The sequence below is a fragment of the Bombina bombina genome, chromosome 4, assembly GCF_027579735.1.
Source record: "Bombina bombina isolate aBomBom1 chromosome 4, aBomBom1.pri, whole genome shotgun sequence".
Classification (NCBI taxonomy): Eukaryota; Metazoa; Chordata; class Amphibia; order Anura; family Bombinatoridae; genus Bombina; species Bombina bombina.
Window position 1 is genome coordinate 869,899,930 of NC_069502.1, and position 144,179 is coordinate 870,044,108.

General features: G+C 41.7%; 2 protein-coding genes across 2 annotated transcripts; one reads left to right on the forward strand and one right to left on the reverse strand.

Moving 5' to 3' along the window:
• Positions 1-33,519: 33,519 nt before the first annotated feature.
• LOC128658030 (gastrula zinc finger protein XlCGF66.1-like) lies at positions 33,520-41,168 on the reverse strand. The gene is made up of 4 exons (XM_053712476.1): positions 41,085-41,168; positions 34,745-34,892; positions 34,047-34,088; positions 33,520-33,692 (listed from the first exon to the last, which is right to left on the reverse strand). The coding sequence occupies exons 1-4, from the start codon at positions 41,166-41,168 to the stop codon at positions 33,520-33,522; spliced, it is 447 nt and encodes a 148-aa protein (XP_053568451.1).
• Positions 41,169-42,753: 1,585 nt separating this feature from the next.
• On the forward strand, positions 42,754-115,559 carry LOC128658031 (uncharacterized). The gene is made up of 6 exons (XM_053712477.1): positions 42,754-42,835; positions 65,687-65,800; positions 90,167-90,280; positions 109,080-109,166; positions 109,756-109,860; positions 115,408-115,559. Exons 1-6 carry the CDS (start codon positions 42,754-42,756, stop codon positions 115,557-115,559), a joined length of 654 nt encoding a protein of 217 aa, XP_053568452.1.
• The last annotated feature ends 28,620 nt before the right edge of the window (positions 115,560-144,179 follow it).

Below are 144,179 nucleotides of genomic sequence, written 5' to 3' on the forward strand. Positions count from 1 at the left end.
CCTTCTTAGCTAAATCCTGAGGTTTTCGTGACAAACTACCTCTGCTTTATTTTTACAAAAACACTTAAAATTAAAAAACACATACAATCCTCAGTGGAGTTTTTTTGTTACACCCTACGGCAGTAAAACCTAAGAGAAATGGGCATATAATGAAAATGAAAATAATAAATAAACAATAAGCAAAAAACAGAATTTATGCTTACCTGATAAATTACTTTCTCCAACGGTGTGTCCGGTCCACGGCGTCATCCATTACTTGTGGGAAATGTTCTCCCCCACAGGGAAAGGCAAGGAGAGCACACAGCAAGAGCTGTCCATATAGCTCCCCCTCTGTCTCCGCCCCCCAGTCATTCGACCGACGGTTAGGAGAAAAAGGAGAAACTATAGGGTGCCGTGGTGACTGTAGTGTATAAAGAAAATTTTTTCAACCTGATTAAAAAAACCAGGGCGGGCCGTGGACCGGACACACCGTTGGAGAAAGTAATTTATCAGGTAAGCATAAATTCTGTTTTCTCCAACATTGGTGTGTCCGGTCCACGGCGTCATCCATTACTTGTGGGAACCAATACCAAAGCTTTAGGACACGGATGAAGGGAGGGAGCAAATCGGGTTACCTAAACGGAAGGCACCACGGCTTGCAAAACCTTTCTCCCAAAAATAGCCTCCGAAGAAGCGAAAGTATCAAATTTGTAGAATTTGGCAAAAGTGTGCAGAGAAGACCAAGTGGCTGCCTTACATATCTGGTCAACAGAAGCCTCGTTCTTATAGGCCCATGTGGAAGCCACGGCCCTAGTAGAGTGAGCTGTGATACGGTCAGGAGGCTGCCGTCCGGCAGTCTCATAAGCCAAGCGGATAATGCTTTTCAGCCAGAAAGAGAGAGAGGTAGCAGTAGCTTTTTGACCTCTCCTCTTACCAGAGTAAACGACAAACAAGGATGAGGTTTGTCTAAAATCTTTTGTTGCTTCTAAATAGAACTTTAAAGCACGAACAACATCTAAATTGTGTAATAAACGTTCCTTCTTTGAAACTGGATTCGGACACAAAGAAGGAACAACTATTTCCTGGTTGATGTTCTTGTTGGAAACAACTTTTGGAAGAAAACCAGGCTTAGTACGCAAAACAACCTTATCTGAATGGAATACCAGATAGGGTGGATCACACTGCAAAGCAGATAATTCAGAAACTCTTCTAGCAGAAGAAATAGCAACCAAAAACAGAACTTTCCAAGATAGTAACTTAATATCTATGGAATGTAAAGGTTCAAACGGAACCCCTTGAAGAACTGAAAGAACTAAATTTAGACTCCAAGGAGGAGTCATGGGTCTGTAAACAGGCTTGATTCTAACCAAAGCCTGAACAAAAGCTTGTACATCTGGCAAAGCTGCCAGTCATTTGTGCAACAAGACGGATAATGCAGAAATCTGTCCTTTTAGAGAACTAGCTGACAATCCTTTATCCAAACCTTCTTGGAGAAAGGAGAGAATCTTTGGAATTTTAATCTTACTCCAGGAGAATCCTTTGGATTCACACCAACAGATATATTTTTTCCATATTTTATGGTAAATCTTTCTAGTCACAGGTTTTCTGGCTTGGACCAGAGTATCAATCACAGAATTTGAAAACCCACGCTTGGATAAAATCAAGCGTTCAATTTCCAAGCAGTCAGCTGCAGAGAAACTAGATTGGGATGTTCGAATGGACCTTGTACTAGAAGGTCCTGTCTCAAAGGTAGCTTCCATGGTGGAGCCGATGACATATTCACCAGGTCTGCATACCAAGTCCTGCGTGGCCACGCAGGAGCTATCAGAATCACCGAGGCCTTCTCCTGTTTGATCCTGGCTATGAGCCTGGGGAGGAGAGGAAACGGTGGAAACACATATGCTAGGTTGAACGACCAAGGCGCCACTAATGCATCCACTAGAGTCGCCTTGGGATCCCTGGATCTGGACCCGTAGCAAGGAATCTTGAAGTTCTGACGGGACGCCATTAGATCCATGTCTGGAATGCCCCATAATTGGGTTAACTGAGCAAAGACCTCCGGATGGAGTTCCCACTCCCCCGGATGGAAAGTCTGACGACTCAAATAGTCTGCCTCCCAGTTGTCTACTCCTGGGATGTGAATAGCAGATAGATGGCAGGAGTGATTCTCTGCCCATTGGATTATCTGGGTTACTTCCTTCATCGCTAGGGAACTCTTTGTTCCCCCCTGATGATTGATGTACGCAACAGTCGTTATGTTGTCCGACTGAAATCTTATGAACCTGGCTTCCGCTAGCTGAGGCCAAGCCAGGAGCGCATTGAATATAGCTCTTTGTTCCAAAATGTTTATCGGGAGAAGCGACTCTTCCCGCGACCATAGGCCCTGAGCTTTCAGAGAGTCCCAGACCGCGCCCCACCCCAAGAGGCTGGCGTCGGTCGTGACGATGACCCACTCCGGTCTGCGGAAACTCATTCCCCGAGACAGGTGATCCTGGGTCAACCACCAGAGAAGTGAGTCCCTGGTTACCTGGTCTACTTGAATTTGGTGAGACAAGTCTGTATAGTCCCCATTCCACTGATTGAGCATGCACAGCTGTAATGGTCTTAGATGAATTCGAGCAAAAGGAACCACATCCATTGCTGCGACCATTAGTCCTATTACTTCCATGCATTGAGCTATGGAGGGTTGAGGAATAGAGTGAAGAACTCGACAAGCTTTTAGAAGCTTTGTCTTTTTGACGTCTGTGAGAAAGATCTTCATTTCCACAGAATCTATTATTGTTCCCAGAAAAGGAACCCTTGTGGACGGTGACAGTGAACTTTTTTCTATGTTTACTTTCCACCCGTGAGATCTGAGAAAAGCCAACACAATGTCTGTATGAGCCCTCGTTTTGGAAAGAGACGACGCTTGGATTAGGATGTCGTCTAGATAAGGTGCTACAGCGATGCCCCTCGGTCTTAGGACCGCTAGAAGGGACCCTAGCACCTTTGTGAAAATTCTGGGAGCGGTGGCTAAACTGAATGGAAGAGCCACAAACTGGTAATGTTTGTCCAGAAAGGCGAACCTCAGGAACTGATGATGAGATTTGTGGATTGGGATATGCAGATACGCATCCTTTAGATCCACGGTAGTCAAAAATTGACCCTGCTGGATTGTTGGTAAGATTGTCCGAATGGTTTCCATCTTGAAGGATGGAACTCTGAGGAACTTGTTTAATATCTTTAAATCCAGAATTGGCCTGAAAGTTCCCTCTTTTTTGGGAACCACAAACAGGTTTGAATAAAACCCTAGACCTTGTTCCCCGGAGGGGACTGGGTTTATCACTCCCATCTTTGATAGGTCTCTTACACAATGTAAGAATGCCTGTTTCTTTATCTGGTCTGAAGATAAGCGAGACAGGTGGAACCTTCCCTTTGGAGGAAGTCCCTTGAATTCTAACAGGTATCCCTTGGAAACTATCTCTAGTGCCCAGGGATCCAGAACATCTCTTGCCCAAGCCTGAGCGAAGAGAGATAGTCTGCCCCCTACCAGATCCGGTCCCGGATCAGGGGCTACCCCTTCATGCTGTCTTGGTAGCAGCAGCAGGTTTCTTGGTTTGTTTACCCTTGTTCCAGCCTTGCATGGGCTTCCAAGCGGGTTTGGGCTGGGCCGCGTTACCTTCTTGTCTAGCGGCAATGGAGTTATTAGCCGGTCCGTTCCTGAAATTGCGAAAGGAACGAAAATTAGACTTGTTCTTAGCCTTAAAAGGCCTATCCTGTGGGAGGGCATGGCCCTTACCCCCAGTGATGTCTGAAATAATTGAAAATAATTTCCTTCAATTCCGGCCCAAAAAGGGTCTTACCCTTGAAAGGAATATTCAGTAACTTAGTCTTGGACGACACATCTGCCGACCAGGATTTTAGCCAAAGCGCCCTCCGCGCTACTATAGCAAAACCTGAGTTTTTCGCCGCCAATTTCGTTATTTGAAAGGTGGCATCCAATATAAAGGAATTAGCTAACTTTAATGCGTGAATTCTGTCCATGACTTCTTCATAGGAAGTCTCTTTCTGGAGCGACCTTTCTAGTTCTTCGAACCAAAAGGACGCAGCTGAAGTGACAGTAATAACACACGTAGCTGGTTGAAGGATGAACCCTTGCTGAACAAAAATCTTTTTAAGCAATCCTTCCAATTTTTTATCCATAGGATCTTTGAAAGCGCAGCTGTCCTCTATAGGAATAGTTGTGTTGAAACAGCTCCCTCAACCTTCGGGACCGTTTGCCATGCGTCCCTTCTAGGGTCTACTATGGGAAACATTTTCTTAAATATAGGAGGTGGGGCAAAGGGTACACCTGGCTTCTCCCACTCCTTTTCCACTATGTTCGCTACCCTCTTAGGTATTGGAAAAGCGTCGTCGTGCACTGGGACCTCTAAAAATTTGTCCAATTTGCACAACTTCTCTGGTACTACCATGGAATCACAGTCATCCAGAGTAGCTAATACCTCCTTAAGCAAAGCGCGGAGATGTTCTAGCTTAAACTTAAATGCCACTAGATCAGGTTCTGCCTGTTGAGAAATTTTTCCTGAGTCTGAAATTTCACCCTCAGACAGCCCTTCCCTCACAGCCAATTCCGATTGATGTGAGGGTAAAATAGATAAGGCATCGTCAGCGTCTGATTGTTCATCCTTTTTATCTGTATTTAAAACTGAACAATCACGCTTTCTCTGAAAAGCTGGCAGTTTGGATAAAAGATTTGCTATAGAATTATCCACTACTGCTGATAATTGTTGCATAGAAATAAGCACTGGCGCGCTAGGTGTCGCCTGCGCGGGCAAAGCTGGTGTAGACACAGAAGGAGAGGATGTAGAGCTATCCCCACTACCTTCATTAGATAAATCATCTTGGGCAACATTATGAAAAATAACAGAGCTGTCCTGATTTTGTTTGGACGCTATGGCGCAATTATCACAAACACTCGAAGGGGGAACCACATTTGTCTCTATACACACAGAACATAGGTTATCTGATGGAACAGACATGTTAAACAGATTTAGGCATGCAAACAATGCAATAAAAACGATTTTAAACAAAAACGTTACTGTCTCTTTAAATAATAAAATGACACATTTATTTCTGAATGTTCAAAAAACTATGAAGGCAATATCCGATTTTTCTGAAATTTGGACCCCAGTGTCTTAATGCTTAGAAAGTATTGAACAGCAAATATGGAGACTCTAGCTCTTAAAACAAGCAAACCGGAGCTAATTGTTGGATTTAACCGTTTTTATACACCACAATCCCAGCTACAGCCTTGCTGCAGCTTTTTACCTTCCTTAGGGGTCACCATTCACAGAAAAAAGCCTTTTGGAGTCACTTTCTGAACCACAGGACCCTCTCACATGAATCTGCATGCACTGCCTTGAAATTCAACTGCGCAGCTGAAGTGCCAAAATGAGGCTTCCTCCCTCAGCACACTAGAGTGAAGGGGCCTTCCTGACTAGATTTAGGTGTCTAAAACAAGCCAGATCAATAAAAAACGTTCCCAAGTTTATGTGAGCTTATAAAATATTTCAAATGGTATAATATTGTAATAAAAACCAATCGATTTAGCGCCTAACAGTGTCTACCAGCATAAAAAACAAAAAGGGGAAGCCTGTTATCTTTTTTGCTGAGGTGAAAGAAAAATGGCTTACCGTTTCCCCTGAGGGGAAAAATGACTGTCATCTAGCATTAGCCTGTGTTGTTAGAAGGAGACTAGTCATACCTGAAGCAGATAAGTCTGCAAACTGTTACCCCCAACTGAAGTTCTCTTGTTTCAACAGTCCTGCGTGGTAACAGTAATGGATTTTAGTTACTTGTGCTAAAATCATAGCCCTCTTAAACAGAAATCTTCATCACTTTTCTGTTATAGAGTAAATAGTACAAGCCAGCACTATTTTAAAATAACAAACTCTTGATAGAAGAATAAAAAACTACAACTAACACCACAAACTCCTCGCCATCCCCGTGGTAGATGCTACTTGTTCAGAGCGGCAAGGAGAATGACTGGGGGGCGGAGCCAGAGGGGGAGCTATATGGACAGCTCTTGCTGTGTGCTCTCCTTGCCTTTCCCTGTGGGGGAGAACATTTCCCACAAGTAATGGATGACGCCGTGGACCGGACACACCAATGTTGGAGAAAACACCAGCTTTTAGAATCCAAGCTACCCCATATTTAAAGAAAATAAAATCGATCCTTAGGATACTAATAAGCAATAAAATGGACGAACTATATATTAAGTGTTATACTTTCAAAGCACAAGAATATCAAATAAGGTGGTCTTAATGTATTTTACAATTTGTGGAATGACAGGGGAGCATTAAGAGCAGTAACTTACCATTTATGTATTATAAACCTTTAGTACGCCCATATCCTATCAATAGCATTAACTACTATACATCGGGGGGGAATTGGATATTTGGTTGAGCACGTAATGCTGGGGACAAAACGGGCTGAGTATATGTTGAGCACATATCTAGTGTTGAACTTAGGGGGTATGTACTAGCGAATGGCCTTGTTATACCCAGGCACGCAAGTGTAGCTATGGTATTGTGAACATTTAAATGTGTGTGGTAGGAGTAAACAATTTCTATTAGGAGTAGAATTATTACCGACACCAAACTCAAAGAATGCCCTAGTTAACATCACAAAAAAGTTAAAGGCGGTCAAATAGTTCAGTGATTCAAAAAGAACCAATAGGAGAGCAGTATGGGGACACACACCTCCTTCCACGCAAACAGCGGGAAGTTTAAAAGGAAGCCAGAATTAGAACACAACACTTACCTCTGATGAAAAAGCTCTGAGTAGCTTTGAAACGCGTCAGGTGTCATATGGTGTTGTGTTCCGACTGCTCACCGCCCGCAAAGCTTTTTTTCTTTATTTTATGTTGTTTTATATGTTCTTATACTATATCTGTAGTTGGCAGTAGCCTTTTAAACTGAACTTTGGTTCGATAATTTGTTTGCCGTTTAATTGCCAAAAAAACACAAACGCAAGCTTTTTTACCTACAACTATTTTTCTGGATCGTATTTGAGATTTTTTATTGCCTGTGTGATACCTCATAGTGATTGAGGTGATACTTTGTAAGTAGATACTCTAAATCCTGTTTTATCACAGTTACGCTATGTCTTTTTTTCTATCTTTCTACTACACTCCATAAAACGAACCGGAGGAGAGGACTCACATTGATCCTAAAGAAATCTTCACCATACTCCAACAGAGCCACATCCAGACAGACACTGGACATAGATTACCTGGGAGGATTAACACACAAAATCTTCGTGCTGAGCCGTACCCTTACCTCATACGATTGAGGTTACTTTCCCTAAGTAGGAAAAAAAGCCCATTAAGGGATACGTCCACAGCTATACTACAGTAATTTTATCCAGCCTGCTACTTGTGCAATATGGACTTTGTCTTCTCACTTTATCTTATCTAGTAGCTTATGTTTGTATCTATAAATTTCCATACACGCTGTTAATTGATTTTTTTTATATATATTCCATACATATTTGCCTCTTTATGAACATTTGAATGCTACCTTGACTGCTATATATAACAAAAGAGAAAACAGTTCTCCGATATACTGTGTGTTTGAAACAAATTGGTTTTATTACCCTCGTATTGCTACAAAATAATTGTTACTCAAGAAAGGATAAGACCCTGTTATAGTGTTTGATAAATCTATTACAAACATCTATATATTACTAATGTTTTGAAGGGTTCTATAAAAGACTCATAGATTTTGTGTTATCTATCTCCAGACGGATAGTTTTAAACTATAAGCTATAAAGAGACCATTCAATACGTATTTCTTTCACACAAAGCTTATGTATAATTTCAAAGTGGATACAGCGCAGTGAAGTGTTTAACTCTTTTTTAATATTATATATATATATTTATATTTTAAATCCAAAGTAAAATGAATCCTTCCTCCAAGAGTCAGCAACCTGGGTGCAAACATGTAGTAAATAGTTCATCAAAAAAGTGATGCACTCTTAGGAATTTTGGACAAACAGTGTCAACATTTATTTGACATATAAATAAATAATACATGTTGACACTGTTTGTCCAAAATTCCTGAAAGTTAATAATTTTTTGCTGAAATATATTAAGTACCTAGTGAAGTGATCATTCTGGAACGGTATAACAATGCCAAAAGTGACATTTATCCAAGCAGTCCATGGTGGGAGTCTACACTGGACTCTTGTCTTTATATTTATCTTTTGAGTGCCTATATAGAACATCAATATAGTTGCACCTCTTAGAGCCCTAAATAAAATTGACAGCGCAAATTAATGGTTTATCTTAAACAAAAGAGAGGGCCACATAAAACTATCTTGGGGGCCGCATATGGCCCCAGGGCCTGTACTTTGAGACCACTGCTCTAAAGCATCTGTGAGATATAGGTAAATAGAATGGTAAATAGCATGCACATACATGTAAACAATCCTTTTTGGTTATCTCAAATATATGCAATATATCTGGACATCACTTATAATGCGAAGAGCATGTTTTCTGTGCGACACAAGTAGCATTTTGTATCATTTTCAAGGGATAGGATACTAATAATAATAATCAATCTTAAAAAAAATATTCCATAACCAGTTTGATTCATTCTCTTGCTGAAGAAACGGCATTGCACTACTGGGAGCTAGCTGCATACATCTAGTAAGCTACTCACAAAAGACTAATGTGTGTAGCCACCCATCAGCAGTAAGCTCACTTTTTCTATATGTTAAGTATATATTTGAAACAAGGGACACCAAGATAATAAAGCAAATTTTAAAATCAAATAATTTTTTTAAAGGGATACTGTACAATAGATCATTTTTGGTCATAAATATTTTGTACAGGTTTAGCCTATCTGGTAGTGGTTTGGTAAACTTTTTTAAAAAAAATTACATTGTTGAGATTATCAGAGTACTAACTAAGTCCCTAAGTTGCACATGTACACTCAAGGCTACAGACTACTACTTCCTGTTTGTGTGATGGGCCTTTTCATATGGAGGTAGGAGTGGGAGGGTTTTATTTTTCTGCTGTGTCAAGCCCTATGGTTGTACAGCCTGAAATCCTCAACAGTGATAAACTGGGCGTTTTGCAGTCATTTTTCATAAAGCTTTCATACTGGATTTTTAAATCAGTGTTTTTTTATTTTTTAAATTTGTAAAGTGTTCTAGTACAGGCAGTTCTGTGTAAATTGTTGTGTAGTGTCCCTTTAAGTGTATTAACACTGCATGCTATATCTTCCCCATGCAAATTCAAAGGTAACAGAGAAAATGTTTTTGCTCTCAGGGTACAGATCGAGCATAATAGTTTTATTTTTATTTTAAAAATATCAATCGATTCATATTATACATTTAAAGGACCAGTCAACACATTAGATTTGCATAATCAACAAATGCAAGATAACAAGACAATGCAATAGCACTTAGTCTGAACTTCAAATAAGTAGTAGATTTTTTTATAACAAATTTCAAAGTTATGTATATTTCCACTCCCCTTGTACCATGTGATAGCAATCAGCCAATCACAAATGCATATACGTATAATCTGTGAATTCTTGCACATGCTCAGTAGGATCTGGTGACTCAAAAATTGTAAATATAAAAGACTGTGCACATTTTTTTTAATTGACGTAAATTGGAAAGTTGTTTAAAATTACATGCTGTATCTGAATCATGAAAATTTAATTTAACCTGAGTGTCCCTTTAAGTGTATTATTTGTAGAATAAACAGCAATGCACATGGGTAAGCTGACAGCATGAGGCATATAAATGCAGCCAGCAGCTCATGAGCCTTCCAAAGTATGCTCTTCAACCAAGAACAACAAGGGAATGAAAATAATCAAATGACAGAAGTGAAATGAAACAAAAATTAAAATTGCATGCTCCACATTAACGACATATCCCTTTCATTTAGAAATTAAGAACATTTACAATAAAAAATACTTTTAGATAAAAAAGTACATATATAAATATCTTTTTGATTAAAAACACAAATACATACAAGCATGTAGTCTCGTATTCCAGGAACTCCAGACACAGGCCCACTCAGTATTAAGCGTCTGATGATATCCTTGGATGCAGGATAGGTCACAGAAGTTGATGCCCCCATCTTCGCCTTGACCTTGATCTTCAGGTCCGAGTAGCACATCTTGAAATGAATTACCGAGTGAGGACCCACCCCCTCGGAAGATAGAGTCCGCTTTCCTTGCCCAGATGTCAGCTTTTTCTTGGTGCGAGGTTCGGGCAAACAGGCGCACATAAAGCTGGTCGTAGCACCGCTCTATCTCACTTGCAAGTACAGTGTTCTCTGAGAATAGAATATCCTTTCCACCCTCTCCCTCTGCAGTGCCAGGTATGGCTTGATGTTGAGCCTATAACAATAGTAAAAAAAATAAATTAATACAGTTTCAGGACAATTTGAAATGGCTGTAAAGCTCTTCCCACTGATGACATCACAATCTGGGCTGCATTAAAGCCTACACTAGTTACAAAAGACTTTTAAATTGGATTCAACAGACTGTCAATGCTATTCAGCAGTGCTTAGATGTAGCCCATATCATGATGTCATCAGTGGGCTGAGCTTGCTAGCCATTTCAAAGTAGCCAGAAAATAAAAACATTTTAAAATGAACTTTTTGCTATTACTGCTGCATTATATAGAAAGGGCTGCAGGAGGATCTAACACTTTAAGATGATACAGGTTTAGACTGTCATTTTAATCATGGATACCTCTTTAAAGGGTCATTAAACATCAAAATGATATTGTATAAATATATTTATATAATCCCTTTAATTACAATTCACCATTTTTTTCATAACCAACTGTTAAATTAATACACATTTTAACTGTGTGATTACCTTGTATCTAAGCCTCCGCAGACAGCTCCCTTACATCAGTACTTTAAACAGACTTGCATATAAGGCAATTAGTACTGACTCTTAAATAATTCAAATGGGGTGGGCACAATGTTATCTATATGGCACCCATGAACAAATAGTACATGTTTTTAGCTATTCATAGTCATACTGTGAGTCAAGTTGGTTCATTTTTAAATAGGTCACTAGAGTGTGCAGCCAATTGTTGTTTGAAATATAACAGTATTATGCATTTACATTTCTTACAGCAAATGAAAAGCTCACAATTTCACAATGGAATTACATGAAAACGGGGAGGGGGGGGGGAATTAAGGTATATAGCTGAGTTTATGTATACAGTTTATTATCTTATATTACCATCTTAAGTTGTTAAATGGACCTTAAAGGGACATTATACACCCCCAAAAAAAGGGCTATTTAACTGAAGCATTCAAAGAAGATAAAGTTTGTCATTCACATGTATTATTAATTTTGCTGGTAAAGGTCCTAAAAATTATGATAAAGTTTGAAGTGATGTCACTACATAAGAATATGTCCGTAATATGACTAGGCCTCGTTTCTTGGAGGTTGGTAGAGAGAGGTGCTCTTCTGAAGATCTGATTTTATCCTCAAATTGATTGTTTTCTGCAAGAGAGGATAGGAGATTCATACAAGCCATGTAATCCTCTTAGTAGAATATTGGTGTACTATAGCTGCTGGATGTCATAGGGAAGTTCCAAGGACTCATTCCAGAATATCTGTGCTGTACTCCCTGGAAGGGAAAACTGTGTTAGTTAGTCCTATACCTCCTGGGGACAGTGTACATAAGGCTCTATTACTGAGTAATTTCTGTCCTTAAGGGGGAATATCTCATATCCTAGACCTTCTGGAATTTGGGGTGAAAGGATAGTGTCTGTGTGTCTGTGTAGATACCTCTGGTGGAGGTTAATTTTACACATATAAGTACAGGCAGCACCTAGGAAGCTGCACCAGGTCCTCTAACAAGACTTGCCACCCGGACCCGGTGCAAGCTCCCTACGATGTACTATAACCTCAGTGGGGATAATCATATATAGGGCTGGCAATGTGCTACTGCTCGGGGCACACTGTTTAGAGAAGGGCCTAACAGGGGAGTTAGCATTTTTTCTCCTGGAGCCTCTATGATGGCCGATACATGCTATTTTTTTTTGCGCCATGTATGAAGGCGCTCATTAGCGGTGGGCGCGTTGGTTAGTGATTTAGAGGCAAGCTGACGTCACAGATCCACTCTTCGCGCGGGTGCTGCATTGGTCAATCAGAAACAGCTTTTGTGATTTTGACTATTCCTCATCTAGCTCTAAGAGGGAACTTTCAGATTCTAACTCATCTAAATAGTCAGAAAATGAGTCTGAGGACATTAATTTTAGGTATAAGATGGAACACCTAAGGTATTTTCTTAAAGAGATGTTGTCCACTCTGGAAGTACCAGAGTCTAAGCCTACACAAGAAAAACAGGATCATAAACTAGACATGGTATTTAAACCTAAGCTAAAGACCCCTGAAGTGTCCCCAGTTCCTTCATTGGTCGTGGACATTATTACCAAAGAGTGGGATAAACCAGGTGTCCCTTTCTCACCTTCACAGTTTCAAGAGAATGTTTCCTCTCCCGGAGCATCATTTGGGGGTGTAGAACACCATCCCTAAGATGGATGGTCCTATCTCCACTCTGGCCAAAAGCAAGACCATTCCTCTGGAGGATAGTACCTCTTTTAAGTACCCTATGGATAGGAAACTAGAAGGTTATCTAAGGATGATTTTTATTCAAGAAGGTTTACTCTTCCAGCCTGCTGTTAGTATAGCAGCAGTGGCTGGGGCAGCGACTTTTTGGTGTGATTCCCTGATGGAATTAGTCTCGGTGGAATCACCTTTGGAGGATATCAAAGACCGCATCCAAGCTCTAAAGACGACCAGCTCCTTCATTTGTGACGCCATCGTCCAAATTATTTGCCTCAATGTCAAGACTACTGGTTTGACTGTGCTCGCTAGAAGGGCACTATGGTTAAAGTCCTGGTCAGCTGACATGGTTTCCAAGTCAAGGCTTCTATCTCTGGCCTTGAAGGGTAAATCTTTATTTGCTATTAGCTGTATTTATGTGTATTTAGCCCACTCCTCATTATTTACTCTAACATACAGCTATAATATGCTCTAAGACTGGAATTATTTATAATGTTGTATTGTTTCCAATTACCTGTGAGACAAGAAACTCTGGGTTTCACCATTATATTGTTTTATCTGTTAACTTTATTCCAAACATTTTAATAAAAATTGAACTGAAAAAAATCAGATATTTTCAATCTAATGTTAACAATCCAGACAAATTAGATTTAGAGAATTTTTTATAATTACCCGCGTATGCCGGTGCTATCTGGAGACTGTGTACAAGTTTTACTGTATGGTATAGTGCACTGGTTTTCAAACCTGTCCTCAGGCCTCCCCAACAGGCCATGTTTTCCAAATTACTTTAGATGAGAGCAGGTAAAATAACCATGTTTACTAATCAGCTGATTATTTCACCTGTGCTCCAGTACAGATATCCTCAAAATGTGGCCTGTTAAGCAGGCCTGGGGACAGGATTGAAAACCAGTGGTCTGGTAGTTGTAGTAGATTTCTGGCTTTCGCCCAAGTGGCCCGGGTTCGTCTTCCTGTATTTGTAATTTTTCTGCAGTCAAGATTACTTATTGCTAAACTAATTTAAAGGTAGAATATATCTTCCATTAACAATGAATATTAATAAACCAATATCAAATGGAAAAGGCCGGTTATGTACTGCATAAAGGTTTGATGTGTTACTTTAATATGAACCGCGTTCATATTTAAATTATTCATTGACCCTACTGTTTAAGACGGGACAGTCTTTTTTTTTTTACTTGACGAGTAAAGGAAAAGGTGGCAGTGGCTCGCATGTGGATTAGACTGGATGGACAGATAAAAAGGCATACTGCAAACACTACAAATTATGCCGTCTGCACCTTTTACTTGTGAACCAGACACAGTACATGAAGATATAGATTTCTCTTGCAAGGTGTATCCAGTCCACGGATTCATCCTTTACTTGTGGGATATTCTCATTCCCTAAAGGAAGTGGCAAAGAGAGCACACAGCAAAGCTGTCCATATAGCTCCCCTTCTAGCTCCACCCCCCAGTCATTCTCTTTGCCGGCTCTAAGCACTAGGGTCTCTCTCGGGAGTGTAAAGTGAATGTGGTGTTAGAATTGTAGTTTTATTATCTTCAATCAAAAGTTTGTTATTTTAAATGGTACCGGTTTGTACTATTTACTCTCTAGCAGAAAAGTGATGAAGATTTCTGCTGAGAGGAAAATTATTTTAGCATGTTGTAACTAAAATCCACTGCTGTTCCCACACAGGACTGAGGAGTACCAGAAAACTTCAGTTGGGGGGAACAGTTTGCAGGGTGATCTGCAATAAGGTATGTTCAGCCCGTGTTACCTGCAAAGCGTGATAGCTCCGTTTTAAGAACAGATTATGAGCATTCTGACACTTTGGTAGCCGTATCCGATATTCCCTCACAACGCTCTGAAGTGGGAGCGAGGGATTTGATGTCTGAGGGAGAAGTCTCTGATTCAGGAAGGGTTCCTCCTCAGACAGATTCAGATACATTGGCTTTTAAATTTAAACTAGAACACCTCCGCGTTTTGCTTAGGGAGGTATTAGCTACTCTGGATGACTGCAACCCTTTGGTGATCCCAGAGAAATTGTGTAAAATGGACAAGTACCTAGAGGTCCCTGTTTACACGGATACGTTTCCGGTCCCTAAGAGGATTGCGGATATCGTTACTAGGGAGTGGGATAGACCAGGTATTCCCTTTGTTCCCCCTCCTGTTTTTAAGAAAATGTTCCCCATACCTGACCCTGTGCGGGACTCGTGGCAGACGGTCCCTAAGGTGGAGGGGGCTGTTTCTACACTTGCTAAACGCACGAACCATACCAATTGAAGACAGTTGTGCTTTTAAAGACCCTATGGATAAAAAGTTAGAGGGTTTACTTAAGAAAATTTTTGTTCAACAAGGTTTTCTTCTCCAACCTATTGCCTGCATTATTCCTGTAACTACTGCAACGGTTTTCTGGTTTGAGGCGCTGGAAGACTCGCTCCAGACGGAGACCTCATATGAGGAAATTATGGATAGAATTACGGCTCTAAAGCTAACTAATTCTTTTATCACTGACGCCGCTTTCCAAATAGCTAAGTTAGCGGCAAAAAATTCAGGTTTCGCCATTTTGGCGCGCAGGGCGCTATGGCTAAAGTCCTGGTCGGCCGATGTGTCGTCTAAATCCAAGCTTTTGAATATTCCTTTCAAAGGAAAGACCCTCTTCGGGCCTGAATTGAAAGAGATTATTTCAGATATCACCGGGGAAAAAGGCCATGCTCTCCCTCAGGACAAGCCCTTTAAGACAAAGAATAAAGCTAATTTTCGTTCCTTTCGAAATTTCAGGAACAGCCCCGCTTCATCCTCTCCCGCTGCATAGCAAGAGGGTGACGCTTCACAGCCCAGGGCAACCTGGAAAGCTTACCAGGGCTGGAATAAGGGTAAACAGGCCAAAAAGCCTGCAGCTGCCACCAAGACAGCATGAAGGGGTAGCCCCCGATCCGGGACCGGGTCTAGTAGGGGGCAGACTCTCTCTCTTCGCTCAGGCCTGGGCAAGAGATGTACACGATCCTTGGGCATTAGAGATTGTAGCCCAGGGATACCTTCTAGAATTCAAGGACTCTCCTCCAAGGGGAAGGTTCCACATTTCTCGTCTGTCTACAGATCAGACAAAGAAAAAAGGCGTTTTTACGCTGTGTAGAAGATCTACATACAATGGGAGTGATCCACCCAGTTCCAATTGCAGAACAAGGACTGGGGTTTTACTCAAACCTGTTTGTGGTTCCCAAAAAAGAAGGAACTTTCAGACAAATCCTGGATTTCAAGATTCTAAACAAATTCCTAAAGGTGCTAGGGTCCCTCCTGGCGGTTCTAAGACCGCGGGGCATAGCAGTGGCGCCTTACCTAGAAGACATCTTCATTCAGACGTCAACTTTCCAAAGAGCCAAGTCTCACATGGAGATTGTATTGGCCTTTCTGGGGTCTCACGGGTGGAAGGTGAACATCAAAAAGAGTTCGCTCTCCCCCCTCACAAGCGTTCCATTCCTAGGAACCCTGATAGACTCGGTAGAAATGAAAATATTTCTGACGGAGGTCAGAAAGCTAAAACTCTTAACTACTTGCCGAGCTCTTTATTCCATTCCTCGGCCATCTGTGGCTCAGTGCATGGAGACAATCGGACTAATGGTAGCGGCAATGGACATAGTCCCTTTTGCTCGGATACAGCTCAGACCACTGCAACTATGCATGCTCAAACAGTGGAATGAGGATTATGCAGATTTGTCTCCTCAAATTCAGTTGGACCAGGAGACCAGAGAGTCTCTTCTCTGGTGGTTGTCTCGGGATCACCTGTCTCAGGGAATATGTTTCCGCAGGCCAGAGTGGATCATTGTAACGACCGACGCCAGTCTGTTAGGCTGGGGTGCGGTCTGGGACTCCCTGAAAGTTCAGGGCTTATGGTCTCGGGAAGAAACTCTTCTCCCGATAAACATTCTGGAACTGAGGGCGATATTCAACGCTCTTCAGGTACGGCCTCAACTAGCTGCGGCCAAATTAATCAGATTTCAGTCGGACAACATCACGACTGTAGCTTACGTCAATCATCAGGGGGGAACAAAGAGTTCCCTAGCGATGACGGAAGTAACCAAAATATTCAGGTGGGCGGAGGATCACTCCTGCCATCTCTCAGCAATTCACATCCCAGGAGTAGACAACTGGGAGGCGGATTTTCTAAGTCGTCAGACTTTTCACTCGGGGGAGTGGGAACTCCACCCGGAGGTTTTTGCCCAGCTGACTCAGCTATGGGGCACTCCAGAGTTGGATCTGATGGCGTCCCGTCGGAACACCAACCTTCCTCTCTACGGGTCCAGGTCCCGGGATCCCAAGGCGGTATTGATAGATGCTCTTGCAGCGCCTTGGTCCTTCAATCTGGCTTATGTTTTTCCACAGTTTCCTCTCCTCCCGCGTCTGGTTGCCAGAATCAAGCAGGAGAAGGCTTCGGTGGTTCTGATAGCACCTGCGTGGCCACGCAGGACTTGGTATGCAGACCTAGTGGACATGTCATCTACCCCACCATGGACATTGCCAATGAGGCAGGATCTTCTGATACAGGGTCCGTTCAAACATCCAAATTTAGTTTCTCTACGTCTGACTGCTTGGAGATTTTGAACGCTTAATTCTATCAAAGCGTGGGTTCTCTGAGTCAGTTATAGATACTCTGATTCAGGCTAGAAAACCTGTCACCAGGAAAATCTACCTTAAGATATGGCAAAAATATCTTTGTTGGTGTGAATCCAAGGGTTACTCATGGAGTAAGGTTAGGATTCCCAGGATATTGTCTTTTCTCCAAGAAGGATTGGAGAAAGGATTGTCAGCTAGTTCCTTAAAAGGACAAATATCTGCTTTGTCTATCCTGTTACACAAGCGTCTGGCAGAGGTACCAGACGTTCAAGCGTTTGCTCAGGCTTTAGTCAGAATCAAGCCTGTCTATAAAACTGTGGCTCCGCCATGGAGTTTGAATCTAGTTCTTTCAGTTCTTCAAGGGGTTCCGTTTGAACCTTTACATTCCATAGACATTAAGTTGTTATCTTGGAAAGTTTTGTTTTTAATAGCTATCTCTTCTGCTCGAAGAGTTTCAGAATTATCTGCCTTACAGTGTGATTCACCTTACCTGGTGTTCCACGCAGATAAGGTAGTTTTGCGTACCAAGCCTGGTTTTCTTCCTAAAGTTGTTTCTAACAAGAATATTAACCAGGAAATAGTTGTTCCTTCTCTGTGTCCTAATCCATCTTCGAAGAAGGAACGTCTATTACACAATCTTGATGTAGTTCGTGCTTTAAAGTTCTATTTACAAGCAACTAAGGATTTCAGACAAACATCTTCCTTGCTTGTTATCTATTCTGGTAAGAGGAGAGGTCAGAAAGCGACTGCTACCTCTCTTTCCTTTTGGCTGAAGAGCATCATCCGTTTGGCCTATGAGACTGCTGGCCAGCAGCCTCCTGAAAGAATTACTGCTCATTCTACCAGAGCAGTGGCTTCCACATGGGCTTTCAAAAATGAGGCTTCTGTTGAACAGATTTGTAAGGCAGCGACTTGGTCTTCACTGCATACTTTTGCCAAATTTTACAAATTCGATACTTTTGCTTCTTCGGAGGCTATTTTTGGGAGAAAGGTTTTGCAAGCAGTGGTGCCTTCCGTTTAGGGTACCTGTCTTGTTCCCTCCCTTCATCCGTGTCCTAAAGCTTTGGTATTGGTATCCCACAAGTAAAGGATGAATCCGTGGACTGGATACACCTTGCAAGAGAAAACAGAATTTATGCTTACCTGATAAATTACTTTCTCTTGCGGTGTATCCAGTCCACGGCCCGCCCTGGCATTCAAGTCAGGTAAAAAAATTTTTGTTTAAACTACAGTCACCACTGCACCCTATGGTTTCTCCTTTTTCTTCCTAACCTTTGGTCAAATGACTGGGGGTGGAGCTAGAGGGGGAGCTATATGGACAGCTTTGCTGTGTGCTCTCTTTGCCACTTCCTGTAGGGAATGAGAATATCCCACAAGTAAAGGATGAATCCGTGGACTGGATACACCGCAAGAGAAAGTAATTTATCAGGTAAGCATCAATTCTGTTTTTTTTGCATACATAATTTCCTTTATATACGAAGAGAGAAGCGCTCTACCAGGAACGAACAACAGCTCAGTGGCTTGTTCTATGGCGATTTACCACCCGGAAGCAGCCTCTTTTAGACCAATGTGCTTTTCACAGAAGAAAACTTTCCTGAAGTATATCAGTCTGATCCTGCCAAGTAAGGTCAGTCCAGCCCCGAAATACCAGGCAATTCTCCTCTGAACAAGGAACATGACAACCCCAGACGATCGTTTCGGCCTCCTATGGGCCTCGTCAGTGAGGTGCAGCCACATTCCTCTAAGCACACTGGGCAAGGAGTCCACGTCTGGTTTCCCCCATCACCCATAGGGAGACTTCCCCAGGGTCATAATAATTTGCATACGAAGAGAGAAGCGCTCTACCAGGAACGAACAACAGCTCAGTGGCTTGTTCTATGGCGATTTACCACCCGGAAGCAGCCTCTTTTAGACCAATGTGCTTTTCACAGAAGAAAACTTTCCTGAAGTATATCAGTCTGATCCTGCCAAGTAAGGTCAGTCCAGCCCCGAAATACCAGGCAATTCTCCTCTGAACAAGGAACATGACAACCCCAGACGATCGTTTCGGCCTCCTATGGGCCTCGTCAGTGAGGTGCAGCCACATTCCTCTAAGCACACTGGGCAAGGAGTCCACGTCTGGTTTCCCCCATCACCCATAGGGAGACTTCCCCAGGGTCATAATAATTTGCATACGAAGAGAGAAGCGCTCTACCAGGAACGAACAACAGCTCAGTGGCTTGTTCTATGGCGATTTACCACCCGGAAGCAGCCTCTTTTAGACCAATGTGCTTTTCACAGAAGAAAACTTTCCTGAAGTATATCAGTCTGATCCTGCCAAGTAAGGTCAGTCCAGCCCCGAAATACCAGGCAATTCTCCTCTGAACAAGGAACATGACAACCCCAGACGATCGTTTCGGCCTCCTATGGGCCTCGTCAGTGAGGTGCAGCCACATTCCTCTAAGCACACTGGGCAAGGAGTCCACGTCTGGTTTCCCCCATCACCCATAGGGAGACTTCCCCAGAGTCATAATAATTTGCATACGAAGAGAGAAGCGCTCTACCAGGAACGAACAACAGCTCAGTGGCTTGTTCTATGGCGATTTACCACCCGGAAGCAGCCTCTTTTAGACCAATGTGCTTTTCACAGAAGAAAACTTTCCTGAAGTATATCAGTCTGATCCTGCCAAGTAAGGTCAGTCCAGCCCCGAAATACCAGGCAATTCTCCTCTGAACAAGGAACATGACAACCCCAGACGATCGTTTCGGCCTCCTATGGGCCTCGTCAGTGAGGTGCAGCCACATTCCTCTAAGCACACTGGGCAAGGAGTCCACGTCTGGTTTCCCCCATCACCCATAGGGAGACTTCCCCAGGGTCAGAATAATTTGCATACGAAGAGAGAAGCGCTCTACCAGGAACGAACAACAGCTCAGTGGCTTGTTCTATGGCGATTTACCACCCGGAAGCAGCCTCTTTTAGACCAATGTGCTTTTCACAGAAGAAAACTTTCCTGAAGTATATCAGTCTGATCCTGCCAAGTAAGGTCAGTCCAGCCCCGAAATACCAGGCAATTCTCCTCTGAACAAGGAACATGACAACCCCAGACGATCGTTTCGGCCTCCTATGGGCCTCGTCAGTGAGGTGCAGCCACATTCCTCTAAGCACACTGGGCAAGGAGTCCACGTCTGGTTTCCCCCATCACCCATAGGGAGACTTCCCCAGGGTCATAATAATTTGCATACGAAGAGAGAAGCGCTCTACCAGGAACGAACAACAGCTCAGTGGCTTGTTCTATGGCGATTTACCACCCGGAAGCAGCCTCTTTTAGACCAATGTGCTTTTCACAGAAGAAAACTTTCCTGAAGTATATCAGTCTGATCCTGCCAAGTAAGGTCAGTCCAGCCCCGAAATACCAGGCAATTCTCCTCTGAACAAGGAACATGACAACCCCAGACGATCGTTTCGGCCTCCTATGGGCCTCGTCAGTGAGGTGCAGCCACATTCCTCTAAGCACACTGGGCAAGGAGTCCACGTCTGGTTTCCCCCATCACCCATAGGGAGACTTCCCCAGGGTCATAATAATTTGCATACGAAGAGAGAAGCGCTCTACCAGGAACGAACAACAGCTCAGTGGCTTGTTCTATGGCGATTTACCACCCGGAAGCAGCCTCTTTTAGACCAATGTGCTTTTCACAGAAGAAAACTTTCCTGAAGTATATCAGTCTGATCCTGCCAAGTAAGGTCAGTCCAGCCCCGAAATACCAGGCAATTCTCCTCTGAACAAGGAACATGACAACCCCAGACGATCGTTTCGGCCTCCTATGGGCCTCGTCAGTGAGGTGCAGCCACATTCCTCTAAGCACACTGGGCAAGGAGTCCACGTCTGGTTTCCCCCATCACCCATAGGGAGACTTCCCCAGAGTCATAATAATTTGCATACGAAGAGAGAAGCGCTCTACCAGGAACGAACAACAGCTCAGTGGCTTGTTCTATGGCGATTTACCACCCGGAAGCAGCCTCTTTTAGACCAATGTGCTTTTCACAGAAGAAAACTTTCCTGAAGTATATCAGTCTGATCCTGCCAAGTAAGGTCAGTCCAGCCCCGAAATACCAGGCAATTCTCCTCTGAACAAGGAACATGACAACCCCAGACGATCGTTTCGGCCTCCTATGGGCCTCGTCAGTGAGGTGCAGCCACATTCCTCTAAGCACACTGGGCAAGGAGTCCACGTCTGGTTTCCCCCATCACCCATAGGGAGACTTCCCCAGGGTCATAATAATTTGCATACGAAGAGAGAAGCGCTCTACCAGGAACGAACAACAGCTCAGTGGCTTGTTCTATGGCGATTTACCACCCGGAAGCAGCCTCTTTTAGACCAATGTGCTTTTCACAGAAGAAAACTTTCCTGAAGTATATCAGTCTGATCCTGCCAAGTAAGGTCAGTCCAGCCCCGAAATACCAGGCAATTCTCCTCTGAACAAGGAACATGACAACCCCAGACGATCGTTTCGGCCTCCTATGGGCCTCGTCAGTGAGGTGCAGCCACATTCCTCTAAGCACACTGGGCAAGGAGTCCACGTCTGGTTTCCCCCATCACCCATAGGGAGACTTCCCCAGGGTCATAATAATTTGCATACGAAGAGAGAAGCGCTCTACCAGGAACGAACAACAGCTCAGTGGCTTGTTCTATGGCGATTTACCACCCGGAAGCAGCCTCTTTTAGACCAATGTGCTTTTCACAGAAGAAAACTTTCCTGAAGTATATCAGTCTGATCCTGCCAAGTAAGGTCAGTCCAGCCCCGAAATACCAGGCAATTCTCCTCTGAACAAGGAACATGACAACCCCAGACGATCGTTTCGGCCTCCTATGGGCCTCGTCAGTGAGGTGCAGCCACATTCCTCTAAGCACACTGGGCAAGGAGTCCACGTCTGGTTTCCCCCATCACCCATAGGGAGACTTCCCCAGGGTCATAATAATTTGCATACGAAGAGAGAAGCGCTCTACCAGGAACGAACAACAGCTCAGTGGCTTGTTCTATGGCGATTTACCACCCGGAAGCAGCCTCTTTTAGACCAATGTGCTTTTCACAGAAGAAAACTTTCCTGAAGTATATCAGTCTGATCCTGCCAAGTAAGGTCAGTCCAGCCCCGAAATACCAGGCAATTCTCCTCTGAACAAGGAACATGACAACCCCAGACGATCGTTTCGGCCTCCTATGGGCCTCGTCAGTGAGGTGCAGCCACATTCCTCTAAGCACACTGGGCAAGGAGTCCACGTCTGGTTTCCCCCATCACCCATAGGGAGACTTCCCCAGGGTCATAATAATTTGCATACGAAGAGAGAAGCGCTCTACCAGGAACGAACAACAGCTCAGTGGCTTGTTCTATGGCGATTTACCACCCGGAAGCAGCCTCTTTTAGACCAATGTGCTTTTCACAGAAGAAAACTTTCCTGAAGTATATCAGTCTGATCCTGCCAAGTAAGGTCAGTCCAGCCCCGAAATACCAGGCAATTCTCCTCTGAACAAGGAACATGACAACCCCAGACGATCGTTTCGGCCTCCTATGGGCCTCGTCAGTGAGGTGCAGCCACATTCCTCTAAGCACACTGGGCAAGGAGTCCACGTCTGGTTTCCCCCATCACCCATAGGGAGACTTCCCCAGAGTCATAATAATTTGCATACGAAGAGAGAAGCGCTCTACCAGGAACGAACAACAGCTCAGTGGCTTGTTCTATGGCGATTTACCACCCGGAAGCAGCCTCTTTTAGACCAATGTGCTTTTCACAGAAGAAAACTTTCCTGAAGTATATCAGTCTGATCCTGCCAAGTAAGGTCAGTCCAGCCCCGAAATACCAGGCAATTCTCCTCTGAACAAGGAACATGACAACCCCAGACGATCGTTTCGGCCTCCTATGGGCCTCGTCAGTGAGGTGCAGCCACATTCCTCTAAGCACACTGGGCAAGGAGTCCACGTCTGGTTTCCCCCATCACCCATAGGGAGACTTCCCCAGGGTCATAATAATTTGCATACGAAGAGAGAAGCGCTCTACCAGGAACGAACAACAGCTCAGTGGCTTGTTCTATGGCGATTTACCACCCGGAAGCAGCCTCTTTTAGACCAATGTGCTTTTCACAGAAGAAAACTTTCCTGAAGTATATCAGTCTGATCCTGCCAAGTAAGGTCAGTCCAGCCCCGAAATACCAGGCAATTCTCCTCTGAACAAGGAACATGACAACCCCAGACGATCGTTTCGGCCTCCTATGGGCCTCGTCAGTGAGGTGCAGCCACATTCCTCTAAGCACACTGGGCAAGGAGTCCACGTCTGGTTTCCCCCATCACCCATAGGGAGACTTCCCCAGGGTCATAATAATTTGCATACGAAGAGAGAAGCGCTCTACCAGGAACGAACAACAGCTCAGTGGCTTGTTCTATGGCGATTTACCACCCGGAAGCAGCCTCTTTTAGACCAATGTGCTTTTCACAGAAGAAAACTTTCCTGAAGTATATCAGTCTGATCCTGCCAAGTAAGGTCAGTCCAGCCCCGAAAATACCAGGCAATTCTCCTCTGAACAAGGAACATGACAACCCCAGACGATCGTTTCGGCCTCCTATGGGCCTCGTCAGTGAGGTGCAGCCACATTCCTCTAAGCACACTGGGCAAGGAGTCCACGTCTGGTTTCCCCCATCACCCATAGGGAGACTTCCCCAGGGTCATAATAATTTGCATACGAAGAGAGAAGCGCTCTACCAGGAACGAACAACAGCTCAGTGGCTTGTTCTATGGCGATTTACCACCCGGAAGCAGCCTCTTTTAGACCAATGTGCTTTTCACAGAAGAAAACTTTCCTGAAGTATATCAGTCTGATCCTGCCAAGTAAGGTCAGTCCAGCCCCGAAATACCAGGCAATTCTCCTCTGAACAAGGAACATGACAACCCCAGACGATCGTTTCGGCCTCCTATGGGCTTCGTCAGTGAGGTGCAGCCACATTCCTCTAAGCACACTGGGCAAGGAGTCCACGTCTGGTTTCCCCCATCACCCATAGGGAGACTTCCCCAGGGTCATAATAATTTGCATACGAAGAGAGAAGCGCTCTACCAGGAACGAACAACAGCTCAGTGGCTTGTTCTATGGCGATTTACCACCCGGAAGCAGCCTCTTTTAGACCAATGTGCTTTTCACAGAAGAAAACTTTCCTGAAGTATATCAGTCTGATCCTGCCAAGTAAGGTCAGTCCAGCCCCGAAATACCAGGCAATTCTCCTCTGAACAAGGAACATGACAACCCCAGACGATCGTTTCGGCCTCCTATGGGCCTCGTCAGTGAGGTGCAGCCACATTCCTCTAAGCACACTGGGCAAGGAGTCCACGTCTGGTTTCCCCCATCACCCATAGGGAGACTTCCCCAGGGTCATAATAATTTGCATACGAAGAGAGAAGCGCTCTACCAGGAACGAACAACAGCTCAGTGGCTTGTTCTATGGCGATTTACCACCCGGAAGCAGCCTCTTTTAGACCAATGTGCTTTTCACAGAAGAAAACTTTCCTGAAGTATATCAGTCTGATCCTGCCAAGTAAGGTCAGTCCAGCCCCGAAATACCAGGCAATTCTCCTCTGAACAAGGAACATGACAACCCCAGACGATCGTTTCGGCCTCCTATGGGCTTCGTCAGTGAGGTGCAGCCACATTCCTCTAAGCACACTGGGCAAGGAGTCCACGTCTGGTTTCCCCCATCACCCATAGGGAGACTTCCCCAGGGTCATAATAATTTGCATACGAAGAGAGAAGCGCTCTACCAGGAACGAACAACAGCTCAGTGGCTTGTTCTATGGCGATTTACCACCCGGAAGCAGCCTCTTTTAGACCAATGTGCTTTTCACAGAAGAAAACTTTCCTTAAGTATATCAGTCTGATCCTGCCAAGTAAGGTCAGTCCAGCCCCGAAATACCAGGCAATTCTCCTCTGAACAAGGAACATGACAACCCCAGACGATCGTTTCGGCCTCCTATGGGCCTCGTCAGTGAGGTGCAGCCACATTCCTCTAAGCACACTGGGCAAGGAGTCCACGTCTGGTTTCCCCCATCACCCATAGGGAGACTTCCCCAGGGTCATAATAATTTGCATACGAAGAGAGAAGCGCTCTACCAGGAACGAACAACAGCTCAGTGGCTTGTTCTATGGCGATTTACCACCCGGAAGCAGCCTCTTTTAGACCAATGTGCTTTTCACAGAAGAAAACTTTCCTGAAGTATATCAGTCTGATCCTGCCAAGTAAGGTCAGTCCAGCCCCGAAATACCAGGCAATTCTCCTCTGAACAAGGAACATGACAACCCCAGACGATCGTTTCGGCCTCCTATGGGCTTCGTCAGTGAGGTGCAGCCACATTCCTCTAAGCACACTGGGCAAGGAGTCCACGTCTGGTTTCCCCCATCACCCATAGGGAGACTTCCCCAGGGTCATAATAATTTGCATACGAAGAGAGAAGCGCTCTACCAGGAACGAACAACAGCTCAGTGGCTTGTTCTATGGCGATTTACCACCCGGAAGCAGCCTCTTTTAGACCAATGTGCTTCTCTCTTTTAATTTATGCAAATTATGACACTTAGGGAAGTCTCCCTAAGTGTGATGCGGGAATCCAGACGTGGACCCGTTGCTCAGTGTGCCTAGAGGGATATGGCTGCACCTCACTGACGAGGCCCACAATAGGCTGAAACGTACGTCTGGGGTTTTGCTGTTTCTCTTGTTCAGAGAGGGATTGCCTGGTATTTCGGGGCTGGACTGTACTGTGAAGTCAGGATCAGACTGATATGCTACAGGAAAGTTCTTCTCTGTGAAAGGCACATATTGAGCAAAAAGAGGCTGCTTCTAGGGTGGTAACTAGCCATAGAACAAGCTATTATGCTAATGTTCGTTCCCAGGTTGAGCGCTTCTCTCTTTTAATTTATGCAAATTATGACACTTAGGGAAGTCTCCCTAAGTGTGATGCGGGAATCCAGACGTGGACCCGTTGCTCAGTGTGCCTAGAGGGATATGGCTGCACCTCACTGACGAGGCCCACAATAGGCTGAAACGTACGTCTGGGGTTTTGCTGTTTCTCTTGTTCAGAGAGGGATTGCCTGGTATTTCGGGGCTGGACTGTACTGTGAAGTCAGGATCAGACTGATATGCTACAGGAAAGTTCTTCTCTGTGAAAGGCACATATTGAGCAAAAAGAGGCTGCTTCTAGGGTGGTAACTAGCCATAGAACAAGCTATTATGCTAATGTTCGTTCCCAGGTTGAGCGCTTCTCTCTTTTAATTTATGCAAATTATGACACTTAGGGAAGTCTCCCTAAGTGTGATGCGGGAATCCAGACGTGGACCCGTTGCTCAGTGTGCCTAGAGGGATATGGCTGCACCTCACTGACGAGGCCCACAATAGGCTGAAACGTACGTCTGGGGTTTTGCTGTTTCTCTTGTTCAGAGAGGGATTGCCTGGTATTTCGGGGCTGGACTGTACTGTGAAGTCAGGATCAGACTGATATGCTACAGGAAAGTTCTTCTCTGTGAAAGGCACATATTGAGCAAAAAGAGGCTGCTTCTAGGGTGGTAACTAGCCATAGAACAAGCTATTATGCTAATGTTCGTTCCCAGGTTGAGCGCTTCTCTCTTTTAATTTATGCAAATTATGACACTTAGGGAAGTCTCCCTAAGTGTGATGCGGGAATCCAGACGTGGACCCGTTGCTCAGTGTGCCTAGAGGGATATGGCTGCACCTCACTGACGAGGCCCACAATAGGCTGAAACGTACGTCTGGGGTTTTGCTGTTTCTCTTGTTCAGAGAGGGATTGCCTGGTATTTCGGGGCTGGACTGTACTGTGAAGTCAGGATCAGACTGATATGCTACAGGAAAGTTCTTCTCTGTGAAAGGCACATATTGAGCAAAAAGAGGCTGCTTCTAGGGTGGTAACTAGCCATAGAACAAGCTATTATGCTAATGTTCGTTCCCAGGTTGAGCGCTTCTCTCTTTTAATTTATGCATAATTTCCTTTATAATTTCTCCTTGTGCCTTTTCTAAAATTAAAATCTGAAAATTAATTCAGATGTAAACAATAACTACACACACCATATAAAGATTTAGTTTGAGGCCGTCTCTGCTTGGTCACAGAACAGCTTAGAGACCAACAATCTATCTCATGAGTCTTGTTTGTGACTTTATAGCTCTGTGGGCTATAGTACAATATATAATCTCCACCTTTTGTTCTGAAAATAATTATAGACAAAAGAAACAATAACTGATTATGATGAGGGGGTATGATTTCTACTACAGTACCAATGTATGTCCTCCTGCTAGCTAAGATTGTATAAAAAGGTTTGTTAGATTGCGCTATTAACGGGTTATAGTTTGAAATGATATCAAATAGGGACCATATGGGTTTTCACTGATATATATAAAATGTATATTCTAAAATATAATTCTCTCTAATAAGGTGTTATTATGGGACTCCTACTAGAGATAAAATGTTACAATCATCCCTAGTTAGCACACATAGTTTAAACGTTATGTTTAAGATAATGTACTTGATACGATACCCAATGACTTACCAAAATCACAGGTTTGAGGGAAGTGTTTAATCTACCTATCAAAGGACTGAGAGGTGGGATCAGTCAATCGCTACTGGTTTGACAAAGCGGACCCCTTAGGGGTCGGTGGTTAACTGGACCATTGCTAGACTGGCAGGAGATATTAAATAATCGCTACTCACATGATACAGTGGGCTACTTAGGAATAATCATAATTATGCCTTAATGATAATTTTAGGTTTCTATGTATTAAAGAAGAGTTGGTGCAACAGACTTTAAATAAAGATGACTGGACCAGATGTTAACTTGAGACAATATTCACTCCTCCCAAGACATATTCTTGGAGGCACTAAGAGTTATTAACAGAGTTTTAATTTTCTTATTTATCTGTGATACATCAGGAGTAGCAATTTCATCCATTATTATGGTTATATATTGTTTGTAGATATGTAGTTAGAGTGCTATTTAAGTTTGCTGTTCACATATAGGTTGTCCTAACACTACAATACTTTGCTTTTATGGGCGTAATCATGTCTGATTCTCTTTTTAAATAAAAGGGGACTCCCTGGCTTTCTATACATCTCCATTACACTGTTATGAGCAAAGCTAAGTATGGGTGGAGTGATTTAAATAAAGTTAGTAGACCAGTCAACATTGTGACACCTTGTAATTTGGTGATTGGTTAAGCAAAACATGGCCATATTGTTTGACTAAGATCCTAATCCTATAATATAAAAGGCCAAGTGTGTTTGTCCGAAGCTGTCATGCGCAGTAGAGACTGAGTGCGAGGACAAACACACCTGGCCTTAAAGGGACAGTCAAGTATAAATTAAACTTTCATTATTCAGATAGGACTTTTAATTTTAATTGACTTTCCAATTTACTTTTATCATCAAATTTGCTTTTTTCTCTTGGTATTCTTAGTTTAAACTAAACATAGGTAGGCTCATATGCTAATTTCTAAGCCTTTGAGGGCTGCCTCTTATCACATTCTTTTTAAATCTCTTTTCAACACAAAGAGACAGAAAGTACACGTGGGCTATATAGATAACACTGTGTTCAGGCACAGAAAGTTATTTAAGATCTAGCACAATACAATGATAAATTTAAGACAATAGATAATAAACAGTCACAGTCATGTGATCAGGGGGCTGGAAGAAGCTTCCTAGATACAAGGTAATCACAAAGGTAAAAAGTACATTAATATAACTGTGTTGGCTATGCAAAACTGGGGAATGAGTAATAAAGGGATTATCTATCTTTTAAAACAATAACAATTCTATGGTTGACTGTCACTTTAATCCAACTGACCTGGCATCTGATCCGCCGCAAGAATGGTAGGTGTGACGGGGCCGGGCGGGCGTGACATGGGCGGGGCCGGAGGGTGTGACATGGGCGGGACAGGATGCCGTGGCCGACTGGCCGTGAGAGCTCTAAAGAGGGGGGATAGAGAGAGCAGTAGAACTGGCCGTGAGAGAGAGAGAGCTCTAAAGAGGGGGGATAGAGATAGCAGAAGAGGGGGGATAAAGAGAGGGAGAGAGCAAAAGAGGGGGGAGAGAGCAAAAGAAAGGGGGAGAGAGCAAGAGCAAAAGAGAGGGGGAGAAAGAGAACAAAAGAGGGAGGGAGAGAGAGGAAAAGAGAGGGGGAAGAGAAAGGAGAGGGAGAGCAAAAGAGAGAGGGGGAGAGAGTGCAAAAGAGGGGGAGAGAGAGCAAAAGAGGGAGAGAGACAGCAAAAAGAGAGGGAGAGAAACAGCAAAAGAGAGAGGGAGAGAAACAGCAAAAGAGAGAGGGAGAGAAACAGCAAAAGAGAGAGGGAGAGAGAGCAAAAGAAAGAGGGAGAGAGAGCAAAAGAAAGAGGGAGAGAGAGAGCAAAAGTGAGAGGGAGAGAGAGAGCAAAAGTGAGAGGGAGAGAGAGAGCAAAAGTGAGAGGGAGAGCAAAAGAGAGGGGGAGAGAGGAGAGAGAGCAAAAGAGAGGGGGAGAGAGCGCAAAAGAGAGGGGGCGAGAGCGCAAAAAGAGAGGGGGAGAGAGCGCAAAAGAGAGGGGAGAGAGAGCAAAAGAGAGGGGAGAGAGAGCAAAAGAGAGGGGAGAGAGAGCAAAAAAGAGAGGGAGAGGGAGCAAAAGAGTGAGGGGAGAGAGAAAGAGCAAAAGAGAGGGGAGAGAAAAAGAGAGAGCAAAAGAGAGCAAAAGAGGGGGAAGAGAGAGAGCAAAAGAGAGGAAGAGAGACAGCAAAAAAGAGGGGGGAGAGAGAGAACAAAAGAGAGGGAGAGATACAGCAAAAGAGAGATGGGAGAGAGCAAAAGAGAAGGGGGAGAGAGAGCAAAAGGGGAGAGAGAGAGCAAAAGAGAGGGGGAGAGAGAGAGCAAAAGAGGGGGGAGAGAGCAAAAGAGGTGGAGCGAGAGAGCACAAAAGGGAGAGGAAGAGAGCGCAAAAGAGAGGAGGGAGAGAGCAAAAGAGAGGGAGAGATACAGTAAAAGAGGGAGGGGGGAGAGAGTAAAAGAGAGAGGGGGAGAGAGAGAGTAAAAGAGAGAGGGGGAGAGAGAGTGAGAGTAAAAGAGAGAGGGGGAGAGAGAGAGCGCAAAAGAGAGGGGAAGAGAGTGCAAAAGAAAGGGAGAGAGAGCAAAAGAGAGGGGAAGAGAGAGAACAAAAGAGAGGGGGGGGATAGCAAGGAGTGGGACTGCTGTACTGCAAAAAATGGCACGTGTGAACGGGCTTTAGGACTAGTATTAATATAAAAGCATAATTGATATTTACAGCCAATTTTGCAGCATTTAAAAATGTTTCATTTATAAGTAGATGTGTGTGTATATATATATATATATATTATGGGTTAAGGTCCTCCTTGTTTTTTTGTTTTTCCCTCATTGTGGATTAAAAGGCTTTTCTGCATTTGATACTGCGTTGTCTGCACTATCAGTATTACCATTTATCTTTAGCCAGGTTTGGGCTACTGGGACTTTGCACATTTACACCTACAGCAGTGCTCTAGGCTGTTGATTGGATGGTGTGTGCCACTTCCCCTGTACAGTTTTTTTATATATATATATATATATATGTATACATGCACATATTTGTGTATATATGTGTATACATGTGTATTTATGTTTACATTTGAGTCAGAAAGAACTGGCTGAAAGAATGCACTGAATAGCACCTCAGTTTACCAAATTTCATATTACCTATTCTTATGGAAGGGAGATAGGCCAAAAATAAAACTTAACTTTTATTAAGATAAAAATAAAATTAAAAATACATGAATGGCTGTGTGGAAATGATTGGCACCTAAATTATAGGCTCAACTATGGTAAGACCTATTGATATAAGTGGCTGGTCATTGTGTGAGAATAGACCCACAGTATGTGGGTTCATAAAATGAAACTTGTTTATGTGAATACATTCAACATGTATACTATAAGGTGCAACAGTGAAATATGTTTGTGCTTAGTTGTAAACTTTAATTCACATGGCATATTAAGTTATGCATTATAATAAATTATCCCGTTCAAAGCAGCCCCTCTGTATATTGTATTTTATTTGTGAGAGCCCTCTATAGCAATACCAAGATCATGGAATTTATTTTTTAAAAATGGTGTTTAACAGTAATATACATTGAGATCCATATATCTGGCTGTCTTATAATAATACAATGTAACTTTGGAAACAGCACACAATTTTGTAGCAGTCCACAGAGTAGGCTTACCATGCCCATTAACAAATGAAATTAATAAATTCTCAGCTGCTTAAAATGTAAAAGAAGACCTTTATTTTTCACATCAATCCAGGGTCCAACAAACTGTAGCAACATTTTGGGCACACACTTAGCCCTTATTCATGCTTATGAATAAGGGATAAGTGTATCCCTGAAACATTGCTACAGTTTGTTGGACCCTGCATTGATGTTTTATAATAATAACAGAAGGCAATATACCTGATAGCAATATTCCCTTAGCTATTTGGATGCGGATATTGTATAATTAAATTATCAAAGGTTTAGACTTGCAAATAATTTGTATGAGGTGTAATCTATGATCACAAAATTAATTGAACACTAGTTTTCATAGCTGGTCACTGTCTCTTTAAATTTTAAGATAATATCAGGATTCAATATGCCTAAAATTAATTTAATCTAATTGATTTTAATAAAATCGAGTATGATTTAATGCAGCATATGATTCCAATGTTATTTTGTCAAATGTAGCCTATGTAAAAGGCTTAAATTACAAAGAAAGAATGAATGTATATTAGTACACAATTTGTTTCAAGTTCAAAATATTTACATACAAAGACCTGCAATGTGTAGAAATGTGTGGGCATGTGCATGTACTATTCACATGAAGCAGAGTGTGAGAGAAAAGAGAGGACATGTGTATGTGCTATTCACATAAATCAGAGGGTGAGAGATAATAGAGGGCATGTGTGTGTACTATTCTCACAAAGCAGAGGGTGAGAGAGAATATAGGGCATGTGTATGTACTATTCACATAAAGTAGAGTGTGAGAGAAAAGAGAGGACATGTGTATGTACTATACACATAAATCAGAGGGTGAGAGATGATAGAGGGCATGTGTATATACTATTTACATAAAGCAGAGGATGAGAGAGAATAGAGGGCATGTGTATATACTATTCACATAAAGCAGAGGATTAGAGAGAATAGGGGGCATGTGTGTGTAGTATTCACATAAAGCAGAGGGTGAGAGAGAATAGAGGGCATGTGATACTATTCACATAAAGCAGAGGGTGAGAGAGAAGAGAGGGCATGCATGTACTATTCACATAAAGCAGAGGGCGAAAGAGAATAGAGGGCTTGTGTGTTTTGTATTCACATAAAGCAGAGGGTGAGAGAGAATAGAGGGCATGTGTATATACTATCCACATAAAGCAGAGGGTGAGAGGGAAGAGAGGGCATGTGTGTGTGTGTGTGTGAGAAGTATTTGCAAAAAAAAAAGGTGAGAGAGAAGGGAAGACAAGGTATGCGTTTGCATTAAAGGGACAGTCAACACAAAAATTGTTATTGTTTAAAAAGATAGATAACGCCTTTACTACCCATTCCCCAGCTTTGCACAAAAAACATGGTTATATTAACATACGTTATAACCTTTAAACCTCTAAATTTCTGTTTGCTTCTAAGTCCCTAAAGACAGCCCCCTGATCACATGCTTTTGTATTTGCTTTTTTACATCAGGGGAAGCTAGTTCATGTGATCCATATAGATAACATTGTGCTGACGCCCGAGGATTCCAACAACATAGCACTAATTGGCTTAAATGCAAGTCAATAGATAAAGTCATGTGATCAGGGGGCAGTCAGAAGATGCTTAGAAACAAGGTAATCACAGAGGTAAAAAGTGTATTAATATAACCCTGTTTTCTGTGCAAAACTAGGGAATGGGTAATAAATGGATTATCTATCTTTTAAAACAATAACATTTTTTGAGTTGACTGTCCCTTTAAATAGATTGCATAATTGCAACCTGTCTGTACTGAGGCTCATCATTTACATAGTTATTGATAGGGGTACATTATTTCATAATCTGAGTTTGTTAATTGTTAAGCTTATACCATAGATCACTCACCTTCAGAGACATCTGATGGAGAACTTGTACAAAATATTCAGCCATGTGCTCCTGTCTCTAGATTTTCATTACTGTGACCTGTTAGTTCTAATAAAGAATAAAATTAGTTTTTTGGTTAAATGGATTTAAGTGCAGTAATATTACACAACACACCAGTATTTTATTGTAATTAGTTTGTCTTCAGGTCCATCATTTACACAATTATTAGTAAAGACTAAATCATTTCAGAATCTGAGTTTTCAAATAAATGGTAAAGAAAACATTAACAGCAGCTTCTGCCATAGATCTGTTACCTGCAGATACGTCTGATGGGGTCTCCACTGGCAGAATATTCTGTACAAGTTCTGCATCTGCTCCTGGGTCTATATTTTCATCACTGTGACCTGTTAATTCTAATAGAGAATACAATTATTTTATTTGTTAAATGGATATGAAACGTTAAAAAAAAGCATTTTAATATGTATTCAATTAAAAAACTATTAAAAAATGGATATGTTAAAAAAAGCATTTTAATATGTATTCAATTAAAAAACTATTAAAAAACTGGCACTTTCATTCATCAAAATTGACATTGCACCGGATTTTAAAGTTTTCTTCTGAAACGCCAGATCGCCGATGCCCCACGCCTGCTTCATCCTGGTTAACTTACCCAGCAATAACGAAACCGGCCTCAGGCAATGATTCACCCGAGGGGGGGGGGGGGGGGGAAGCCGTGATTGGAGGATGCTGGAATTGTCATTATGGACGTATGAAGAGGCTTGCGACGGGCTGGTGAAGCGCTGGAGCGGCTTTAAGAAGAAAAGGTAAGTATTTAAAGAAAACGGGTGAGATATAAACTATCATGAATGTAAGCGCCCCTGTTTTTAATAGTATTTTTTAAAAACCAGGCACTCATTCTTGAAAGTTTACATTCACTTTAAAGGGACATGAAACCCAATTTTTTTATTTCATGATTTAGAAAGAGCGTGCAATTTTAAACAACTTTCTAATTGACTTCTATTATCTAATTTGCTTCATTGTCTTTATATCCTTTGCTGAAAAGCATATTTAGATAGGCTCAGTAGCTGCTGATTGGTGGCTGCACATAAATGCCTCATGTGATTGGCTCACCCATGTTCATTGATATTTTTTCAACAAGCATATCTAAAGAATGAAGCAAATTAGATAATAGAAGTCAATTGGAAAGTTGTTTAAAAATGTATTCTCTATCTGAATCATAAAAGAAAAAAATTGGGTTTAGTGTCCCTTTAATTTATATATTTTATATGAAAAAAGTAATATTAACATACATAAACTGATATATAATGGATGTAACATTAATCTCTCTTGACTCTTTAAATTTGTTTTTATTATTTTTGTTGGGTATCAAACTAGTTTATAATCAGTCCTGTCTGTAGTGTATGTGCATTTCCTGAGTGAGATATTTATTACTACACAACGTTACCTGAGCTCTCATTTCCTGGGACCTCCATAGTCCTTAGTGCTTGGTGAGTCTCCATCATGACGTCCTTGTAAAGCTCCTTGTGTCCCTCTATATACTCCCACTCCTCCATAGAGAAATACACGGCAACATCATCACACTTTATAGGCACCTGAAACACACATCTCATTTAGCGCTGACACAGGGACTGGTTCTGTCACAGACTTTTACTGACAGAGCCAAGGTAATATTACTGAGAATATGCAGAGACACGGACAGAAGGCAAGAAATACATACAGGGCCAGATGGGTCAGTAAAGGGTGTCACTGTGCCCTAACACTAATATAATGTCACATTCCCCAGCAGTGCTCACCTCTTTGCTCCGCTCTTTATCTGCCATCAATATCTATGTTTCTATGGTCTGAGTGAGCTGAAGTTAATGTTAGTGAGATGGTCTGGGTAAGGTGAAGTGTTGGTAAGATGGTCTGGGTGAGCTGAAGTTAGAGTTATTGAGATGGTTTGGGTGAGCTGAAGTTAGGGTTATTGAGATGATCTGGGTGAGCTGAAGTTAGGGTTATTGAAATGGTCTGGATGAGCTGAAGTTAGGGTTATTGAGATGGTCTGGGTGGGCTGAAGTTAGGGTTATTGAGATGGCTTGAGTGAGATGAAGTAAGGGTTATTGAGATGATCTGGGTGAGCTGAAGTTAGGGTTATTGAAATGGTCTGGATGAGCTGAAGTTAGGGTTATTGAGATGGCTTAGGTGAGCTTAAGTAAGGGTTATTGAGATGGTCTGGGTGAGCTGAAGTTAGGGTTAGTGAGAGGTCTGAGGGGCTGAAGTTAAGGTTAGTGAGATGGTCTGGGTGAGCTGAAGTTAGGGTTAGTGAGATGGTCTGGGTGAGCTGAAGTTAGGGAGATGGTCTGGGTGAGCTGAAGTTAATGTTTGTGAGATGGTCTGGTTAAGGTGAAGTTAGGGTTTCAGAGATGGTCTGGTTAATCTAATATCTAATACTAAACATGTGACCAGCTGCATGTAGAGCAAGTAATTTATACAGTGACAAAGTGCGACAATATTTATAAAGCATGTTTGTCAAATATCATGGGATGATACATTTATTTAATTATATTTAATAGCATCAGAAGTCCTGAGAAGCAAGAGAAGGGTGACTGTATACAGGAATATGTAGAATAAGATGATAAATCATGAAGCAGATGTAAAATAAAAGGGTTAGATTACAAGTGGAGCACTAATTAGATTTAGCCTGAGGAAGGGACGGGAGCCCCAACATGTTGCTCTGTCCTGTTGCCTTATATACATTAGTAAAATAATTGAAGAGTTTTGGTGTGCCCTTTCTTTATGTTCCTAAACCTTTTGCACTTGTCGGGTTGTGCTGGGACTACGAGTTGAAAGTAAAAAGTTATTGCTCCAGCGCTAACCCGATGAGTGCAAAAAGTCGAACTTATATAATTGCAATAACCTATTCCCACCATAGAAGTCAATGGAGAAAAAACACCTTACTCACGTTGTCACGAATACCTCAGGATTCAGCTGAGAAAGGGTTAATTCTGATCAGCTTGTGAGCTAAAAACAGTTATCTGCTTTTCAAGAATAATTGTGTCCTAGGTTTGTGTTTCTTTGAAGTGCCAGGAGCATCATAAATGCTTGGCAGTGTAAACAGGATAGAGTTTTATGGCTTAGACTGTCAGGAGAATACATGATAGAAAACAGGGCCTCAGTCACAGAAACTGATAAGGTCACTAAAAGGACATTGGTATTATGTATATATGTGTTTAAAACTGTTATGGCATTAAGTGAAGGGAAATCTGTCATATCTGGTATCAAATTGATTCTCCCAATGAAACCAAGAGAGTACCGGTCAGTATATCTGACTATAGAGTGGCCTATCAGAAATTATAATGGGTTCTATAATTTCAGGCAAAAAACTTAGTTTATTGAAGGTCATAAAGGTTTCTTAGCCCGCCCAGGAGGGTGTGGTCAGGCAACCTGATATATGGAAAATAGGTATAGGAAGCTTATTTTTCAGCTATGAGATGTTCATTCTACATGGGAGGCTGTTTGCTACAGTGTGAGTGACCATTTTCTCTTGCCCATCTCCCTGGGGAAGACTTATAAGCTAGGAAAGTATTGGGTCTGCTATTTGTTTGTGTGTGTAATTTTATTTGTAACAACTTTTTATTAATAATGCATTGTGCATAATAATTTTGGCATAATAAATAATTCCTTTATTAAGTTTGGCCTTTGGCTAATAATTGAACTACGTTACTGAAAGAGACTGGAATATTAGAACTGTATAATTTAGGTTATTTTCTGCTAAATTGTATTTAGAGAGTTAATGTCTGGGTTTTTTCTTAGGATTTTCCCTTTAATAAATTTTAAGTGGTGGCAGTTTTGGAGCTATATGGTTGTTAGTTTAGTGGGGGTGGCATTAAAGGGGAGTTTTGGGCATTTCTTTTACGTCTAGTACAGACTAGGGAGTGTTGTTAACCCTTGCACCCACGGAACTAAATCACAAGCTGGCCTGGTGTGGCTAGATTGTGACCTATTAGTGAGAGTAGAAGGGGTCCGATAACCCTTTCTGTGCCAAATAAGTGACTGGCGCAGGGTTGGATAACCTTGGTTCGTCACACAGGCGCCAACCCAAATTGCCATCAGACCCCTACTCTAATAGCCCCTAAACTGCCACATAGCCCACTGCAAAGTCCCCACTAAACTATTAACCCCTAAACCGCCACCCCCCACATTGCAAAGTAATCTTCTGCACTATTAACCCCTAAACCCCCAACCCCAACATGGTAATTTACCGATTACATTATTAACCCCTTAGCCACCAGCCCACCAACACAAAGTAACCCACTACACTATTAACCCCTAAACCGCCAGCCCCCCTAATGCAAATCAGCTCCCAAACATCTAAACCCACTAACCTAACACCCCCTAAAATAGACTAACCCTACCTTTTAAAAAAAAAAAAAAAAACTACCTTTAACAAAATAAAAAAACTTACCTTAAGTAATTTGTTTTTGTAATGGTAGTTTTATTTTTGTAATCTTAGTTTTTTTTTACTGTAATAGTAGGGTTTTTATTTTTGTAATGGTAGGTTGTTTTTTTTAACAGTAATGTTAGTTTTTTTATTTTAAGAGTTAAGGTTAGTTAGTTTTTTTTATTTCTCAGGTAAGGTAGTAAGGCTATTTTTTTAAAGGTAGGGTTAGTCTATTTTGGGTTAACTTAGGGGTGTTAGGTTAGGGGTGTTAGATGTTAGTGTGTTAATTTGCGTTGGGGGGCCAGTGGCTTAAGGGATAATAGTGTAGTCGGGACTTTGCGATGTGGGGGGCTGGAGTTTTAGGGGTTAATAGTGTATAGCGGTAGTTTGCGATGTGGGGTTTAGGGGGTCATAGTGAAGTTTAGTACAATTGTTTTTTCCGGACAAACTCTTTATGTGACTTTTCAGGTCAACTTGTAATAAGAGCGCAAATTATTTCTAAATGCTACCCATAGAAAATATGGGGAGCATAAATTACCGCGAGTTTGCACTAAGGAATTTGCGATAATTTGAACAGTGTGCCACTTATAAACCTTTGTGCTCAACTCATAATCTAGCCCTAAGTGTAGTAGCTCCCTGAATCACGAGATTTGTTAAGCCTGGCAGAGTTCCCAATTATCCTGTAATTTATAGGATTATCCCAAATTAGGAGCTCTATCCTAGTGTTTCTCAGTTCCTCATCTATTTATGACCCATCAGGCTGTGCCCCCGAATCAGTCTGTCCTGCCCAATCCCCCACCCAGACTGTACCCCTGAATCAGTCTGTCCTGCCCAATCCCCCACCCAGACTGTGCACCTGAATCAGTCTGTCCTGCCCAACCCCAACCCAGACTGTGCCCCTAAATTAGTCTGTCCTGCCCCTGCACCACCCAGACTGTGCCCCTAAATCAGTCTGTCCTGCCCCTGCACCACCCAGACTGTGCCCCTAAATCAGTCTGTCCTGCCCCTGCACCACCCAGACTGTGCCCCTAAATCAGTCTGTCCTGCCCCTGCACCACCCAGACTATGCCCCTGAATCAGTCTGTCCTGCCCCTGCACCACCCAGACTGTGCCCCTGAATCAGTCTGTCCTGCCCCTGCACCACCCAGACTGTGCACCTGAATCAGTCTGTCCTGCCCCTGCACCACCCAGATTGTGCCCCTGAATCAGTCTGTCCTGTCCCTGCATCACCCAGATTATGCCCTTGAATCAGTCTGTCCTGCCCCTGCACCTCCCAGACTGTACCCCTGAATAAGTGTATCCTAGGATAAAATATATATTAATAAAGCTTAAATCTTGGCAATAAAGTGTCACATAGATCAGTAAATGACAAAATCCAAGGATGTGTATTATTGCTCCTTATACCTCCTACTACCTTTTGTACAAATGCGCTTGTGCTTCTGTTTCCCTACTTCATACCATTATACTGTGTCAGGTATTGCTCTGTGACAAGATGTTTACTCTTAATATTTAGTTAAAATGTTTAATATCACCTTTTTCTGCTCTACTAATCTCACAGTGTCTTTCAAACACGTTAATAACAAAATAACATTTTTATTACCAGCATAATCATCACTATATTTGTTTTTAAAACCTTTCACAATACTGTCACTAAACTAACACACATGCAAATGAGTAATTGTAACACACAGACTGTTCCTCACCCAAGCTCCTTCGCAAAGCCTACCTCTAACCCCCTATCCCTCACACACAGGCCCCTCCTCACCACCTAACCCCCCTCTTCCTCACAGAGTCCCTCCTCACATTTAACATTGTAGAAAGAAGGCAGCACACTCTGTATCTCAAGAAAAAACTGAAATTTATTCCGACATTGAATGTGGATACAAACACACTGACACGGGGCAAAAAAAGGGGCGTGTCCTTACGTTTCGAGCAATGCAGCACTTAGTCATAGGATGACAGGTAAGTACAAACAAGGTAAGTATATACCCTGCTGCCTCCAATCAGAACAATATAATTTATCATGGAGGGAACAAGGCACATAAAAATACAATATAGTTAAAATACAAAAGGATCGCTGAAGACATAACAAAAGAGAAAAGCATTCCTCAGCTATATTTAAAGAGAGAAATTGTCACTGTAAACAGATCATGATATTTTGATGGATACATTATGGCACTTAAAGATCAATATGCCATATATCTTAGGATCATGGTGAAACACATTGCAAATATGAGACACACTGCATAACAGACTCTAAGAAGAAGAGACCATAGAGACGTGGCTAATAAAATTCATAAGTTTGTTAAAGGCAATTAAGCCAAAAAGCATGCTCCGTATTAAATGTTGATAAACCTGCTCAAATAAATGGTGCAATAGCAGAGAAAGTACAAAAAAATCACATATGCAATTTTAAATTAGTATCTCAACAATAAACATTGTATAAAGGTGCATAACAATTTAAGACAGATTACATTATGGTACATACCGCGTGAACCCTGCATAACAATGGGTTATTAAAGAAAAGGAAAACCACCAATACTTCAAGCATACATATTATTTATAAGTTCACATTTGTCCAGAGTTATTACTGATAAATTACATTATTTCCAATGAGCTAAATATGGTATACCCAATACCGTTGGAATATATTTTATATATTAATCTCACAATGCATGCATCAAAGATGTTTTTACTCTATAAACAAACGTATGTACCATTTCTTATTTAAACCATGGGGCTCTCTAGTATTGAGTGTAAGGATCCAGAATAATTCCTTTTTCATAAGGATCTTGTACTTATTGCCACCTCTAGGTGGCAGTTTCACAACATCAATCACCTTAACATTCATGTTGGGGACATGTGTGAAGTGTAACCCATTAAAGTGGCTTGCTATGCTAGAATCCTTTACATAATTTTTAACATTCCTCTTATGCTCTCCTATCCTTGATCTGAGACATTGTGAGGTCTGGCCCACACACTGGGCCTTACATAGGTTACACTCCAAAAGGTAAACCACAAAAGTGGAAGCACAATTAGCATAATGAACCATTCTGTAAACTTCCCCTGTAGAAAACTACTGAAGGTGTCACCCTTTGATATAACTTCACATGTACCACAATTATATGTTACGCACTGAAAAGTGCCTTTTTTATTAAGCCAAGTAATTCTCCCTTTGCTCTGATTACTGGTCACCATACTAGGGGCAAGTTTACTTCCCAAAGTTGGTGCTTTCCTTGACACAAATTTAATGGCCCGCATGCCCCGTGTCAGTGTGTTTGTATTCACCGTCTAAGTTCCGTTTTTTTCTTGAGATACAGTGTGCTGCCTTCTTTCTACAATATTATTCTCCAGATTTACTCACTCTCTTTTTCTGGTGTGCACCTCTACACTTCAGCTGGATCATCGGGGAGCTGTTTGTTTTGTTCCGTTTGTGGACAGAGTTCATGATTGATCCCCAGAGGTGTTCCTGGAGCCATGCTGAATCTTTTTGCCTCACCATTTAACCCCTCTCCCTTCCACACTTTCTAACCCCCTCTAACACACAGCCCCCTTCTCACAATCTAACCCCTCTCCCTCACACACTTTTATCTCCTTAAAGGGACAGTTAACACAAAATGTTTCTACCCTTTAAATTGTTCCCAATGATCCATTTTACCTGCTGCAGTGTATTAAATTGTTTACAAGTAGCTGCTTTACCCTTACTTTGGCATTTGAAATAGCTGATTTAGCCTGTGGTATCCAAACCTATACTGAAAGTTTATATACCGAAGTCTAGGCTTTTGATAATCCTATGTAAACACAGTCAGAAGATGAAATTACACTTCCAGTGGGGTGCAGTATAGTTAAAGGGACAGTTAACCTGAATGTGTTCCCATAATATGTTATACCAGCTGCAGTGTATAAAGTGTAGAATAAATTGCTCATTTATGCTTCTTTTTGCAAACTAAAAAGCTGGAATTGCTGTTTGAAACCACAGCACATCAAAATAGGCTTGGCTTGCTGACAGATCAGATCTCATTATCTTATTAATCAAATGTTTTCCCTTCTTAGCTGTGTCTCTGTACAATACTTAGAAAGAAAAATAAATTGAAAATGAACAGTGAAAATAAACATTTTAGAGCTTTATCTCTTTCATCCCCTCTACCTTACACACAAAACCCTCCTCATCTGCTAACCCCCTCAGCGCCCCTCTCCCTCACATACAACCCCCATCTCACACTCATTTACATCCCCCTCCTCACCATCTTACCCCTCACACACAGCCCCTGACCCTCTCCTCACCATCTAACCCCTTTCACTTATACACAGCCCCCTCCTCACCATCTAAACCCTCTCCCTCATTCACATGCCCCTCCTCACCATCTAACCCCTCACACACAGCCCCTGGGCCCTGACCCTATCCTCACCATCTAACCCCTTTCACTCATACACAGCCCCCTCCTCACAATCTAACCCCTTTCCCTCACACACAGCCCCCTCCTCACAATCTAACCCCTTTCCCTCATTCACACCCCCCTCCTCACCATCTAACCCCTTTCACTCATACACAGCCCCCTCCTCACCATCTAACCCCTCTCCCTCACACACAGCCCCCTCCTCACAATCTAACCCCTTTCCCTCATTCACATCCCCCTCCTCACCATCTAACCCCTCACACACAGCCCTGGGCCCTGACCCTCTCCTCACCATCTAACCCCTTTCACTCATACACAGCCCCCTTCTCACCATCTAACCCCTCTCCCTCACACACGGTCCCCTCCTCACAATCTAACCCTTCTACGTCACACACGTCACCCACAGACCCATCCTCACCATCTAAGTTCTAACCGCTCTCCATCACATACGGACCCTTCCTCGCCCTCTTTTCTTTACAAAGCCCCTTCCTCGACTTCTAAACCCCCTCACACACAGCCCCCTCCTCAATGTCACAGCTCAAGGTGAACTCCGTTAATTCACATAAGATCTTACAATGTATGTCCCACAATGTTTTCTAGTAGTGGCTAGATCCCATAACGCTAAAGGACCGAAACATGTCACATGGTACAGAGGGGGTGGGTATTGAGTTAGCTAAGCTTAGTACCTACTTGCACTGGTGGTGTGTTTTACTGTGCGGTAAGTAATAATGATTATGTCGTTTGTAATTCACTTTGTCTGTGCAACTCTGTATTGTTATATGTCTGTGTATAAGATGTGTGTTGAGATAGATGGTACCTCTCTATTGTGTTCATGTCTGTGTATAAGGTGCTGTGTGTGAGAGAGACAGATGGTACCTCGTCTCTATAGTGTTATATGTCTGTATAAGGTTCTCTGTGTGTAAGGCATATGTTACCTCTCTCTATAGTGTTATGTTTATGTATAAGGTGCTGAGGGGTTATTGGTGTGAGACATATGTTACAACTCTAAAGTGTTATATGTCTGTGTATAAGGTGCTGTGTGTGAGAGAGACAGATGGTACCTCGTCTCTATAGTGTTATATGTCTGTATAAGGTTCTCTGTGTGTGAGGCATATGTTACCTCTCTCTATAGTGTTATGTTTATGTATAAGGTGCTGAAGGGTTATGGATGTGAGACGTATGTTGCCACTCTAAAGTGTTATATGTCTGTGTATAAGGGATTGTGTGTAAGAGACATATAGTAACTCTCAATAGTATTTTATTTATGTGTATAAAGGGCTGTGTGTGAGAGATAGATGGTACCTCCCTATAGTGTTATATGTCTGTGTATAAGGTGCTATGGGAGATAGATAGTACCTCTATTTGTCTGTGTATAAGGTGTTGTGTGTGAGAGACAGATGGTACCTCTGTATAGCGTTATATGTCTGTGTATAAGGTGCTGTGTGTGAGAGACAGATGGTACCTCTCTATAGTGTTATATGTCTGTGTTTAAGGTGCTGTGTATGTGTAATGTGTGTGAGACAGTAGTTATCCCTCTATAGTGTTATAAGTCTGTGTGCAATATATTGTGTGTGTGAGACAGATCGTACCTCTCAATAATGTTATATGTATGTGTATAAAGGGCTGTGTGTATGTGAGATAGATGGTACCTCTCTATAGTGTTATATGTCTGTGTATAAGGTCCTGGGAGGGAGGTGATGTGAGACAGATCATGGAACTGGTCTATAGTGTTATTTATATGTGTGCGTATAAGGTCCTGTGAGGGACTGTGTGTTAGAAAGATGACACCTCTCTATAATGTTATATGTATGTGTATAAGGTGTTGGGGAGAGGTGATGTGAGACAGTTGGTACCTCTCTATTTTGTTATGTCTGTGTATAAGGTGCTGTGTGTGCAAGATAGATGGTACCTCTCTATAGTGTTATGTGTTTGTGATAAGATGCTGTATGTGTAAGACAAATTGTACTGCTCTATAGTGTTATATATCTGTGTATAGGGTGCTGTGTTTGTGTGCGACATGGTACCTGTATCAAGTGTTATATGTCTATATATAAGGTGTTGTGTGTGTAACAAATGGTACCTCTCTATAGTGGTTTATGTATGTGTATAAGGGGCTGTGTGTGTTTAACAGATAGTACCTCTCTGTAGTGTTATTTGTCTGTGTGCGAGACATATGTTATCTCTCTATAGTGTTATATGCCTGTGTATAAGGTGCTCTGTGTGTGTGTGTCTAGTGTTATATGTCTGTTTATAAGGTGCTGGGGAGGGGCTGTGTGTGCGAGACAGATGGTACCTCTCTATAGTGTTATATATCTGTGTATAAGAGCTGTGTGTAAGAGAGACAGATAGTACCTGTTATAGGTCTGCGTTTTTACGGTGCTGGGGACGTGCTGTATATTTGTAATGTGTGTGTGAGACATCTGGTACTTCTCTATAGTGGTATATGTCTGTGTATAAGGTGCTGTTTTTGTACAAGTGCTGAGCAGAGATGGTCTGAGTGTGAGACACCTGTCTATAGTGTTAAATGTCTGTTTATATGGTGCTGGGGTGGGACTGTGTGTGTGAGACAGATGGTACCTCTCTATAGTGTTATTATATGTATGTGTATAAGGGGTGTGTGTGTGTGAAACAGATACTATCTCTCTATAGTGTTATTTATGTGTGTATACTATATATGTCTGTGTATAAGATGCTGTGTGTGAGAGACAGATAGTACCTCTCCATAGTGTTCTATGTCTGTGTATAAGGTGCTGGGGAGGTGCTGAGTGTGTGTGTGACAGGTGGTACCCCTTCATAGTGTCATATCTCTGTGTATAAGGTATGTGTGTGAGACAGATGGTACTTCTCTGTAGTGTTTATATGCCTGTATAAAGTGCTGTATAATGTGTGTGTGTGTTTGTAAGACTGATATTACCCCTCCATAGTTTCATATGTCTGTGTATAAGGTATGTGTGTGAGACAGATGGTACTTCTCTGTAGTGTTTATATGCCTGTATAAGGTGCTGTATAATGTGTGTAAGACCGATATTACCTCTCTATAGTGTTCTATGTCTGTGTATAAGGTGCTGGGGAGATGCTGAGTGTGTGTGTGTGACAGGTGGTACCCCTCCATAGTGTCATATGTCTGTGTATAAGGTATGTGTGTGAGACAGATGGTACTTCTCTGTAGTGTTTATATGCCTGTATAAAGTGCTGTATAATGTGTGTGTGTGTTTGTAAGACTGATATTACCCCTCCATAGTTTCATATGTCTGTGTATAAGGTATGTGTGTGAGACAGATGGTACTTCTCTGTAGTATTTATATGCCTGTATAAGGTGCTGTATAATGTGCGTAAGACCGATATTACCTCTATATAGTGTTCTATGTCTGTGTATAAGGTGCTGAGGAGGTGCTGAGTGTGTGTGTGACAGGTGGTACCTTTCTGTATTGTTGTCTGTGTATACGTTTTTGGGGAATGACTGACTGTGTATACAACTATAAAGAGACATATAAATTCTATATAGTGTTATATGTCTGTTTATAATGTACTGGGAAAGAAAAAGCACAGAAGCATCACCATCCTGGGGAGGGACTGTGTGTGTCAGCAGAAGGAACATTTCTATAATATTATACAAGGTACTGGGGCTATGTATGTACTAGAGAAACATTGTTCTTTTCTCTGATATATATCTGTATACAAGGTGCTGGGAAGAGGCTGTTTGTGTGAGACAGAGGGAACCTCTCTATAATATTATATATCTGTATATAAAGTGCTGGGAAGAGGCTGTGTGTGTGTGAGACTGAGGGAACCTCTCTATAATATTATATATCTGTATATAAAGTGCTGGGAAGAGGTTGTGTGTGTGTGTGTGAGACAGAGGGAACCTCTCTATAATATTATATATCTGTATATATGGTACTAGAGAGGGGGCTGTGTTTGTGTGAGACAGAGGGAACCTCTCTATAATATTATATATCTGTATACAAGGTGCAGGGAAGAGGCTGTTTGTGTGAGACAGAGGGAACCTCTCTATAATATTATATATCTGTATATATGGTACTAGAGAGGGGGCTGTGTTTGTGTGAGACAGAGGGAACCTCTCTATAATATTATATATCTGTATACAAGGTGCAGGGAAGAGGCTGTTTGTGTGAGACAGAGGGAACCTCTCTATAATATTATATATCTGTATATAAGGTACTGGGGAGGGGGCTGTGTTTGTGTGAGACAGAGGGAACCTCTCTATAATATTATATATCTGTATATAAAGTGCTGGGAAGAGGCTGTGTGTGTGAGACATAGGGAACCTCTCTATAATATTATATATCTGTATATAAGGTACTGGAGAGGGGGCTGTGTGTGTGAGACAGAGGGAACCACTCTATAATATTATATATATATATATATATAATATGTGTGTGTATAAGGTAAAGGAAAGGGGGCTGTGTGTGTGAAATAAGGAAAGCTCTCCTTATTATAAATATATATGTAAGGAACTGGGGAGGGGGCTATGTGTGGCAGGCAAAGGGAACATCTCTATAATACATATCTGTACATAAGGTGCTGAAAATTTGCTTCTTTTAGGGAGAGTGAACTTCTCTATAATAATATATATTTGTATATGAGGTACTGGGGATAGGCTGTGTTTGAGCAGAGTGAACCTCTCTATAATATTACATATCTGTTTATAAGGAACTGGGAAGGGGACTGTGTGTGGGAGGCAGAGGTAACCTATCTATAATGTGACATATCTGTATATAAGGTACTGGGGAAGGGGCTGTATGTGTGTGGGGCAGATATATATCTACAGTATATATATAAAGTACTGGAAAGGGGGTTGTGTATGAATGTTAGAGGCAACCTCTATATAATATGATACAGTGGGTAATTATTGAAAAGGATCACCCTCTTGAAAATAATCAAATTTTGTTATTTGCAGCTTAAAATAAAGACAGACACAGTTTTTGTTTATCCGGTTGTAATTACTCAGTGCAACTTATAACATCCAAGTGAAAGATATAACACCAACATGTCAGGCAAAAATAAAGACAATTCAAAAACAGAATCACTGAGTTGGAAAAAGAATCACCCCCTTGTGTCAGTATTTTGTTGAACCACCTTTTGCTTTAATTACAGCCTTTAGTCTGTTGGGATATGTCTCTACTAGCTTTGCACATCTAGACTTTGCAATATTTGATTTTGACCATTTGTGGACTGCAGTCTTCAAGTCATGCCACAGATATTCAATGGGGTTTAAGTCTGGGCTCTGACTAGGCCATGCAAGGACATTCACCTTTTTCTCCTTCAACCACTGTGTGGTCATTTTTGCTTTGGGTCATTGTCATGTTGGAAGGTGAACCTTCTTCCCATTGACAACTTCCTGGCAAAGGGCAGCAGATTATCCTCAAGAATTTGACGTATTTTGCCCCATCCATTATTCCTTCTATCCTGACAAGTACTCCAGTGCCTACTGCAGAGAAACACCCCCCATAACAAGATATTACCACCTCCATGCTTTACTGTAGGTATGGTGTTATTTGGATGGTGAGCTGTATTGGATTTTCTCCAGACATATCGTTTGGTGTTGAGGACAAATTATTTAATTTTAGTCTCATCTGACCATAACACCTTTTTTCATGTGGCCTCAGAATCTCCTAGGTGTTTTATGGCAAAGCTCAGTCGTAACTGCATGTGGCCTTTCTTGAGGAGTAGCTTTTTGCTTGCAACCTTCCCATACAAGCCGCATTTGTGGATAATTCGTGATATTGTTGTCACATGCACACAATGACCACTCTTTGTCATACATTCCTGCAATTGCTTCAGAGTTGCTGTGGGCCTCTTGGTAGCCTCTCTGACCAGTTTCCTCCTGGCTCTTTCATCCAGTTTGGAGCGACTTCCTGATCAAGAGAGGGTCTGTGTTGTACCAAATACTTTCCACTTCTTAATAATAGATTTCACTGTGCTTCTAGGCATTGATAAAGCCTTTACTATTTTCTTGTATCCATCTTCTGACTTTTGCCTGTCCACAACATTATCCCGGAGATCTTTTGACAGTGCCTTGCCACCCATAGTTGATTGATTGCTTCAGTTGCACTACCAAGGACTGAGATGCTCCAGGAAAGCTCTTTTCATGCTGAGCTAATCAATATGCCCACAGCTAATCATAGTTAAAGGTCAAATGGCTTTGTGTGTGCTGTTGAGAAGGTGATTAGCTACACCCAATTGAGTTTACAAGTAATTTTTGAAGGGGGTGATACTTTTTTCAACTTATATTTATTAACCCCTAATCTGCCCCCCCAATGTCGCCACAACCTAACTACATGTATTAACCCCTAATCTGCCTCCCACAACGTCGTCACCACTATAATAAACATATTAACCCCTAACCCGCCGCACTCCCGCCTCGCAAACACTAGTTACATTTTATTAACCCCTAATCTGCTGTCCCTAACATCGCCGACACCTACCTACAATTATTAACCCCTAATCTGCTGCCCCCATCGTCGCCGCTACTATATTAAATTTATTAACCCCTAAACCTAAGTCTAACCCTAACCCTAACACCCCTAACTTAAATATAATTTAAATAAATCTAAAGAAAATAACTACAATTAAATAAATTAATCCTATTTAAAACTAAATACTTACCTATAAAATAAACCCTAAGCTGGCTACAATATAACTAATAGTTACATTGTAGCTATCTCAGTTTTTTTTTTTTTTTTTTTTTACAGGCAACATTGTATTTATTTTAACTAGGTAGAATAGTTATTAAATAGTTATTAACTATTTAATAACTACCTAGCTAAAATAAGTACAAATTTACCTGTAAAATAAAACCTAACCTCAGTTACAATTACACCTAACACTACACTATAATTAAATTAATTACCTAAACTAACTACAATTAAATACAATTAAATAAAATAAACTAAAGTCCAAAAAACAAACAAACACTAACTTACAGAAAATAAGAAAATAATTATAAGAATTTTAAACTAATTACACCTAATCTAATCCCCCTAATAAAATAATAAAGCCCCCCAAAATAATAAAAAGCCCTACCCTATACTAAATTACAAATAGCCCTTAAAAGGGCTTTTTGCGGGGCATTGCCCCAAAGTAATCAGCTCTTTTACCTGTAAAAAAAAAGTACAATACCCCCCCAACATTAAAACCCACCACCCACACACCCAACCCTACTCTAAAACCCACCCAATCCCCCCTTCATAAAACCTAACACTACCCCCTTGAGGATCACCCTACTGTGAGACTTCTTCACCCAGCCGGGCACAAGTGGACCACCAGAGGGGCAGAAGTCTTCATCCGATCCGGGCAGAAGAGGACCTCCAGACGAGCAGAAGTCTTCATCCAGACGGCATCTTCTATCTTCATCCATCCTGAGCGAAGCGGGTCCATCTTGAAGCCAGCCGACGCGGAGCATCTTCTTCTGACGACTCCAGACGAATGAAGGTTCCTTTAAATGACGTCATCCAAGATGGCGTCCCTTGAATTCCGATTGGCTGATAGAATCCTATCAGCCAATCGGAATTAAGGTAGAAAAAATCCTATTGGCTGATTGCATCCAATCAGCCAGTAGGATTGAGCTCGCATTCTATTGGCTGTTCCAATTAGCCAATAGAATGCAAGCTCAATTCTATTGGCTGATTGGATCAGCCAATAGGATTTTTTCTACCTTAATTCCGATTGGCTGATAGGATTCTATCAGCCAATCGGAATTCAAGGGACGCCATCTTGGATGACGTCATTTAGAGGAACCTTCATTCGTCGGAAGAAGAGGATGCTCCGCGTCGGCTTGCTTCAAGATGGACCCGCTCCGGATGGATGAAGATAGAAGATGCCGCCTGGATGAAGACTTCTGCTCGTCTGGAGGTCCTCTTCTGCTCGGATCGGATGAAGACTTCTGCCCCTCTGGAGGACCATTTGTGCCCGGCTGGGTGAAGACGGCTCAAGGTAGGGTGATCTTCAAGGGGGTAGTGTTAGGTTTTATTAAGGGGGGAATGGGTGGGTTTTAGAGTAGGGTTGGGTGTGTGGGTGGTGGGTTTTAATGTTGGGGGGGGGTATTGTATTTTTTTTTACAGGTAATAGAGCTGATTACTTTGGGGCAATGCCCCGCAAAAAGCCCCTTTAAGGGCTATTTGTAATTTAGTATAGGATAGATAATTTTATTATTTTGGGGGGCTTTTTTATTTTATTAGGGGGATTAGATTAGGTGTAATTAGTTTTAAATTCTTGTAATTATTTTTTATTTTCTGTAATTTAGTGTGTGTTTTTTGTACTTTAGTTTATTTAATTTAATTGTATTTAATTGTAGTTATTTTAGGTAATTAATTTAATGATAGTGTAGTGTTAGGTGTAATTGTAATTTAGGTTAGGATTTATTTTATAGGTATATTTGTATTTATTTTAACTAGGTAGCTATTAAATAGTTAATAACTATTTAATAACTATTGTACCTAGTTAAAATAAATACAAAGTTGCCTGTAAAATAAATATAAACCCTAAGATAGATACAAATGTAACTATTAGTCTTATGGTTTATTTTACAGGTAAGTATTTAGTTTTAAATAGGAATAATTTATTTAATTGTAGTAATTTAATTTTGTTTTATTTAAATTATATTTAAGTTAGGGAGGTGTTAGACTTAGGTTTAGGGGTTAATACATTTTATATAGTAGTGGCGACGTTGGGGGCGGCAGATTAGGGGTTAATAAATGTAGGTAGGTGTCAGCGATGTTAGGGATGGCAGATTAGGGGTTAATAAATTGTAACTAGTGTTTGCGAGGCGGCAGTGCGATGGTTTAGGGGTTAATATATTTATTAAAGTGGCGGTGATGTCCGGTCAGCAGATTAGGGGTTAAAAACTTTATTTAAGTGTTTCCGATGTGGGTGGGGGGCTCGGTTTAGGGGTTAATAGGTAGTTTATGGGTGTTAGTGTACTTTTTAGCAATTTAGTTAAGAGTTTTATGTTACGGCGTTAGCCCATAAAACTCTTAACTACTGACTTTTAAATGCGGTAGGAGTCTTGACAGGAGAGGGTCTACCGCTCACTTCTTCCAAGACTCGTAATACCGGCGTTAGGCAAAAAGATAGGATACGCAATTTACGTAAGGGGATTTGCGGTAAGCTCGAGTCGCGGAAGAAAAGTGAGCGGTACACCCTCTCCTGCCAGACTCATAATACCAGCGGGCGTTAAAAAGCAGCGTTGGGACCTCTCAACGCTGCTTTTTAAGGCTAACGCAAGACTCGTATTCTAGCAGATAGTTTTAATATAGAATTCCAGTAAAGTAAAACATAAATTTTATCTAAGAATGCATAATAAATATTAAATACAGATATTATATGATGGGTAGTGGGCTTTTATTTTTAAAGTGTACTTATTGTTTTTTGAACATATTTTTTAATATAAGTGTTTATAATGTGTGAGAACTATAGACATTATGTGATGATGGTTAATACATTTTAGACATTCTGATTAACCCCTTAGTGACCAGAACATTTTTCAATTTTCTTACCGTTAAAGGGACATAATACTCATATGCTAAATCACTTGAAACTGAAGCAGTATAGCTGTAAAAAGCTGACAGGAAAATATCACCTGAGCATCTCTATGTAAAAAAGGAAGATATTTTACCTCACAATCTCCTCAGCTCAGCAGAGTAAGTTCTGTGTAAAAAGTTATACTCAGCTGCTCCCAGCTGCAGGTAAAAAAATAAAAAAAATGAAGAAATGAACAGCAGCCAATCAGCATCAGCAGTGCTGAGGTCATGAACTTTTACTGTGATCTCATGAGATTTGACTTGACTCTCATGAGATTTCATTGTAAACTTCCTTTACCTGATTGGTGAAATAAGATGAGAGTGCACGATGCTCATCCCTTCAGATGTCCCAGGACAGACACACTAAAATGCTGCTTAGAAATCCTTTACAATGGGAGGTGGCTACTGAGGAACTTTTGAGGTAAAATATCTTTCTTTTTTACATAGAGATGTTCAGGAGATATTTTCTAGTCAGCTTTTTACAGCTATACTGCATCACTTTCAAGTGTTTAAACATTTGGGTATTATGGCCCTTTAAGGACTCGGACTATTTTTACATTTCTGCTGTGTTTGTGTTTAGCTGTAATTTTTCTCTTACTCATTTACTGTACCCACACATATTATATACAGTTTTTCTCAACATTAAATGGACTTTCTAAAGATACCATTATTTTCATCATATCATATAATTTACTATAAAAAAAATATAAAATATGATAAAAAATTGAAAAAAACACACTTTTTCTAACTTTGACCCCCAAAATCTGTTACACATCTACAACCACTAAAAAAATCCCATACTAAATAGTTTCTAAATTTTGTCCTGAGCTTGGAAATACCCAATGTTTACATGTTCTTTGCTTTTTTTTGCAAATTATACGGCAATAAGTACAAGCAGCACTTTGCTATTTCCAAACCATTTTTTTTTTTTCTCAAAATTAGCGATAGTTACATTGTGACACTGATATGTGTCAGGAATCCCTGAATAACCCTTAACACACACACATATATATATATATATATATATATATATATATATATATATATTTTTTTTTTTTTTTAGTAGACAACCCAAAGTATTGATCTAGGCCCATTTTGGTATATTTCATGCCACCATTTCACCGCCAAATGCGATCAAATAAAAAAAAAATGGTTAACTCTTTCACAAACTTTAGGTTTCTCACTGAAATTATTTACAAACAGCTTATGCAATTATGACACAAATGGTTGTAAATGCTTCTCTGGGATCCCCTTTGTTCAGAAATAGCAGACATGTATGGCTTTGACATTACTTTTTGGTAATTAGAAGGCAACTAAATGTCGCTGCGCACCACACTTGTATTATGCCCAGCAGTGAAGGAGTTAATTAGGTAGCTTGTAGGGTTAATTTTAGCTTTAGTGTAGAGATCAGCCTCCCACCTGACACATCCCACCCCCTGATCCCTCCCTGACCCCTCTAAAGCAGCCTTCCCTCTTCCACTTCACAATTGTCACTGCCATCTTAAAGGGACAGTTTACTCAAAAATGTTCTCCCCTTTAATTTGTTCCCAATTATCCACTTTACCTGCTGGAGTGTATTAAATTGTTTACAAGTAGCTCCTTTACCCTTATATTGGCATTTGAAATAGTTGATTTAGCATGTGGTATCCCCACCTATTCTGAAAGTTTGTGGCCGCAGGTCCCAGCTATAGATAAGCTTTGTAAACACAGCCAGCAGAAGAAATTACACTTCCAGTGGGATATAGCAGAGATAAGGTAATACAATGTTGATTTTCCATTGTTCTCTCCAAGTACTAGTGATTGTTTTATGGACAGATATAAGATAAAGAAGCAGGTATATGTATACAATGTGATACAGTAATGAGATCTGATTATACCTACAAGCTCAACCCATTTTATTAGGTTGTGGCTTCAAAACACAAAATCAGAGCTTTAATATACACAAAAAAACATAAAAAGCTAATTTTCATACATTTTTTTTTCTCTGCAGTTGGTAAAAAAAGCAATTGTAAACACATTAAGCGAAAAACTATTTTTCAGTTTGCTGTCCCTTTAAGTTCTGGCAAAAAAATTTGCTAGTACTAAAATAAAAGGCATTTTTTTTAAAAAACTTTTTTATATTTATTCTGCAGTGTTGGATCCCCCTTAGCCCCTAACCTCCCTGCCCCCCCCCCCAAACAGCTCTCTAACCCTCCCCCCTCTACCTATATGCTGCCATCTTGGGTACTAGCAGCTGTCTGCCAGTACCCAATTTGATTAATTAAAAAATATTTTTTCTGTAGTGTAGCGGCCCACCCCTCAGTTCCCTACTCCCCTCCCAGATCCCTTTTAACATATATTCCCTTCTCCCACCTTCCTATACATTTGATTGCATTTAAATGTAGCGCGCAAGCCCCAGCCCCCTTGCGTGCTCTTGCACAATTGCGCGCTCTTCAGGGACACTGGAACTGCCCAGCGATGGGCTGCCCACCCGCCTCCCTGCAATGGCTCCCACCCACCAACGAACGGCACCATCACTAGCTGATGCAGAGATTGTCACAGAGTGTATTGCAGTGATGCCTCAATATTGAGGCATCACTGCAATACCTTGGAAGCGATCACGGTTGTAGGCATGTCCTACAACCGTTTTTTGTAGGACATGCCTGGCATACTTACGTTGAAGTCAGACAGAACAAATATGTGCAATAAAAAGGTGACAGTAAACCTATAGATGCATGCAGTTTTATTCCTTTCTCATACATACAGTGAGCTTTAGGATACAGTATATTCTGTAAGAAGAGGAGGGGGTGGTGGTGGGCGGAGTGTAAGATAGTGAGAGAGAGTGTGCAACTGTGTGTTAGAGAGAGGGTGTGTGCACTAGCCAGCAAGTTAAAGGGATAGTGTAACCTATTTTTTCTCCCCTTTAATTTGTTTCCAGTGATCCATTTTACGTGCTGTAGTGTATTGAAATGTTTACAAATAACTCCTTTACCTTGACATCTGCTTTTGCTTGTGGTATCCCTACCTATACTGCAAGTTTCTATACTTAAAGGGATATTAAACAGTATGTTTCATTGTTTTAATAAAAAGAAAAACACCAAGAAGTGCATTATACTTAATATAAATCATTGCAATATGTATTCATCATCACAATAATGTTTTAACTTACTTTCGGCTAGATTTAGAGTTGGGCGGTAGCCGTGAAAACCAGCGTTAGAGGCTCCTAACGCTGGTTTTAGGCTACTCTTGGGTGGACACTAAGCGCCTATTGCTAAAGGGACCCTTGGCTCTAATAAATTGACCCCTAGCGGTCAGGAAAGTGGATAATCAAAGAGAAAATTATTATTAAAGCGCCAAAAGGACAAAGGCTGGGTCTAAGTGAAAATATATCATTTATTACAATAAATATAGAAAACAATTAAAATATGTCTAGTGTACATAAAAAATATACAAATTATATATTATATATATATCCTGGATCCAAGATTTAACAATAAGTAAAACAATAAATAAAAGCAATAAGTAAAAACAGATGTATCAAAAACTTGATTTGATCAGTACTTCGAATGGTTTGAAAATCTGATTTGTTGTGAGCAATGGTGCAAGCTGTGTATCTTAATGAGTGGCTGTCTAACTATGTCGACAGTGCTAAGGAGGGTAGATTGAATGTTGTTTGATAAAGTGTGAGTGCTCTTGTAACAAATTCGTGTGAAAAAAATAATAATAAATTGGTGTGAAAAAAGTTGAAAAGATGGTGCTAACAAAGGTTGACAAAGAATAGTGTAAACCAACGATGTAAACACAACCAGCAATCCTTAAAATTGTGTAGTGTAAGTGTGCGGTTTGGTGATTCAAGTGTTAGAACATAATGGCAAACTCCAAAAAAGCCATATAAAAATATAATTTATATAAAATACAAAAAATCCAAAAAATCCAAAATAGTCCTGAGAAAAGTGAACAGTCAAACAACAATGGAGAATGTCAGATTGGAAAAATTAAAATTAAAAATGAAAAAATGAAGAAATGTACTTGTATGTCCCAAATAGATGTGGTGGTATTCCTCCCAGTGTTTTTTTCAAAGTGTGAGATGTAGATAGGACTCCTAAGTGATGACCCAATCGGTCAGTTCAGTGTTCTGCCATATTGATCCTTTCTGTCAAAGAAACAAGAACAATAATAGTGCAGACGTTTTACAAAATAGCTCCCTATCAGAGTATCACTTACCAGTCGACGCGTTTCGGTCAGGCATTGACCTTTATCAAGACTGGTTTTAGCTAATTTTTTGCGTCTTTTTATACCCTTGTTAATTTTCGTATTACCGGAAGTGCAGTTTCCTACTTCCGGTTTCGGGTGACGATAATTAGTTAGTATCGTGTATGATAAGACTTATCCATTCACATTGTTTTATTCAAAGTTTGGAATAGAAACTTGTGTCTTAAATCTATATAGTTTGGTATGTTTTGTTTAGTGTTTTCTTATGAGTTCCGATTTTCTAGTGGTCTGATTGGTCCAATTTAGGGCGTGTGTTCTATGCCTCTTACTATTGGTGGTATATTTTGGTCATGTAAATAGACTCCAACTACCTATTACATGTGGGGGTGTGTATTAGTTCCCTTTTCTCATTGGTCCAATATTTCTTGATGACTATTTCCATACTTTTTTCAATGTATGTTAATTGTAAATTGGATATATTCTTTTATGCGGTCTGGTCAATATGGTATAGAGATTGTGTGTAACATCCACAAAGTCGAAGATTGAATAATAATAATAATAAATTAAAAATAAAAATAAAAATAGAAATAGAGATTTAAAGCAATAGATATTATATAAATATTGATAGAGATTTAAAGCAATAAATTAATAATAATAATTGTTTCAATATTTATATAATATCTATTGCTTTAAATCTCTATTTCTATTTTTATTTTTATTTTTAATTTATTATTATTATTATTCAATCTTCGACCATATTGACCAGACCGCATAAAAGAATATATCCAATTTACAATTAACATACATTGAAAAAAGTATGGAAATAGTCATCAAGAAATATTGGACCAATGAGAAAAGGGAACTAATACACACCCCCACATGTAATAGGTAGTTGGAGTCTATTTACATGACCAAAATATACCACCAATAGTAAGAGGCATAGAACACACGCCCTAAATTGGACCAATCAGACCACTAGAAAATCGGAACTCATAAGAAAACACTAAACAAAACATACCAAACTATATAGATTTAAGACACAAGTTTCTATTCCAAACTTTGAATAAAACAATGTGAATGGATAAGTCTTATCATACACGATACTAACTAATTATCGTCACCCGAAACCGGAAGTAGGAAACTGCACTTCCGGTAATACGAAAATTAACAAGGGTATAAAAAGACGCAAAAAATTAGCTAAAACCAGTCTTGATAAAGGTCAATGCCTGACCGAAACGCGTCGACTGGTAAGTGATACTCTGATAGGGAGCTATTTTGTAAAACGTCTGCACTATTATTGTTCTTGTTTCTTTGACAGAAAGGATCAATATGGCAGAACACTGAACTGACCGATTGGGTCATCACTTAGGAGTCCTATCTACATCTCACACTTTGAAAAAAACACTGGGAGGAATACCACCACATCTATTTGGGACATACAAGTACATTTCTTCATTTTTTCATTTTTAATTTTAATTTTTCCAATCTGACATTCTCCATTGTTGTTTGACTGTTCACTTTTCTCAGGACTATTTTGGATTTTTTGGATTTTTTGTATTTTATATAAATTATATTTTTATATGGCTTTTTTGGAGTTTGCCATTATGTTCTAACACTTGAATCACCAAACCGCACACTTACACTACACAATTTTAAGGATTGCTGGTTGTGTTTACATCGTTGGTTTACACTATTCTTTGTCAACCTTTGTTAGCACCATCTTTTCAACTTTTTTCACACCAATTTATTATTATTTTTTTCACACGAATTTGTTACAAGAGCACTCACACTTTATCAAACAACATTCAATCTACCCTCCTTAGCACTGTCGACATAGTTAGACAGCCACTCATTAAGATACACAGCTTGCACCATTGCTCACAACAAATCAGATTTTCAAACCATTCGAAGTACTGATCAAATCAAGTTTTTGATACATCTGTTTTTACTTATTGCTTTTATTTATTGTTTTACTTATTGTTAAATCTTGGATCCAGGATATATATATAATATATAATTTGTATATTTTTTATGTACACTAGACATATTTTAGCTGGTTTTAGGCTACCTCCGGTATTTGGAGTCACTCAAAAAAGGGTCTAACGCTCACTTTTCAGCCGTGACTTTTCCATACCGCAGATCCCCTTACGTCAATTGCGTATCCTATCTTTTCAATGGGATTTTTCTAACTCCGGTATTTAGAGTCGTGGCTGAAGTGAGCGTTAGAATTCTAACGACAAAACTCCAGCCGCAGAAAAAAGTCAGTAGTTAAGAGCTTTCTGGGCTAACGCCGGTTCATAAAGCTCTTAACTACTGTACTCTAAAGTACACTAACACCCATAAACAACCTATGTACCCCTAAACCGAGGCCACCCCACATCGCCGCCACTCGATTAAATTTTTTTAACCCCTAATCTGCCGACCGCCACCTACGTTATCCTTATGTACCCCTAATCTGCTGCCCCTAACAACGCCGACCCCTGTATTATATTTATTAACCCCTAACCTGCCCCCCTCAACGTCGCCGCCAGCTACCTACACTTATTAACCCCTAATCTGCAGTCCGCACGCCGCCGCCAGCTACATTATAGCTATGTACCCCTAATCTGCTGCCCCTAACACCGCCGACCCCTATATTATATTTATTAACCCCTAATCTGCCCCCCCTCAACGTCGCCTCCACCTGCCTACACTAATTAACCCCTAATCTGCCGAGCGGACCGCACCGCTACTATAATAAAGTTATTAACCCCTAATCCGCCTCACTAACCCTATAATAAATAGTATTAACCCCTAATCTGCCCTCCCTAACATCGCCGACACCTAACTTCAATTATTAACCCCTAATCTGCCGACCGGAGCTCACCGCTATTCTAATAAATGTATTAACCCCTAAAGCTAAGTCTAACCCTAACAGTAACACCCCCTAACTTAAATATAATTTAAATCTAACGAAATTAATTAACTCTTATTAAATAAATTATTCCTATTTAAAGCTAAATACTTACCTGTAAAATAAATCCTAATATAGCTACAATATAAATTATAATTATATTATAGCTATTTTAGGATTAATATTTATTTTACAGGTAACTTTGTATTTATTTTAACCAGGTACAATAGCTATTAAATAGTTAAGAACTATTTAATAGCTAAAATAGTTAAAATAATTACAAAATTACCTGTAAAATAAATCCTAACCTAAGTTACAATTAAACCTAACACTATACTATCATTAAATTAATTAAATAAAATACCTACAATTACCTACAATTAAACCTAACACTACACTATCAATACATTAATTAAATACAATACCTACAAATAACTACAATGAAATAAACTAACTAAAGTACAAAAAATAAAAAAGAACTAAGTTACAAAAAATAAAAAAATATTTACAAACATAAGAAAAATATTACAACAATTTTAAACTAATTACACCTACTCTAAGCCCCCTAATAAAATAACAAAGACCCCCAAAATAAAAAATGCCCTACCCTATTCTAAATTACTAAAGTTCAAAGCTCTTTTACCTTACCAGCCCTGAACAGGGCCCTTTGCGGGGCATGCCCCAAGAAGTTCAGCTCTTTTGCCTGTAAAAAAAAACATACAATACCCCCCCCCCCAACATTACAACCCACCACCCACATACCCCTAATCTAACCCAAACCCCCCTTAAATAAACCTAACACTAAGCCCCTGAAGATCATCCTACCTTGTCTTCACCTCACCGGGTATCACCGATCGGTCCTGGCTCCAAAATCTTCATCCAATCCAAGAGGGGGCTAGACATCCATCATCTGATGGCTGAAGAAGTCCAGAAGAGGGTCCAAAGTCTTCATCCTATCCGGGAAGAAGAGTAGATCCGGACCGGCAACCATCTTCTTCCAAGCGGCATCTTCTATCTTCATCCGATGAGGACAGGCTCCATCCTGAAGACCTCCACCGCGGACCCATCTTCATCCGGCGACGTCCAACTGAAGAATGACGGTTCCTTTAAGGGACGTCATCCAAGATGGCGTCCCTCGAATTCCGATTGGCTGATAGGATTCTATCAGCCAATCGGAATTAAGGTAGGAATATTCTGATTGGCTGATGGAATCAGCCAATCAGAATCAAGATCAATCCGATTGGCTGATCCAATCAGCCAATCAGATTGAGCTCGCATTCTATTGGCTGATCGGAACAGAAGTTCTTTTTGTACTTTAGTTAGTTTATTTCATTGTAGTTATTTGTAGATATTGTATTTAATTAATGTATTGATAGTGTAGTGTTAGGTTTAATTTTAGGTAATTGTAGATATTTTATTTAATTAATTTAATGATAGTGTAGTGTTAGGTTTAATTGTAACTTAGGTTAGGATTTATTTTACAGGTAATTTTGTTATTATTTTAACTAGGTAACTATTAAATAGTTATTAACTATTTAATAGCTATTGTACCTGGTTAAAATAATTACAAAGTTACCTGTAAAATAAATATTAATCCTAAAATAGCTATAATATAATTATAATTTATATTGTAGCTATATTAGGATTTATTTTACAGGTAAGTATTTAGCTTTAAATAGGAATAATTTATTTAATAAGAGATAATAATTAATTTCGTTAGATTAAAATTATATTTAACTTAGGGGGGTGTTAGTGTTAGGGTTAGACTTAGCTTTAGGGGTTAATACATTTATTAGAATAGCGGTGAGCTCCGGTCGGCAGATTAGGGGTTAATAATTGAAGTTAGGTGTCGGCGATGTTAGGGAGGGCAGATTAGGGGTTAATACTATTTATTATAGGGTTAGTGAGGCGGATTAGGGGTTAATAACTTTATTATAGTAGCGCTCAGGTCCGGTCGGCAGATTAGGGGTTAATAAGTGTAGGCAGGTGGAGGCGACGTTGAGGGGGGCAGATTAGGGGTTAATAAATATAATATAGGGGTCGGCGGTGTTAGGGGCAGCAGATTAGGGGTACATAGGGATAATGTAAGTAGCGGCGGTTTACGGAGCGGCAGATTAGGGGTTAATAATAATATGCAGGGGTCAGCAATAGCGGGGGCGGCAGAATAGGGGTTAATAAGTGTAAGTTTAGGGGTGTTTAGACTCGGGGTACATGTTAGAGTGTTAGGTGCAGACGTAGGAAGTGTTTCCGCATAGCAAACAATGGGGCTGCGTTAGGAGCTGAACGCGGCTTTTTTGCAGGTGTTAGGGTTTTTTTCAGCTCAAACAGCCCCATTGTTTCCTATGGGGGAATCGTGCACGAGCACGTTTTTGAGGCTGGCCGCGTCCGTAAGCAACTCTGGTATCGAGAGTTGAAGCTGCGTTAAATATGCTCTACGCTCCTTTTTTGGAGCCTAACGCAGCCTTTATGTGGACTCTCAATACCAGAGTTATTTTTATGGTGCGGCCAGAAAAAAGCCGGCGTTAGCTACGCGGGTCCTTACCGACAAAACTCTAAATCTAGCCGATAGTGCAGTGTTCTTTACTTCCTGTCACAGACCTACGAGGAGGGGCCTCTGCAGGAAGGCAGATTAGCAGTTACTCTTTTGAAGTGTTGCTAGGAGACACCTCTCTGCTAGATGCAATTGGTTTATTGGCCATGTTCAGTATAGGACTTTTGCTGCAAAAATCACATGACCTCAAAACTTAACAAACACTAGGATTTACCAACACTAAAAATAAACTCTAGTTGCTGTCATCAATTAATAAAAAAAGGGGGGCTAAACTCACCCTTTCTCTGCTGAAATATATTGCTAAACTCAGCGCCTCCAGCCGCCCACAGCACAGCGCTCCTTTACCAATGAGGTGACATTTCCACCTTTAGCCGTGCTAGGATGTCAGTTGACACGCACTTCTATAGGTATAGAGGTGGAAACGTCACCTCATTGAGGAAGAGTGCTCTGCCATGGGCGACCGGAGGCACTGATTTTAGCGATATACTTCAGCACAGAAAGGGTGAGTTTAGCAACCGTTTTATGTGTAATAGAGTTTATTTTTAATGATGGTAAATCCTAGCGTTTGTTAAGTTTTGTAATGGTGGCACTCTTATCTAACTGTGGGCAGGACTATACTGAGAGTATCTAAGTGCTCATTTAGAAAGAGCACAATATTTGCGCTCCACTCAGTAATACCGGCGCGGGCAAATGTGTGCTGGTATTACAAGATAGGCACAATGCGAACGTGACCTTTGCGCAACATTGGACAGCAAAATAAAACGTATATATGTATATATACATATTAGTTATGTGTTTATATGTGTATATATACAGTACACATATTAGCACAAATATATATGTATATAAGCATAAACATATATATTTACAGTTAAATCACAGTCACCCATAGACCGCAATGTAAAGGGACTTTCAGTGCCTTTTTATTTTCTAACACCCCACATCCCCTCACTTTAACCCCTTATAACTACTTTGTTTAGTTTTAAACAAAAATAAGATGCTCATCATTTTATTTTATAATGAACTACTGTCCACTTTATTTGGGGGGCAATAGGGGCACACTTTTTTTAATTATCCAGAAGTCTGACCTCTGGTTAATTGCACTAAGGGCAAAGTGCTCCCGCGAACTTAAGGGCAAAGTGCTCCCATTAACCAGCCACTTGTAATGGCTAGTTATTTACTGTGTGCCTATAAAACGGGCACATTTTTCATGTTAACATAGGGCTCCACTTGTAATCTGGCCCTAAATCTCTTCTTGTGGCAGCAGTTCCATCAGCACTGATAACAACTTCTACCTGGCTGCTGCGTCTCCCTGTACCCAGATTTGGTGCTTTCATTTTTCTAAAAGTTTTGCTGTGGCTGTGTCTCCCTCAGCAGACTTTTCCCCTGGCTGCTAAATCTCCCTGCAGCAGATGGATTCATCGCTCTACTTATTGAAGTCTTGCTGCAGCAGTGGATCCAATCCATCAGCACTAGCAGCAGACTCCCACCGGGGAGTACTGAGATGCAGGGCTTTTCTCCTCAATGTTCTTTTCCTGCGAATTCATAGGGCCAGTTTACATCTCCTCCACAATAGTAAAGTGATACCAGTAGAGCGATCAGAAAACACACATTTTTGTTTAAAGGGACAGTCTAGTCAAAGTTAAACTTTCATGATTCAGATAGGGCATGTCATTTTAAACAATTTACTTTTATCATCAAATTTGTTTGTTCTCTTGGTATTCTTAGTTGAAAGCTAAACCTAGGTAGGCTCATATGCTAATTTCTAAGCCCTTGAAGGCCGCTTATCTGAATGCATTGGACAGTTTTCACAGCTAGAGGGCGTTAGTTCATGTGTGCCATATTGATAACATTGTGCTCATGCCCATTGCATTTTTAGCACTGATTGGCTAAAATGCAAGTCTGTCAAAGGAACTGAAATAAGGGGGCAGTCTGCAGAGCCTTAGATACAAGATAATCACAGAGGTAAAAAGTTTTTTAATATAATAGTTTTGGTTATGCAAAACTGGGGAATGGTAATAAAGGGATTATCTATCTTTTTAAACAATAACAATTGTGGAGTATGTGATGACCAGGGTTAACCAACCCTGCACCAGTCACTTGTTTGGCACAGAAAGGGTTAACAGACCCTTTTCACTTTAACTAATATGTCACAGTCTAGCCACTCCAGGGAAGCCTGTGACTTAGTTCAGTGAGTGCAAGGGTTAACAACACTCTAAGTCTGTTCTGTGCCACCCACACTAAACTTTAATGCCACCCACACTAAACTATATCTAAGCTGCCACCACTTAAGATTTATTATATGGGAAATCTTAAAGAACCCAGACTAACAAATTAAATACCAGAATACAATTTAGCACAAAAATAATCTAAAATCACAGGAATAATACTACCAGTCTCTTTCAGTAACGTGGTTCAAATATTAGACAAAGGTAAAAACGTAATAAATAAATTACAGGTAGCCCTCAGTTTATGCCGGGGTTAGGTTCCAGAAGGAATGGTTGTAAATCGAAACCGTTGTAAATTGAAACCCAGTTTATAATTTAAGTCAATGGGAAGTGAGGGAGTTAGGTTCCAGGCCCCTCTAAAAATTGTCATAAGTAACACCTAAAACATTATTTTTAAAGCTTTGAAATTAAGACTTTAAATGCTAAACAGCATTATAAACCTAATAAAATAATCACACAACACAGAATATATAATTAAACTAAGTTAAATGAACAAAAACATTTGCTAAACAGCATTATAAACCTAATAAAATAATCACACAACACATACTTTTTTTCTGCAAACAGTTCTTTCTATGCATTCCAATCTGGACTGATTTATAGACGGGAAGATCTTGTTCCTTTGAAATCTGCTCAATAGCTCAGGTCTGGTTACACTGATTAATTTCAGCTTGCTTGGCTTGCATATCTTTGCTGCAACACAAGCGGACAGCTCCACCTACTGGCTATTTTAATAAATGCACTGCTTCTCAATGCTTTTCAATAGCAGTCACATGACTGGAAAAAAGGTTGTTATTCTGAAACGGTGCAAATTGAACTGTTGTAAATTGAGAGCCACCTGTATTTATTATGAGCAAAAAAATCAAGTCACAGTGCATTATTAATAAAAAGATGTTAACAAATAGAATTATATACAAGCAAACAGTTTTTAAAATAAAAAAGGAGAAATAACAGAAACCTTATACTTTACTAGTTTTAGTTGTCTGTGCCAGGGAGATTGGCAGAAAAAGATGGTCACTGATACACAGCCTCCCATGTAGAATGAACAACTTGTATTGTTAGACACAAAAGTTTATACTCCCCTCCTTTGCCAGAAATATCCACCCCCCTCTTTTTACAACTTTCATAAAGTTCAGAGTCTTTGTCTGAAATTATAGAACACCTTATAACTTATGCTATGTATATCTAACCCATACACACAGATAGGCAATCCCTTTTTGATGTAATTAGAAGTATTTTGATACCAAACACTATGTATTTTGCATTCTTTATGTTTCTGAGGCATAATGTCTTATAAAATTATATTTAATAGCAAGGCTGGTTGTCCTGTTAATGACCCCAGTCTAATTCCTGGATAGATGCTCTGTGTTCCATCATTCTCTGTGCTTAAAGGTTGGGGCAATAACTGACCAATTAGACCATAAAGTTCGCTCTTGTGGATCTTACAAACTATTTATTAGTGTTCTGGCTTATCAAAGGGAAAACACAACAACAAATTTCTTCTGAACAAACAAATGTTTTTAGCACACAAGCTAAAGAAAATTAACCCATTAGCATCTAAATCATAAGGTATTCATGACAAATAGACTGTCCCTGTAACATCTGGATGAACCCAGCTATCTACCTACATACATGTAATGATGTTTTATGAATAGTGTGCTTATTTGTTTAACTACTACTGAATGTTTTTCTTTTTTATTGCAATATTTTATTGTAATAAAAATATGTGCGTGAGATACACACTCACATATATATATATATATATATATATATATATATATATATATATATATATATATCATAAATAAATCAGTATGATTGCTTTAATATTATATTATTTTTTATCTTATACTCACAATAACACATTCAGTTTTCTAGCTACTATATATTTGGTTACTATAATGTAAACTTGTCAGGTTCTGATATCTAAAAGTAAAATTGTAATTAAAAATGACAAACTAGCAGAGACTAACACAGCTGTGCGTTTCGGGATGCTGTGACTACAAGCACATGACATATAACAGGTGTCAGCTGAGATTGTCCTGTTTTGTTAAATGTACAGAAAGTGCTTTGTAAGATACTTGATGATGATCAGTAAGTTGTTGCTATTTTTAATGGTAACTTGACGTAAGTTTTATGATTAATAACTATTCTCACTGTACAGGCCATATGGATGTGACACCTTCAGATGGCTCAGCGGTTGAGCACGAGGAAGATCCGAATGTGTGTGATGAGGTGAAGGCTGAGGAGGATGAAGTTCCTATAAATACAGCTACAGGTGATTAGCGCATATTAAGTAAAGGGAAGATTCTGTGATGGCATCTATTGTAAATAAGAGTTATATGTTGTGTCTATGATTCTTGGGTACTTAAAGGGACACTAAACCCAATTTTTTTTTCATGATTCCGATAGAGCATGCAATTTTAAGCAACTTTCTAATTTACTCCTATTATCAACTTTTCTTCGTTCTCTTGCTATCTTTATTTAAAAAGTAGGAATGTGTTGCATAGAAGCTGGCCCATTTTTGGTTGAGAACCTGGGTTGTGCTTGCTTATTGGTGGCTAAATGTAGCCACCAATAAGCAATCACTATCCATGGTGCTGAACCTAAAATGGGTTGGCTGCTAAGATTTACATTCCTGTTTTTTAAATAAAGATAGCAAGAGAACGAAGAAAAATTGATAATAGGAATAAATTAGAAAGTTTGCATGCTCTATCTGAATCTTGAAAGAAAAAATGTGGGTTTAGTATCCCTTTAAGGGACCAGTAAACACAGTATATTTGCATAATCAACAAATTCAGGATAACAAGACAATGCAATAGCACTTAGTCTGAACTACAAATGAGTAGTAGATTTTTTTTTTTCTGACAATTTTAAAAGTTATGTCTATTTCCACTGTACCATGTGGCAGCCATCAGCACGTATATTGTGTCTGAGAGATACAGGTTAGTGTGCACATATGTTGTGCTTGAGCGGTGTGGGTTACAAGTGAGTATGCACGTATATTGTGTCTGAGAGATACAGGTTACAGGTGAGTGTGCACATATGTTGTGCTTGAGGGGTGTGGGTTACAAGTGAGTATGCACGTATATTGTGTCTGAGAGATACAGGTTACAGGTGAGTGTGCATATATGTTGTGCTTGAGGGTTGTGGTTACAAGTGAGTATGCACGTATATTGTGTCTGAGAGATACAGGTCACAGGTGAGTGTGCATATATGTTGTGCTTGAGCGGTGTGGGTTACATGTGAGTGTGCACGTATATTGTGTCTGAGAGATACAGGTTACAGGTGAGTGTGCATATATGTTGTGCTTGAGGAGTGTGGGTTACAAGTGAGTATGCACGTATATTGTGTCTGAGAGATACAGGTTACAGGTGAGTGTGCATATATGTTGTGCTTGAGGGGTGTGGGTTACAATTGAGTATGCACGTATATTGTGTCTGAGAGATACAGGTTACAGGTGAGTGTGCACATATGTTGTGCTTGAGGGGTGTGGGTGACAACTGAGTATGCACGTATATTGTGTCTGAGAGATACAGGTTACAGGTGAGTGTGCATGTATGTTGTGCTTGAGCGGTGTGGGTTACAAGTGAGTATGCACATATGTTGTGTCTGAGAGATACAGGTTACCGGTGAGTGTGCATGTATGTTGTGCCTGAGGGGTGTACGTTACAATTGGAGTATGCACGTATTTTGTGTCTGAGATATACAGGTTACAGGTTAGTGTGCACATATGTTGTGCTTGAGGGGTGTGGGTTACAAGTGAGCATGCACATATCTTTTGTCTGAGAGATACAGGTTACAGGTGAGTGTGCACATATGTTGTGCTTGAGCGGTGTGGGTTACAAGTGAGTATGCACGTATATTGTGTCTGAGAGATACAGGTTACAGGTTAGTGTGCACATATGTTGTGCTTGAGCGGTGTGGGTTACAAGTGAGTATGCACGTATATTGTGTCTGAGAGATACAGGTTACAGGTGAGTGTGCAGATATGTTGTGCTTGAGGGGTGTGGGTTACAAGTGAGTATGCACGTATATTGTGTCTGAGAGATACAGGTTACAGGTGAGTGTGCATATATGTTGTGCTTGAGGGGTGTGGTTACAAGTGAGTATGCACGTATATTGTGTCTGAGAGATACAGGTCACAGGTGAGTGTGCATATATGTTGTGCTTGAGCGATGTGGGTTACATGTGAGTGTGCACGTATATTGTGTCTGAGAGATACAGGTTACAGGTGAGTGTGCATATATGTTGTGCTTGAGGAGTGTGGGTTACAAGTGAGTATGCACGTATATTGTGTCTGAGAGATACAGGTTACAGGTGAGTGTGCATATATGTTGTGCTTGAGGGGTGTGGGTTACAAGTGAGTATGCACGTATATTGTGTCTGAGAGATACAGGTTACAGGTGAGTGTGCATATATGTTGTGCTTGAGGGGTGTGGGTTACAATTGAGTATGCACGTATATTGTGTCTGAGAGATACAGGTTACAGGTGAGTGTGCACATATGTTGTGCTTGAGGGGTGTGGGTGACAACTGAGTATGCACGTATATTGTGTCTGAGAGATACAGGTGTTACGGTTACCCTTAGTCTCGCTGAGAGATGGACCGCTTAGTAGCCTGGATTCCTATTGCTGAAGAGGGGAGAAACTGCTTTCCATAGTATTCTATATGAGTCTCGCAAATGTAGAATAATCCCCCTTAGCTGTAGTACAGCTAGGATACCCTTCTGCCCACAAAAACGAGTCAACGCTGCGATTGAGGGACAACCAAGAACTGAGGACCGGGATGCCCAGCCTGCTTTTTATTTAGGTTACATGCACACAGGGCACTCCCAGGGGGGGAAGCATAAAATCCCCCATCACACATTTAGACAAAGCCCTTGGACAGGCCACCGCAGATAACAAGTACACACAAGAAAACAATTGAGTCCTTCTTATCACCTAGCAGTGAATGCTTATCACAAACTTAATTACAGTACACAATATGCTAGGAAACCTGCCTCAGAAAATAGTTTTCTCAAAACTGAACAGAGTTAACCCTTTATGAAATGATACTTGTTACAGTTTTCTTGGAGCCCTTCTTAGGCGCTGGCTTGGCTGGTTCAGGCATTGCTGCTGGGAAATAAGTTTCTTCACAACAAAATAACTAATGCTTCTGTAACAGTGCTCCCTTTCTGTGGAACACTCTGGCAGACACGGTCTGACCCCTTTTCGGGGCAGACTAAGGCTGTCCAGACCGCTGGTTATGCGGGGCTGAGGTCGGTTTGTCTGGACAACCCGTCGGCGTTGCCATTCTGTTTCCCAGGTCTGTAAGTAATGGTGAAATTGAAGGGTTGCAACGATAAACTCCAACGTAATAGCCTGCCATTATCTCCAGAGACCCGGTTCAGCCACACCAACGGGTTATGGTCGGTGACCAGAGTGAACTCCTGCCCATATAAATAGGGAGTCAATTTCTTTAATGCCCACACCAAAGCCAAACACTCCTTTTCGACCGCTGCATAGCTGACTTCGCGGGGCAGGAGCTTCCGGCTGATGTAGGCAACTGGATGCTCCCCTCCATCTTCGCCTACTTGGCTGAGGACGGCTCCCAGCCCGAACATGGAAGCATCTGTGTGGACGATAAAACGTTTGTTAAGGGCTGGAGCCGCCAAGACAGGAGCGTTAATTAGAGCATTTTTGAGAGCCTGGAAAGCCGTTTCACAGTGGGGAGACCACAGGACCTGTCGAGGTAAGTTCTTCTTGGTCAAGTCAGTCAGGGGTTTGGCAAGTGTGCTGTAGTCTGGTACGAACCGTCTATAGTACCCTGCCGTGCCCAGGAAGGCTAGGACCTGAGTCTTAGTGATGGGGGTGGGCCAATTGGCGACAGCTTCTATCTTGGCCGGCTCTGGTCGCTGCTTTCCACACCCCACCCGGTGACCCAGGTACTGTACCTCGGCCATCCCAAAGTGGCATTTTTCTGGCTTCAGAGTCAGGCCAGCAGCCCGGATCTGATCCAGAACCATTCCTATGTGAGCTAAGTGGTCCTCCCATGACTCACTGTGGATCGCTATGTCGTCCAGGTAGGCGCAAGCAAAACTCTGAAAGCCATCCAGGAGCCTATCCACCAAGCGCTGGAATGTAGCTGGGGCATTCTTCATCCCAAACGGCATTACCCTAAACTGATATAAGCCGAATGGGGTGACGAATGCCGACTTGGGGATAGCCTCCGGGGCCAGGGGAATCTGCCAGTAACCTTTGCAGAGGTCAATAGTGGTCAGGTAATTTCCCCTGGCTATACGATCGAGTAGCTCGTCTACCCTGGGCATAGGGTAAGCGTCCGTCACAGTCTTTTCATTGAGCCTCCGATAGTCTACGCAGAACCGGGTGGTCCCATCTTTCTTGGGCACCAAGACAACTGGGGAGGCCCAGGGACTATCGGAGGGCTCAATTACCCCGAGTTGGAGCATCTCATCAATCTCCTTCTTCATTCCTATCCTAACTGCTTCGGGGATTCGGTACGGAGCCTGGCGCAAGGGAGCTTGTCCCGGAGTATCTACCTGGTGGGTGGTTAAAGTAGTGTACCCTGGCTTCGGGGAGAAGGTGAGGTGTTTGGACTGTAGGAGTTGGTTGAGCTGCTCCCTTTCAGTGGGGCTAAGTCGGTCTCCTATCTGAACCTGAGCCACTATACCTGTGGGGAGACTCTTTTCTAATAGGTCTGGAATGGGTAGACTGTCGGGGCCTTCCTGAGGGGAACAACATACGGCCGTCACGTTCTCTGGTCGCTCAAAATATTCCTTGAGCATGTTTACATGGAATGTCTTTCTAAGATTGTTGTCGTGGCAGCTAGCTATCACATAAGTGGTGTCTCCCCTTTTCTCTACGATCTGGTAGGGGCCCTGCCAGGACGCCTGCAATTTGTCTGTCTTCACCGGCTTAAGTACTAACACCTTTTGTCCTATGGTAAAGATTCTCTTTCGGGCCCCCCGATCGTACCATACTTTCTGTCTTCTCTGGGCCGACTGGAGATTAGCCCGCACGGATTTGGCTAATTGCTCCATTCGGTCCCTGAGTTCCAGCACGTATGGCACAATGGGGACACCGTCAGTCTCCATCTCTCCCTCCCAGTGCTCCCGGATCAGGTTTAGGGGTCCCCGTACCTTTCTTCCGTAGAGCAACTCGAAGGGAGAGAACCCTGTCGTTTCCTGGGGCACCTCCCGATAAGCAAAAAGGAGGTGCGGCAGGAAGCGTTCCCAGTCTCGGTATTCCTGAGTGAACGTCTTGAGCATTTGCTTGAGGGTCCCATTGAACCTCTCACACAGCCCGTTCGTCTGGGGGTGGTATGGGGAGCTCAGGAGGGACTTAATTTTGCAAACCTGCCAGAGTTGTTGGGTCAATTCAGCCGTAAATTGGGTGCCTCGGTCGGATAGGATTTCTTTTGGAAATCCTACCCGGGAGAACACCTGTACTAGTGCATTCGCTACCGTATCCGCTTGTATGTTGGATAGGGCGACAGCCTCTGGGTACCTGGTAGCGTAGTCCACTACGGTAAGAATGTAGCGCTTACCGGGGGACTAGGGGTAGCCAGTGGTCCCACTAGGTCAATAGCAACCCGGCTGAAGGGTTCCTCTACAATGGGCATATTTACTAGATGGGCTTTAGGGTGATCGCCTCGCCTTCCTACTCGTTGACACACATCGCAGGTGTTACAGTAAGTTCTAACGTCGGCGTGTACCCCTGGCCAAAAGAACGTGTGAGTAATGCGGTGTAGGGTACGGGTTACAGCTAGGTGGCCTGCTAAGGGGATGTCATGGCCTATCTTGAGGATTTCTTGACGGTATTTGTGGGGCACTACCAGCTGTCGCCTACGCTGTCCCCTTTTCTCTGTCCAGCGGTATAGTTTCCCTTTTTCCCATAAGAATGTTTCATTATCTGCCCCGCCCCCTCCGGTCTCTGCTCGTTCCCGGTACTTTTGTAAGGTCGGGTCAGTCTTAGACTCTGTCTCGAAAGCATCTGGGGTGTCCCAGGGTATGGGGCCTAACATGTCAGGCAATGTCGGGGTAGGTCTTACCTGTGTCTCCCGCACTGGTGAGAGTTCTCGCTCCGTCCGGGCTTGGGCCCGTGTAGTCACTGGGTCCGCCTCGTTGTTGCATACTGGAGCATAGGCAGAAGTCATGGGGCCCAAATCATTGCCCAGTAGTACTTCGGCAGGTAAATTATCCATTATGCCCACGTTCACAGCCCCCTTTCCCGCTCCCCAATCAAGATGCACTTTAGCTGTTGGAATTTTGTACACATCCCCCCCCGCCACTCTAACGGCCACAGTCTGTCCAGATCGCTTGTGCTCCGGCACCAAATGACTCTGTACCAGCGTGATAGTAGCCCCTGTGTCTCTCAATCCCTCGGTAGATCGCCCCTCGAGCCATACCTTCTGCCGATGGTGCTGGCGGTTATCTGAGGCAGCATATACAGGGTCCGCCTCGTGAAGCGGCCCCAAATATTCCTCCATAGGGGCCTCTTGGTTAACACAGAGGGTCCGGGCCGGACGATATGCCCCAGAGGGGTAATTGTAATTCCTGGGTGTCTGGTGCGTATTAAGGGGGCAGCTAGCCATGAAATGCCCTGGTTGCTTGCATCGGTGGCAAGTCGGTCTGGGACGCTCAGAGCTGTTATTGGGTGGTCCTGAGTGTCGGGCGGGCCCTGCGGGCACCGGGGCTCGGAATTCAGCACGAGGGGGTGCACGGTAAACCTCTCTGGGTTCGTGAAGACGGGAGTCATAATGTTCATCGGCCAATTTGGCTGCTTCTTCTAAGGTAGAAGGTCGCCTGTCTCGCAGCCATTCCTTCCCTTGCTGTTCCATGCCATTATAAAAATGTTCTAAGAGAAACAATTGTAAAATTTCCTCACCAGTCACCGCTTTACTTCCGCTCATCCAGTGATTTGCCGCTCTCCGCATTCGGTGCGCCCATTCCATATGGGTATCGTTAGGCTTCTTTTTCGTGCCCCGAAACTGTCGGCGATACGCGTCCGGAGTTACTGCGTACCGTCGCAACAGTGTCTCCTTAACTAGCTCATACTGTGTCACTTCCTCAGCACCCAGAGTACGAAAGGCTTCCAGGGCTCGCCCGGATAGTTTCCCAGACAATATCGTGGGCCACTCCCTGTTGGGAATCTGGTGCAGGGCACATTGCCTTTCGAAGTCCGCCAAATATTCATCAATCCCTGTCTCGCTCTCTAGGAAGGGTCGAAATGCCGCATAGGGTATCTTGGGCCTCCCAGCATTTTCGACAGGGATGATTACCTGCGGGGCTTCAGCATTGCGGTGTGCGTTCGCTAGGTTGAGTTCGTGGGCTCGAGTCTCTCGTATATCCTTGTCCGCTTCCGCCATCAACTGCTGTACCAACAACAGGTTACTGGTGAGTGTGCATGTATGTTGTGCTTGAGCGGTGTGGGTTACAAGTGAGTATGCACATATGTTGTGTCTGAGAGATACAGGTTACCGGTGAGTGTGCATGTATGTTGTGCCTGAGGGGTGTACGTTACAATTGGAGTATGCACGTATTTTGTGTCTGAGATATACAGGTTACAGGTTAGTGTGCAGATATGTTGTGCTTGAGGGGTGTGGGTTACAAGTGAGCATGCACGTATCTTGTGTCTGAGAGATACAGGTTACAGGTGAGTGTGCACATATGTTGTGCTTGAGCGGTGTGGGTTACAACTGAGTATGCACGTATATTGTGTCTGAGAGATACAGGTAACCGGTTAGTGTGCATGTATGTTTTGCCTGAGGGGTGTGGGTTGCAAGTGAGGATGCACATATATTGTGTCTGAGAGATACAGGTTACAGGTGAGTGTGCATGTATGTTGTGCCTGAGGGGTGTGGGTGACAACTGAGTATGCACGTATATTGTGTCTGAGAGATACAGGTTACAGGTGAGTGTGCACATATGTTGTGCTTGAGCGGTGTGGGTTACAAGTGAGTATGCACGTATATTGTGTCTGAGAGATACAGGTTACAGGTTAGTGTGCACATATGTTGTGCTTGAGCGGTGTGGGTTACAAGTGAGTATGCACGTATATTGTGTCTGAGAGATACAGGTTACAGGTGAGTGCACATATGTTGTGCTTGAGCGGTGTGGGTTACAAGTGAGTATGCACGTATATTGTGTCTGAGAGATACAGGTTACAGGTGAGTGTGCATATATGTTGTGCTTGAGGGGTGTGGTTACAAGTGAGTATGCACGTATATTGTGTCTGAGAGATACAGGTCACAGGTGAGTGTGCATATATGTTGTGCTTGAGCGATGTGGGTTACATGTGAGTGTGCACGTATATTGTGTCTGAGAGATACAGGTTACAGGTGAGTGTGCATATATGTTGTGCTTGAGGAGTGTGGGTTACAAGTGAGTATGCACGTATATTGTGTCTGAGAGATACAGGTTACAGGTGAGTGTGCATATATGTTGTGCTTGAGGGGTGTGGGTTACAAGTGAGTATGCACGTATATTGTGTCTGAGAGATACAGGTTACAGGTGAGTGTGCATATATGTTGTGCTTGAGGGGTGTGGGTTACAATTGAGTATGCACGTATATTGTGTCTGAGAGATACAGGTTACAGGTGAGTGTGCACATATGTTGTGCTTGAGGGGTGTGGGTGACAACTGAGTATGCACGTATATTGTGTCTGAGAGATACAGGTTACTGGTGAGTGTGCATGTATGTTGTGCTTGAGCGGTGTGGGTTACAAGTGAGTATGCACATATGTTGTGTCTGAGAGATACAGGTTACCGGTGAGTGTGCATGTATGTTGTGCCTGAGGGGTGTACGTTACAATTGGAGTATGCACGTATTTTGTGTCTGAGATATACAGGTTACAGGTTAGTGTGCAGATATGTTGTGCTTGAGGGGTGTGGGTTACAAGTGAGCATGCACGTATCTTGTGTCTGAGAGATACAGGTTACAGGTGAGTGTGCACATATGTTGTGCTTGAGCGGTGTGGGTTACAACTGAGTATGCACGTATATTGTGTCTGAGAGATACAGGTAACCGGTTAGTGTGCATGTATGTTTTGCCTGAGGGGTGTGGGTTGCAAGTGAGGATGCACATATATTGTGTCTGAGAGATACAGGTTACAGGTGAGTGTGCATGTATGTTGTGCCTGAGGGGTGTGGGTGACAACTGAGTATGCACGTATATTGTGTCTGAGAGATACAGGTTACAGGTGAGTGTGCACATATGTTGTGCTTGAGCGGTGTGGGTTACAAGTGAGTATGCACGTATATTGTGTCTGAGAGATACAGGTTACAGGTGAGTGTTCACATATGTTGTGCTTGAGGGGTGTTGGAGACAAGTGAGTATGCACGTATATTGTGTCTGAGAGATATAGGTTACAGGTGAGTGTGCACATATGTTGTGCCTGAGGGGTGTGGGTTACAACTGAGTATGCACATATGTTGTGTCTGAGAGATATAGGTTGCAGGTGAGTGTGCATGTATGTTGTGCTTGAGGGGTGTGGGTTACGAATAAGTATGCACGTATCTTGTGTCTGAGAGATATAGGTTGCAGGTGAGTGTGCAAGTATGTTGTGCCTGAGCGGCGTGGGTTACAACTGAGTATGCACGTATATTGTGTCTGAGAGATACAGGTTACAGGTGAGTGTGCACATATGTTGTGCTTGAGCGGCGTGGGTTACAACTGAGTATGCACATATGTTGTGTCTGAGAGATATAGGTTACAGGTGAGTATGCATGTATTTTGTGCTTGAGGGGTGTGGGTTACAAGTGAGTATGCACGTATATTGTGTCTGAGAGATGCAGGTTACAGGTGAGTGTGCATGTATTTTGTGCTTGAGGGGTGTGGGTTACAAGTGAGTATGCACGTATATTGTGTCTGAGAGATGCAGGTTACAGGTGAGTGTGCACATATGTTGTGCTTGAGCGGTGTGGGTTACAAGTGAGTATGCACGTATATTGTGTCTGAGAGATACAGGTTACAGGTGAGTGTGCACGTATGTTGTGCTTGAGGAGTGAGGGTTACAAGTGAGTATGCACGTATATTGTGTCTGAGAGATACAAGTTACAGGTGAGTGTGCAGATATGGTGTGCCTGAGGGGTGCGGTTTACAAGTGAGTATGCACATATATTGTGTCTGAGAGATACAGGTTACAGGTGAGTGTGCAAATATGTTGTGCTTGAGTGGTGTGGGTTACAAGTGAGTATGCACGTATATTGTGTCTGAGAGATACAGGTTACAGGTGAGTGTGCACATATGTTGTGTCAGAGATACAGGTTACAGGTGAGTGTGCACATATGTTGTGCTTCAGCGGTGTGGGTTACAAGTGAGTATGCATGTATATTGTGTCGGAGAGATACAGGTTACAGGTGAGTGTGCATGTATATTGTGTCGGAGAGATACAGGTTACTGGTGAGTGTGCACATATGTTTTGCTTGAGCGGTGTGGTTTACAAGTGAGTATGCATGTATATTGTGTCGGAGAGATACAGGTTACAAGTGAGTATGCACATATGTTGTGCTTGAGGGGTGTGGGTTACAAGTGAGTATGCATGTATATTGTGTCGGAGAGATACAGGTTACAAGTGAGTATGCACATATGTTGTGCTTGAGGGGTGTGGGTTACAAGTGAGTATGCACATATGTTGTGTCTGAGAGATACAGGTTACAGGTGAGTGTGCACATATGTTGTGCTTCAGCGGTGTGGGTTACAAGTGAGTATACATGTATATTGTGTCGGAGAAATACAGGTTACAGGTGAGTGTGCACGTATATTGTGTCGGAGAGATACAGGTTACAAGTGAGTATGCACATATGTTGTGCTTGAGGGGTGTGGGTTACAAGTGAGTATGCACATATGTTGTGTCTGAGAGATACAGGTTACAGGTGAGTGTGCACATATGTTGTGCTTCAGCAGTGTGGGTTACAAGTGAGTATGCATGTATATTGTGTCGGAGAGATACAGGTTACAGGTGAGTGTGCATGTATATTGTGTCGGAGAGATACAGGTTACTGGTGAGTGTGCACATATGTTTTGCTTGAGCGGTGTGGGTTACAAGTGAGTATGCATGTATATTGTGTCGGAGAGATACAGGTTACAGGTGAGTGTGCATGTATATTGTGTCGGAGAGATACAGGTTACTGGTGAGTGTGCATGTATGTTGTGCTTGAGCGATGTGGGTTACAAGTGAGTATGCATGTATATTGTGTCGGAGAGATACAGGTTACAGGTGAGTGTGCATGTATGTTGTGCTTAAGGGGTGTGGGTTACAGGTGCGTGTGCACATATGTTGTGCTTGAGCGGTGTGGGTTACAAGTGAGTATGCACGTATATTGTGTCTAAGAGATACAGGTTACAGGTGAGTGTGCATGTATATTGTGTCGGAGAGATACAGGTTACTGGTGAGTGTGCACATATGTTTTGCTTGAGCGGTGTGGGTTACAGGTGAGTGCACATATATTGTGTCTGAGAGATACAGGTTACAGGTGAGTGTGCACATATGTTGTGCTTGAGCGGTGTGGGTTACAAGTGAGTATGCACGTATATTGTGTCTAAGAGATACAGGTTACAGGTGAGTGTGCATATATATTGTGCTTGAGGGGTGTGGGTTACAAGTGAGTATGCACGTATATTGTGTCTGAGAGATACAGGTTACAGGTGAGTGTGCACGTATATTGTGTCTGAGAGATACAGGTTACAAGTGAGTGTGCACGTATATTGTGTCTGAGAGATGCAGGTTACAGGTGAGTGTGCACGTATATTGTGTGTGAGAGATACAGGTTACAGGTGAGTGTGCACATATGTTGTGCTTGAGTGCTGTGGGTTACAAGTGAGTATGCACGTATATTGTGTCTGAGAGATACAGGTTACAGGTGAGTGTGCAAATATGTTGTGCTTGAGCGGTGTGGGTTACAAGTGAGTATGCACGTATATTGTGTCTGAGAGATGCAGGTTACAGGTGAGTGTGCACGTATATTGTGTCTGAGAGATACAGGTTACATTTGAGTGTGCACATATGTTGTGCTTGAGGGGTGTGGGTTACAAGTGAGTATGCACGTATCTTGTCTCTGAGAGATGCAGGTTACAGGTGAGTGTGCATGTATGTTGTGCTTGAGGGGTGTGGGTTACAGGTGAGTGTGCACATATGTTGTGCTTGAGCTGTGTTGGTTACAAGTGAGTATGCACATATATTATGTCTGAGAGATACAGGTTACAGGTGAGTGTGCACATATGTTGTGCTTGAGCGGTGTGGGTTACAAGTGAGTATGCACGTATATTGTGTCTGAGAGATACAGGTTACAGGTGAGTGCATATATGTAGTGCTTGAGGGGTGTGGGTTACAAGTGAGTATGCACGTATATTGTGTCTGAGAGATACAGGTTACAGGTGAGTGTGCACATATGTTGTGCTTGAGCGGTGTTGGTTACAAGTGAGTATGCACGTATATTGTGTCTAAGAGATACAGGTTACAGGTGAGTGTGCATATATGTTGTGCTTGAGGGGTGTGGGTTACAAGTGAGTATGCACGTATATTGTGTCTGAGAGATACAGGTTACAGGTGAGTGTGCACATATGTTGTGCTTGCGGGGTGTGGGTTACAAGTGAGTATGCATGTATATTGTGTCGGAGAGATACAGGTTACAAGTGAGTATGCACATATGTTGTGCTTGAGGGGTGTGTGTTACAAGTGAGTATGCACGTATCTTGTCTCTGAGAGATGCAGGTTACAGGTGAGTGTGCATGTATGTTGTGCTTGAGGGGTGTGGGTTACAGGTGAGTGTGCACATATGTTGTGCTTGAGCTGTGTTGGTTACAAGTGAGTATGCACATATATTGTGTCTGAGAGATACAGGTTACAGGTGAGTGTGCATATATGTTGTGCTTGAGGGGTGTGGGTTACAAGTGAGTATGCACGTATATTTTGTCCTAGAGATACAGGTTACAGGTGAGTGTGCACATATGTTGTGCTTGAGCGGTGTGGGTTACAAGTGAGTATGCACGTATATTGTATCTGAGAGATACAGGTCACAGGTGAGTGTGCATATATGTAGTGCTTGAGGGGTGTGGTTACAAGTGAGTATGCACGCATATTGTGTCTGAGAGATACAGGTTACAGGTGAGTGTGCACATATGTTGTGCTTGAGCAGTGTGGGTTACAAGTGAGTATGCACGTATATTGTGTCTAAGAGATACAGGTTACAGGTGAGTGTGCACATATGTTGTGCTTGAGCGGTGTGGGTTACAACTGAGTATGCACGCATATTATGTCTGAGAGATACAGGTTACAGGTGATTGTGCACATATGTTGTGCCTGAGGGGTGTGGGTTACAATTGAGTATGCACATATGTTGTGTCTGAGAGATACAGGTTACAGGTGAGTGTGCATATATGTTGTGCTTGAGTGGTGTGGGTTACAAGTGAGTATGCACGTATTTTTTGTCTGAGAGATACAGGTTACAGGTGAGTGTGCACATATGTTGTGCTTGAGGGTTGTGGGTTACAGGTGATTGTGCACATATGTTGTGCCTGAGCGGTGTGGGTTACAACTGAGTATGCACGTATATTGTGTCTGAGAGATACAGGTTACAGGTGAGTGTGCATATATGTTGTGCTTGAGCGGTGTGGGTTACAAGTGAGTATGCACGTATTTTGTGTTGGAGAGATACAGGTTACAGGTGAGTGTGCACATAAGTTGTGCTTGAGGGGTGTGGGTTACAGGTGAGTGTGCACATATGTTGTGCTTGAGCGGTGTGGGTTACAAGTGAGTATGCATGTATATTGTGTCGGAGAGATACAGGTTACAAGTAAGTATGCACATATGTTGTGCATGAGGGGTGTGTGTTACAAGTGAGTATGCACGTATCTTGTGTCTGAGAGATACAGGTTACAGGTGAGTGTGCACATATGTTGTGCTTGAGCGGTGTGGGTTACAAGTGAGTATGCACGTATATTGTGTCTGAGAGATGCAGGTTACAGGTGAGTGTGCACGTATATTGTATCTGAGAGATACAGGTTACAGGTGAGTGTGCACATATGTTGTGCTTGAGCGCTGTGGGTTACAAGTGAGTATGCACGTATATTGTGTCTGAGAGATGCAGGTTACAGGTGAGTATGCATGTATATTGTGTCTGAGAGATGCAGGTTACAGGTGAGTGTGCACATATGTTGTGCTTGAGCGGTGTGGGTTACAAGTGAGTATGCACGTATATTGTGTCTGAGAGATACAGGTTACAGGTGAGTGTGCATATATGTTGTGCTTGAGGGGTGTGGGTTACAGGTGAGTGTGCACATATGTTGTGCTTGAGCGGTGTGGGTTACAAGTGAGTATGCATGTATATTGTGTCTGAGAGATACAGGTTACAGGTGAGTGTGCATATATGTTGTGCTTGAGGGGTGTGGGTTACAAGTGAGTATGCACGTATCTTGTGTCTGAGAGATACAGGTTACAGGTGAGTGTACAAATATGTTGTGCTTGAGCGGTGTGGGTTACAAGTGAGTATGCACGTATATTGTGTCTGAGAGATGCAGGTTACAGGTGAGTGTGCACGTATATTGTGTCTGAGAGATACAGGTTACAGGTGAGTGTGCACATATGTTGTGCTTGAGCGGTGTAGGTTACAAGTGAGTATGCACGTATATTGTGTCTGAGAGATGCAGGTTACAGGTGAGTGTGCACGTATATTGTGTCTGAGAGATACAGGTTACAGGTGAGTGTGCACATATGTTGTGCTTGAGGGGTGTGGGTTACAAGTGAGTATGCTTGTATCTTGTGTCTGAGAGATGCAGGTTACAGGGGAGTGTGCATGTATGTTGTGTTTGAGGGGTGTGGGTTACAGCTGAGTGTGCACATATGTTGTGCTTGAGCTGTGTTGGTTACAAGTGAGTATGCACATATATTGTGTCTGAGAGATACAGGTTACAGGTGAGTGTGCATATATGTTGTGCTTGAGGGGTGTGGGTTACAAGTGAGTATGCACGTATATTTTGTCCTAGAGATACAGGTTACAGGTGAGTGTGCACATATGTTGTGCTTGAGCGTTGTGGGTTACAAGTGAGTATGCACGTATATTGTGTCTGAGAGATACAGGTCACAGGTGAGTGTGCATATATGTAGTGCTTGAGGGGTGTGGTTACAAGTGAGTATGCAAGTATATTGTGTCTGAGAGATACAGGTTACAGGTGAGTGTGCACATATGTTGTGCTTGAGGGTTGTGGGTTACAAGTGAGTATGCACGTATATTGTGCCTGAGAGATACAGGTTACAGGTGAGTGTGCACATATGTTGTGCTTGAGGGTTGTGGGTTACAAGTGAGTATGCACATATATTGTGTCTGAGAGATACAGGTTACAGGTGAGTGTGCACATATGTTGTGCTTGAGGGTTGTGGGTTACAAGTGAGTATGCACGTATATTGTGCCTGAGAGATACAGGTTACAGGTGAGTGTGCACAAATGTTGTGCTTGAGCGGTGTGGGTTACAACTGAGTATGCACGCATATTGTGTCTGAGAGATACAGGTTACAGGTGATTGTGCACATATGTTGTGCCTGAGGGGTGTGGGTTACAATTGAGTATGCACATATGTTGTGTCTGAGAGATACAGGTTACAGTTGAGTGTGCATATATGTTGTGCTTGAGTGGTGTGGGTTACAAGTGAGTATGCACGTATTTTGTGTCTGAGAGATACAGGTTACAGGTGAGTGTGCACATATGTTGTGCTTGAGGGTTGTGGGTTACAGGTGATTGTGCACATATGTTGTGCCTGAGCGGTGTGGGTTACAACTGAGTATGCACGTATATTGTGTCTGAGAGATACAGGTTACAGGTGAGTGTGCATATATGTTGTGCTTGAGCGGTGTGGGTTACAAGTGAGTATGCACGTATTTTGTGTTGGAGAGATACAGGTTACAGGTGAGTTTGCACATAAGTTGTGCTTGAGGGGTGTGGGTTACAGGTGAGTGTGCACATATGTTGTGCTTGAGCGGTGTGGGTTACAAGTGAGTATGCACATATATTGTGTCTGAGAGATACAGGTTACTGGTGAGTGTGCATGTATGTTTTGCTTGAGCGGTGTGGGTTACAAGTGAGTATGCATGTATATTGTGTCGGAGAGATACAGGTTACAAGTGAGTATGCACATATGTTGTGCATGAGGGGTGTGTGTTACAAGTGAGTATGCACGTATATTGTGTCTGAGAGATGCAGGTTACAGGTGAGTGTGCACGTATATTGTATCTGAGAGATACAGGTTACAGGTGAGTGTGCACATATGTTGTGCTTGAGGGGTGTGGGTTACAAGTGAGTATGCACGTATCTTGTGTCTGAGAGATACAGGTTACAGGTGAGTGTGCACATATGTTGTGCTTGAGCGGTGTGGGTTACAACTGAGTATGAACGTATATTGTAGGGATGCACCGAAATGAAAATTCTGGACCGAAACCGATACGGAAAATTCAGGATGATCCTGGCCGAAAACCGAAACGAAACCGAATTTTTTTTTTCTTTTTTAACTACAGTGTGTGTGTAGCTGAGAGAGCTTGTAGGCGGGAAAGATCCAACAAATGGACATGGTCACTTGTACAGTAGGGCGTGATCTGCACTGAAACTGGAGCTTGAGCGGTGTGGGTTACAAGTGAGTATGCACATATATTGTGTCTGAGAGATACAGGTTACAGGTGAGTGTGCACATATGTTGTGCTTGAGCGGTGTGGGTTACAAGTGAGTATGCACGTATATTGTGTCTGAGAGATGCAGGTTACAGGTGAGTGTGCACGTATATTGTATCTGAGAGATACAGGTTACAGGTGAGTGTGCACATATGTTGTGCTTGAGCGCTGTGGGTTACAAGTGAGTATGCACGTATATTGTGTCTGAGAGATGCAGGTTACAGGTGAGTATGCATGTATATTGTGTCTGAGAGATGCAGGTTACAGGTGAGTATGCATGTATATTGTGTCTGAGAGATGCAGGTTACAGGTGAGTATGCATGTATATTGTGTCTGAGAGATGCAGGTTACAGGTGAGTGTGCACATATGTTGTGCTTGAGCGGTGTGGGTTACAAGTGAGTATGTACGTATATTGTGTCTGAGTGATACAGGTTACAGGTGAGTGTGCATATATGTTGTGCTTGAGGGGTGTGGGTTACAAGTGAGTATGCACGTATCTTGTGTCTGAGAGATACAGGTTACAGGTGAGTGTACAAATATGTTGTGATTGAGCGGTGTGGGTTACAAGTGAGTATGCACGTATATTGTGTCTGAGAGATGCAGGTTACAGGTGAGTGTGCACGTATATTGTGTCTGAGAGATACAGGTTACAGGTGAGTGTGCACATATGTTGTGCTTGAGGGGTGTGGGTTACAAGTGAGTATGCACGTATCTTGTGTCTGAGAGATGCAGGTTACAGGTGAGTGTGCATGTATGTTGTGTTTGAGGGGTGTGGGTTACAGCTGAGTGTGCACATATGTTGTGCTTGAGCTGTGTTGGTTACAAGTGAGTATGCACATATATTGTGTCTGAGAGTTACAGGTTACAGGTGAGTGTGCATATATGTTGTGCTTGAGGGGTGTGGGTTACAAGTGAGGGGTTACAAGTGAGTATGCACGTATATTGTGTCTTAAGAGATAGAAGTTACAGGTGAGTGTGCACATATGTTGTGCTTGAGCGGTGTGGGTTACAAGTGAGTATGCACGTATATTGTGTCTAAGAGATACAGGTTACAGGTGAGTGTGCATATATGTTGTGCTTGAGGGGTGTGGGTTACAAGTGAGTATGCACGTATATTGTGTCTGAGAGATACAGGTTACAGGTGAGTGTGCACATATGTTGTGCTTGAGTGGTGTGGGTTATAACTGAGTATGCACGTATATTGTAGGGATGCACCGAAATGAAAATTCTGGACCGAAACCGATACCGAAAATTCAGGATGATCCTGGCCGAAAACCGAAATGAAACCGAAATGGTTTTTTTCTTTTTTAACTACAGTGTGTGTGTAGCTGAGAGAGCTTGTAGGCGGGAAAGATCCAACAAATGGACATGGTCACTTGTACAGTAGGGCGTGATCTGCACTGAAACTGGAGCTCTATAAGGGAGAGCGTGGTTATAGCCAGACAACAATACGAGGTGGACATGTGTTTTGCTTTTGGGTGTAGTTATCCATGCGATGAGCGTGGCTGCACCTGATCGTCTCTCATCGTATCTCCGCCTAGTTCCTGGTTCGGGTCTCACACTGACCCGTCGGATTATATGTCCGGAGCCCCAAATGGAGTCTGCCTGTCACCTATCACCAGGACCACTGGACTTAGCTACAACCTTACGTGCAAGGTGGTTATAGAAAATTACTGTGCTTTTTTGTATACACTGTCTGGTGGGTGCTAATTTGTACCAACTGTGTGCGAGCTTGGGGCTTATGCTTATAAAGTGTGCACGCATATTTGCCTCAGGCGAATAGAATGTCTACGCACATGAGGCTGATGTATGAGCACTGTATATAAGGCTTAAAGATATTCACTATGTGTGCTTAGGGCTGTGTCTGATAATATCAATTGTTTATAAACATGTTACTTATCATCCTTTGATATTTGTATTCACTATTCAGAACTTTGGTTTCCTTCTCTGCTGGTTTCAAATATCATCATGTAATGGTACTTATGTGTGTGCTCTGTGTACCATGCCAGTGCTGTGCTGCTCACCTTATGCTAAGGATAGACATGTAACTCAATAGAACAGGGGGGGCTGTACATTTTTAGCCATTTTTGTCCTCTTTGGGCCGAAATTGGAATTGCACATTTTCGGCAGGCCCGAATTTTGGTGCATCGCTAGTATTATTCTTTATTTAGTTCTGTGTAACAGAATCAGATTTAACCATTTTTGTTTTGTTACCAATTATCAAAATAAAATATAGTCCTAGAAAACTATTATTATATGCAAAACAGTAAGTCAAGTAATGAACTCAAACAGCAGCTCTAGGCTGGCATCAAATTTAAAATATGCTACACAATAATTTTGCCGAAAATAAAAGGCAAAAAAAACGAAAACCGAAATAACAAAAAATGCTATTTTCGGCCGAAACTTTCTGCGGCCGAAATTTCGGTGCATCCCTAGTATATTGTGTCTGAGAGATCTAGGTTACAGGTGATTGTGCACATATGTTGTGCCTGAGGGGTTTGGGTTACAATTGAGTATGCACATATGTTGTGTCTGAGAGATACAGGTTACAGGTTAGTGTGCATATATGTTGTGCTTGAGCGGTGTGGGTTACAAGTGAGTATGCACGTATCTTGTGTCTGAGAGATACAGGTTACAGGTGAGTGTGCACATATGTTGTGCTTGAGGGGTGTGGGTTACAGGTGAGTGTGCACATATGTTGTGCTTGAGCGGTGTGGGTTACAAGTGAGTATACACATATATTGTGTCTGAGAGATACAGGGTACCGGTGAGTGTGCATATATGTTTCGCTTGAGGGGTGTGGGTTACAAGTGAGTATGCACGTATATTGTGTCTGAGAGATACAGGTTACAGGTGAGTGTGCATATATGTTGTGCTTGAGGAGTGTGGGTTACAAGTGAGTATGCATGTATATTGTGTCTGAGAGATACAGGTTACAGGTGAGTGTGCACATATGTTGTGCTTGAGGGGTGTGGGTTACAAGTGGGTATGGACGTATATTGTGTCTGAGAGATGCAGGTTACGGGTGAGTGTGCATGTATGTTCTCTGAGATACAATGGTTACAGGTGAGTGTGCATGTATGTTAGCTATGAGATACTACACTAGTTATAGATGAGTGTGTACGTATTTTGTTTTCTCATAGACAACATACGTACACACTCACCTGTAACCAGTGTATGTTGTCTATGAGATACGCTGGTTACAGGTGAGTGTTTACATATGTTGTCAATGATATTAACTGGATACAGGTGAGTGTGCACGTATGTTGTCTGATTTGCGCTGGTTACAGTTGAGTGCGCACATATATTGTTGCCTATGAGATACATACACACTTACCTGTAACCAGTGTATGTTGTCCATGTGATACTCTGGTTACTGGTGGGTCTTCTCATATGTAGTGTCTATGATACTTGGGTTACAGGTGAGTATGTGTACATAAGTTGTCTATGAGATACACAGATTACAGGTTACTGCACGTATGTTGTCCATGAGATAAACTGGTTACAGGTGAGTGTGTACGTATGTTGTCAATGAGATACTCTGGTTACAGGTGAGTGTGTACGTATATTGTCTATGAGATACTCTGGTTACAGGTGAGTGTGTACATATGTTGTCTATGAGATATGCTGGTTACAGGTGAGTGTGTACATATGTTGTCTATGAGATATGCTGGTTACAGGTGAGTGTGTACGTATATCGTCTATGAGATACTCCGGTTACAGGTGAGTGTGTACATATGTTGTCTGTGAGACGCTGATTACAGGTGAGTGTGTACATATGTTGTCTTTGAGATATGCTGGTTACAGGTATGTGTGTACATATGTTGTCTTTGAGATATGCTGGTTACAGATGAGTGTGTACATATGTTGTCTTTGAGATATGCTGGTTACAGGTGAGTGTGTACATATGTTGTCTATGAGATATGCTGGTTACAGGTGAGTGTGTACGTATATTGTCTATGAGATACTCTGGTTACAGGTGAGTGTGTACATATGTTGTCTATGAGATATGCTGGTTACAGGTGAGTGTGTACATATGTTGTCTATGAAATACTCTGGTTACAGGTGAGTGTGTACGTATATCGTCTATGAGATACTCTGGTTACAGGTGAGTGTGTACATATGTTGTTTATGAGATACGCTGGTTAAAGGTGATGTGCATGTAAGTTGTATATGAGATACTTTGGTTACTGATGAGTGCGCAAATATATTGTCTGTGAGATACGCTGGCTCTTGACAAAGGCTCACGTAGCTGAAACGCGTAGAAGTGGACCCTGATTTGCATTCAGTCAAATCGGCTAGCAGCTAGAGGAAGAAGCCGGTTTTGAAAATCACTCCCGGTAAGAAACCCATTTCATGAGAGGAGAAAATACACTCACTCAAAAGAAGTCAACAAGTCTATATTGACTGTTCTTCAACTCTATGGAACCATAGAGCAACTTTTATCAGGTCTAGTTAAGACAACAGCTATTCCCTAACTACGAGATTCCATATAACCTAAGGATATTGCTAACAAGCAGAGACCATAAGGTAAATTTGAACTATCATTCACATGACAGACCGGAGGTTTCTCACTAAGTCACTTTATTTAACGTTACTAATTAATGACTGACAACTGCAGCATTACTCACTAGCACATGTGCTTGAAATTTAAAGAGACATCACATTACTGGTCTCTGGATTTACCTGTGTATTTATTTTCTGCACTAAACTTCTACATTCTTCTGATTGGGATTTGGACATAATTATTTGGACATAATTATTAACACTTGGATCATTTGACGAACTATACAGTACTTTATCATTGACATTTTTTGATATTTTTTGACATTTTTTTCCTTTTTTTTTTTTCTTTTTTCTCTCCTTTTTTCCAAATGTTTGGCTATATATATTATATATATATTTTTCTCTTTATATACCACTTAGTGCCGCACAAATAGTTTTTATGTGTAACTAATATATTTTTTCATATGTAATTCTGTGATCTTATTTACCTATGCAATACTGTCACCATTCCACCAGCAATCAAAAAAATACTATAAGCTTAAAGGGACATGACACCCACACTTTTTCTTTCATGATTTAGAAAGAGAATGCAATTTTAAACATCTTTCTAATTTACTTATATTATCTAATTTGTTTTATTCTCTTGATATTCTTTGCTGAAAAGCATATCTAGATATGCTCAGGAGCTGCTGATTGGTTGCTGCACATAGAAGCCTCGTGTGATTGGCTCACCATGTGCATTGCTTTTTCTTCAACTAAGGATATCTAAAAAATTTAGCAAAATAAATAATAGAAGTAAATTGTAATGTTGTTTAAATTTCTATTCTCTATCTGAATCATGAAAGAAAGATTTTGGGTTTAGTGGCCCTTTAATCCTAACCCTTTACAAGGACATTTGATTTGATTTTATTATATCCGGATATATACTGTATATACATATATTTTTTTTAATCTTATTTTTATGATTAGTTTTCGTAAGAGTGTATATATATATATATATATATATATATATATATATATATATATATATATATAAACTTTGTACATATTTTATAGAACCTGGGTATATGCTTTTATTTTCCTAAGACCACTATTGTGTATATTTAAATAATATTTACACTTTGAGAATACACCTATTAACTGTCTATACTAAGTTTTGTCTATAATACTATTTACACATCCGGCTATTGCTTATCCAAAGTGGGTCCCCGAGGGGTCCTTCAATAGCTTATCAGCGCTATCCCCAAACTTATACATTATGTGAGATACTCTGATTATAGGTGTGTGTGTACATATGTTGTCTATGAGATACGCTGGTTCCAGCTGTGTGTGCACATATATTGTTTATGAGATACGCTGGTTACAGGTGAGTGCACATGTATGTTGTCTATGAGATACGCTGGTTCCAGCTGTGTGTGCACATATATTGTTTATGAGATACGCTGGTTACAGGTGAGTGCACATGTATGTTGTCTATGAGATACGCTGGTTACAGCTGTGTGTGCACATATATTGTTTATGAGATACGCTGGTTACAGCTGTGTGTGCACATATATTGTTTATGAGATATGCTGGTTATAGGTGAGTGTGCACATATATTGTCTGAGATACACTGGTTACAGGTGAGTGCACATGTATGTTGTCTATGAGATACGCTGGTTACAGCTGTGTGTGCACATATATTGTTTATGAGATACGCTGGTTACAGCTGTGTGTGCACATATATTGTTTATGAGATATTCTGGTTATAGGTGAGTGTGCACATATATTGTCTGAGATACGCTGGTTACAGGTGAGTGCACATGTATGTTGTCTATGAGATACTCTGGTTACAGGTGAGTGTGTACATATGTTGTCTATGAAATACTCTGGTTAAAGGTGAGTGTGTATGTATGTTGTCTATGAGATACTCTGGTTACAGGTGAGTGTGTACGTATGTTGTCTATGAGATACTCTGGTTAAAGGTGAGTGTGTACATATGTTGTCTATGAAATACTCTGGTTAAAGGTGAGTGTGTATGTATGTTGTCTATGAGATACTCTGGTTACAGGTGAGTGTGTACATATGTTGTCTATGAGATACTCTGGTTAAAGGTGAGTGTGTATGTAAGTTGTCAATGAGATACTTTGGTTACTGATGAGTGTGCACATATATTGTCCAATGTCTATGAGATACGCTGGTTACAGCTGTGTGTGCACATATATTGTTTATGAGATACACTGGTTATAGGTAAGTGTGCACATATATTGTCTGAGATACGCTGGTTACAGGTGAGTGCACATGTATGTTGTCTATGAGATACTCTGGTTACAGGTGAGTGTGTACATATGTTGTCTATGAAATACTCTGGTTAAAGGTGAGTGTGTATGTATGTTGTCTATGAGATACTCTGGTTACAGGTGAGTGTGTACATATGTTGTCTATGAGATACGCTGGTTACAGGTGAGTGGGTACAGATGTTGTCTATTAAATACTCTGGTTACAGGTGAGTGTGTACGAATGTCGTCTATGAAATACGCTGGATACAGGTGAGTGTGCACATATGTTGTCTATGAAATACTCTGGTTAAAGGTGAGTGTGTATGTATGTTGTCTATGAGATACTCTGGTTACAGGTGAGTGTGTACGTATGTTGTATATGAGATACGCTGGCTACAGGTGAGTGTGCACATATGTTGTCTATGAGATACTTTGGTTACAGGTGAGTATGTACAGAGGTTGTCTATGAGATACGCTGGCTACAGGTGTGTGGGTACAGATGTTGTCTATGAGATACGCTGGTTACAGATGAGTGGGTACAGATGTTGTCTGAGATACGCTGGTTACAGGTGTGTGGGTACAGATGTTGTCTATGAGATACGCTGGTTACAGGTGTGTGGGTACAGATGTTGTCTATGAAATACTCTGGTTACAGGTGAGTGTGTACGAATGTTGTATATGAGATACGCTGGCTACAGGTGAGTGGGTACAGATGTTGTCGATGAGATACGCTGGTTACAGGTGAGTGTGCACATATGTTGTCTATGAGATACTTTGGTTACAGGTGAGTATGTACAGAGGTTGTCTATGAGATACGCTGGCTACAGGTGTGTGGGTACAGATGTTGTCTATGAGATACGCTGGTTACAGATGAGTGGGTACAGATGTTGTCTGAGATACGCTGGTTACAGGTGTGTGGGTACAGATGTTGTCTGAGATACGCTGGTTACAGGTGTGTGGGTACAGATGTTGTCTATGAGATACGCTGGCTACAGGTGAGTGGGTACAGATGTTGTCTGAGATACGCTGGTTACAGGTGTGTGGGTACAGATGTTGTCTATGAGATACGCTGGTTACAGGTGAGTGTGTACTCACCTGTACAGGCAAGTGAACATGTATGTTGTGTCTGGTAGATGTGGGTTACAGGTGAGTGTGCAAATATGTTGTGTCTGAGGCGTAGAGTACAAACAACTTACACATACAGATATATTCTCACTCTACAGGCCGTATGGATGTGACGCCTTCAGATGGCTCAGCGTTTGAGCACGGAGGAGAACCGTATGAGTGTGATCACGTGAAGATTGAGGAAGATGAAGTTCCTATAAATACAGCTACAGGTGATTAGCGCATATTAAGTAAAGAGAAGATTCTGTGATGGTGGCATTTTGTCTCACGTAAATAAGTTATATTGGCTCAGATGGTTACACAGCAGAGTTGGTGAGCAGCTCTGGTTTATATGATTACACCATTAAGAAAGTTAAACCCTACAAACTATGGGATGGCCTGTAAATAGTTTATAAAAGCACAAGGCCGTATACCTCATTAGTACCATATTGCTGTGTAACCACGTCCAGTGTGAAGAAGTTGCTTTATTAGTAATTATATATGCACTGTGACCCCTCAGTAGATAGTTTGCTGACTCTTGTGAAAGGAGATTCAGTTTTATATTTTATTGGTGCTTTTGGGTGTAAGGCTGGGCCTGACATGGTCATGTGAGAGAGTCTTAAAGGGACAGTCAACACCAGAATTTTTGTTGTTTTAAAAGATAGATAATCGCTTAATTACCAATTCCCCAGTTTTGCATAACCAACACAGTTATAATTATACACGTTTAACCTCTGTAATTACCTTTTATCTAAGCCTCAGCAGACTGCCTCTTATTTCAGTTCTTTTGACAGACTTGCATTTTAGCCAATCACAGCTGTCTCCATGGTAAATTCACGTGCATGAGCTTAATGTTATTTATATGAAACACGTGAACTAATGCCCTCTAGTGGTAAAAAACTATCAAAATGCATTTAGATTAGAGGTGGCCTTCAAGGTCTAAGAAATTAGCATATGAACCTCCTAGGTTTAGCTTTCAACTAAGAATACCAAGAGAACAAAGCAAAATTGGTGATAAAAGTAAATTGGAAAGTTGTTTAAAATGACATGCCTTATTTAAAACATGAAAGTTTTTTTTGGACTAGACTGTCCCTTTAAGCTGGACGTGACAAGATCGGTTTAGTGGGTCATAAGCTGGGTCTGTAAAGGTCAGGTAAGTGGGTCTGACAAGCTGAGGTGAGTGTGTTAAAGGGACATGCAACCACAATCTTTTCTTTCATTATTCAGATAGAGATTACTTTCCAGTTTACTTCTATTATTACGTATGCTGCGTTCTCTTGCTATCCTTTGTGAAAAGGGCAGTAACACACTACTGGGATCTATTTGAGCACATTGGGTGAGTCAATAGCAAAAGGGATATATATGCAGTCAGAAATCAGCAGCTAGTTCTCAGTAGTGCATTGCTGCTCCAAGCCTACCTAGATGTGCTTATCAACAAAGGAGAGCAAGAGAATGAAGGAAAATGGAAGTAATCTGGAAAGTTGTTTAAAATTATATGCTCTACCTGAATCATGAAATAAATATTTTGGGTTTCATGTCTGGGCCCGACAAGATAAGATAAATGGGTGTTAAATGTGTCTCCTGTTGCAAAGATAATGCTGGGATGGTTGACAGCAGAATACAAACTGATGTGTGCACTGTGTCTTCACTACAGCTGCAGTAGTACTGGGTCTGAGTCACATAGACAAGCTGTGTGTGCTGATACATAGTATAAGTATAGCACTACAGCTGCAGTAGTACTGGTCTGAGTCACATAGACAAGATGTGTGTGCTGATACACAGGTATACTTATAGCACTACAGCTGCAGCAGTACTGTGTGTGAGTCACATAGACAAGCTGTGTGTGCTGATACACAGGTATAATTATAGCACTACAGCTGCAGCAGTACTGGGTCTGACCTCACATAGACAAGCTGTGTGTGCTGATACACAGTATAATTATAGCACTACAGCTGCAGTAGTACTGGGTCTGTGTCACATAGACAAGCTTTGTGTTCTGATACACAGTATAATTATAGCACTACAGCTGCAGTAGTACTGGGTCTGACCTCACATAGACAAGCTGTGTGTGCTGATACACAGTATAATTATAGCACTACAGCTGCAGTAGTACTGGGTCTGTGTCACATAGACAAGCTTTGTGTGCTGATACACAGTATAATTATAGCACTACAGCTGCAGTAGTACTGGGTCTGACCTCACATAGACAAGCTGTGTGTGCTGATACACAGTATAATTATAGCACTACAGCTGCAGTAGTACTGTGTGTGAGTCACATAGACAAGCTGTGTGTGCTGATACACAGTATAATTATAGCACTACAGCTGCAGTAGTACTGGGTGTGAGTCACATAGACAAGCTGTGTGTGCTGATACACAGGTATAATTATAGCACTACAGCTGCAGTAGTACTGGGTCTGAGTCACATAGACAAGCTGTGTGTGCTGATACACAGGTATAATTATAGCACTACAGCTGCAGTAGTACTGGGTCTGTGTCACATAGACAAGCTGTGTGTACTGATACACAGGTATAATTATAGCACTACAGCTGCAGTAGTACTGGGTCTGAGTCACATAGACAAGCTGTATGTGCTGATACACGGTATAATTATAGCACTATAGCTGCAGTAGTACTGGGTCTGAGTCACATAGACAAGCTGTGTGTGCTGATACACATTATAATTATAGTACTACAGCTGCAGTAGTACTAGGTATGAGTCACATAGACAAGCTGTGTGTGCTGATACACAGTATAATTATAGTACTACAGCTGCAGTAGTACTGGGTCTGAGTCACATAGACAAGCTGTGTGTGCTGATACACAGGTATAATTATAGCACTACAGCTGCAGTAGTACTGGGTTTGACCTCACATAGACAAGCTGTGTGTGCTGATACATAGTATAATTATAGCTCTACAGCTGCAGTAGTACTGGGTGTGAGTCACATAGACAAGCTGTGTGTGATAATACACAGTATAATTATAGCACTACAGCTGCAGTAGTACTGGGTGTGAGTCACATAGACAAGCTGTGTGTGCTGATACACAGGTATAATTATAACACTACAGCTGCAGCAGTACTGGGTCTGAGTCACATAGACAAGCTGTGTGTGCTGATACACAGTATAATTATAGCACTACAGCTGCAGTAGTACTGAGTCTGAGTCACATAGACAAGCTGTGTGTGCTGATACACAGTATAATTATAGCACTACAGCTGCAGTAGTACTGGGTCTGAGCTTACATAGACAAGCTGTGTTTGCTGATACACAGTATAATTATAACACTACAGCTGCAGTAGTACTAGGTATGAGTCACATAGACAAGCTGTGTGTGCTGATACACAGTATAATTATAGCACTACAGCTGCAGCAGTACTGGGTCTGAGTCACATAGACAAGCTGTGTGTGCTGATACACAGTATAATTATAGCACTACAGCTGCAGTAGTACTGGGTCTGAGTCACATAGACAAGCTGTGTGTGCTGATACACAGGTATAATTACAGCACTACAGCTGCAGTAGTACTGTGTGTGAGTCACATAGACAAGCTGTGTGTGCTGATACACAGTATAATTATAGCACTACAGCTGCAGTAGTACTGAGTCTGAGTCACATAGACAAGCTGTGTGTGCTGATACACAGTATAATTATAGCACTACAGCTGCAGCAGTACTGGGTCTGAGTTACATAGACAAGCTGTGTGTGCTAATACACAGTATAATTATAGCACTACAGCTGCAGTAGTACTGGGTCTGTGTCACATAGACAAGCTGTGTGTGCTGATACACAGTATAATTATAGAACTACAGCTGCAGTAGTACTGGGTATGAGTCACATAGACAAGATGTATGTGCTGATACACGGGTATAATTATAGCACTACAGCTGCAGTAGTACTGGGTCTGAGTCACATAGACAAGCTGTGTGTGCTGATACACAGTATAATTATAGCACTACAGCTGCAGTAGTACTGGGTCTGGGTCACATAAACAAGCTGTGTGTGCTGATACACAGTATAATTATAGCACTACAGCTGCAATAGTACTGAGTCTGAGTCACATAGACAAGCTGTGTGTGCTAATACACAGTATAATTATAGCACTACAGCTGCAGTAGTACTGGGTGTGAGTCACATAGACAAGCTGTGTGTGCTAATACACAGTATAATTATAGCACTACAGCTGCAGTAGTACTGGGTGTGAGTCACATAGACAAGCTGTGTGTGCTGATACACAGGTATATTTATAGCACTACAGCTACAGTAGTACTGGGTCTGAGTCACATAGACAAGCTGTGTGTGCTGATACACAGGTATATTTATAGCACTACAGCTACAGTAGTACTGGGTGTGAGTCACATAGACACGCTGTGTGTGCTGATACACAGGTATAATTATAGCGCTACAGCTGCAGTAGTACTGGGTCTGAGTCACATAGACAAGCTGTGTGTGCTGATACACAGTATAATTATAGCACTACAGCTGCAGTAGTACTGGGTCTGAGCTTACATAGACAAGCCGTGTGTGCTGATACACAGTATAATTATAGCACTACAGCTGCAGTAGTACTGGGTCTGAGTCACATAGACAAGCTTTGTGTGCTGTTACACAGGTATAATTATAGCACTACAGCTGTATTTGTACTGGTTCTGAGTCACATAGACAAGCTGTGTGTGCTGATACACAGGTATAATTATAGCACTACAGCTGCAGTAGTACTGAGTCTGAGTCACATAGACAAGCTGTGTGTGCTGATACACAGTATAATTATAGCACTACAGCTGCAGTAGTACTGGGTCTGAGCTTACATAGACAAGCTGTGTTTGCTGATACACAGTATAATTATAGCACTACAGCTGCAGTAGTACTGGGTCTGTGACACATAGACAAGCTGTGTGTGCTGATACACAGTATAATTATAGCACTACAGCTGCAGTAGTACTGGGTCTGAGTCACATAGACAAGCTGTGTGTGCTGATACACAGTATAATTATAGCACTACAGCTGCAGTAGTACTGGGTGTGAGTCACATAGACAAGCTGTGTGTGCTGATACACAGGTATATTTATAGCACTACAGCTACAGTAGTACTGGGTGTGAGTCACATAGACAAGCTGTGTGTGCTGATACACAGGTATAATTATAGCGCTACAGCTGCAGTAGTACTGGGTCTGAGTCACATAGACAAGCTGTGTGTGCTGATACACAGTATAATTATAGCACTATAGCTGCAGTAGTACTGGGTCTGAGTCACATAGACAAGCTGTGTGTGCTGATACACAGTATAATTATAGCACTACAGCTGCAGTAGTACTGGTTCTGTGTCACATAGACAAGCTGTGTGTGCTGATACACAGTATAATTATAGCACTACAGCTGCAGTAGTACTGGGTCTGAGCTTACATAGACAAGCCGTGTGTGCTGATACACAGTATAATTATAGCACTACAGCTGCAGTAGTACTGGGTCTGAGTCACATAGACAAGCTGTGTGTGCTGATACACAGATATAATTATAGCACTACAGCTGCAGTAGTACTGGGTCTGAGTCACATAGACAAGCTGTGTGTGCTGATACACAGTATAATTATAGCACTACAGCTGCAGTAGTACTGGGTCTGAGTCACATAGACAAGCTGTGTGTGCTGATACACAGATATAATTATAGCACTACAGCTGCAGTAGTACTGGGTCTGAGTCACATAGACAAGCTGTGTGTGCTGAGTGTGCTGATACACAGTATAATTATAGCACTACAGCTGCAGTAGTACTGGGTCTGAGTCACATAGACAAGCTGTGTGTGCTGATACACAGTATAATTATAGCACTACAGCTGCCGTAGTACTGGGCGTGAGTCACATAGACAAGCTGTGTGTGCTGATACACAGTATAATTATAGCACTACAGCTGCAGTAGTACTGGGTCTGAGTCACATAGACAAGCTGTGTGTGCTGATACACAGTATAATTATAGCACTACAGCTGCAGTAGTACTGGGTGTGAGTCACATAGACAAGCTGTGTGTGCTGATACACAGGTATAATTATAGCACTACAGCTGCAGTAGTACTGGGTCTGAGTCACATAGACAAGCTGTGTGTGCTGATACACAGTATAATTATAGCACTACAGCTGCAGTAGTACTGGGTCTGAGTCACATAGACAAGCTGTGTGTGCTGATACACGGTATAATTATAGCACTACAGCTGCAGTAATACTGGGTCTGAGTCACATAGACAAGCAGTGTGTGCTGATACACAGGTATAATTATAGCACTACAGCTGCAGTAGTACTGGGTCTGTGTCACATAGACAAGCTGTGTGTACTGATACACAGGTATAATTATAGCACTACAGCTGCAGTAGTACTGGGTCTGAGTCACATAGACAAGCTGTATGTGCTGATACACGGTATAATTATAGCACTATAGCTGCAGTAGTACTGGGTCTGAGTCACATAGACAAGCTGTGTGTGCTGATACACATTATAATTATAGTACTACAGCTGCAGTAGTACTAGGTATGAGTCACATAGACAAGCTGTGTGTGCTGATACACAGTATAATTATAGTACTACAGCTGCAGTAGTACTGGGTCTGAGTCACATAGACAAGCTGTGTGTGCTGATACACAGGTATAATTATAGCACTACAGCTGCAGTAGTACTGGGTTTGACCTCACATAGACAAGCTGTGTGTGCTGATACATAGTATAATTATAGCTCTACAGCTGCAGTAGTACTGGGTGTGAGTCACATAGACAAGCTGTGTGTGATAATACACAGTATAATTATAGCACTACAGCTGCAGTAGTACTGGGTGTGAGTCACATAGACAAGCTGTGTGTGCTGATACACAGGTATAATTATAACACTACAGCTGCAGCAGTACTGGGTCTGAGTCACATAGACAAGCTGTGTGTGCTGATACACAGTATAATTATAGCACTACAGCTGCAGTAGTACTGAGTCTGAGTCACATAGACAAGCTGTGTGTGCTGATACACAGTATAATTATAGCACTACAGCTGCAGTAGTACTGGGTCTGAGCTTACATAGACAAGCTGTGTTTGCTGATACACAGTATAATTATAACACTACAGCTGCAGTAGTACTAGGTATGAGTCACATAGACAAGCTGTGTGTGCTGATACACAGTATAATTATAGCACTACAGCTGCAGCAGTACTGGGTCTGAGTCACATAGACAAGCTGTGTGTGCTGATACACAGTATAATTATAGCACTACAGCTGCAGTAGTACTGGGTCTGAGTCACATAGACAAGCTGTGTGTGCTGATACACAGGTATAATTACAGCACTACAGCTGCAGTAGTACTGTGTGTGAGTCACATAGACAAGCTGTGTGTGCTGATACACAGTATAATTATAGCACTACAGCTGCAGTAGTACTGAGTCTGAGTCACATAGACAAGCTGTGTGTGCTGATACACAGTATAATTATAGCACTACAGCTGCAGCAGTACTGGGTCTGAGTTACATAGACAAGCTGTGTGTGCTAATACACAGTATAATTATAGCACTACAGCTGCAGTAGTACTGGGTCTGTGTCACATAGACAAGCTGTGTGTGCTGATACACAGTATAATTATAGAACTACAGCTGCAGTAGTACTGGGTATGAGTCACATAGACAAGATGTATGTGCTGATACACGGGTATAATTATAGCACTACAGCTGCAGTAGTACTGGGTCTGAGTCACATAGACAAGCTGTGTGTGCTGATACACAGTATAATTATAGCACTACAGCTGCAGTAGTACTGGGTCTGGGTCACATAAACAAGCTGTGTGTGCTGATACACAGTATAATTATAGCACTACAGCTGCAATAGTACTGAGTCTGAGTCACATAGACAAGCTGTGTGTGCTAATACACAGTATAATTATAGCACTACAGCTGCAGTAGTACTGGGTGTGAGTCACATAGACAAGCTGTGTGTGCTAATACACAGTATAATTATAGCACTACAGCTGCAGTAGTACTGGGTGTGAGTCACATAGACAAGCTGTGTGTGCTGATACACAGGTATATTTATAGCACTACAGCTACAGTAGTACTGGGTCTGAGTCACATAGACAAGCTGTGTGTGCTGATACACAGGTATATTTATAGCACTACAGCTACAGTAGTACTGGGTGTGAGTCACATAGACACGCTGTGTGTGCTGATACACAGGTATAATTATAGCGCTACAGCTGCAGTAGTACTGGGTCTGAGTCACATAGACAAGCTGTGTGTGCTGATACACAGTATAATTATAGCACTACAGCTGCAGTAGTACTGGGTCTGAGCTTACATAGACAAGCCGTGTGTGCTGATACACAGTATAATTATAGCACTACAGCTGCAGTAGTACTGGGTCTGAGTCACATAGACAAGCTTTGTGTGCTGTTACACAGGTATAATTATAGCACTACAGCTGTATTTGTACTGGTTCTGAGTCACATAGACAAGCTGTGTGTGCTGATACACAGGTATAATTATAGCACTACAGCTGCAGTAGTACTGAGTCTGAGTCACATAGACAAGCTGTGTGTGCTGATACACAGTATAATTATAGCACTACAGCTGCAGTAGTACTGGGTCTGAGCTTACATAGACAAGCTGTGTTTGCTGATACACAGTATAATTATAGCACTACAGCTGCAGTAGTACTGGGTCTGTGACACATAGACAAGCTGTGTGTGCTGATACACAGTATAATTATAGCACTACAGCTGCAGTAGTACTGGGTCTGAGTCACATAGACAAGCTGTGTGTGCTGATACACAGTATAATTATAGCACTACAGCTGCAGTAGTACTGGGTGTGAGTCACATAGACAAGCTGTGTGTGCTGATACACAGGTATATTTATAGCACTACAGCTACAGTAGTACTGGGTGTGAGTCACATAGACAAGCTGTGTGTGCTGATACACAGGTATAATTATAGCGCTACAGCTGCAGTAGTACTGGGTCTGAGTCACATAGACAAGCTGTGTGTGCTGATACACAGTATAATTATAGCACTATAGCTGCAGTAGTACTGGGTCTGAGTCACATAGACAAGCTGTGTGTGCTGATACACAGTATAATTATAGCACTACAGCTGCAGTAGTACTGGTTCTGTGTCACATAGACAAGCTGTGTGTGCTGATACACAGTATAATTATAGCACTACAGCTGCAGTAGTACTGGGTCTGAGCTTACATAGACAAGCCGTGTGTGCTGATACACAGTATAATTATAGCACTACAGCTGCAGTAGTACTGGGTCTGAGTCACATAGACAAGCTGTGTGTGCTGATACACAGATATAATTATAGCACTACAGCTGCAGTAGTACTGGGTCTGAGTCACATAGACAAGCTGTGTGTGCTGATACACAGTATAATTATAGCACTACAGCTGCAGTAGTACTGGGTCTGAGTCACATAGACAAGCTGTGTGTGCTGATACACAGATATAATTATAGCACAACAGCTGCAGTAGTACTGGGTCTGAGTCACATAGACAAGCTGTGTGTGCTGAGTGTGCTGATACACAGTATAATTATAGCACTACAGCTGCAGTAGTACTGGGTCTGAGTCACATAGACAAGCTGTGTGTGCTGATACACAGTATAATTATAGCACTACAGCTGCCGTAGTACTGGGCGTGAGTCACATAGACAAGCTGTGTGTGCTGATACACAGTATAATTATAGCACTACAGCTGCAGTAGTACTGGGTCTGAGTCACATAGACAAGCTGTGTGTGCTGATACACAGTATAATTATAGCACTACAGCTGCAGTAGTACTGGGTGTGAGTCACATAGACAAGCTGTGTGTGCTGATACACAGGTATAATTATAGCACTACAGCTGCAGTAGTACTGGGTCTGAGTCACATAGACAAGCTGTGTGTGCTGATACACAGTATAATTATAGCACTACAGCTGCAGTAGTACTGGGTCTGAGTCACATAGACAAGCTGTGTGTGCTGATACACGGTATAATTATAGCACTACAGCTGCAGTAATACTGGGTCTGAGTCACATAGACAAGCAGTGTGTGCTGATACACAGGTATAATTATAGCACTACAGCTGCAGTAGTTCTGGGTCTGAGTCACATAGACAAGCTGTGTGTGCTGATACACAGTATAATTATAGCACTACAGCTGCAGTAGTACTGAGTCTGTGTCACATAGACAAGCAGTGTGTGCTGATACACAGGTATAATTATAGCACTACAGCTGCAGTAGTACTGGGTGTGTGTCACATAGACAAGCTGTGTGTGCTGATACACAGGTATAATTATAGCACTACAGCTGCAGTAGTTCTGGGTCTGAGTCACATAGACAAGCTGTGTGTGCTGATACACATGTATAATTATAGCACTACAGCTGCAGTAGTACTGGGTGTGAGTCACATAGACAAGCTGTGTGTGCTGATACACGGGTATAATTATAGCACTACAGCTGCAGTAGTTCTGGGTCTGAGTCACATAGACAAGCTGTGTGTGCTGATACACAGGTATAATTATAGCACTACAGCTGCAGTAGTACTGGGTCTGAGCTTACATAGACAAGCTGTGTGTGCTGATACACAGTATAATTATAGCACTACAGCTGCAGCAGTACTGGGTCTGAGTTACATAGACAAGCTGTGTGTGTGCTGATACACAGTATAATTATAGCACTACAGCTGCAGCAGTACTGGGTCTGAGTTACATAGACAGGCTGTGTGTGCTGATACACAGTATAATTATAGTACTACAGCTGCAGTAGTACTGGGTATGATCTCACATAGACAAGCTGTGTGTGCTGATACACAGGTATAATTATAGCACTACAGCTGCAGTAATACTGGGTGTGAGTCACATAGACAAGCTGTGTGTGCTGATACACAGTATAATTATAGCACTACAGCTGCAGCAGTACTGGGTCTGAGTTACATAGACAAGCTGTGTGTGTGCTGATACACAGTATAATTATAGCACTACAGCTGCAGTAGTACTGGGTCTGAGTCACATAGACTAGCTGTGTGTGCTGATACACAGGTATAATTATAGCACTACAGCTGCAGTAGTTCTGGGTCTGAGTCACATAGACAAGCTGTGTGTGCTGATACACAGTATAATTATAGCACTACAGCTGCAGTAGTACTGAGTCTGTGTCACATAGACAAGCAGTGTGTGCTGATACACAGGTATAATTATAGCACTACAGCTGCAGTAGTACTGGGTCTGAGTCACATAGACAAGCAGTGTGTGCTGATACACAGGTATAATTATAGCACTACAGCTGCAGTAGTACTGGGTGTGTGTCACATAGACAAGCTGTGTGTGCTGATACACAGGTATAATTATAGCACTACAGCTGCAGTAGTTCTGGGTCTGAGTCACATAGACAAGCTGTGTGTGCTGATACACAGGTATAATTATAGCACTACAGCTGCAGTAGTACTGGGTGTGAGTCACATAGACAAGCTGTGTGTGCTGATACACGGGTATAATTATAGCACTACAGCTGCAGTAGTTCTGGGTCTGAGTCACATAGACAAGCTGTGTGTGCTGATACACAGGTATAATTATAGCACTACAGCTGCAGTAGTACTGGGTCTGAGCTTACATAGACAAGCTGTGTGTGCTGATACACAGTATAATTATAGCACTACAGCTGCAGCAGTACTGGGTCTGAGTTACATAGACAAGCTGTGTGTGTGCTGATACACAGTATAATTATAGCACTACAGCTGCAGCAGTACTGGGTCTGAGTTACATAGACAGGCTGTGTGTGCTGATACACAGTATAATTATAGTACTACAGCTGCAGTAGTACTGGGTATGATCTCACATAGACAAGCTGTGTGTGCTGATACACAGGTATAATTATAGCACTACAGCTGCTGTAATACTGGGTGTGAGTCACATAGACAAGCTGTGTGTGCTGATACACAGTATAATTATAGCACTACAGCTGCAGCAGTACTGGGTCTGAGTTACATAGACAAGCTGTGTGTGTGCTGATACACAGTATAATTATAGCACTACAGCTGCAGTAGTACTGTGTCTGAGTCACATAGACAAGCTGTGTGTGCTAATACACAGGTATATTTATAGCACTACAGCTGCAGCAGTACTGGGTGTGAGTCACATAGACAAGCTGTGTGTGCTGATACACAGTATAATTATAGCACTACAGCTACAGTAGTACTGGGTCTGAGTCACATAGACAAGCTGTGTGTGCTAATACACAGGTATATTTATAGCACTACAGCTACAGTAGTACTGGGTGTGAGTCACATAGACAAGCTGTGTGTGCTAATACACAGGTATATTTATAGCACTACAGCTACAGTAGTACTGGGTCTGAGTCACATAGACAAGCTGTGTGTGCTAATACACAGGTATATTTATAGCACTACAGCTACAGTAGTACTGGGTCTGTGTCACATAGACAAGCTGTGTGTGCTGATACACAGGTATAATTATAGCACTACAGCTGCAGTAGTACTGGGTCTGAGTCACATAGACAAGCTGTGTGTGCTAATACACAGGTATATTTATAGCACTACAGCTACAGTAGTACTGGGTCTGTGTCACATAGACAAGCTGTGTGTGCTGATACACAGGTATAATTATAGCACTACAGCTGCAGTAGTACTGGGTCTGAGTCACATAGACAAGCTGTGTGTGCTGATACACAGTATAATTATAGCACTACAGCTGCAGTAGTACTGGGTGTGAGTCACATAGACAAGCTGTGTGTACTGATACACAGGTATAATTATAGCACTATAGCTGCAGTAGTACTGGGTCTGTGTCACATAGACAAGCTGTGTGTGCTGATACACAGGTATAATTATAGCACTACAGCTGCAGTAGTACTGGGTCTGAGTCACATAGACAAGCTGTGTGTGCTGATACACAGTATAATTATAGCACTACAGCTGCAGTAGTACTGGGTGTGAGTCACATAGACAAGCTGTGTGTGCTGATACACAGGTATAATTATAGCACTACAGCTGCAGTAGTACTGGGTCTGAGTCACATAGACAAGCTGTGTGTGTTGATACACAGTATAATTATAGCACTACAGCTGCAGTAGTACTGGGTCTGAGTCACATAGACAAGCTGTGTATGCTGATACACAGTATAATTATAGCACTACAGCTGCAGTAGTACTGGGTCTGAGTCACATAGACAAGCTGTGTGTGCTGATACACAGTATAATTATAGCACTACAGCTGCAGTAGTACTGGGTCTGAGTCACATAGACAAGCTGTGTGTGCTGATACACAGTATAATTATAGCACTACAGCTGCAGTAGTACTGGGTCTGAGTCACATAGACAAGCTGTGTGTGCTGATACACAGGTATAATTATAGCACTACAGCTGCAGTAGTACTGAGTCTGTGTCACATAGACAAGCTGTGTGTGTGCTGATACACAGATATAATTATAGCACTACAGCTGCAGTAGTACTGGGTCTGAGTCACATAGACAAGCTGTGTGTGCTGATACACAGGTATAATTATAGCACTACAGCTGCAGTAGTACTGGGTCTGTGTCACATAGACAAGCTGTGTGTGCTGATACACAGGTATAATTATAGCACTACAGCTGCAGTAGTACTGGGTCTGAGTCACATAGACAAGCTGTGTCTGCTGATACACAGTATAATTATAGCACTACAGCTGCAGTAGTACTGGGTCTGTGTCACATAGACAAGCTGTGTGTGCTGATACACAGGTATAATTATAGCACTACAGCTGCAGTAGTACTGGGTGTGAGTCACATAGACAAGCTGTGTGTGCTGATACACAGTATAATTATAGCACTACAGCTACAGTAGTACTGGGTCTGACCTCACATAGACAAGCTGTGTGTGCTGATACACAGTATAATTATAGCACTACAGCTGCAGTAGTACTGGGTCTGAGTCACAGACAAGCTGTGTGTGTCCTGATACAAAGGTATAATTATAGCACTGCAATAGTACTGGGTCTGAGTCACATAGAGTCACATAAACAAGCTGTGTGTGCTGATACACAGGTATAGTTATAGCACTACAGCTGCAGTAGTACTGGGTGTGAGTAACATTGACAAGCTGTGTGTGCTGATACACAGGTATAATTATAGCACTACAGCTGCAGTAGTACTGGGTGTGAGTCACATAGACAAGCTGTGTGTGCTAATACACAGGTATATTTATAGCACTACAGCTACAGTAGTACTGGGTCTGAGTCACATAGACAAGCTGTGTGTGCTAATACACAGGTATATTTATAGCACTACAGCTACAGTAGTACTGGGTCTGTGTCACATAGACAAGCTGTGTGTGCTGATACACAGGTATAATTATAGCACTACAGCTGCAGTAGTACTGGGTCTGAGTCACATAGACAAGCTGTGTGTGCTAATACACAGGTATATTTATAGCACTACAGCTACAGTAGTACTGGGTCTGTGTCACATAGACAAGCTGTGTGTGCTGATACACAGGTATAATTATAGCACTACAGCTGCAGTAGTACTGGGTCTGAGTCACATAGACAAGCTGTGTGTGCTGATACACAGTATAATTATAGCACTACAGCTGCAGTAGTACTGGGTGTGAGTCACATAGACAAGCTGTGTGTGCTGATACACAGGTATATTTATAGCACTACAGCTACAGTAGTACTGGGTCTGTGTCACATAGACAAGCTGTGTGTGCTGATACACAGGTATAATTATAGCACTACAGCTGCAGTAGTACTGGGTCTGAGTCACATAGACAAGCTGTGTGTGCTGATACACAGTATAATTATAGCACTACAGCTGCAGTAGTACTGGGTGTGAGTCACATAGACAAGCTGTGTGTGCTGATACACAGGTATAATTATAGCACTACAGCTGCAGTAGTACTGGGTCTGAGTCACATAGACAAGCTGTGTGTGTTGATACACAGTATAATTATAGCACTACAGCTGCAGTAGTACTGGGTCTGAGTCACATAGACAAGCTGTGTATGCTGATACACAGTATAATTATAGCACTACAGCTGCAGTAGTACTGGGTCTGAGTCACATAGACAAGCTGTGTGTGCTGATACACAGTATAATTATAGCACTACAGCTGCAGTAGTACTGGGTCTGAGTCACATAGACAAGCTGTGTGTGCTGATACACAGTATAATTATAGCACTACAGCTGCAGTAGTACTGGGTCTGAGTCACATAGACAAGCTGTGTGTGCTGATACACAGGTATAATTATAGCACTACAGCTGCAGTAGTACTGAGTCTGTGTCACATAGACAAGCTGTGTGTGTGCTGATACACAGATATAATTATAGCACTACAGCTGCAGTAGTACTGGGTCTGAGTCACATAGACAAGCTGTGTGTGCTGATACACAGGTATAATTATAGCACTACAGCTGCAGTAGTACTGGGTCTGTGTCACATAGACAAGCTGTGTGTGCTGATACACAGGTATAATTATAGCACTACAGCTGCAGTAGTACTGGGTCTGAGTCACATAGACAAGCTGTGTGTGCTGATACACAGGTATAATTATAGCACTACAGCTGCAGTAGTACTGGGTGTGAGTCACATAGACAAGCTGTGTGTGCTGATACACAGTATAATTATAGCACTACAGCTGCAGTAGTACTGGGTCTGAGTCACAGACAAGCTGTGTGTGTCCTGATACAAAGGTATAATTATAGCACTGCAATAGTACTGGGTCTGAGTCACATAGAGTCACATAAACAAGCTGTGTGTGCTGATACACAGGTATAGTTATAGCACTACAGCTGCAGTAGTACTGGGTGTGAGTAACATTGACAAGCTGTGTGTGCTGATACACAGGTATAATTATAGCACTACAGCTGCAGTAGTACTGGGTGTGAGTCACATAGACAAGCTGTGTGTGCTGATACACAGGTATAATTATAGCACTACAGCTGCAGTAGTACTGGGTCTGAGTCACATAGACAAGCTGGGTGTGCTAATACACAGTATAATTATAGCACTACAGCTGCAGTAGTACTGGGTCTGTGTCACATAGACAAGCTGTGTGTGCTGATACACAGGTATAATTATAGCACTACAGCTGCAGTAGTACTGGGTCTGTGTCACATAGACAAGCAGTGTGTGCTGATACACAGTATAATTATAGCACTACAGCTGCAGTAGTACTGGGTATGAGTCACATAGACAAGATGTATGTGCTGATACACGGGTATAATTATAGCACTACAGCTGCAGTAGTACTGGGTCTGAGTCACATAGACAAGCTGTGTGTGCTGATACACGGTATAATTATAGCACTACAGCTGCAGTAGTACTGGGTCTGAGTCACATAGACAAGCTGTGTGTGCTGATACACAGTATAATTATAGCACTACAGCTGCAGTAGTACTGGGTCTGAGTCACATAGACAAGCTGTGTGTGCTGATACACAGGTATAATTATAGCACTACAGCTGCAGTAGTACTGGGTCTGAGTCACATAGATAAGCTGTGTGTGCTGATACACAGGTATAATTATAGTACTACAGCTGCAGGAGTACTGGGTCTGAGTAACATAGACAAGCTGTGTGTGCTGATACACATTATAATTATAGCACTACAGCTGCAGTATTACTGGGTCTGAGTCACATAGACAAGCTGTGTGCGCTGATACACAGTATAATTATAGCACTACAGCTGCAGTAGCACTGGGTCTGAGTCACATAGATAAGCTGTGTGTGCTGATACACAGGTATAATTATAGCTCTACAGCTGCAGTAGTACTGGGTCTGAGTCACATAGACAAGCTGTGTGTGCTGATACAGGGGTATAAGTATAGCACTACAGCTGCAGTAGTACTGGGTGTGAGTCACATAGACAAGCTGTGTGTGCTGATACACAGGTATAATTATAGCACTACAGCTGCAGTAGTACTGGGTGTGAGTCACATAGACAAGCTGTGTGTGCTGATACACGGGTACTAACCCCAATTTTTTTTAATTCATGATTCAGATAGAGCAGCAATTTTAAGCAGCTTTCTAATTTACTCCTATTATAATTTTTTCTTTGTTCTGTTGCTATCTTTATTTGAAAAGCAGGAATGAAAGCTTAGGAGCCGACCCATTTTAGGTTCAGCACTTGGGTAGCGCTTGCTGATTGGTTGCTAAATGTAATCAGCAAGCGCTATCCAGGGTACTAAACCAGAAATGAGCCGGCTCCTAAACTTTCTTTCCTGCTTTTTCAAATAAAGATAACGAGGTTAAAGAAAATATGATAATAGGAGTAAATTAGAAAGTTGCTTAAATTCGCATGCTGTATCTGAATCATAAAAGAAAAAAATTGGGTTTAATATCCCTTTAAGTAGGTTATGTTCTGTTCCTATCTGGCATCTTTTCTTCTTTTGAAAGTACCAAAATTACCTTCCATTGTCTCCAAATACATGTTACTATGGATTATCCCAGTGCCCCCTACACTCATAATACAAGGTGATGACATCTAGTGTGCATGTAATTGCTGGACACATACCGGGTTTGTGGCTATTAATCCAGTTCCCTCTTAAATTAAGAGTCAAACTATGTTAAAGTGATGGTAAAGTTACCTTAAGCTCAATGAAGAATAGCATTAATGGTGTAAAATGAATATAAGTTTCATTCATCTTTTTTTATATATTTGTGTATAACTCAAGTTATCACCTTTATAAAGCAATTTCTAAACTTAAGAAAATTCAACCCGTAATTTTTTTTATTTTTTTTTACTTTTGGTCACGTTTTTATTTCAGCCAGTGGAAATATCGGCCGTTAGGCGGCTGTCTTTCCACGTCATCTGCATCTTTAATCATCTGCGCAGGTGCTATTGAATTCTGTTTGTATTGAAAACCGTGCGCGCTCCTGTGTCATGCATGCCTCTTTATTACAGTTAGGAATCCCTCACTACGTCATGAGCTTCACGGACATAGTGCATGCGCAGTGGAAAGCCGCATCAGTGAGTAGCGCGTGCGCGGTTTAGTCTGAATTGGGAACACGCTTTTGAGTGGCACAGAGAGGATGTGGGACCGTCAGACAATGCAGAACACGGAAGTAGGGCTTAGCAGGAGTCTGCAGCAAAACGGTAGGGAATTTGAAATATATTTGTTTACAAAACTATAGCAGTAAACTAATAAATAACCTAGCAACTATATTAAGGTAATATTGAGAAATGCTTGGTTGTCTTCAATACCGGATTACTTTACCTTCACTTTAAAGGGACAGTCTAGTTAAAATTCAACTTTCATGATTCAGATAGGGCATGCAATTTTAAACAACTTTCTAATTTACTTTGATCAAATTTTTCTTTTTTTGTTCTATTGTTATTCTTTGCTGAAAGCTAAACATAGGTAGACTTAAACTGATTTTTAAACAGTTTTTCACAGTTACACAGTCCTAGTTCATGTGTGCCATATAATTAACTTTGTGCTTACCCTGTGGAGTTATTTTAGAGTCAGCACTGATTTGCTAAAATGCATGTCTGTCAAAAGAACTGAGATAAGGGAGCATTCTGCAGAAGCTTAAAGGGACACTGAATTGTAAGCAACTTTCTAATTTTCTCCTAATATTAATTTTTCTTCGTTCTCTTGCTATCTTTATTTGAAAAAGAAGGCATCTAAGCTATGGGTTCAGCACTCTGGACAGCACTCTTTTTATTGGTGGATGAATTTATTAGCAAGGACAACCGAGGTTGTTCACCAAAAATGGCATCTAAACTTACATTCTTGCATTTCAAATAAAGATACCAAGAAAATGAAGAATAGGAGTACATTAGAAAGTTGCTTAAAATATCATGCTCTATCTGAATCACGAACGAAAAAAATTTGGGTTCAGTGTCCCTTTAAATACAAGTTAATCACACAGGTAATACGTGTATTAATATAACCGTATTGGTTATGCAAAACTAGAAAATGGGTAATAAAGAAATTATCTATCTTTTTAAACAATAAAAAATCTGGAGTAGACTGTCTCTTTAAGAGTTTCTGTAAATAATCTATCTGTGTACTATTGTGTAACTTCCTGCTGTAATTACAGGGCATCTAGAGAAAAACCCGGGCACTGGACTATTAAAAGTGAAGGAAGAGGATGAGACAGATGAAATACATTGGTACCTCCCTGCCGGTGAGTAGTAATACGTGAGAGTCTGCCGGGGAAGTGCACACAGTTACTTACTGCTCTCCCTTGTAGTTTACTGTCTGGTTTATAAGCGCAGATAACAAAATTATTTAACCCTTGTTTAGTTCATGTTGTATTTTTATACTGGAATATAGCAGATCATGGTACAGAAAATTGTACTTAAAGAAACATTCAACATGTAACCTAAATGTTTTCTTTCATGATTTAGAAAGAGCATGTAATTTTAAGCAGCTTTCCAATTTACTTATATTATCAAATTTGTTTCATTCACGTGGTATCCTTTGTTGAAAAGCATATATGTGGCTGCACGTAGATGCCTCGTGTGATTGGCTCACCGATGTGCATTGCTATTTCTTCAACAAATGATATCTGAAGAATGAAGCAACTTAAATAATATAAGTAAATTGGAATGTTGTTTAGATTGTATTCTCTATCTGAATCATGAAAGAAAAATTTTGGGTTTCATATCTCTTTAAGCTAAAAATTAAAGGAATCGAAAGTACCAGATTGTGTGTATTTGGGGGGGAAAACTAGATCATGTGATAAAAAAACTGAATCTGTTTTCTTTTTACAGACAACGATAAGGCTGATAAAGTGAAAGCTGAAATAACAGATGATCTGTGTATGAGGCCTCAGCTGGGAGTCCTGCATGAGGAAGCCAGTTACAGTATAAGGCCAGGTTAGTGTGCATGTGTCATGTGCCTGAGGAATGCGGGTTACAGGTGAGTGTGCACGTGTGATGCGCATGTTGGATGTGGGTTAAAGGTGAGTGTGCATGTATGTTGTGTCTCAGTTATGCGCATTACAGGTGAGTGTGCATATATGTTTAGTCTGAGAGATACAGGTTACAGGAGAGTGTGCATATATGTTTAGTCTGAGAGATACAGGTTACAGGTGAGTGTGCATATATGTTTAGTCTGAGAGATACAGGTTACAGGAGAGTGTGCACATATGTTGTGTGAATGTCTAAGACTCTTGGGTCACAGGTGAGTGTGCATAATAAATGTAATAAACTGCTAAATAATTAACTTATATACCCATAGTAATTTTTGGGTTATCAAAAATTATGAGAGAAATATTGATACATCCCATAAGCACTACAAACAGCTTTCTCATACACATGTATTCTCACTGTACAGGGTGTATGGATGTGACGCCTTCAGATGGCTTAGCGGGTGAGCACAGAGGAGAACGGTGTGTGTGTGATCAGGTGAAGACTGAGGAGTCTGAAGTTCCTATAAATACGGCTACAGGTGATTAGCGCATATTAAAGGGACATAATACTCATATGCTAAATCACTTGAAACTGATGCAGTATAACTGTAAAAAGCCAACAGGAAAATATCACCTGAGCATCTCTATGTAAAAAAGGAAGATATTTTACGTCACAATCTCCTCAGCTCAGCAGAGTAAATTCTGTGTAAAAAGTTATACTTCAGCTACTGTTCCACTGCAGGTAAAAAAAATAATAATTAAAAATGAAGAAATGAACAGCAGCCAATCAGCATCAACAGTGCTGAGGTCATGAACTCTCAAACTGTGATCTCATGAGATTTCACTTAAAGGGACACTAAACCCAACATTTTTCTTTCATGAGTCTGATGTAGAATACAATTTTAAACAACATTCCAATTTACTTCTATTATCTAATCTGCTTCATTCTTTAGATATTCTTTGTTGAAGAAATAGCAATGCACGAGTGAGCCAATCACACTAGGCATCAATGTGCAGCCACCAATCAGCAGCTACTGAGCCTATCTAGATATGCTTTTCAGCAAAGGAAAGCAAGAGAATGAAGCAAATTAGATAATAGAAGTAAATTAGAAAGTTGTTTAAAATTGCATGCTCTTTCTAAATCATGAAAGAAAAAAAATTGGGTTTCATGTCCCTTTAACCCCTTAATGACCACATCACTTTTCCATTTTCTGTCCGTTTGGGACCAAGGCTATTTTTACATTTTTGAGGTGTTTGTGTTTAGCTGTAATTTTCCTCTTACTCATTTACTGTACCCACACATATTATATACCGTTTTTCTCGCCATTAAATGGACTTTCTAAAGATACCATTATTTTCATCATATCTTATAATTTACTATAAAAAAAATTATAAAATATGAGGAAAAAATGGAAAAAAACACACTTTTTCTAACTTTGACCCCCAAAATCTGTTACACATCTACAACCACCAAAAAACACCCATGCTAAATAGTTTCTAAATTTTGTCCTGAGTTTAGAAATACCCAATGTTTACATGTTCTTTGCTTTTTTTGTAAACTATAGGGCCATAAATACAAGTAGCACTTTGCTATTTCCAAACCATTTCTTTTCAAAATTAGCGATAGTTACATTAGAGCACTGATATCTTTCAGGAATCTCTGAATATCCATTGACATGTATATATTTTTTTTTAGTAGACAACCCAAAGTATTGATCTAGGCCCATTTTGGTATATTTCATGCCACCATTTCACCGCCAAATGCAATCAAATAGAAAAAATTGTTCACTTTTCACAAATTTTTTCACAAACTTTTGGTTTCTAACTTAAATTATTTACAAACAGCTTGTGCAATTATGGCATAAATGGTTGTAAATTCTTCTCTGGGATCCCCTTTGTTCAGAAATAGCAGACATATATGACTTTGGTGTTGCTTTTTGGTAATTAGAAGGCCGCTAAATGCCACTGCGCACCACACGTGTATTATGCCCAGCAGTGAAGGGGTTAATTAGGGAGCATGTAGGGAGCTTTTTGGGGTAGTTTTAGCTTTAGTGTAGTGTAGTAGACAACCCCAAGTATTGATCTAGGCCAATTTTGGTATATTTCATGCCACCATTTCACCGCTAAATGCGATCAAATTAAAAGAAACGTTAATTTTTTCTCAATTTTAGGTTTCTCACTGAAATTATTTACAAACACCTTCTGCAATTATGGCACAAATGGTTGTAAATGCTTCTCTGGGATCCCCTTTGTTCAGAAATAGCAGACATATATGGCTTTGGCATTGCTTTTTGGTAATTAGAAGGCCTCTAAATGCCGCTGCGCATCACACGTGTATTATGGCTAGCAGTGAAGGGGTTAATTATGTAGCTTGTAGGGAGCTTGCAGGGTTAATTTTAGCTTTAGTGTAGAGCTCAGCCTCCCACCTGAAACATCAGACCCCCTGATCCCTCCCAAACAGCTCTCTTCCCTCCCCCACCCCACAATTGTCCCCGCCATCTTAAGTACTGGCAGAAACTCTGCCAGTACTAAAATAAAAGGTATTTGGCCCTTTTTTTTTTAAAAAAAAAAAGCATATTTACATATGCTGATGTGTAGGATCCCCCCTTAGACCCCAACCTCACTGATCCCCCACCATACTGCTCTCTAACCCTTCCCCTCTGCAATAATGGGCGCCATCTTGGGTACTGGCAGCTGTCTGCCAGTACCCAGTTTTGTAACAAAATGAGCCTTTTTTTTTTTTAAATTCCCTTTTCTGTAGTGTAGCTTTCCCCCCCCACCGAGACCAACCCCCAACCCCTTCCAAAACCCTTAGATTTTATTTAAGTTTTTTTTTTTTTTACTTTTTAACTTTTTTTTTTCTGTAGTGTAGCGGTTCCCACCCGCTCCCGCCCCGTGCACGCGCCCGCCCACCACCCCCGTGCACGCGCGCGCTCCCGTGCGCGCCCCCGTAGCTCCCGCCCCCCCTGATCCCGCCCCCCTCCACTCCACATAGCGCACCGATGGCCGCCACCCGCCTCCCACGTAAGCTCCCACCCACCAACGATACCGGCCATCGATGTCCGGTGCAGAGAGGGCCACAGAGTGGCTCTCTCTGCATCGGATGGCCAAGGGGGGTTATTGCAGGATGCCTCCATATCGAGGCATCACTGCAATAACCGGAAAGCAGCTGGAAGCGAGCAGGATCGCTTCCAGCTGCTTTCCACACCGAGGACGTGCAGGGTACGTTCTCAGGCATTAACTGCCTTTTTTTTGAGGACGTACCCTGCACGTCCTCGGTCGTTAAGGGGTTAACTCTCATAAGATTTCATAGTAAACTTCCTTAAACTAAATAGGGAAATAACACGAGTGTGCATGAGGCTCACTTCCTTGCCTGTCCCGGGACAGACATACTGATTTACTGCTTAAGGTCCTTGGCAGTAGGGTGTGAATACTTAGGACATTTTGAGGTAAAATACAGGGAGTGCAGAATTATTAGGCAAGTTGTATTTTTGAGGATTAATTTTATTATTGAACAACAACCATGTTCTCAATGAACCCAAAAAACTCATTAATATCAAAGCTGAATATTTTTGGAAGTAGTTTTTAGTTTGTTTTTAGTTTTAGCTATCTTAGGGGGATATCTGTGTGTGCAGCTGACTATTACTTTGCATAATTATTAGGCAACTTAACAAAAAACAAATATATACCCATTTCAATTATTTATTTTTACCAGTGAAACCAATATAACATCTCAACATTCACAAATATACATTTCTGACATTCAAAAACAAAACAAAAACAAATCAGTGACCAATATAGCCACCTTTCTTTGCAAGGACACTCAAAAGCCTGCCATCCATGGATTCTGTCAGTGTTTTGATCTGTTCACCATCAACATTGCGTGCAGCAGCAACCACAGCCTCCCAGACACTGTTCAGAGAGGTGTACTGTTTTCCCTCCTTGTAAATCTCACATTTGATGATGGACCACAGGTTCTCAATGGGGTTCAGATCAGGTGAACAAGGAGGCCATGTCATTAGATTTTCTTCTTTTATACCCTTTCTTGCCAGCCACGCTGTGGAGTACTTGGACGCGTGTGATGGAGCATTGTCCTGCATGAAAATCATGTTTTTCTTGAAGGATGCAGACTTCTTCCTGTACCACTGCTTGAAGAAGGTGTCTTCCAGAAACTGGCAGTAGGACTGGGAGTTGAGCTTGACTCCATCCTCAACCCGAAAAGGCCCCACAAGCTCATCTTTGATGATACCAGCCCAAACCAGTACTCCACCTCCACCTTGCTGGCGTCTGAGTCGGACTGGAGCTCTCTGCCCTTTACCACTCCAGCCACGGGCCCATCCATCTGGCCCATCAGGACTCACTCTCATTTCATCAGTCCATAAAACCTTAGAAAAATCAGTCTTGAGATATTTCTTGGCCCAGTCTTGACGTTTCAGCTTGTGTGTCTTGTTCAGTGGTGGTCGTCTTTCAGCCTTTCTTACCTTGGCCATGTCTCTGAGTATTGCACACCTTGTGCTTTTGGGCACTCCAGTGATGTTGCAGCTCTGAAATATGGCCAAACTGGTGGCAAGTGGCATCTTGGCAGCTGCACGCTTGACTTTTCTCAGTTCATGGGCAGTTATTTTGCGCCTTGGTTTTTCCACACGCTTCTTGCAACCCTGTTGACTATTTTGAATGAAACGCTTGATTGTTCGATGATCACGCTTCAGAAGCTTTGCAATTTTAAGAGTGCTGCATCCCTCTGCAAGATATCTCACTATTTTTGACTTTTCTGAGCCTGTCAAGTCCTTCTTTTGACCCATTTTGCCAAAGGAAAGGAAGTTGCCTAATAATTATGCACACCTGATATAGGGTGTTGATGTCATTAGACCACACCCCTTCTCATTACAGAGATGCACATCACCTAATATGCTTAATTGGTAGTAGGCTTTCGAGCCTATACAGCTTGGAGTAAGACAACATGCATAAAGAGGATGATGTGGTCAAAATACTCATTTGCCTAATAATTCTGCACTCCCTGTATATTTCTTTTTTTCATAGAGATGTTCAGGTGATATTTTCTAGTCAGCTTTTTACAGCTATTTCAACATTTGGGTATCATGGCCCTTTAAGTAAAGTGAAGATTCTGTGATAGTGACATTTTTGTCTTATTTAAATAACAATTAGATTTGCTCAGGTGGTTACACAGCAGACAGTGTAAGACTTAAGTAAAGATTTAGCAAAAACACAGTTTTTAGCAAACAAAATGAACCTGCTACAAAACTCTGTAATATTTATCACTATGTATGTGACATTTAAGCCAGTGGTTAATGTACGTTTGATGTGCCTAAGGGATGCAGGGCACAAGTGAGTGTTCGTGTGTGATGTCTCTAAGGGATTTATGGTACAAGTGTGTGCGCATGTGTGTGACGCAGGACACGGTAAGTTTACTTGTATTCCATTTGAGATAATACAGATTCCCTGTGCAGTGTTCAAAAGCTAAAATTGTAACACCTTTATATAATCTACACAGGTGATGTTAAGAGTGAAGTCACACTTAATGCTGAACAGACTAATGATCTATATGAACTGGACGTTTTGAAGCAGGAAATGAATGACAATACAGGTGGGTGCACATGCGTGATGTGTCTGAGGGTTGCATGGCACAGGCGAGTGTATGTTTGACCTTTTTGAGGGATGCAGGGTACATATGAGTGTGTACATGTGTGATGTATCTATTTGACACAGGTGTGTGTACATGTATGATATGTCTGAGAAAGGCAAAGCACGGGTGTGTATACTTGGGTGACGTATTTGAGGGATGTAGGGCATAGGTGAGAGTGTGTGTGGAATGAGGGACACAGGGCACATGTAAATGTACGTTTGGAACATTCTAGTATTTAAATTTCCTTGTATAGTACTCAAAAGCTAAACTTTTTACCATATGTATATGATCTATTCAGGTGATATTAAGACGGAAGTCACACTTAATGCTGAACAGACTCATGATCTGGATGCTGCTCTGAAGCAGGAAATTAGTTACAATATCAGTACAGGTGAGTGCACCTATGTGACGGGTCCAAGGGATGCAGGGCAAAGGTTAGTGCGCATATGTGACGTGTCTGAGGGATGCAGGACACAGGTGAGTGCACGTATGTGACATGTCTGAGGGAGGCAGGGCACAGGTGAGTGCACGTATGTGATGGGTCTAAAGGATGTAGGGCACAGGTGAGTGTATTTGTGTGATGGGTCTGAGGGATGCAGGGCAAAGGTGAAGGCACGTATGTGATGGTTCTAGACTCTAAGGGATGCAGGGCAAAGGTGAGCGTACTAATGTGATGGGTCTGAGAGATGCAGGGCACAGGTGAGTGCACGTATGTGATGGGTCTGAGGGATGCAGGGCAAAGGTGAGTGCATGTATGTGACATGTCCGAGGGATGCAGGACACAGGTGAGTGCACGTATGTGACATGTCTGAGGGATGCAGGACACAGGTGAGTGCACGTATGTGACATGTCTGAGGGATGCAGGACACAGGTGAGTGCACGTATGTGACATGTCTGAGGGAGGCAGGGCACAGGTGAGTGTACGTATGTGATATGTCTGAGGGATGCAGGGCACAGGTGAGTGCACGTATGTGACATGTCTGAGGGAGGCAGGGCACAGGTGAGTGCACGTATGTGATAGGTCTGAGGGATGCAGGGTACAGGTGAGTGCACGTATGTGATAGGTCTGAGGGATGCAGAGCACAGGTGAGTGTACGTATGGGATAGGTCTGAGGGATGCAGGGCACAGGTGAGTGTATGTGTGGGATAGGTCTGAGGGATGCAGGGCACAGGTGAGTGTATGTGTGTGACGTGTCTGAGGGATGCAGGGCACAGGTGAGTGCACTTATGTGATATGTCTGAGGGATGCAGGGCACAGGTGAGTGTACATGTGTGACGTGTCTGAGGGATGCAGGGCACAGGTGAGTGCACGTATGTGATATGTCTGAAGGATGCAGGGCACAGGTGAGTGCACGTATGTGACATGTCTGAGGGATGCAAGGCACAGGTGAGTGCACGTATGTGACATGTCTGAGGGATGCAGGGCACAGGTGAGTGTATGTGTGTGACATGTCTGAGGGATGCAGGGCACAGGTGAGTGCACATATGACGTGTCTGAGGGACTAAAGATATTATGTACCCCACTAAGCAGAGGGAGGTTTTTCTTAATAGGATATTGCACTATAAAATTTGTTACAAATTACTTGTTATACCTATATCAGAGTATTAAATGTTTGGGGAATTGTTCCTTCAATTTTATTTTTGTATTTTAAATACAACTTTTACCCTATTGTTCCCAAGGACATGCCCATATAAATGGACTGAGCCTGCAGGTAAAGCACACCAGCTTATTTTATTTCTATCTATACCGAAAGGCTATTGAACTGCTAATTATGGCAAGGGGGTTCAGTAAGGGGAATCAGCTATTTCAAATACAAAAATATGTCATTTTAAACAACTTTCCAATTTACTTTTATCACCAATTTTGCTTTGTTCTCTTGGTATTCTTAGTTGAAAGCTAAACCTAGGAGGTTCGTATGCTAATTTCTTAGACCTTGAAGGCCGCCTCTAATCTGGAAGTATTTTGACAATTTTTCACCACTAGAGGGCGTTAGTTCATGTGTTTCATATTGATAACATTGAGCTCATGCACGTGAGATTACCCTGGAGTGAGCACTGATTGACTAAAATGCAAGTCTGTCTAAAGAACTGAAATAAGGGGGCAGTTTGCAGAGGCTTAGATACAAGGTAATTACAGAGGTAAAAAGTGTATTATTATAACTGTGTTGGTTATGCAAAACTGGGGAATGGGTAATAAAGCGATTATCTATCTTTTTAAACAACAAAAATTCTGGTGTTGGCTGTCGCTTTAAGTCTTTCTTGATAAATTATGGTTCAGAAATTATGTCTTGTTTTAGAAACCTCCTTTACATAGTGTATAATGTAAAAACCTCACTTTTTTCTGCTGCTAATACCTCTCTATGTACAAGCTGCTGTCTTGTTTTTTCCTGCCGCATTAGTATAGTACTTACCTACCTTTAAATAATTTCCAAGTTTTATTCTTCTTGTGTTCCTGATAGTAAAGTGTAATTTAAGGGACAGTTAACACATTGAAATTGTTGTATAAAATATTTATACAGTTATGTGTTATGAAGCAACTGTGCAAAATAATTTCGTTATTTATTTTGCCCCCTTTTCATGCAATTTAACTCTGAAAGTTAAGCAATTTCTAATTCTCAGAACTTGAAATGTACATGTTGACTTTCCAATGCTAACACTGCTATATAGCTGTCCCTAATTGGATTTATAAAATAACAACTGCAAAGAAATGCATATATACTAATATTATGACAGTGACTACTAGGGTGTGGATTTGATTTAAAGCACCTATTTATTTTAAATGACTAGTCAGTAAGACTAATTTAAATAATGGTTTTCATTTTTAGAATAATAACTTTTCAGATTATTTTTCTAGTTATATCAAACACTGACACTCGTGCACTAACCCAACCACATATATTCAAGAGCACTAAACTTGACATGAAATATTAATTCACATTCCAATGTTCTTCACTTATCAGAATATGTTCTATTATTTATTCTTAAATATGTATTTCCATATATATCTGATTTTTTTTTTTTTAAATGTGTATATGTATGTATGTATGTGTGTGTATGTATGTGTATAATTATTTATAGGTATAGCTATATACAGATATATATAGGAATATCTATTTAAAAATACTTAGAACATATTCCATTATGTGAAGAACATCGGAATGTGAAATATTTATGGTGCATACACAGTTAAACACTTTATTAAATATGAATATTGAATAAATATAACTTTTTTATGTTCTCAGATACTTGACTGCAAAGGGCTCCAATGCACACATATATATATATATACACTAGGCGATAAGCCTGCCCAAAGGGCAGTCTATTTTTTTAAATTGCGGTTTGCAGGGCAGGGAATGTGGACCACCTTCTGCAAACCGATCAATTTAAAAGTACAAAAAAAATAAACAAAATGATCAAAAATAGAAAAAAATTAAACCTAATACCACTATAAAAATACCCCTCAAAATAAAAACACCCCCTAATCTAGCAATAAACTACCAATGGCCCTTAAAAGGGCCTTTTGTAGGGCATTGCCCTAAGTTAAACAGCTCTTTTACCTTAAAAAAATTACAAAGTACCCCTAAAAGTAAACCCCCACACACCCCGAAACAGGTACTCACAGTTCCTGAAGTCCGATGGTGAAGGTCTTCTTCCAGGCGGCGACATCTTCATCCAGCGCGGGGACATCTTCTATCTTCAACCAGAGCGAAGGCGACGTGGAGCGGAGGTGACCACAGAGCAGGACCGGCGATCACGGATCAAGAACGGCTGTGTAGACCTCCAGCGTGGAGGATCTTCTTCATCCGATTTCCGCCGCTGCACACTGAAGATTTAATGCAAGGTCCCCTATTAAGGTACCTTGCATTCCTATTGGCTTAAAAATTCAAATCAGCCAATAGGATGAGCGCTACAAAAATCCTATTGGCTGTTCAAATCAGACAATAGGATTTAAGCAGCTCTCTTCCTATTGGCTGATTGTAATTTTTCAGCCAATAGGAATGCAACTGTACCCCAATATAAAATGGTACCTTGCATTCAATCCTCAGTGTTCAGCGATGATCATACATAGAGGATCCTCCACGCTGGATGGCTCTGTGGTCACCGGTCCTGTTCCGCGGTCACCTCTGCTCCGTGCCGCCTTCGCCCTGGATGAAGATAGAAGAGGTCCCCGCGCTGGATAAAGATGTTGCTGCCTGGAAGAAGGAAGACCATCACTGCCTGGAAGAAGACCTCCGCCAGGCTTCAGGAGCTGTGAGTGCCTATTTCGGGGTTAGACTTAGATTATTTTTTTTTTTATTTTTTTTTTAGGTGTTTTTTTTTTTAGATTAGGGATTTTTTTATTTTTTTAATGGGCAGCAAAATAACTGATTGCCTTTTTAAGGGCAATGCCTTTTTAAGGGCTGATCGCTTTAGGGCAATGTCCTACAAAAGGCCCTTTTAAGTAGTACAAAAGGCCCTTTTAAGTAAGTAGTAAAGGCCCTTTTAATTAGTTTAGTGGGGGGGTTTAGATTAGGGCTTTTTTATTTTAATGGGCAGCAAAAGAGCTGATTGTCCTTTTAAGGGCAATGTCTATACAAATGCCCCTTTAGGGGCAATGGGTAGCTTAGGCTTTTTGTACTTAGTTTTCTCCTACATTGGTGTGTCCGGTCCACGGCTTCATCCTTACTTGTGGGATATTCTCTTCCCCTACAGGAAATGGCAAAGAGAGCACACAGCAAGAGCTGTCCATATAGCCCCCCTCTGGCTCCGCCCCCCAGTCATTCTCTTTGCCTGCTCTGAACAAGTAGCATCTCCACGGGGATGGTAAAGAGTATGTGGTGTTAGTTGTAGTTTTATTTCTTCTATCAAGAGTTTGTTATTTTAAAATAGTGCCGGTTTGTACTATTTACTCTACAACAGAAAGTGATGAAGAGTTCTGTTAAAAGAGGAGTATGATTTTAGCACCAGTATCTAAAATCCATTGCTGTTCCCCCGCAGGACTGTTGAAACCAGAGAACTTCAGTTGGGGGGAACAGTTTGCAGACTTTTCTGCTCCAGGTATGACTAGTCTCTTTTCTAACAAAACATAGTAATGCTAGAAGACTGTCATTTTCCCTTTTGGGATCGGTAAGCCATTTTCTTAGACTCATAACAGAATGAAGGCTTATAAATGGGCTCTATACTGGTTGACACTATTGTGGGCTAAATCGATTGATTTATATAATATTTATATGACTTTTGGAGTGTTTTGTGACTTTGAAACACTTTTGGGAACGTTTTTATTACGCCTGGCTTTTGTTTAGACACCTAATCTAGTCAGGAAGGCCCCTTCACTCTGGTATGCAGAGGGAGGAGGCCTCATTTTCGCACCTCAGTTGCGCAGTTACTTTTGGAAGCAGTGCATGCAGCTTCACGTGAGAGGTTCCTGTGGCCATATAAACGATTTCAAGAAGGCTTATTTCTGTGGTGATTAACCCCCAAGGAAGGTAAAAGCCGCAGCAAAGGCTGTGGCAGGGACTGTAGTGGGTTTAAGCTGGTAAATTGAACAATTAGCTCCGGTTTGCTCATTTAAGGGGTTAGAGACTTGAAATTTGGTGTGCAATACTTTCAAAGCATTAAGACACTAGGGTGCAAATTTTGTAAAGATCGGATATTTCCTTCATAGTTTTTCAAACATTCAGAAATAAAGTGTGCTCTTTTTATTATTTAAAGAGACAGTAACGGTTTTGTTTAAAAACGGTTTTATTGCATTAATAGCCTGCCAAAGTCTGTCTAACATGTCTATTCCTTCAGATAGCATATGTTCTGTGTGTATGGAGGCCAAGGTGGTCCCCCCTTTAAATGTATGTTCAAATTGTGCCATGGCGTCCAAACAAAGTAAGGACAGTACTGTCACATTTAATAAGGTTGCCCAAGATGATTCTTCAAATGAAGGTAGTGGGGATAGCTCATCATCCTCTCCTTCTGTGTCAACACCAGTTATGCCCGCGCAGGCGATACCTAGTACATCTAGCGCGCCAATGCTTGTTACTATGCAGCAATTAACTGCAGTAATGGATAATTCTATAGCAAATCTTTTATCCAAACTGCCAGCATTTCCCAGAAAGCGTGATTGCTCAGTTTTAAATACAGAGGATGAGCAAGTGGGCGCTGACGATAATTTATCTGTTCTACCCTCACACCAGTCTGAATTGGCAGTGAGGGAGGGTCTGTCTGAGGGAGAAATTTCTGATTCAGGAAAAGTTTCTCAGCAGGCAGAACCTGATATCGTGGCATTTAAATTTAAGTTAGAACATCTCCGCGCCCTGCTTAAGGAGGTGCTAACTACTCTTGATGATTGTGACTCTTTGGTGATTCCAGAGAAATTGTGCAAAATGGACAAATTCTTAGAGGTCCCTGTGCACGCTGATGCCTTTCCGATACCTAAGAGGGTGGCGGACATAGTGACCAAGGAGTGGGAGAAGCCAGGTATACCTTTTGTCCCACCTCCTATATTCAAGAAAATGTTCCCCATTGTCGACCCCAGAAGGGACGCATGGCAAACAGTCCCTAAGGTTGAGGGGGCAGTTTCTACGTTGGCTAAGCGCACAACTATTCCCATTGAGGACAGTTGTGCTTTCAAAGATCCCATGGATAAAAAATTGGAAGGATTGCTTAAAAAGATATTTGTTCAGCAAGGTTTCCTTCTCCAACCAATTTCGTGCATTATTCCTGTCACCACGGCGGCGTCTTTTTGGTTCGAGGAACTAGAAAATTCGCTCCATAAGGAGACTCCATATGAGGAAGTCATGGACAGAATTCACGCACTAAAGTTGGCTAATTCCTTTATTTTAGATGCCGCTTTTCAATTGGCTAAATTAGCGGCGAAAAATTCAGGTTTTGCAATAGTGGCGCGCAGAACGCTTTGGCTAAAATCTTGGTCGGCGGATGTGTCGTCCAAGACAAAACTGCTTAATATTCCTTTCAAAGGTAAGACCCTTTTTGGGCCAGAATTGAAGGAGATTATTTCAGACATCACTGGGGGAAAGGGCCATGCCCTCCCACAGGATAGGCCTTTCAAGGCTAAGAACAAATCTAATTTTCGTTCCTTTCGCAATTTCAGGAACGAACCGACTCCTAACTCTGCAGCCTCTAGACAAGAGGGTAACACTTCCCAGCCTAAACCAGCATGGAAACCTTTGCAAGGCTGGAACAAGGGTAAACAGGCCAAGAAGCCTGCTGCTGCTACCAAGACGGCATGAAGGGGTAGCCCCCGATCCGGGACCGGATCTAGTAGGGGGCAGACTTTCTCTCTTTGCTCAGGCTTGGGCAAGAGATGTTCCGGATCCCTGGGCACTAGAAATTGTCTCTCAGGGGTATCTTCTAGAGTTCAAGGAACTTCCTCCAAGGGGAAGGTTCCACATGTCTCGCTTATCTTCAGACCAGATAAAGAGACAGGCATTCTTACATTGTGTAGGAGACCTATTAAAGATGGGAGTGATACACCCAGTTCCAACAGCGGAACAAGGTCTGGGTTTTTACTCAAATCTGTTTGTAGTTCCCAAAAAAGAGGGAACTTTCAGGCCAATTCTGGATTTAAAAATTCTAAACAAATTCCTCAGAGTTCCATCATTCAAAATGGAAACCATTCAGACGATTTTACCAACAATCCAGGAGGGTCAATATATGAACTCCCTGAAAGCTCAGGGTCTATGGTCTCGGGAAGAGTCTCTTCTCCCGATAAACATTTTGGAACTGAGAGCGATATTCAATGCGCTCCTGGCTTGGCCTCACCTAGCGAAGGCCAGATTCATAAGATTTCAGTCGGACAACATGACGACTGTAGCGTACATCAATCATCAGGGGGGAACAAAGAGTTCCTTGGCGATGAGAGAGGTATCCAAGATCATCAAATGGGCGGAGGATCACTCCTGCCACCTATCTGCAATTCACATCCCAGGAGTAGACAACTGGGAGGCGGATTATTTGAGTCGTCAGACTTTCCATCCGGGGGAGTGGGAACTCCACCCGGAGGTCTTTGCCCAGTTAACTCAACTATGGGGCACTCTAGATATGGATCTGATGGCGTCTCGTCAGAACTCCAAGGTTCCTCGATACGGGTCCAGATCCAGGGATCCCAAGGCGACACTAGTGGATGCATTGGTGGCGCCTTGGTCGTTCAATCTAGCTTATGTGTTTCCACCGTTCCCTCTCCTTCCCAGGCTTGTAGCCAGGATCAAACAGGAGAAGGTCTCGGTGATTCCAATAGCTCCTGCATGGCCACGCAGGACTTGGTATGCAGACCTGGTGAATATGTCATCGGCTCCACCATGGAAGCTACCTTTGAGACAGGATCTTCTAGTACAAGGTCCATTCGAACATCCAAATCTAGTTTCTCTGCAACTGACTGCTTTGAAATTGAACGCTTGATTCTATCTAAGCGTGGGTTTTCAGATTCAGTGATAGATACTCTGGTTCAAGCCAGAAAACCTGTAACTAGGAAAATTTACCATAAGATATGGCAAAAATATATCCGTTGGTGTGAATCCAAGGGATTCTCTTGGAGTAAAATTAAAATTCATAGGATACTTTCCTTTCTCCAAGAGGGTTTGGATAAAGGTTTGTCAGCTAGTTCTTTAAAAGGACAGATATCTGCTCTGTCTGTTTTGTTGCACAAACGTCTGGCAGCTGTGCCAGATGTACAGGCATTTGTACAGGCGTTAGTTAGAATCAAGCCTGTCTACAGACCTATGACTCCTCCTTGGAGTCTAAATTTAGTTCTTTCAGTTCTTCAGGGGGTTCCGTTTGAACCCTTACATTCCATAGATATTAAGCTACTTTCTTGGAAAGTTCTGTTTTTGGTTGCTATTTCTTCTGCTAGAAGAGTTTCCGAATTATCTGCTTTGCAGTGTACTTCTCCCTATCTGGTATTCCATACAGATAAGGTAGCTTTACGTACCAAGCCTGGTTTTCTTCCAAAGGTGGTTTCCAACAGGAATATTAACCAGGAAATAGTTGTTCCTTCTCTGTGTCCGAATCCAGTTTCGAAGAAGGAACGTTTGTTACACAAACTAGATGTGGTCCGTGCTTTAAAATTCTATTTAGAAGCAACAAAGGATTTCAGACAGACATCATCCTTGTTTGTCGTTTATTCTGGTAAGAGGAGAGGGCAGAAAGCTACTGCTACCTCTCTTTCCTTTTGGCTGAAAAGCATCATCCGATTGGCTTATGAGACTGCCGGACGGCAGCCTCCTGAACGGATTACAGCTCACTCTACTAGAGCTGTGGCTTCCACATGGGCCTTCAAGAACGAGGCTTCTGTTGATCAGATCTGTAAGGCAGCGACTTGGTCTTCTCTGCATACTTTTGCCAAATTTTACAAATTCGATACTTATGCTTCTTCAGAGGCTGTTTTTGGGAGAAAGGTTTTGCAAGCCGTGGTGCCTTCCGTTTAGGTAACCTGACTTGTTCCCTCCCTTCATCCGTGTCCTAAAGCTTTGGTATTGGTTCCCACAAGTAAGGATGAAGCCGTGGACAGGACACACCAATGTAGGAGAAAACAGAATTTATGTTTACCTGATAAATTTCTTTCTCCTACGGTGTGTCCGGTCCACGGCCCGCCCTGGCTTTTAGTCAGGTTTAAAATTTTTATTCCATACACTACAGTCACCACGGCACCCTATAGTTTCTCCTTTTTCTCCTAACCATCGGTCGAATGACTGGGGGGCGGAGCCAGAGGGGGGGCTATATGGACAGCTCTTGCTGTGTGCTCTCTTTGCCATTTCCTGTAAGGGAAGAGAATATCCCACAAGTAAGGATGAAGCCGTGGACCGGACACACCGTAGGAGAAAGAAATTTATCAGGTAAACATAAATTCTGTTTTTTTTATTTTGGGGGGTTGGTTGGGTGGGGGTTTTAACTGTTAGGGGGTACTTTGTTAACTGTTAATATGAGTCAGGATGGTTTCGCAGAAAGACTCTTCCTGCATCCACAGCTGCATTCATTACTTTTGGGAAATACAGAACCTGGCCACCAGGAGGATGCAAAGACACCCCAGCCAAAGGCTTAAATACCTCCCCCACTTCCCTCATCCCCCAGTCATTCACAGGAGGTTGACAGAGAAGTGTCAGAAGATTAAATAGTCTCTTATGGAGGGTAGTACTCTTCAGATGGGACTGGAGTTTTAAGTAGTCCTGTCAGCCTCTCAGTGAGAGCTTGGATGAGAGTTAGAGTCCGGAGATGCAGGAAGAGCCTTCTGCGAAACCATCCCGACTCATATTAACAGCTCCATCAGCGTTGACGAGTTTCGCTACCTACTTTTTTCACTCAAGTCCATGTCAGAAGCGATGCTACTATCTGTCACACTTGAAGGGCTGTGTTCCTGTTTCACAGCGTAGATTCCAGTAAGATCGTTTCATTTTACTTTCAATATGAGAATGTAATGTAAAAGAAGAGAGGGTCTCAGTGGGACTCCTTTTATCTTTATGGAATCAAGGGTTAATATCTCCTAATTGAACAGGGGGGACTTTAATCATATTTGTTATGTGATTCTGTGATCTGGTTAGGATGTATTTTATTTTATTTTGAAAAAGCTCATGTCTGTTATAGTTTTTCCTTTTGGCAAAAAAAGTTTCTCTGGGATTTGATACTAGCGATTTTATGGTCGCTTTGGCACTTCGTACATTCCTCGAGCTGTAGGGGTTTCTGGGTGGTTGATTCCAAGTGGATCTTTGGAGACTATTTATCTTCTCAAACTAAATTTTCTAGGTTTTGAGCTCTGTTCTCTTGTAAGTTTACCTTAGTCTTTAGACCTAGGGGGTGTTGTCTCTTGAGCCTTTAGGGGTTAAGCTCTGTGTCTCTGGGATACTTACGTGAGCGTTCAGTGTCCAAGGACCCTTGGATGTGGCCGTGATTGCATCACCCGTGGTGCAAGGTCTTCTCCGGATGGGGTAACCCTTTGGTTCCTCTGGGGTTATTAGTTTTGAAGCCGGTTCCGGGTGTCCGGTCTTCCCTGCCTCGTGTGCAGGATATCAGCTGGATTTCTGTTGTCATGTCATTTATGTTTTCAGTATAGGGTCTCCTTTTTGGAAGTGTCCCTTCTCTTCATCCTTTTCCTTCCTGAGGGTGGTTCTAGGTATTTTTTAATTCCCTTGTCCTTTTGGACATTGCCAGTCGCTTGGTGCTGGGTCTGTTTGCCTCTGAGTGGTTCAGACTGCTCTGTTGAGCCTTGACCGCGTATCATCAATAGGTTTTGTGGGCCTCCCTTGGGTGGGAGGTTTTGCAGTGTTTCCTTTCCTCAGCAGGTAGCTTTCCTCTACTGGCTTTTGGGTTCTGACCTTACTTTCTCGTTTTTTTGTTTCTGGGAAGGAATAGCTCTGCACTTCTTTGGAGTTTTTTCTCTGTGAGAATCCTGGTGCAGTTTACTAGCCTTTGATTAGCTAGTGTTGGTGGTTTACGTCTGCTTAGTCCTTTTAAGGGAAGCCTGTGGCTTCCTCTGGAGCATAATAAGATGTTATGGTGTGCTGTTTTTTAGCGGCTCCCGGGGGTGGTATTTATCCCTCGATCACTCCATCCTGAGTGCGGGTTTGCACTCTGTGTAAGGGAGGGGGTCTACCTTTGTCCCTCTAGATTGCCAGGCTTGGGGCGTTTTCATTGGTCCCTTGGACTCCATGCAGTTAGGGATCTGGGATTTTTCCTCCCTTCACTCTGCCCGGTTGGTAGGGTGCGTTATCTACGCATCTTTCTCCCATTGCATCCTTGGTTTACGCTCTTGGAGCTATACTTGGGGTTGTTTGTCTGGTGGTCCTTTCGGACTCTCTTATATGAGTTTAAATGTGGGCTTGGAGCCTGTGGGACTTTGTCTCCATGGAGGCCTTTGTACTCGGTTGAGTCTAGTGATCTGAGCGGACGTTACTGATGGGCTGTTACTTGATCCTTTCTATTTTTGTTCCTTCTACTTCTGGTGAAGCGGTTTTTTTTTGTCGGGTGTTTGGGTAATTTCAGGTTGTGATGCCCTCAGAATGGGCCGCCCGTTGTTCCCGCCCGTTTTGCATTCAGTGTCCTCTATAACTTGGGTATTATTTTCCCAAAAGTAATGAATGCAGCTGTGGACTCTCCCCGTTTAAGAAGAAAAACTTAAATTATGCTTACCTGATAATTTTCTTTTCTTCTGATGGGGAGAGTCCACCGCTCCCCGCCCGTGTTTTTTCTTTGGGGCGGCTGGCAATTTCATTTTTTATTCTTCTGGCACCTTTTTCACCCTGATATTTCTCCTACTGTTTCTTGTTCCCTTCGGCAGAATGACTGGGGGATGAGGGAAGTGGGGGAGGTATTTAAGCCTTTGGCTGGGGTGTCTTTGCCTCCTCCTGGTGGCCAGGTTCTGTATTTCCCAAAAGTAATGAATTCAGCTGTGGACTCTCCCCGTCAGAAGAAAAAAATTATCAGGTAAGCATAATTTAAGTTTTTATAATATTTTTGCTGTGAAGAAGGAGCATGCTATTTCTGCAGACACAAATTCACAGTTTTGAGAACTACAATACCAATAATATATTCAAGATAGAAAAATTGTCCAAAATAATCTGACAGAAACCTATAGGAGAGCATGACTTTGTAAATGGATTAATGGAATTAATAACTAATGCTGTTGTCTGTCTAGGAAATACACAAACGGTTTTATGGTAAAGTTAGAAAAACTAGATCATGTGATATAAAAACTAAATCTGCTTTATTTGTACAGACGCAGATAACACTGATGTAGTGAAAGTTGAGATAACAGAAGATCTGTATACGTGTGATCAGGTGAAGACTGAAGAGGATGAAGTTCCTATAAATACGTCTACAGGTGATTAGCGCATATTAAGTTATATCTCAGATGTTACATGGCAGACACGTTTGATTGTAACATTCAAGATTAAAGGGGCATAAAACTTAAAAATGTTCTTTCATGATTCAGATAGAGCATACCATTTCTCTTGTAAGGTGTATCCAGTCCACGAATCATCCATTACTTGTGGGATATTCTCCTTCCCAACAGGAAGCTGCAAGAGGATCACCCACAGCAGAGCTGTCTATATAGCTTCTCCCCTAACTGCCACCCCCAGTCATTCTCTTGCAGCTCTCGACAAGGGAAGTAGCTAGAGATATGTGGTGACTTAGTGTAGTTTATCTTCAATCAAAAGTTTGTTATTTTTAAATGGTACCGGCGTTGTACTGTTTTTACCTCAGGCAGAAATTAGAAGAAGAGTTTTGCCTGAGGTTTTTGATGATCTTAGCAGGTTGTAACTAAGATCCACTGCTGTTCTCACACATAACTGAAGAGTATGGGAAAACTTCAGCTGGGGGAACGGCCTGCAGAATTAACTGCCCTGAGGTATGTTCAGTATATTTTTTTCTAGAGAGATGATAAAGAAGTCTAGAAAATGCTGACAGTGCCTGATATATTTAAGGTAAGCTTGATTGCAGTGATTTAATAACGACTGGCATCATGCTTGCAGTAAAGAGTAATATTCATGTTACTTGCTCTTATGGCTTAGTATGTTAAACGTTTACAGGATTTATAAAGAACGTTTTTTACTAAGGGTGATAAATCTTTCTTTGGGGCCTAGTTTTCCACATGACTGTTATTTTACTCCTAGGGGTAGTTTTTTAGGCCCTCTGACTTTGAGTGCTTTTTTCACTGTTTTGCAGTTTTTGTGTTTGTTTTTTTCCCTTAAAGGCACAGTACCATTTTTTATATTTTGCTTTTTCACATTAATTAAAGTGTTTTCAAAGCTTGCTGGTCTCATTACTAGTCTGTTAAACATGTCTGACATAGAGGAAACTCCTTGTTCATTATGTTTAGAAGCCATTGTGGAACCCCCTCTTAGAATGTGTACCAAATGCACTGATCTTACTATAAGTTATAAAGACCATATTCTGGCTTTAAAAGATTTATCACCAGAGGAAATTGACAAGGAGGAAGTTATGTCGACTAACTCTCCCCACGTGTCAGAACCTATAACTCCCGCTCAAGGGACGCCAAGTACATCTAGCGCGCCCATAGCGTTTACCTTACAAAACATGGCGGCAGTTATGGATCATACCCTTACAGCGTTATTGTCCAAACTGCCAGGGTTACAAGGAAAGCGAGACAGCTCTGGGGCTAGGAAAAATACAGAGCTCTCTGACACTTTAGTAGCTATGTCTGATATACCCTCACAATGTGCAGAAGCTGAGGCAGGAGAGCTTCTATCTGTGGGTGATTTTTCTGACTCAGGGAAGACACTTCAACCTGATTCTGATATGTCTACATTTAAATTTAAGCGTGAACACCTCCGCGTGTTGCTCAGGGAGGTTTTAGCAACTCTGGATGACTGTGACACCATTATAGTCCCAGAGAAATTGTGTAGATTGGATAAATACTATGCAGTGCCTGTTTACACTGATGTTTTTCCAATACCTAAGAGGTTTTCAGAAATTATTACTAAGGAATGGGATAGACCAGGTGTACCGTTCTCTCCCCCTCCTGTTTTTAAAAAGATGTTTCCCATAGATGCCGCTACACGGGACCTGTGGCAAATGGTCCCTAAGGTGGAGGGAGCAGTCTCTACCCTAGCTAAGCGTACAACTATCCCCGTTGAGGACAGTTGTGCTTTCCTAGATCCAATGGATAAAAAATTAGAGGGTTACCTTAAGAAAATGTTTATTCAACAAGGTTTTATTCTCCAGCCCCTTGCATGCATTGCCCCTGTCACTGCTGCTGCGGCCTTCTGGTTTGAGTCTCTAGAAGAGGCTCTACAGGTAGAAACCCCATTGGATGATATCCTTGACAAGCTTAAAGCTCTTAAGCTAGCCAATTCATTTGTTTCTGACGCCGTTGTTCATTTAACCAAACTAACGGCTAAGAACTCAGGTTTTGCTATTCAGGCGCGTAGGGCGTTATGGCTTAAATCCTGGTCAGCTGACGTTACTTCAAAGTCTAAGCTTCTCAACATTCCCTTCAAGGGGCAGACCCTATTCGGGCCTGGACTGAAGGAGATCATTTCTGATATTACTGGAGGAAAAGGTCACGCCCTTCCTCAGGATAGGTCCAACAAATTAAGGACCAAACAGACTAATTTTCGTGCCTTTCGAAACTTCAAGAGTGGCGCAGCTTCAACTTCCTCTAATACAAAACAAGAGGGAAATTTTGCCCAGTCCAAGCCGGTCTGGAGACCTAACCAGGCTTGGAACAAAGGAAAGCAGGCCAAAAAAACTGCTGCTGCCTCTAAGACGGCATGAAAGATCAGCCCCCGATCCGGTAACGGATCTAGTAGGGGGCAGACTTTCTCTCTTCGCCCAGGCTTGGGCAAGAGATGTCCAGGATCCCTGGGCGTTGGAAATTGTGTCCCAGGGATATCTTCTGGACTTCAAAGCTTCTTCCCCAAAAGGAAGATTTCATCTCTCACAATTATCTGCAAACCAGATAAAGAGAGAGGCATTCTTACATTGTGTTCAAGACCTCCTAGTTATGGGAGTGATCCACCCAGTTCCAAAGGAGGAACAGGGGCAAGGCTTATATTCAAATCTGTTTGTAGTTCCCAAGAAAGAGGGAACCTTCAGACCAATCTTAGATCTCAAGATCCTAAACAAATTTCTCAGGGTCCCATCCTTCAAGATGGAGACTATTCGAACCATCCTACCTATGATCCAGGAGGGTCAATATATGACTACCGTGGACTTAAAGGATGCTTATCTTCACATTCCGATACACAGAGATCATCATCGGTTTCTCAGGTTCGCCTTCCTAGACAGGCATTACCAGTTTGTGGCTCTTCCCTTTGGGTTAGCTATGGCACCAAGAATCTTTACGAAGGTTCTGGGGTCACTCCTGGCGGTCCTAAGGCCGCGGGGTATAGCAGTAGCCCCTTACCTAGACGACATTCTGATACAGGCGTCAAATTTTCAAATCGCCAGGTCCCATACGGACATTGTTCTGGCATTCCTGAGGTCTCATGGGTGGAAAGTGAACGAAGAAAAGAGTTCTCTATCCCCTCTCACAAGAGTTTCCTTCCTAGGAACTCTGATAGATTCTGTAGAAATGAAGATTTACCTGACAGAGGCCAGGTTGTCAAAACTTCTAAATTCCTGCCGTGTTCTTTATTCTACTTCTCGCCCTTCAGTGGGTCAGTGTATGGAAGTAATCGGCTTAATGGTAGCGGCAATGGACATAGTGCCGTTTGCCCGCCTACATCTCAGATCGCTACAACTCTGCATGCTCAGTCAGTGGAATGGGGATTACACAGATTTGTCCCCTCTACTAAATCTGGATCAAGAGACCAGGGATTCTCTTCTCTGGTGGCTATCTCGGGTCCATCTGTCCAAGGGTATGACCTTCCGCAGACCAGATTGGACAATAGTAACGACAGATGCCAGCCTTTTGGGCTGGGGTGCAGTCTGGAACTCCCTGAAGGCTCAGGGCTCGTGGACTCAGGAGGAGGCACTTCTTCCGATAAACATTCTGGAACTAAGAGCGATATTCAATGCTCTTCAGGCTTGGCCTCAGCTTGCTGCGGTCAGGTTCATCAGATTTCAGTCGGACAATATCACGACTGTAGCCTACATCAACCATCAAGGGGGAACAAGGAGTTCCCTAGCAATGTTGGAGGTTTCAAAAATAATTCTATGGGCAGAGGTTCACTCTTGCCTTCTATCAGCTATCCATATCCCAGGAGTAGAGAACTGGGAGACAGATTTTCTAAGTCGACAGACTTTTCATCCGGGGGAGTCGGAACTCCATCCGGAGGTGTTTGCGCAGTTGATTCAACTTTGGGGCAAACCAGAACTGGATCTCATGGCGTCTCGTCAGAACGCCAAGCTTCCTTGTTACGGATCCAGGTCCAGGGATCCCAAGGCAGCACTGATAGATGCTCTAGCAGCGCCTTGGTCCTTCAACCTGGCTTATGTGTTTCCACCGTTTCCTCTGCTCCCTCGTCTGATTGCCAAGATCAAGCAGGAGAGAGCTTCGGTGATTTTGATAGCACCTGCGTGGCCACGCAGGACTTGGTATGCAGATCTGGTGGACATGTCATCCTTTCCACCATGGACTCTGCTGCTGAGACAGGACCTTCTACTTCAGGGTCCTTTCAACCATCCAAATCTAATTTCTGTCTGACTGCTTGGAGATTGAACGCTTGATTTTATCAAAGCGTGGTTTCTCCGAGTCGGTCATTGATACCTTAATACAGGCGCGAAAGCCTGTCACCAGGAAAATCTATCATAAGATATGGTGTAAATATCTTCATTGGTGTGAATCCAAGGGTTACTCATGGAGTAAAGTCAGGATTCCTAGGATATTATCTTTTCTCCAAGAAGGATTAGAGAAGGGTTTGTCAGCTAGTTCCTTAAAGGGACAGATTTCTGCTCTGTCTATTCTTTTGCACAAATGTCTGGCTGAGGTTCCAGATGTTCAGGCGTTTTGTCAGGCTTTGGTTAGAATCAAGCCTGTGTTTAAACCTGTGGCTCCGCCATGAAGTTTAAATTTAGTTCTTAAAGTTCTTCAAGGGGTTCCGTTTGAACCTTTGCATTCCATAGATGTTAAGCTCTTATCTTGGAAAGTTCTGTTTTTAGTAGCTATCTCCTCGGCTCGAAGAGTTTCGGAGTTATCTGCTTTACAATGTGATTCCCCTTATCTCATTTGCCATGCAGATAAGGTAGTGTTACGTACCAAACCTGGTTTTCTACCTAAGGTGGTATCTAATAAGAATATCAATCAGGAGATTGTTGTTCCGTCACTGTGTCCTAATCCTTCTTCAAAGAAGGAACGTCTATTACACAATCTTGACGTGGTTCGTGCTTTAAAGTTTTATTTACAAGCTACTAAAGATTTTCGTCAAACATCTGCATTGTTTGTTGTCTACTCTGGACAGAGGAGAGGCCAAAAGGCTTCGGCAACTTCTCTTTCTTTTTGGCTAAGAAGTATAATCCGCTTAGCTTATGAGACTGCTGGCCAGCAGCCTCCTGAAAGAATTACAGCTCAGTCTACTAGAGCGGTAGCTTCCACATGGGCTTTTAAGAATGAGGCTTCTGTTGAACAGATTTGTAAGGCGGCGACTTGGTCTTCGCTTCATACTTTTTCTAAATTCTACAAATTTGATACTTTTGCTTCTTCGGAGGCTATTTTTGGGAGAAAGGTCTTACAGGCAGTGGTGCCTTCCGTTTAAGCGCCTGCCTTGTCCCTCCCTTCATCCGTGTCCTATAGCTTTGGTATTGGTATCCCACAAATAATGGATGATCCGTGGACTGGATACACCTTACAAGAGAAAACAAAATTTATGCTTACCTGATAAATTTATATCTCTTGTGGTGTATCCAGTCCACGGCCCGCCCTGTCATTTTAAGGCAGGTGTTTTTTATTTTTAAACTACAGTCACCACTGCACCCTATAGTTTCCATAACCATAAGCATCACCCCTCACTGCTGATATATAAACTGTGCATATATAAACCATTTATTGTGTGTGCAGACCTTTTTCAGTGCAGCTTTTAAAGGATTTTTTTTTATTTAAGCTCCAAAAATTAAATACTGCATTGCAAAATACCTGTATACCAATGTTTTAAAAGCATTTAACATTGTTGTGTTGGCGTCCTAATACATAGTTGGGTCAGGATTTCTGGGAATTGTCTTTCTCCAGGAAGGCTTGGAGAAGGGGTTTTTGGTCAGTTCCTCAGGGGTCAGATCTCTGTCCTATACATTCTGCTGTACAGGCGTCTCGTAGACGTGCCGGATGTCTAATCCTTTTGTCAGGACTGGGTCAGCATCAGGCCTGTGTTAAATCAGTTGCTCCACCTTGGAGTCTTATCTTTGTTCTTATAGCCTTGCATCAGTCTCTGTTTGAGCCTATACATTCCTTAGATATTAAGATGTTATCTTGGAAGGTTTTGTTTCTGCTAGGAGAGTCTCTGAACTCTCGGCGTTGCAGTATGATCCCCTTATCTTATCTTTTATCCAGATAAGGTGGCTGTGCGTACTAAGTTAGTTTTACTTTCTAAAGCGGTTTCAAATAGGAATACTGGTCAGGAAATAGTTGTACCCTATTCCTTCTTCTCATAAGGAGTGTTTGTTCCACAACTTAGATGTTTTCTTGCAGGCGACTAAGGACTTCCGCTAGTCTTCCGTTGTGTTGTCTGTTTCTCTGGGAAACGCAAGGGTCAGAGAGCTACGGCTCTTTTTCAATCGCTCTGGCTGAAGAGTATTATCGTTGGGCCTATGAAACTGCTAGACATCAGACTCCTGAGAGAATCACTGCTCATTTCATGAGGGTTGGTTCTTCTTACTGGGCTTTTCAGGCATGAGGTTTCTGTTGAACAAGTTTGCAAGGATGCAACTTGGTTGCTTCTGCTGAGGCTTCCTTTAGGAGAAAGTTTTTTTTAAGGCAGTGGTGCCTTCTGTTTAGGTTACCTGTCTTGTCCCTCCCTTATCATCTGTGTCCTCTAGCTTGGGTATTGATTCCCAACAGTAATTGATGATGATCCATGGACTCACCGTGTCATTAGAAAGAAAATGAAATTTATGCTTACCTGATAAATGTATTTCTTGACACCGTGAGTCCACGGCCCACCCTGTTTTTTTCAGACAGATTTTGTTATATAAACCTCAGGCACCTTGTATTGCTTCCTTTCTTTCCTTTCCTTTGGTCGAATGACTGGGGATTGTGGGTAGGGAAGTGATACTTAACAGCTTTGCTGTGGTGCTCTTTGCCTCCTCCTGCTGACCAGGAGTGATATTCCCAACAGTAATTGATGATGATCTGTGGACTCTCCGTGTCAAGAAAGAGAAATACATTTATCAGGTAAGCATAAATTTCGTTTTCCTCTGCTGTGGCCAATTAGGGATAAATATAAATAAGCTTTTTCACATATCAAGCAATTACTGTGCAGCAAGCAGCAGATGTAAAGACGGACAGTAAAGAGTCACCTAACAGGGTGAGTTGGCAGAGCAGGGGCCAGTGCAGGAGTTACAGACCAGGGGTTTGATGCAGTAGTTGTGGATTCGGGATTTGATCCAGGAGTTGCAGTCCATTGGGTTGGAGAGGGAGTCTCGGATCAGGGGGTTGGCGCAGGAGTTGCAGTGCAGGTAGTTGTTACTGGACTCACACAGCAGAACGCATTGGTAAATTTCAGAAGCAACCACAACACCAATAAGTGTGACACCAGCACCATGACAAATATGCTGGCTGCTGTGACTTGTAACTAGCACTTTAACCTTGAGTTTTCCTCTTAGTTTGTGCAGCATTTGTGCACTTGTAATTTATCTTTAGCCTTTTAAAGGGATTACAAATTCCCCAGTGCAGCATTCAATTGGCCGTAATGTGCAGTCAAGTGTACAGAACATGTCAGATGATAGCGAGCAGACTGTAAACTTATCAGCCAGCCATGAATATACTGCTGATAATTCTAGCCTTGATAAACCTGGACTGGCAGTTACTTGCAGTTACTTGCAGTTTATCTCATGCTGCTGTATGTTTTACCCAAAAGTAATATTTAACAGGAAAAAAAAACACACACACACACTGAAACACATACTTGTGGAGCTGCGGTAGTTCAGTGGCTCATTTACCTATAGCCATTGAGTGTATATCAGTGTAAGTCAAGGATAATACAGGTAGAAAACCCTTTATGCAAATTGCTTGGGACAAGAAAAGATTTGGATTTTGTAATAGTTTAGCTTTTGCAATATTTGCATCTGTAAAATGGGACAATTTGGAGAGGGAATGGAACCAAGTGGGAAGTCCGTTTTATTAAAGGGAACTGCAGGGTATATACAGCATTCTTATCTCACACAAAGGGGCATAAAATAATAAAAACTCCCATATCTTAGACACTGACCAATTAGCAGCTAAGAAACCTAGAATTAAGGAATTGTGACAAATTAACAACCAGCCAATAGCAGGAACTAGTAGTTCCTGAATGGTCAGTTATTCATATTAATGTATATTTTTTATGTGTTTATATGTGTATATATGTCTGTAAATACATATATACACAAATAAATACATATGTACACACACATAAAATGTGTGTGTATATATATATATATATATATATATATATAACATAATTTATGTAAGAACTTACCTGATAAATTCATTTCTTTCATATTAGCAAGAGTCCATGAGCTAGTGACGTATGGGATATACATTCCTACCAGGAGGGGCAAAGTTTCCCAAACCTCAAAATGCCTATAAATACACCCCTCACCACACCCACAATTCAGTTTAACGAATAGCCAAGAAGTGGGGTGATAAGAAAGGAGCGAAAGCATTAAAAATAAGGAATTGGAATAATTGTGCTTTATACAAAAAAATCATAACCACCACAAAAAGGGTGGGCCTCATGGACTCTTGCTAATATGAAAGAAATGAATTTATCAGGTAAGTTCTTACATAAATTATGTTTTCTTTCATGTAATTAGCAAGAGTCCATGAGCTAGTGACGTATGGGATAATAAATACCCAAGATGTGGAACTTCCACGCAAGAGTCACTAGAGAGGGAGGGATAAAATAAAGACAGCCAATTCCGCTGAAAAATAATAATCCACAACCCAAAACAAAAGTTTTAATCTTAATAATGAAAAAAACTGAAATTATAAGCAGAAGAATCAAACTGAAACAGCTGCCTGAAGTACTTTCCTACCAAAAACTGCTTCAGAAGAAGAAAACACATCAAAATGGTAGAATTTAGTAAAAGTATGCAAAGAAGACCAAGTTGCTGCTTTGCAAATCTGATCCACAGAAGCTTCATCCCTAAACGCCCAGGAAGTAGAAACTGACCTAATAGAATGAGCCGTAATTCTTTGAGGCGGGGATTTACCCGACTCCACATAAGCATGATGAATCAAAGACTTTAACCACGACGCCAAAGAAATGGCGGAGGCTTTCTGACCTTTTCTGGACCCAGAAAAGATAACAAATAGACTAGAAGTCTTTCTAAAATCTTTAGTAGCTTCAACATAATATTTCAAAGCTCTTACTACATCCAAAGAATGTAAAGATCTCTCCTTTGAATTCGTAGGATTAGGACACAATGAAGGAACAACAATTTCTCTACTAATGTTGTTAGAATTCACAACCTTAGGTAAAAATTTAAATGAAGTCCGCAACACTGCCTTATCCTGATGAAAAATCAGAAAAGGAGATTCACAAGAAAGAGCAGATAACTCAGAAACTCTTCTAGCAGAAGAGATGGCCAAAAGGAACAGAACTTTCCAAGAAAGTAATTTAATGTCCAGAGAATGCATAGGTTCAAACGGAGGGGCTTGTAAAGCCCTCAGAACCAAATTAAGACTCCAAGGAGGAGAGATTGATTTAATGACAGGTTTAATACGAACCAAAGCTTGTACAAAACAATGAATATCAGGAAGATTAGCAATCTTTCTGTGAAAAAGAACAGAAAGAGCAGAGATTTGTCCTTTCAAGGAACTTGCAGACAAACCTTTATCCAAACCATCCTGAAGAAACTGTAAAATTCTAGGGATTCTAAAAGAATGCCAAGAGAATTTATGAGAAGAACACCAAGAAATGTAAGTCTTCCAGACTCGATAATAAATCCTCCTAGACACAGATTTACGAGCCTGTAACATAGTATTAATTACTGAGTCAGAGAAACCTCTATGACTAAGAATCAAGCGTTCAATTTCCATACCTTCAAATTTAATGATTTGAGATCCTGATGGAAAAATGGGCCTTGAGATAGAAGGTCTGGTCTTAACGGAAGTGTCCAAGGTTGGCAACTGGCCATCCGAATGAGATCCGCATACCAAAACCTGTGAGGCCATGCTGGAGCCACCAGCAGAACAAACGAACGTTCCATAAGAATTTTGGAAATCACTTTTGGAAGAAGAACTAGAGGCGGAAAGATATAGGCAGGATGATAATTCCAAGGAAGCGACAACGCGTCCACTGCCTCCGCCTGAGGATCCCTGGATCTGGACAGATACCTGGGAAGTTTCTTGTTTAGATGAGAGGCCATCAGATCTATTTCTGGAAGTCCCCAGATTTGAACAATCTGAAGAAATACCTCTGGGTGAAGGGACCATTCGCCCGGATGTAACGTCTGGCGACTGAGATAATCCGCTTCCCAATTGTCTATACCTGGGATGTGAACCGCAGAGATTAGACAGCTGGATTCCGCCCATACAAGTATCCAAGATACTTCTTTCATAGCCTGAGGACTGTGAGTCCCACCCTGATGATTGACATATGCCATGGTTGTGACATTGTCTGTCTGAAAACAAATAAACAATTCTCTCTTCAGAAGAGGCCAGAACTGAAGAGCTCTGAAAATCGCACGGAGTTCCAAAATGTTGATTGGTAATCTCGCCTCCTGAGATTCCCAAACCTCCTGCGCTGTCAGAGATCCCCATACAGCTCCCCAACCTGACAGACTCGCATCTGTTGAGATCACAGTCCAGGTTGGACGAACAAAAGAAGCCCCTTGAACTAAACGATGGTGATCTATCCACCACGTCAGAGAGTGTCGTACATTGGGATTTAAGGATATTAATTGTGATATCTTTGTATAATCCCTGCACCATTGGTTCAGCATACAAAGCTGAAGATGTTGCATGTGAAAACGAGCAAAGGGGATCGCGTCCGATGCAGCAGTCATGAGACCTAGAATTTCCATGCATAAAGCTACCGAAGGGAATGATTGAGACTGAAGGTTTCGACAGGCTGAAACCAATTTCAGACGTCTTGGACACTGAATCTATTTGAAAACCCAAAAAGGTTACCTTTGTCTGAGGAATCAACGAACTCTTTGGTAAATTGATCCTCCAACCATGTCTTTGAAGAAACGACACAAGTTGATTCGTATGAGATTCTGCAGAATGTGAAGACTGAGCAAGTACCAAGATATCGTCCAAATAAGGAAATACCGCAATACCCTGTTCTCTGATTACAGAGAGAAGGGCACCGAGAACCTTTGAAAAGATCCTTGGAGCTGTTGCTAGGCCAAACGGAAGGGCCACAAACTGGTAATGCTTGTCTAGAAAAGAGAATCTCAGAAACTGAAAGTGATCTGGATGAATCGGAATATGAAGATATGCATCCTGTAAATCTATTGTGGACATATAATGCCCTTGCTGAACAAAAGGCAGAATAGTCCTTATAGTTACCATTTTGAATGTTGGTATCCTTACATAACGATTCAATATCTTTAAATCCAGTACTGGTCTGAAGGAATTCTCCTTCTTTGGTACAATGAATAGATTTGAGTAAAACCCCAGACCCTGTTCCAGAACTGAAACTGGCACAATTACTCCAGCCAACTCGAGATCTGAAACACATTTCAGAAATGCCTGAGCCTTCACTGGATTTATTGGAATGCGAGAGAGAAAAAATCTCTTCGCAGGCGGCCTTACCTTGAAACCTATTCTGTACCCTTGAGAAACAATGCTCTGAATCCAAAGACTGTGAATCGAATTGATCCAAATGTCTTTGAAAAATCGTAACCTGCCCCCTACCAGCTGTGCTGGAATGAGGGCCGCACCTTCATGTGGACTTGGGAGCTGGCTTTGACTTTCTAAAAGGCTTGGATTTATTCCAGATTGGAGAAGGTTTCCAAACAGAAACCGTTCCTTTAGGGGAAGGGTCAGGCTTCTGTTCCTTATTCTGACGAAAGGAACGAAAACGATTAGCAGCCCTATATTTACCTTTAGATTTTTTGTCCTGAGGCAAAAAAGTTCCTTTCCCCCCGGTAACAGTTGAAATAATTGAATCCAACTGGGAACCAAATAATTTATTACCTTGGAAAGAAAGAGAAAGCAATGTTGACTTAGAAGACATATCTGCATTCCAAGTTTTAAGCCATAAAGCTCTTCTAGCTAAAATAGCTAAAGACATATACCTGACATCAACTCTAATGATATCAAAGATGGCATCACAAATAAAGTTATTAGCATGTTGAAGAAGTTTAACAATGCTATGAGCATTATGGTCTGATACTTGCTGTGCTAAAGCCTCCAACCAAAAAGTGGAAGCGGCAGCAACATCAGCCAAAGAAATAGCAGGCCTAAGAAGATTACCTGAACATAAATAAGCTTTCCTTAGAAAGGATTCAATCTTCCTATCTAAAGGATCCTTAAAGGAAGTACTATCTGCTGTAGGAATAGTAGTACGTTTAGCAAGAGTAGAGATAGCCCCATCAACCTTAGGGATTTTGTCCCAAAACTCTAATCTGTCAGATGGCACAGGATACAATTTCTTAAACCTTTGAGAAGGAGTAAATGAAGTACCCAGATTATTCCATTCCCTAGAAATTACTTCAGAAATAGCATCAGGGACAGGAAAAACTTCTGGAATAACTATAGGAGGTTTAAAAACCGAATTTAAACGCTTAGTAGATTTAGTATCAAGAGGACTAGAATCCTCCATTTCTAATGCGATTAAAACTTCTTTAAGTAAAGAGCGAATAAATTCCATCTTAAATAAATATGAAGATTTATCAGTGTCAATATCTGAGACAGAATCCTCTGAACCAGAAATATCCTCATCAGAAACAGACAAATCAGAATGATGACGGTCATTTAAAAATTCCTCTGAAAAATGAGAAGTTTTAAAAGACCTTTTATGTTTACTGGAAGGAGGAATAACAGACATAGCCTTCCTAATAGATTTAGAAACAAATTATTTTATATTAACAGGAACATCCTGAGTATTAGATGTTGAAGGAACAGCAACAGGTAATGGTATATTACTAATGGAAATACTATCTGCATTAGCAAGCTTATCATGACATTCATCACAAACTACGGCCGGAGGAACAATTACCACAAGTTTACAACAAATGCACTTAACTTTGGTAGAACCAGCATCAGGCAGCGTCTTTCCAGAAGTAGATTCTGATCCAGGGTCAATGTGAGACATCTTGCAATATGTAAAAGAAAAAACAACATATAAAGCAAAATTATCAAATTCCTTAAATGACAGTTTCAGGAATGGGAAAAAAATGCCAATGAACAAGCCTCTAGCAACCAGAAGAAATGCAAAATGAGACTGAAATAATGTGAAAAAAAGGTGGAGACAAGAATGACGCCCACATTATTGGCGCCTAAAATTTTTTGGCGCCAAGAATGACTCCACATCCGGTGACGCCAACATTTTTGGCGCAAAACGTCAAAAAAATGACGCAAACACGAACAACTTCCGGCGTCAAGTTTGACGCCGGAAATGACAAACAGAATTTTTGCGCCAAAAAAGTCTGCGCCAAGAATGACGCAATAAATTGAAGCATTTTCAGCCCCCGCGAGCCTAACAGCCCACAGGGAAAAAAGTCAATTTGAAACAATTTTTAAGGTAAGAAAAAAATGATTATTCATATGCATTATCCCAAAAAATGAAACTGACTGTCTGAAATAAGGAATATTGATCATCCTGAATCAAGGCAAATATAAGTTTAAAGACATATATTTAGAACTTTATAAATAAAGTGCCCAACCATAGCTTAGAGTGTCACAAAAAATAAGACTTACTTACCCCAGGATACTCATCTACATATAGTAGATAGCCAAACCAGTACTGAAACGAGAATCAGTAGAGGTAATGGTACATAAGAGTATATCGTCGATCTGAAAAGGGAGGTAAGAGATAAATCTCTACGACCGATAACAGAGAACCTATGAAATAGATCCCGTAGAAGGAGACCATTGAATTCAAATAGGCAATACTCTCTTCACATCCCTCTGACATTCACTGCACACTGAGAGGAAAACCGTGCTCCAGCCTGCTGCGAAGCGCATATCAACGTAGAATCTAGCACAAACTTACTTCACCACCTCCACGGGAGGCAAAGTTTGTAAAACTGGATTGTGGGTGTGGTGAGGGGTGTATTTATAGGCATTTTGAGGTTTGGGAAACTTTGCCCCTCCTGGTAGGAATGTATATCCCATACGTCACTAGCTCATGGACTCTTGCTAATTACATGAAAGAAATATATATATATATATATATATATATATATATATATATATATATATATATATATATATACAGTATCTCACAGTACACCCCTCACATTTTTGTAAATATTTTATTATATCTTTTCATGTGACAACACTGAAGAAATTACATTTTGCTACAATGTAAAGTAGTGAGTGTACAGCCTGTATAACAGTGTAAATTTGCTGTCCCCTCAAAATAACTCAACACACAGCCATAAATGTCTAAACTGTTGGCAACAAAAGTGAATACACCCCTAAGTGGAAATGTCCAAATTCGGCCCAAAGTGTCAATATTTTGTGTGGCCACCATTATTTTCCAGCACTTCTTAACCCTCTTGGGCATGAAGTTCACTAGAGCTTCACTGGTTGCCACTGGAGTCCTCTTCTACTCCTCCATGACAACATCACGGAGCTGGCGGATGTTAGAGACCTTGCGCTCCCCTACCTTCCGTTTGAGGATGCCCCACATATGTTTAATAGGGTTTAGGTCCGGAGACATGCTTGGCCAGTCCATTACCTTTACCCTCAGCTTTACCCTCAGGCAGTGGTCATCTTGGAGATGTGTTTGGGGTCGTTATCATGTTGGAATACTGCGCTGCGGCGCAGTCTCTGAAGAGAGAGGATCATGCTCTGCTTCAGTATTTCACAGTACATGTTGGCATTCATGGTTTCCTCAATGAACTGTAGCTTCCCAGTGCCGGCAGCACTCATGCATGCCCAGACCATTTCCACTTAGGGGTGTACTCACTTTTGTTGCCAACGGTTTAGACATTAATGGCTATGTGTTGAGTTATTTTGAGGGGACAGCAAATTTACACTGTTATACAGTCTGTACACTTTACATTGTAGCAAAGTGTAATTTCTTCAGTGTTGTCACATGAAAAGATATAATAAAATATTTACAAAAATGTGAGGGGTGTATGTACTCACTTTTGTGAAATACTGTATTTATATATATATATATATATATATATATATATATATATATATATATATATCTATATATATATATATCTATAGTGTATATATATACAGTCGTATGCAAAAGTTTAGGCACCCCTGACAATTTCCATGATTTTCATTTATAAATAATTGGGTTGTACTGAAGGACACAGTAATATTTCAGTATTGAAATGAGGTTTATTGGATTAACAGAAAATGTGCAATATGCATCCAAACAAAATTAGACGAGTGCATAAATTTGGGTACCCTTGTCATTTTGTTGATTTGAATATCTGTAACTACCTAGCACTGATTAATTGGAACACACAATTGGTTTAGTGAGCCCATTAAGCCTTGAACTTCATAGACAGGTGCATCCAATCATGAGAAAAGGTATTTAAGGTGGCGAATTGCAAGTTGTTCTCTTTGACTCTCCTCTGAAGAGTGGCAACATGGGGGCCTCAAAACAACTCTCAAATGACCTGAAAACAAAGATTGTTCAACATTATGGTTTAGGGAAAGGCTACAAAAAGTTATTGCAGATATTTAAGCTCCTCAGTGTCCACTGTGAGGAACATAGTGAGGAAATGGAAGACCACAGGCACAGTTCTTGTTAAGGCCAGAAGTAAAATATCGGAGAGGCAAAGGATGGTGAGAATGGTCAAAAACAGACCACCTCCAAAGACCTACGACATCATCTTGCTGCAGATGGTGTCACTGTGCAACGTTCAACAATTCAGCGTATGGGAGAGTGATGCGGAAGAAACCTTTTCTGCACACACGC

What these genes read in the sequence shown, in the direction of transcription:
- LOC128658031 (XM_053712477.1), top strand. Translation starts at nt 42,754, where the DNA reads ATGTCACATGGTACAGAGGGGGTGGGTATTGAGTTAGCTAAGCTTAGT. An exon ending in TCCTATAAATACAGCTACAG is followed by an intron (nt 65,801 to 90,166) that starts GTGATTAGCGCA and finishes CTCACTCTACAG; the next exon opens with GCCGTATGGATGTGACGCCT. An exon ending in CAGTTACAGTATAAGGCCAG is followed by an intron (nt 109,861 to 115,407) that starts GTTAGTGTGCAT and finishes TAATCTACACAG; the next exon opens with GTGATGTTAAGAGTGAAGTC.
- LOC128658030 (XM_053712476.1), bottom strand. Translation starts at nt 41,168, where the DNA reads ATGAACTCTGTCCACAAACGGAACAAAACAAACAGCTCCCCGATGATC. An exon ending in CCCAGGAAATGAGAGCTCAG is followed by an intron (nt 34,089 to 34,744) that starts GTAACGTTGTGT and finishes TTCTTCTTAAAG; the next exon opens with CCGCTCCAGCGCTTCACCAG. An exon ending in CGTCGCAAGCCTCTTCATAC is followed by an intron (nt 33,693 to 34,046) that starts GTCCATAATGAC and finishes ATTCTCTATTAG; the next exon opens with AATTAACAGGTCACAGTGAT.